Source organism: Lampetra planeri, chromosome 29 (assembly GCF_965212315.1).
Source record: "Lampetra planeri chromosome 29, kcLamPlan1.2.h2, whole genome shotgun sequence".
Taxonomy (NCBI): Eukaryota; Metazoa; Chordata; class Hyperoartia; order Petromyzontiformes; family Petromyzontidae; genus Lampetra; species Lampetra planeri.
This window is the reverse complement of record NC_136135.1, coordinates 1820991-1961696: the sequence shown is the minus strand read 5'-3', so window position 1 is coordinate 1961696 and position 140706 is coordinate 1820991. Positions and strand designations below refer to the sequence as shown.

The 140706-nt window shown below is 48.2% G+C and overlaps 9 protein-coding genes, 1 long non-coding RNA gene and 2 other non-coding genes across 20 annotated transcripts in view; 7 read left to right on the top strand and 5 right to left on the bottom strand.

The window, feature by feature from the left end:
* LOC144728568 (WASH complex subunit 2-like) overlaps nucleotides 1-22691 on the top strand; it is a 29155-nt gene extending 6464 nt beyond the window's left edge. For 2 of the 5 annotated variants that reach the window (XM_078608090.1, XM_078608088.1), the window contains exons 5-25: nucleotides 163-330; nucleotides 1947-2040; nucleotides 2141-2220; nucleotides 2346-2399; nucleotides 2777-2972; nucleotides 4257-4319; nucleotides 6426-6520; nucleotides 7641-7713; nucleotides 8862-8921; nucleotides 9338-9502; nucleotides 10140-10315; nucleotides 11016-11078; nucleotides 11208-11297; nucleotides 11510-11751; nucleotides 12550-12679; nucleotides 13002-13394; nucleotides 14141-14218; nucleotides 15029-15235; nucleotides 15834-17012; nucleotides 17823-18039; nucleotides 18855-22691. In XM_078608090.1, coding sequence (XP_078464216.1) covers nucleotides 163-330; nucleotides 1947-2040; nucleotides 2141-2220; nucleotides 2346-2399; nucleotides 2777-2972; nucleotides 4257-4319; nucleotides 6426-6520; nucleotides 7641-7713; nucleotides 8862-8921; nucleotides 9338-9502; nucleotides 10140-10315; nucleotides 11016-11078; nucleotides 11208-11297; nucleotides 11510-11751; nucleotides 12550-12679; nucleotides 13002-13394; nucleotides 14141-14218; nucleotides 15029-15235; nucleotides 15834-17012; nucleotides 17823-18039; nucleotides 18855-18982 — 3951 coding nt within the window. In that variant the 3' untranslated portion in view covers nucleotides 18983-22691. The remainder of the gene's footprint in view (nucleotides 1-162; nucleotides 331-1946; nucleotides 2041-2140; nucleotides 2221-2345; nucleotides 2400-2776; nucleotides 2973-4256; nucleotides 4320-6425; nucleotides 6521-7640; nucleotides 7714-8861; nucleotides 8922-9337; nucleotides 9503-10139; nucleotides 10316-11015; nucleotides 11079-11207; nucleotides 11298-11509; nucleotides 11752-12549; nucleotides 12680-13001; nucleotides 13395-14140; nucleotides 14219-15028; nucleotides 15236-15833; nucleotides 17013-17822; nucleotides 18040-18854) is intronic. The other 3 variants (XM_078608091.1, XM_078608092.1, XM_078608093.1) reach the window with 3 other exon arrangements.
* Nucleotides 22692-25000: 2309 nt separating this feature from the next.
* Nucleotides 25001-25072, top strand: TRNAP-CGG (transfer RNA proline (anticodon CGG)). The gene has a single exon. It is a non-coding gene; the product is annotated as a tRNA-Pro (tRNA).
* A 444-nt stretch (nucleotides 25073-25516) lies between these two features.
* TRNAP-AGG (transfer RNA proline (anticodon AGG)) lies at nucleotides 25517-25588 on the bottom strand. Its single transcript has one exon. It is a non-coding gene; the product is annotated as a tRNA-Pro (tRNA).
* Nucleotides 25589-26332: 744 nt separating this feature from the next.
* Nucleotides 26333-34326, top strand: LOC144728567 (uncharacterized protein CXorf65 homolog). Its single transcript, XM_078608087.1, has 6 exons — nucleotides 26333-26725; nucleotides 28881-28967; nucleotides 30585-30701; nucleotides 32020-32088; nucleotides 33138-33245; nucleotides 34055-34326. The coding sequence occupies exons 1-6, from the start codon at nucleotides 26701-26703 to the stop codon at nucleotides 34129-34131; spliced, it is 483 nt and encodes a 160-aa protein (XP_078464213.1). The 5' UTR covers nucleotides 26333-26700; the 3' UTR covers nucleotides 34132-34326.
* A 911-nt stretch (nucleotides 34327-35237) lies between these two features.
* On the bottom strand, nucleotides 35238-45532 carry SC5D (sterol-C5-desaturase). The gene is made up of 6 exons (XM_078608086.1): nucleotides 45236-45532; nucleotides 40828-41042; nucleotides 40300-40432; nucleotides 38627-38727; nucleotides 36679-37017; nucleotides 35238-36028 (listed from the first exon to the last, which is right to left on the bottom strand). Exons 2-6 carry the CDS (start codon nucleotides 41035-41037, stop codon nucleotides 35903-35905), a joined length of 909 nt encoding a protein of 302 aa, XP_078464212.1. The 5' UTR covers nucleotides 41038-41042; nucleotides 45236-45532; the 3' UTR covers nucleotides 35238-35902.
* Nucleotides 45533-48088: 2556 nt separating this feature from the next.
* Nucleotides 48089-67795, top strand: LOC144728555 (phospholipase A1 member A-like). Its single transcript, XM_078608065.1, has 12 exons — nucleotides 48089-48310; nucleotides 50740-51048; nucleotides 52090-52240; nucleotides 53906-54098; nucleotides 55027-55141; nucleotides 57064-57165; nucleotides 58428-58508; nucleotides 59223-59402; nucleotides 60793-60879; nucleotides 63091-63199; nucleotides 64860-65072; nucleotides 65561-67795. Exons 1-12 carry the CDS (start codon nucleotides 48256-48258, stop codon nucleotides 65637-65639), a joined length of 1674 nt encoding a protein of 557 aa, XP_078464191.1. The 5' UTR covers nucleotides 48089-48255; the 3' UTR covers nucleotides 65640-67795.
* A 355-nt stretch (nucleotides 67796-68150) lies between these two features.
* LOC144728565 (phospholipase A1 member A-like) lies at nucleotides 68151-87170 on the top strand. Its single transcript, XM_078608085.1, has 13 exons — nucleotides 68151-68945; nucleotides 75282-75475; nucleotides 76141-76343; nucleotides 77529-77654; nucleotides 78434-78503; nucleotides 79072-79183; nucleotides 79835-79936; nucleotides 80376-80468; nucleotides 80859-81053; nucleotides 82693-82770; nucleotides 83818-83926; nucleotides 84745-84924; nucleotides 85690-87170. Exons 1-13 carry the CDS (start codon nucleotides 68891-68893, stop codon nucleotides 85772-85774), a joined length of 1602 nt encoding a protein of 533 aa, XP_078464211.1. The 5' UTR covers nucleotides 68151-68890; the 3' UTR covers nucleotides 85775-87170.
* ZPR1 (ZPR1 zinc finger) lies at nucleotides 87017-100703 on the bottom strand. 3 transcript variants are annotated; one of them, XM_078608078.1, is made up of 15 exons: nucleotides 100581-100703; nucleotides 100178-100312; nucleotides 99045-99206; nucleotides 97473-97563; nucleotides 96740-96810; nucleotides 96254-96340; nucleotides 95720-95842; nucleotides 94608-94718; nucleotides 94441-94507; nucleotides 93489-93559; nucleotides 92362-92451; nucleotides 91016-91126; nucleotides 90012-90101; nucleotides 89133-89198; nucleotides 87017-88773 (listed from the first exon to the last, which is right to left on the bottom strand). In XM_078608078.1, exons 2-15 carry the CDS (start codon nucleotides 100307-100309, stop codon nucleotides 88534-88536), a joined length of 1512 nt encoding a protein of 503 aa, XP_078464204.1. In that variant the 5' UTR covers nucleotides 100310-100312; nucleotides 100581-100703; the 3' UTR covers nucleotides 87017-88533. The 3 variants fall into 3 exon arrangements, with proteins under 3 accessions (XP_078464204.1, XP_078464202.1, XP_078464203.1); XM_078608076.1 differs by having other exon boundaries at nucleotides 100178-100345; nucleotides 100581-100697; XM_078608077.1 differs by having other exon boundaries at nucleotides 100178-100333; nucleotides 100581-100697.
* Nucleotides 100704-101325: 622 nt separating this feature from the next.
* On the top strand, nucleotides 101326-114115 carry LOC144728562 (mitochondrial import receptor subunit TOM40 homolog). The gene is made up of 9 exons (XM_078608079.1): nucleotides 101326-101790; nucleotides 104409-104476; nucleotides 105629-105721; nucleotides 106678-106779; nucleotides 108940-109045; nucleotides 109697-109819; nucleotides 110662-110738; nucleotides 111121-111223; nucleotides 111837-114115. The coding sequence occupies exons 1-9, from the start codon at nucleotides 101556-101558 to the stop codon at nucleotides 111974-111976; spliced, it is 1047 nt and encodes a 348-aa protein (XP_078464205.1). The 5' UTR covers nucleotides 101326-101555; the 3' UTR covers nucleotides 111977-114115.
* A 568-nt stretch (nucleotides 114116-114683) lies between these two features.
* On the bottom strand, nucleotides 114684-121860 carry LOC144728564 (uncharacterized). Its single transcript, XM_078608084.1, has 4 exons — nucleotides 120991-121860; nucleotides 120583-120674; nucleotides 117508-117670; nucleotides 114684-116341 (listed from the first exon to the last, which is right to left on the bottom strand). Exons 2-4 carry the CDS (start codon nucleotides 120644-120646, stop codon nucleotides 116251-116253), a joined length of 318 nt encoding a protein of 105 aa, XP_078464210.1. The 5' UTR covers nucleotides 120647-120674; nucleotides 120991-121860; the 3' UTR covers nucleotides 114684-116250.
* A 765-nt stretch (nucleotides 121861-122625) lies between these two features.
* Nucleotides 122626-126529, bottom strand: LOC144728563 (uncharacterized). 2 transcript variants are annotated; one of them, XM_078608082.1, is made up of 4 exons: nucleotides 126306-126529; nucleotides 125313-125371; nucleotides 123951-124308; nucleotides 122626-123103 (listed from the first exon to the last, which is right to left on the bottom strand). In XM_078608082.1, the coding sequence occupies exons 1-4, from the start codon at nucleotides 126359-126361 to the stop codon at nucleotides 123073-123075; spliced, it is 504 nt and encodes a 167-aa protein (XP_078464208.1). In that variant the 5' UTR covers nucleotides 126362-126529; the 3' UTR covers nucleotides 122626-123072. The 2 variants fall into 2 exon arrangements, with proteins under 2 accessions (XP_078464208.1, XP_078464209.1); XM_078608083.1 differs by lacking the exon at nucleotides 126306-126529 and adding an exon at nucleotides 125920-126288.
* Nucleotides 126530-132597: 6068 nt separating this feature from the next.
* LOC144728560 (uncharacterized) lies at nucleotides 132598-136894 on the top strand. Of its 2 annotated transcripts, none has more exons than XR_013587536.1 (3): nucleotides 132598-132837; nucleotides 135655-135790; nucleotides 136220-136894. It is a non-coding gene; the product is annotated as an uncharacterized LOC144728560 (long non-coding RNA). The 2 variants fall into 2 exon arrangements; XR_013587537.1 differs by having other exon boundaries at nucleotides 132627-132837; nucleotides 135658-135790.
* The last annotated feature ends 3812 nt before the right edge of the window (nucleotides 136895-140706 follow it).

Below are 140706 nucleotides of genomic sequence, written 5' to 3'. Positions count from 1 at the left end.
CAAGTAGCTGAAAGAAGGTGGCCTACGCAGCCAGCCCCTTCCCTGCCTCACCGCCACCTTTGCACCGCTGCCAACTGTGCAAATGTGCAGATGTTACCGAAGCTGTTTGTCACGATCGGCGGCAGTGACGGTGCCTCGTCTGTTGCTCTGCCCGCACTGCAGGCAAAGCGCGAGGCGGAGCTGATCCCACGGATCCGGCAGGCCGTGCAGCTGGGCTTGCACGTGCTGGACGGCGCCTTTGAGACGCTTGACGCCAAGGGCGGAGCCGCGGACTCGGATTCCGAGGAGGACGAGGCCGTTTACCACGTGGAGCCCATCCTGGAGCCCAAGGTTTGTGCCCGAGAGTCGCGGAATCTCCTGCGCCTCGTTTTGTTTTCGTGGAAACTGTCGTTCTTCACATTTTACCTAAATCTAAACTACTTGTGTATTCGACCAGGTAAGGCCCACTGAGCTACGTAGCTCTTTTTCAGAAACGACCTGGCCACAAATTATAGCTCAAGGAAGTGGCTTATCACGTTGAAATTTACAGCAGCCAAATACTCAAAACGCATGTTTCTAAAATGTGGAGGGAAAAACCGGAAGACCTGGAGAAAAATCCATGCGACCTCGGGGAGAGAAACATGCAAACTCCAAATATTTAGGCGTCATGGTTGGGATCGAACCCACGATCTTCTGTATACCAGGAGAGGTAGTTAACATCTCGCCACCGTGGTACCCTGTGTGACGCTCGCAGTCCAAAGTTGCGGTAAGTCGAGAGGGCATGAAAGCTGTGTAGACGAGTGTTAGTGGATCACGTAGAGATTTGTCAAGCTCCCAAACCCACTGAGTGGTGAGGTGGCCCATAGATGACAGTGCAGCGAGTCTTTTTGTGGAGCCCCCTTTGAGTGTTATCCCATTGCACACATGGTGAAATTTTTTTCCGCACTCCATATTCATTTCACGTAAAAAACGCTATTTCTAAAGGGATTGGTCACCGCATCGCAATATAGAACTCTCCTGAAAAAGTTGAGACTCTATGGCTTTTTTGATAAATAAATGACATTGTTATTTATACAAGTTGAACTTTGGCTAAACTATGTCAAAGCAAAAAAACACTCCCATAGTGGTTCCTGCGCAAACCAACATAGGGTGGTGCACGCATCCTCTTCAAAGTCCTAAGCCAGTGGTTGAAATTCTATTTTCCTGTGCGGGGGGTGAATCATCCTCTCGTACATTATCAACAAAGTTGTCCTCATTTTATGGACCTCAGAAGGGTTTCAGCCAATTCAAACTCCAATGGGAATTTGAACTTGTAACCTTTCCGACTGCGGTTGGTCATGGGTTGTAATCGCAACACTGCCTGGCCAATCGGGGTTCCACACTGGGAAAGCGTTCTTTTTTTAATGGTTAACAAAATCAACCATTAATTTTGATAGAAAATGTATTATATTGTTGAGGGCACAATGAGAGCACACACCTTTTGGGCTCAGAAAGCATCCAAATAATGAAATCTGTCTAGCTAGCGCACACTCTGCTTTGAAACTGGTGACATGAGTTGGCTTCCCAGCGACGGCTCACATCAGTGGCAAGCGATCTCTGAACCGGTCTTGCCCACCTCCCCCACCACTTCGCCAACCCGCACTGACCAGTTTGGTGAAGTATGGCCAAACGGCCTCCTGTGGCTGATGGTGCGTAGGGAGGCCTTCATTCACCAGTACATTGACAAAGGCCTGTCAAATAAACTAAACTCACTTTCAGAACGTGAAGTGTATTATGCCAGTCATATATGTGTGCTGTGGTTCAGTCTTGTGGCATTACGAGTGCCGAAAAGCCCACATGGCTATGTTGTACGTATCTGTGTTGTATGTATGTTGAATTTCTTTCGCACCGTACGTTGCCAGCCACGCTAACCTGAGGAGGTGCGGGATTCGAATCGCGACTGAATCTGCGCCCGCTCTGCCCTACAGGACCCTTACTTGGACCGGCCCCTGCCTCACATCATTGGCTCACAGCAATTCCTGAGCTCCGACGATGTGGGACTGGCAGACATCAGCAGCGATGGTGAGTGTTCCCTGCGGTTTAAGGAAACTTAGCCGCGGCATTGTGTTGATAATTTAGTTGAAACTGCAATATTGCTGGATGTCTGTTTATCCCTTGGTAGAAGACGCCGCGGACAGCGACAGGGAGAGCGCGAGTGATGCCGAGAGTGACGAGGGCTTGCCCAACGGGAACCCATCGGAGGTACAGCCCAGGCTTGCACGACCAACAGATAACACAGCACAGAAAAGGCAACTTGATGGAATTTTCTTAAAGTGAAGACCCGCGCACGAAACTGTGATTGTGTTTTTTTACGGTGGGTTTTTTAGGGAACGACTGAATCGGATGAAGAGAGTGAAGGGGACAAGAGATCTTTTGCGTCGGTGAGTGTTGGCCTTTTTAATATCTCATCCACAAGAATAGGTTTTTCCCCTTTTGTCTGGCAACAAAACTGAAACCTTTTTCAACAGAATCATGTCTGCATTAACCACAATACTTGTGGTCAGAATGCAAACAAAAAACATCCTCATCCACAGTTGTATTACAATTGTGTTCCTGGCATTACGTATTGATGTCCCGAATTCTTGCAGTAAGCATTGCACCACCCCATATTAGAGAATTGCCTCTGGAAGGTGAAATCGCAGAATGACTCATATCTGGAGTTGTTTGGGCTGGAATTGTTTGGGCTTGTGTTCGGCAACTGTCGTAACAAAAAAACATGTAATGAACATTCGTGTTCGGCTGTGCTTTCCGCCTGCAGCGGAGACCGGAAAACGGCGATCCCAGCTACGATGGAGAGGAATCCGAGCCGGATATCTTCGGCCACTCGGATGAGGAGGAGCCGGAGAGACGGGGGGTGGCGTCGCGCCCCCCACGACCCACGGTGCTCTTCCCTGACGACCGCACCTCCAAGCTGCCCCGTCGGAAAATGAGCGTCGACTCGGAGGACAGATCATGTAAGCACGTGGAAGGGGAGGTGGGGGGGGAGGGCTTAGGATGTTCACAAGCAGGGCTTAATATCATGCGGGCCTGGTCGTTTAGGCGACCCGGGAAATAATTCCCCACCGGCACGCCACATCCAGTCTCTACCCCTGGCTATGGCGACTTGTCACCTGCCACGTACTCCGGTCTACCAGCGAGCTGTAAAATACTTTCACACCCGGCACACCACATTCAGTATACTTCTCGCTATGGCTGTGGCTATGGGTCATATGCCACATACTACGGTCTACAACTGACCCAGAAAATATTCGGTGAGAAAATAATCTCGATTCATAGGTGATAATAAGCAGCCAGACAGATTAAAATATGGACTTTTTATTTTTTTGTAACCCAACCAAATCTCACAAGCACAATAATATGTGAGATTTTCATGATATTCGTATATATAGTCTACAAATAATGTTCTTGTGATTTTCATGAAACACTGAGGCTTGTTAAAAACTGAGTTTCTTTACCTTAAAATATAATTCCTGCTGCAACCCACGAAAATCCACTGCTGGATGAAGGCCTCCCCAAGTCGTTGCCAAGTCGTTATTGTCTCGCAACAATCCATTTAACTCTCGCACACGAGCTAATTCTATTGCTCCATCTCCATGATGTGACGTTCTCTCTGGCGTGGCGACTGTAAATCACTGTCAATAGGCTTACACACTGGCGAGCGTGCTGTTCACTAGGTTATCCAGATTCATTGAGATATAGTCGATCCTTACACTCCTGTTACGTTCACAGGACATGTGTCTTCATGCAAATTATATGTAAGTGATCTGCAAATATAATATTCAAGCTAAATTTAGCGGAAAAATCTGTATAAATAAAACAGACACGAAACCAATACAAACGCAGCAGTATAATCAAGACAAAAAAAACATAGCTCGTCTCCAAATCGTGACGCATTCATCACATCGGTCGGTGGAAGGTGAATCTTTACGTACCTACGATAGAGCCTCCGCATAAACACAAACACGTGCTGTGGTAGGAGGAAGCACAGTGCCAACTGATATCTTAACATAAAAAAATCTCCCGATGCCAAAAATGCAACAATAATGTCCATGCAGCCATGGCAGATGGTGTCAATTTAATTTAAATTAATCCCATGCCATGCTGCAACCGAGCTTTTGTGGTTGTAAGCCGTGCAACTATGCTGTGGAAGCTGTGGGTTTCGCGCAATGTTTAGCTAATGTCGACACCGCTGGTCGTTCTCGTTTGGGCTTTGTCTCTCTCATCTTTTTTTCACTCAGCGAATGCGTCGGGCGAATCTGCTGCTCGCAGAAGACACCCGGAGCGGACGCCCAGTCGCAGAGGTGAGACGCTCTGAGGGTTCGCTCCATTGAGGGTTTCGCCATGTTTTTGTGCTGTTGCAATCCGTGTGTTGACTGTATTTTCACTGCGTAGGTTTTTCACAGTTGTGCCATATAGTTTTCCCCTGTGTTTTCTGGTTGTGCTGTGTTGTTTGGCACGATGCCCCTCGGCTAAACAACTGCACTCTGTGACATTTCATTATGTTATGGGTGCAGTATGAGTGCAAGTATTATCTCCATATATATATAAAGGAGAAGTTGTGATTATTTATGTCTGTTCAAAATGTTTAGCGTACTTCACGACATGCAACAATGAAATTTGCCATGTGGGTACTTTCCAGACTGTACACCGTGCAAAAATTATTAAAATACACTTTTTTTGGGGGGGGGAAGCTCAATAATGCATATTTTTTGCACGGCAAGTGAGCTGTGACGTCAAATCTGTCATGTGACCTGCGAATGTGGAAGCGTAACGCGTTGTAGTGTCGTGGTTAGCGCGCCACGCTACGAACCCGGCGACCCGAGTTCGATTCCCGCTCACGGCCACCACCGGTGACGATTATTTGAACCGGTCCTAGGCCTCCCCTAGGTTTGACTCGGCCTCAAACGAGTAACTGCTGTGGTGTGTGAACATCGCCACTGGGGAGACAAAGGTGGCCGGGCGTGGTGGATCCAAGTCCCGGGCGAAGCCGGGTAGTACAGCTAGTGTGTCATAAATTTAGCCTAAACTGCAATCCTACTGTCATATCTGGGGTGGAGCACCCCGTTCATACCTCGCTGTGCTCGATATAATTCAACGTAAAGCTGTCGGGATGATTGACAATGCCAGCACTCGCTGATCGACTCCAATCGTTCCCTAACCCAGCAGTCAATCGCCTCCTGATCACTCTTCTATCACAAGCAAGAGCTCAGATCTTGGGTGAATGTGCTGCCTGATCAGGGCCCTCAGTTGGTGCCTTTACATCATCGGAACATAATATTGGTCGTGAAAGCCTGGGGATGAAATGTAATTGGCCCGTACAATTTTTCGCGTATCCTCTAAAGGCAATACAATCCGTTAAGTGTTACTGTATGAATACGTGACTAACAGAAGTAACAGTTTAGCCGCTTGTTTTAATAAATAACTAAATGACAGAGTATTGCGGTACAGTCTCGGCTTATGTTCGCAGCACAGACATTACGCGGTCAACACTCGCAGATGAATAACTAAGCTGCATGCGATGGTGGACGCCTCTGATCCAGAACTTTTGAGACAAGGTTTGGTGGATCACATAGATTATTTGTGCGACTCCCAAGATCGAGGTGGGCAGGAGATGGCAGTACAGCAAGTGGGATCATTACCTCATCTGTGTGGAGCTGTTGAGTGTTTTTCCCTCGTATGTCTGGCGGGTTTATTTACACAAAGTAAAATACTCCTTATAGAAAGAAATGGCCAAACATCCCAATGCAGGAGCCTCCTTATAAAATACATTTGAGGCAAATCTGGGAAAATCGGATCTCAAGTTTAGCAAGGTAATGGCATAAGACGGGTCACCAATGACTGCACAAAACAGCCATCACATTAAATAGGCATATGATGATATGGAAATTTGTGGAATATGATTTCTATGAAATATAAATTACACCTTGACATTTAAGGTAACATGAAACAAAAAAGTATCCTTGAATTGCCACCACGAATCTTGGCAGTTCGTAGAATCTCTGGGGATGAGCAGCAGTTGGGGGTGTTGCATTGTTACATGCCTGCTTTGTTATTATTTCATAGGCTTTGTGTACGAGATGATTCCATGATTATATGCTCGATTAATGTTTTTAGTTTTGCCGTCGGTTGTTTGCTGTCACTAACCTCAACTAACCCTGAACCTAATTCTAGATTTGAAGCTTTCGTGACTGCAAGGATTCATATTCTTAGGTTTTTTCGGTAAAGTCACGTAGGTAAAAAAATTAAATTAATAAAAGTAAAATAAAAATAAAATAAAAATCACGACGTTTCGGAGGCAACACAAGCTTCCGTCTTCAGGTGGAACAGCCACAGCACGATAGCTGTATCAAGTGAGAGAAACTCCAAGAAAACCCTACCTGAACCCCCGCCCCCCCTATTCTCCCCAGACATGCTGGCAGCCCCGGAAGATGAAGACGAGTCCCCCTTTGCGAGCACCAGGGGGATGTTCTCGGGTGGCAAGGGCCTGTTTGACGACGACGAGGTACCGCAACGCGACGCAACGCTTCCACCGCTCGTGAACTTGGCACGCTCAATTGATGTGGCTCTTTAGGGCTACCCCTTGAAGGAGGGTGACCTGGGTGGCTCGGAGGTTAAGAGCGTTCGCCTGGTGGCACTGCTGATCCTGGGGTTCAAATCCAGACAATTTCCACTGATTATACCCGGTACCAATTGAATACACTTGAGTAGTCTTGACACAGTCACCAATGGACTCTTATAGAGATGCAACTCATGAAGACCCAGAGACTTACATAGCATACAACATAAATCTAACAGAGAGAGTCTTTGCCTAGAAACATCCAGCAGTTCACCAGCTTGGGTTCCAGCAAGCCTGATAGCTGATGAGACACTCTTTGTTGAAACTGGTTGAGAGTGTATGTTGAATCAATGCTAATGAAATTATGCACAGCCAGAAGACTGTGTGGCTGATTGGATGTGTAAACATATATTTTTCTGTGTCCGAACAGATATGTGAAGGAGGCATATTGTCTGCTTATTTATTTAGTGACTTGCATAGAGATCCACAAACCCATGGACATTGACTGAGTTGTGGTTCAACTGGGTGGTACCGATGACTGCACAACACCATCACGTTAACTTTGGTTCTGTCTTAAGTTTGGTTTAAGCTGCGATTAAAAATATCAGTTTGGCTTGCATGCGACGGCATTACTCTGGTGCAGAACGGATGGATAAGTTCTACTCCCTCTTGTGTGGCACAGAAATCGCTTGAAGTGATGTTAAAATTAGTTCTGTGATATCCGCTTCTATGGGCCAAGCTCTTAACATGAAGGGTTGCACTGTCCTGCAAGAGATGTGAATGGCTTCTCTGTATTAGGACGTAGTTTCAGTAGCACATCTGGGCAATAATAAACAAAGACCACCACCCTCGCAGTTGGCCCTACTGCTAGCAGAGCAACTGTACATCATGGTAAAAAAAAAAAAATCCAACTTTGATCCGATAGTGCTGTTGGTGTCATATCAAGAAAGCGACCATTCGGGACTTTGCAGGAGGCATTGTATCACCCTGTGTCTGATGATGGTCCGTGGAAGGTGTTGCCCACCTGATTAAAATGCGATGGTGCTTCTTGCTGTGTCGCTCAAAGGAGGGCGGGCTCTTTGATGAGGAAGTGAGGACTGAAGAAAAGACTGTGCCTGTCCCTGCAGAGACTAAGAAAGGTGTGGTGTGTGTGTGTGCTGCTCGCTACCCGCTCCTGTGAACGCACCCGCTGCCTTTGAACGTTACGCCGAAACTTACTCCTTTCGTTTACCCCTTGATTCGATTGCCACGATTCACAATCACGAATCAACTCTAGAAATACTTTTTCTTTCTCTCGTTTTGAACTGCCTTGTCTGCGGTGTCCCCGATGTCATATTTGTCTCATTTGTACTGGTGGCTTTGTTACACTTTCTCATTTGTACTATCTGCCTCTGTACTGTCTCTCTTGCCCATGCTGTCTGCTCTATAATATCTGTCTCGATTGTGCTAGTTGTCTTGTTTGTACTCTCTTGTTTGCGTTGTGTACCTCTGCACAGCCTGTTTTGCTTGTTTTTATTATGTCAGTCTAGTTTCTACTGTCAATCTCATTTTTAGTGTCACATCTTGTTGTGTTGTCAGTCTCGTTTTATACTTTCTTATTCACTGTCTAATCTGTCACATATTTCTTATGTGTTCTGTCTCATTTATACGGTTTCATTTGTTATGTCCAATTCTGACCTTTATTCTCATAGAAACATTTGTACGAAAAAAATATGATTCTTATACGAATTATTCGATAGGTAACGTGAGCTTAAGATTCGCTTTTATTTGATTAACCATTATGGGACTGCATTAACCAGCTGAACTGTTATCTGTGCAATGTAGAGAATGCATTGAGAAATCAAAAAAATCCCCATAATTGATAGGATTTAGCTTACAATCTAGGAAAAGTGTCACAAAAGGTGTCATTCGGCTACTAAATGTCTCATTGATGGTGACGCCAACGGTTCTCTTAAATTATAAAAATTATTCCAAATATACATTTTAAAATACATTGGTAAAGTTCTTCAACAGCAATAAACACTCACCCCCACATAAGTACAGCTTAAAATGTGAAACTTATCTTAATAATTAGCACATCTTCCCTTGGGATAAAATCTCACACTTTGCATTGTATACTCTAAAACGTATAATGCCACACTTGCTAATTTGAGAGGAAAATATTTTTATGGAGCCATCATTAATGTTTGCCAGGCATGTGTGTTTGTGATCACTGAGTCGTCGGTTGCAATTGAAGCTAAAATCCCAACGTCTACTGCTTTCTGTGTGTGTCTGCGTGCGATGGCAGATCGGACGTTAACGAAATCTGGGAAAAAAATCCCAGCTGGTGCCGTGTCCTTATTTCCCGGTCAGTGCCGTTCTTTCTCAACTGCACCGAGAGATGTTCACACGGAGGGTTTTGCCACGGTATCGCGATGCTACTTTTCGTCGTACTTCATAAAGTCCACAATAGTCGTGTCATCCTTTTTTGCTAAATATCTTCATCGTGAATCTTCTTTTAAGCATCCTATTACCTGACAAATGATTGGTGAGATAAAAACAAATGAGTCGTTGATATCATAAATAAATATTTATCCTTCCTATTAAACTTGATGATTTTCCTGCAAGTTTATTTAGTTATTAATTGTGTAACTGACAGCATATGCATCACGAGCATAATCGATTGTGGTTCGTGACCAATTGGTTCAGTCTCCCAAGGCCCGTGTTTTTCACCTGAAAGTCGATTAAACCTCCCTTGATGACGCTCTCACACCGTTCCGTCAGGCGAGGGCATTTTTGTGCCTCCGAAGCCGCAGCCCGTGGCCCAGGAGGTGCCGAAGGTCGTGCAATCCCAGCCGGAGAAGAAGCCGGCCTCCACTTTGTTCAGCGACGACGAAGAGGGTGACCTCTTCGCGGGAATCGGTGGAGCTGGCAAGCAGACCAAAGCAGGTGCTGTCCGTATTTACAGGAAAAATAACGCCGAACAAGTTAGAATAACCGTGCTACGCATGGATGTCGAAATGCCTTCCAACGTGCGTCTGTCTTCGGCAATAGATTGCAGTGCGGAAGCTGATGGGTAGCAGTCAGGGTAAAATGTATATGTGTATTTTCAAGTATTTCTGTTTTTCTGGTTTATGACTTTGAGTTTTGGAAGATGTCTTTAGCAACAGAACCTTTATACTAAATTAAAATTTCTATTGGGTCATCTTTATTAGTTGTTGTAACGCCGTGTTAGAGACATTCAATTCATGCATTCCTGCGACATTATTTGGATTCCGTCCATCCAGCGTTTTGACCGATAAAAGTTAAGTGGGGTTTTGTAGGACCCATCGCTAGAAGGGTTGATGGCAGGATGGCAGCTAACAAAGGGAATGGGCTCGAGAAGAAATCAATCGTGGAGATCGAGCGATGAAATCAGCTCGTATGCAGGTGCTCGGTGCATTATTACTCCGCGGAATCTTAAGAAATAGTGACGGCTTCGGAACGCCTTCATCCAGAGTAATCCTGGCCGATGCTGATTATAAAGGGCACAGAACACTACTTAGGTTTGCTTAAGACGTCCTATTTATTATCCGTGGCCTGTCAGCAGTTGCAGAGGCTCTGAGGGCAAAGCCCAGCCAAGGTCTGTTTGCAGACGAGGATGCCGACACTGACGGAGATGACGGTGGAGGCCTTTTCGGCTTCAAGCCGCCATCCACAAAGACCCTCCCGTCCAGGACGGACACCACCAAGGTGTCGCCAGCCCAGAGCCAGCAGAGCAAGGTGGGCGTGCGTGTGCTGCTGTATGCGCGCTGCTCTACAAACCCGGCGACCCGGGTTCGATTCCCGCTCAGGGCAAAGGCGACCGGGCGTGGTGCAGTGACCACCCACTCCCTTCGTGTGCCGTGCTGGCCTTCATAGGTGCTCTCACTGACAGCACTTGCCCCAAAAGCCTGTTAAGGCTATCAGGGGGATATTTGTCTTTGCTGCTGTATGCACGGCCGTGAGCGCGCGTCCGTCCGCTACGCCTGTGAAGTGGAATCTCTCTGAACCTCCTTGAAGGTGTAAGATAGTATTTTAACCTCACACAATTTCGACCCCGGGGTCAGAATACTAACAACTTTGTTCAGTGCTTTTGACTCAAGACGCCTTGGGACATTCGTGGAAGGCGCCTTACAAATAAATATAAATGTTTATAATTGTAAATCGGCGAACTCCCACCATAATTATAGATACGTGACGAGAAGAAGTCTCAAAACTGGCTGGGGGATTAAACTACCACGGGGGGTGTGGGGGGGGTGTTCAAATAATCGAATATTTTAACCCCAGGGACAGATTTCTACGGGGATACAAATGCTATCTCACACCGGAGATTTTCACAAAACTCTTGCTGCGTGATAAGATGGAGTGAAATTCACATGCGACTGTGAATACCTTAATTCACGTGTGCTCACCAATCGAAAAAAAATCCGTTCTGTTACAGCCGTCCACCCAGCCACTTAAACCCAAGGTTACTTCCTCCCTCTTTGATGATGATGACGACGAGGTAAGGTCGCTGATTCACATCTTTTGGATAATTGAATGTGATTCCGAGCACTGTAACGATTACTTGTCGGTCATCGCCGAGACTGTCTTGACATTAAAACTCTGCTCGATTGTTTTCTGGTTTTACCAGAGTGACCTCTTTTCAACGGCACCCACTCAGAAGCCTTCAAACGAAGGCACCAAACCGAAAGCCACCGCCGGCCTCTTTTCTGACGACGAAGTAAGATTATTTCTATCTTTTAGCTCTCATTGTGGTATAATGTCATGTGAATTCGCTTCTAAAGCACAGTCAAGTGTGTCCAGTGACAAATTTGTCCACGGTCGGAATTGTAACATTCTACAGATGCTCACATATCCGACCTTAAAACACATCTCTGGTGCCCGGCGAGTCAGAAACGCGACGTTGTACCGTTATCCGTATATTCTGTTCAGGACCTGTGGGATTCCGCCAGTATACCCAGAGCCAAGGTGGAGAAACCTCAAGCCCAAGCCGCCGGGACATCTCCAGCAGCCCCGGTGGCACGGAAGGCCCCCAGCCAGGCAGCGGCGGAGTCAGCTGTCCCGGCAATGGCGGCGGCGAAACCTCCGGCGTCAAAGCCGCGCGCGGGGACGGTTGACGATGACGACGAAGGGGATGACGACCTCTTTTCGGTGGCGGCGCCAAAACCGGCCAGGTGAAGTCTCAGCGCCAACCAACGTGTGGAAGCCTTCGCTCGGGGTTGCGGCATCCTCGTGAAATGTTAATCAAATCCGGTTTCATCCCGCTATTAAAGCTGAAAGATCATGAGCGCAATTGGCCAAACTTCTCGGTGCAGGACCCTCCTGCAGATGAGTCTTCCATGAGTAAAAGAGATTCGGCCCGTGTTGTCCATCCGCTGCCAGATTAGGGCCTTCACACCCCTTTGGCGTCGTGGGAGTTGTTTGACTATACTTCACCATGCTTGGTCAATGGTGAGGTGGTGAAAGCAGGGAGCATAGACACGATAATACGAAAGTGCAGTACAACAATTTATTTTGCTGCATTGCATTCTGCTGCCTGCAACGTAGCCCCACAGCAGCTTATAACAGCTGTGCTATGCACGGCGATCACCAATCCAAGCAATATCCAGGCTCAACTCTGCTTAGTTTCAGAGATCTGACGAGGTCAGCTCGTTAAATCATCTTGCATAACATTGCCAGTGGAACAGTTGGACTAATTTGATCCTGGTGCGCAGGTGTTACACACCTTGACAGAGATGCACGGATCTGTACCTGTCGGAACAGCACAATGCAGTTGTTCCCCTCGGCGCTTATTTTCTCGTAGAATATTTTTAAGTTCTCCGGCAAACTCTGGTAGTTACGTGACTAGTAGTTATACTGGATGAAGTGAAATATATTTTCCAGTTCGCTTGCAGACTTGAGTAGTTGGCACATGACTAGTAGTAGCCACAGCCATCGTGAGAGGTATTCTGGACGTGGTGTGCCGTGTGCAGCAAGCCGGGCCGGGCATCGCTGCTGTTCGAGGACAACACTGACGATGCGGAGGGAGGCTCTGCGCTCTTCGCCGCGTCTCTACCCGCCGCAGCCCCCGAGGCCGCCCGGCCGCCGGCACCGTCACACACGGTGCCGCCCCCCACACACCCCCACACACACGGCGCCCCCATAGAAACCCCCCCCCCCTCGTGCCTCTCGTCACCACCACCAACGCCACCCAGCCTCCACCACCTTCCCCCCAGTGAATTTAAAACCCAACATACGTCGATAATGGATTCATCGACACAATGTATAATGTCCAGACCCACAGCACCATTATCACCACCAGCACCACCACAATCAGAACCACCCTCGCCACCAACAACAGCAGCACAACCACCATGAGCACCTCCAGTGCTACAACTCGCATCTCGGCCGATCCCCGATGACTCGGGCTGCTCTCTCCCCGCAGAAGACGAAAGGGCAGCCGCTGGAGGCGCACTGGGAGGAGGACGAGGACCGGCTCCCCCCGCCACTCACCAGCTCCGTCTCCAAACCCGGCACGGCCAAGCCCAAGGTGCTCAGTCTGTTCGACAGCGACGACGAAGACGGCGACGACAGGGGTGCCGATGGTGGTCACGGAGACTCCGTTGACGGCGGCCGCCTCTTTGGTGGGGGCGTCAAAAAGCCGCAGGCAGCGCCGCGCGTGAACGCCGCGGACGGAGCTGGCGCGAAGCAGCCGCCGCCGCCGGCGGCGACCAAGGCGGCCAAGCCGGGCGTGTTCGACGACGAGGAGTTCTTGTTCAGCCGAAGTCGCGAGCAGGAGGGCGAGCCCGACGTGGACCTGTTTACGAAATCGGGAAAGGTAAAGGTGCAGCACTGCATACGCTTATTCTGTGCCGCTGCTGGCAGAAGGACCTACCGCCAGAGTAGCTCTCGAGAGCTTTTCTAGGGCAGGGTTCTTCATTGCAAGGCCCCGCAGGCCACTGGCGGCGAAAGTGTCCCCCCTCTGAAAATTAGTGAAGAACACTGGTTTAGAGGGTGTACCGGTTTCTTCATTGTTAGGACACATCGGCACAATATAGTCAGCTGCCTTATACCTTGGGGGGCTGTGTGTGGGCAAGCCCCCCCTTCCATCACTGTGGGAACAGTTGAGCACTGCCCAGTGGTGACAATCGGAGAGCGACGGTTAGAGGTGCAGCTCTGAATTGTCTTGTTCACTCCACTGCTGGCAGAAGGGCCTCCACTAGACGGAGCTCGAGAGAGGAGAGCGCTGCTTAGAGGGTATGTTGGTCTCATCTTCCACACTGGCCAGACCTCTTGGAAGCAGGGGGAGTACCCACACTTTGTCCAACCAAACATGACCTGCCAATCAACTGTCTGTGGTGTAGCCATTGCTAATGCTGGCAGGATAGAGGGTAGAGGGGAGAAGAAGAAACTTCAACTACGGTGACAGGAGGTCAAATCAGCAGCCTCTGGAAATCCAGTGTGCTGACCATCAACACCGCAGCAGCAGCATCTCTTGTTATGATTATTACTATTATGATTATTTCTCTTTCTGTACATTTCGGTGATGTAATGTTTTCACACTGTTCATGTACGTTGCTTTAGAATCCTTCGGAACTGCCGACGCCCAGCTTGCCTCCGTCCAAATCAAAACCCCCGTCAACAGCCATCGGGAAGCTGCAGGTAAAATGGCATGAAATAATAAATACCGTACGTACTCAGGAAATCCACGTTTAACACGCGTTCACACGACGCGTTTTCGCTTTAACACGGTTTTTTCTTTATGGAAGTCTAGCCCATGACAGACTACTCGCTCAAATACAAGTCTAGCACATACCGGACTACTCACTATAACGTGAGTCTAGCACGTAATGGACTACTCACTAGAACACTAGTCTAGCGAGTTAGAGACTACCTGCTGTAACGTGAGTCTAGCACGTGACGGACTACTTTTCTGAGCACCGTGGGTGTTGGCAGCGTTGTTGGGTGGTGCTGGGAGCTAATACTGTAGAACTATATTGCTGTTACTGATGCGCACTGTGATATTCGGTCTGCATTCCTCTTCCTCAGTCTTGGTTCTGGCATCATTGTGTGCATCGCGTCATATCACCATCTGATATTTTTCTCACTTGCCATATCTCTCGAACTCTCACACACTTTTTATTTAAATAAATGACTGTCACACGTAACATATTTATAGAAATACTATATAAACACAACACATGTAATAAATTAAACAATACAATTACAGGCTGGAACAGCAACCACCCCACCTTTACCATTCTTCCTTTGGGAAAATTACTCCCTCTTGAAGCAAATTCGCTTTACGGGGCAATTTCCATGAGCAAAACCCCCGTGGTAAGCGGGGGTACCTCCCGTACGTCTCATTTAGCTGTTATTTTCCTTTCGATGTTGTGATGTATGCGTGTTTCCTTGGCTCGTATCACGTGAAAATGTGCCCGATGTCTTCTGCCGAATGTGTATTTCCTGTAGGCCAGCTTGGCCATTGACCCTGCCAAACTGCTGCCTGATGGCCCCAAACCCAAGCCCCGCCCACCGCTGACCTCGTCCCACCAGCCAGCCAATCAGGAAGCAGCGGGGGCAGTGTCGGTGAAATCCTCGCCCGGGTCGGGGCCAGAGGAGGCAACAATCGGCTTTGAGCGGCCGGCGCAAGCAGACACGCTGCACAGCCTCGGCAAGGTACGAGTCCCAGGCCAGAGAAAACCTGGCCCGTTAAGACAAACTAAACAATTTTTTATTTTACCAGTTTAAGGCCCACTGAGCTATATAGCTTTTTTTCAGAAGTGACCTGGCCACCAATGATAGCTGAACGAAGTGGCTTATCATTGTGTGGACAATTATAGCGGCCAAATGCTCTAAACGCGTGATGTTGATTCTAAACGTGGAGGGGAAAACTGGAGGACCCGGAGACAAATTCACGCGACCACAGGGGAAACATGCAAACTCGACATATAGAGCAGCAGGCGTCAGGGTCAGGATCGAACCCACAACCTCCTGTATACCAGGCGAGGTAGTTAACATCTCGCGACCATGGTGCCCCCCCCCCCCGTGATTAAACTGCGGTAGCGAGTGTAGTGTTTTATGGTTTCATCGCACACGCTTGATTAGGTCAAATTTCAGGTTGGGTAATAAAAAATATTGCCGTGACTCTAATGCAAATAACATTGCTCTTGACACGCAGAGTGAGTAGGGAAGTGCTAAATCTCAGAGATAGCTCTGTGGTGTCCGACATAAGAGAATCACATCCAACCACCACCTTGTTGTGTTTCCACTTCAGAACCGAGCGAAGGTGGGTGGGAATAGACGGCCGCCAACTCGCGCCGGACTCCGCCTGTCAAGCGAGAAGTCTGACGAGCCGGACGGGCCGTCCACATCCACGTCCACGTCTCCATCGCTTTCGCTGTCGCCTTCCGAAGACAAGGACGCGAGGTCGCGGCCATCTCCATTGATGGCAGGACCGGCTTTCTCACCACCACCAGCGGTTCCAGCCGACGTACCATCTCCTCTCCAAGGCGTTGCGAGCATGCCGAGCCAATCGGTGAAGCCTAGGCAGGGACCGTCCGCTGAGAGCTCGACACCAGCTAAGGCCGGAGCCAATGCCGTGAGCGCGGTAGCTTTGGACGAGGGATTAAAAAAACCAGCCGCAAGCAAACAGCCAAAGTCGCTCGACATGTTCCTGTCGGACGAAGACGACGAGCTGTTTGGCGGCAGCAAGGCGAGGAAGCCCGCAGTGATCACCGCGCAGCAGACAAAATCCACCACAGGGTCACGGCCCGTCCTCAGCGACGACGATGACTTATTCGCGCCGCTGTCAAAGCCTTCGAAAGCGAGTGCGGAGGAGGAGGGACCATCGGCCTTATTTGGAAGCAGTGCTAAAGTCGTTGGTGGCGCCAAGGCTTTGGGAATCGGCTCGGACGATCCGTTTGATTTCGATGACCTCTTTGGCGATGCTCCCAAGGCTTCAAAAGTGCGTGCTGTGCCACAGCAGCCGAAGGTGGCACAGTCACCGCAGCCTACCGCCGCCACTGCAGCGGAGCCGCATTCCAAATCTGCAGCTGATGCCCTCGACGCCCTGTTTCAAGACTCGGTCAAAAACGCAGCGGTGCACAAGAAGGCTGCGTTGTTGGATGATGAGGACGATGACGATTTGTTTGCCGGTCTGACGAAGCCCAAGAGCGTGCAGCCTGGCGCCAAAATATCGGACCCGGCCGAGTCGAGCCAACCGCCACGAGAAGAGCCCGAGGATAAAATGGCAGTGGTGCCCGAGTTTGAGAGCCAGAGCTACGGGACGGTTTTGTTTGGCGGGGCGCGCGGCTCCGAGGACGACTCGCAGAGGAAAGATCTGACGTTCAGCGAGTCGGACGACGATGACGGTCTGTTTGGTGCCAGCACCAAGAAAGTATCAGAGGTGCGACCGAAGAGCGGCAGCAAAGCGTCAGCGACTGGCATTGCACAGGTGTGTGCAGAGGGCTCTCTGCTCAGTGATCGTGACTGGACCTTCGCTATAGACCATCTCCCCCCCCCCCATATTAGCTAGGTCGGGGGGAGTGGTGGTGCATTGGTTAGCTCACTACGCTGTGGCTACGTCACCTGCGTTTGATTCCAGGCCATGGTTAATTTTGGTGTCGAGTGATATTTGAACCGATCCTGCCCCCAACCCACCTTTCACTGACCTCCACTGACTAGAGTGGTGAAGTAAACAGTGTCGGGTAACTTTCGTCCAGCAGTGCGTTGACAAAGGGCTTTGTACAGGATGGCCCAAAAGTCAGGACATGGGATTATTTAATGTATTTTAACACTGGCATTAAAACATTTTAATTGTGTAATCTTGAATTAATGTTATCTATTTTCTTTAATATATATTTTTCTTCTTCCTGGAGGGTCATCTCGAATTCGTCATTTACAAAACTCAACCAAGAATCCTGAATCAGTTGAGACAAAACATAATTTATGAATGTTCAAAGGTTACACCTGTAATCTTTAAAAAGTCCTAAACTAATTTAAAAAGAGAATTCATGCATGCATTAATGTTAATGGAAGTCAGTTCTCAATGGATACTTCACTATACCACCTGATCCCAATTGGAATAAAATGTAAGGAAATTGTAATAAAACAATTTGGAAGTGTTTCCACCCTCAGCACATCAAAGTGTTATTTCTCAGAGAAAGTATTTCGTTAACATTTTAGCTTACGGTTTGTGCACTCGTAATGTTGAACAAACGCTAAGTGAAACTGTGATCTTGCACACTTGCTTGCTCATTTCCAGGACGATATATTTGGGGGGGCGGCCAAGGCCAAGCCAAAGTCGCACACTCCCAAGAACGTGTTTCTCGATGACGACGATGACGCCGACATCTTCGGAGACATCTTCCCTGGGCCCGGGTCGAAGACAAAGAAGGCGGCGGTGTCTGGAGAGGGGACGCCACGACCGCCGTCCAACCTCGCCAAGCCAGCAAGCGCTTCCGTCTTTGATGCCGACTTTGGTGCGTGTAAACTAAACTGAACTAAACAATTTTTATTTCACAGGTAAGGCCCACTGAGCTATATAGCTCTATTTCAGAAGCGACCTGGCTACAAACGATAGCTCTACGAAGTGGCTTTTCATGTGGAAATTCATTGCAGCTTAATACTTTAAATGCATGTTTCTAAATGTGGAGGTAAAAACCGGAGGACCCGGAGAAAAATCCACACGACCACGGAGAAAACATGCAAACTCCAAACATACAGACGTCAGGGTCGGGATCAAACTCACGACCTCCTGTATACCAGGCGAGGTAGTTCACATCTCGCCACCATGGTAGGGTTACCACGCGAGGCCCAAATTTATGATGAATTGATACCAGATCGCCATAATTGAGAATCTGGGCATGGAGTGATGACCTCAGGCCATGTTGCATAAGGGTTGTTTGTCTTCCTGGCAGCTGAATGGCTGGTGCATTGGGAGTAAGAACATAATCCCTAGCAACAGCATGAGTTTGCGTTCTAAGCTCACTTGAACACCGGTCTATCCATTTTTCTCACGACATTTTGGGTATTACAAAAATCCCAGCCTACCAGACTTTACGAGCATTTTCTGTACTCGGGCCCCCTTGTTTTGTCATGAATGTTTAAACACCTGTATTCAAGTCTAATATCTTGAGCCACCTGGCCACCTTCAGTTAGAGAAGGTTTTCATGCAAAGAGTGGACCACGTGCTCGATCGTGTGAGGCAGAGGAGTACGGTAAGTAGTAGTGATATACACCAAAGCTTTGTTGAAACTTGCCGCCGTTTGTCTTTTTTATCCCCCCCCCCCGGCAGATGACATCTTTGTGGTGGAAAGCTCCGCCGCTTCAAAGAAAACGACGCCGTCACGACCGGCTGAGCCAAAGAAAGACAAAGTGGACACCATTTTCACCGACCCACTCAACGCACTCGGTGGTCCATGAAGAAGAGATAAAACAAACAAAACATTGTAACGTCTTTTATATATATGTATGTTAAAAAACACACACAAATGGCACTTTTATTTCCAGGGTAGAAGCTGCAGTCTAGCATTGCTTTTTTCTAACCTGTGCTGCTGGTGGTCGGCAGTCGCAGTGCCGAGACGTGATTCTATTACTGCTAGAGGAGGCTACGGTGAAGGTACACAGATGTAACGAAAATTCTTGACACCAATGCCGCTTTTGACTTGCCGCGCACCGAGCAGTTGTAGAAGCCCGACCAAAAGACCCACGTGGGGAGGGAGGGAGGGAACAAACGTAGGGACGCCGTGAGCTTTCGGACATTTCTATTCGTCAATTAGAAGTTGGGGAGAATAGGCTTCTAGAGACAGGCGACACAAATATCCCCGTTTCCACAGACACATCTGGTCCGCACCAGCGCGTGTGGGGCCCCCCTCACGGTCCTGGCGGTTTCCCACTGGCTGTTTTCCGTGCCAAGCAGTGAAACTCTGTCCTCACAATACATTTGAATTTGGCATGGGGGGGGGTTTAATCATTATTGTCATAAGCGACAGATGCGACCATTTTCTTTTTCTAACCTTTACTCGGCATCTAACGGATTCACCATTCCCCCCTTCCCCATTGATTTACTGAATTGTCACGATTCAATTATTTTTGTCGCCATTTTTGCAGTCTTGTATTTAATCTTTTGTTTCGTTCGTACACCGTCGGTCACCGTTAGCCAAAATGTGATGGTGCATTTTGTGCAAAAAAATCTCTTGCACGCATGATTTGGTGCACGTAAGCGTAGGAATTCATGTTTTTTTCTGTTACGAATCGGGGCAGCCGTTACTTTCTTACTGTTTACCATCCCAAAAAACGTGCTGGCAGGGTGGTGGTCTGAGGTTGCCAGTCGCTCTCCCTGGCTTGGCTGTTCCCTGTACGGTGGGAAGAGGCTGCTCTTGGCTTTTTGCCGTCGGTAAATTCAGATCTGTACGGAGGGACGTGCACATGTTAGTCGGAGGCTTTATAGAAATGACACTTTAACCAAGAGCTCTGTTTAAAATTAAATGATATTGTAATAATACTTTACATTTGAAGAAATCTTTTTAAATAACACTTGCTGCTTACGTTTGTTACCTAGAATCCAGCATTACACAGAATGGAAGAATGCCTTGCCTTACTAATTACGATGACCTGGATTACTATGGCATATTACACTTGCAATATTTATATACGTTAAATCGGTGCAGCAAAACACATCGTATTCTACTTCCATGATTGCATGTCTATGTTCTCCACCTTCACCAGTCCGTATGGACCATCGTATGGTGAAGTACGGTTAAATAACCCCCTCGACCTGTGCTGCTTGGGGAGGCCCTCACTCAGCAGTGATTTACAAATGTGTACGTATGTACGTACGTACACATGTACGTACATACGTACACATGTACGTGGACAAATTGGTGTCTGGTTAATGTCATCGTCGCATGTTGCTCACGCTTTGTGGTCAAAGGAGTAATTTTTCGTGATTCAATGTCACATTTTTTTTTTTTTCGAGTGGCTCGCAAACTTCACACATTCTGAAACAGCCTCCTTGGTGTACCGGGAAATTGGTCGTTGGTTCACATAAACCCATGTGCCCACTCTCAGGCTCTCAGGGCCCCAGTTTGAATGCAGAGAGTTGCCTGTGATTAAACTGAGTTTTCAAGTCTATTGGTCACAGCCCAGTCACGAATAGCTTTTAGGTTTGGTTTTGGCACTTAATTTAGTAAAACATCAACTGAGGACAATTAAAACATAATTTTGACTCGTGCAATGAACATTTCTCGCGATGGGAGGGCCGGTGGGAAATTGCTGCCCCCATCGCATTTCCATGGATCATTTGCAAACCCGAGCTGATGCACTCACGTGCGAGAAATCCGCATGGATTCTTGATCTCATCACGCTAATTGCACAATAAGGACGACATTGGGGAAAATGTATTTTCTAAACGTATACAGGTTTCCCTCACTTTATGCAGCATAGATGCACAAAGCGAAACCACCCGAGACAACTGCCGGTCAAGTCGCTCGCACAGTCCACACAATGTTGCCCCACGTCCGACCGCATAGGCACATACGTGGGAGTTCAAATCACATGTTGCGAATTTTGGGTGAAAATAGGATGACCATATATACGCAAAATCGCACAAACCGGACACGCTTAAAGCGAGGGAAATGTGGCATATCGGTTTGTCATGTGACAATTATGTATCACATTTGCAGGAAAGTGCACCCCGTACTGTGTGATTGATGACAGGCCACAATTCACCAAGAGTCCTATTAAAAATATATTCACTGGGTCCATCTTCGAAGGCACAGCGCACTTTTCCGAGCGTTTCAAATGGATTCTTCATCTCATGACATGGCGTCGATTACGCACTTGGATTAAGTTATGGGTAAAATACGAAAACATTTAATTCTGAACGTTATCCATTGTAAGCCGATCTGGGTACCCTGGTCTTAATTTATCACCGAATATATTCTGTATTGTTCGTAGCTTGAAATACGGATGTGACGAATAGCCACTGCCAGGCGCAGAGATTTTCCAGGTTGCTTTTCCCCTGACAGACCCACGTGAAATTAAGTTCGGATTGACCCGCATACCACGTGGTAACTGAAATTAGGAAGCCGTTGCGATGCACACGTCTATAGATGCGCGCATCAACCAACTTGAATGCTTGGCTAGACATTGCACATGCGGATGTAACTTGACCAAAAGCAGATGATAATAGTTGGAGACTTTATATTGGGAGCGAAATGCTCTTCAGAGGTATTTGGAGCACATTTTATAGAGACAATTTGTGAACTTAGATTAAGTACTTTTTTAATTTTTTCCCCCCCCGAGTGATTTCGAGCTATAATGCTGTCGACTGAAGATCTGGAGAGTTTCTCAAGAGCCATGCTGTTGTAAATCATAATAATGAAACCTTAACTTGATTTTTTTCAGCTTATAACATTCTGTTCACTTTTTTTGTATGTAAATATAAATATCCATACAATTTTCGTTTCCTTTTGGAGGGGGTGGGGGGTTATATTAAATTTGCAAACGAAATTGTGTGCTTGGCAAAGCAAATCTGTGGTTTAAAAAAAAAATCCAATTGACCTGTGAATATTTCAGAATACGTGAGCCCTCGTCCTCAGTTCTCACACTCATGCTGTCCTGCTCCCCTGTGTTGCTTTTGAGTCGTTACCCCCCGCCGCGCGTTATGGTGGCAGACGCGTCCCCTACCACGTGCTGGGATTTTAAAAAAAACGTGGGACATCGTGCTGGACAACTTGTCGGGGGCGAAATAAAAACACTGGCTCGCGTAACTTCAGATCGGGCGGGAACCTTGCAAAATATTGCTGGATATTCCATGCCATGAGGCAGGCCCCATCGTCTCGATAACAGGAATGCACTAAGTCTGGGGTCTGGGGACGTCTCTACGGCCCTTAAACAGTTTCACGAGGTGCAATTTGATTCGCAATTTTAGGTACTGATATATATAATAATAACTTCATTTCTGTAAAAAAAAATAACTGCCTTTGCTATAATTAAAAAAATTGTTCTGATTGTACTGTGCATTAAAGTATTATATCATTGATTCATTAAATGTGACGACGTAAATTCATCTCATGTGATCAACAATAATTATTTCATACTTATGGACAATAAAGTGTTAACACTTAAATGATCCTGTCAAGGTTCGGTGTCTTATCAATATCCGGATGCTTACCCCCTACCCCCAGCCTGCACAAGATTCGAGGGTCCTGATTCATTTAAATAAATAATGTCATCGTGGTGAATGCTCACGAGCCACTCGTGGCTTCATGCATCATGTGAACCCACTATATATAAACCTCAATTAAAAAAACATTGATTATTATTCCATGCACGTCTCAGCTGAGACCGCTTAGATCCTGGTTCGAAATCCGGGCAACGGGCTGTCACGAAGTCGCGTTCTCAAGTGCAGCAAGTTGATGGTCTCAGCCTGGTCACCGTTGATTGCAAACAAAAAAAAAACCTAAAATTGAAAATCGCATTCCTATAATTTACCAACGCCACGAAAATTATACTCGGTGGCTGAGCGGTCGGGGCAGAGCCGGCCCAGCTACTAAGCGACCCTTGCAATTGCAAAGGGCCCCGTGGCCAGCAGAGGGCCCCCTAGAGTCACTGCTAGCTAGTGGGTGAAAAAAATCATACATCAAAGGGGCCTCCAACCAAATTTTGCTTAGGGCCCCCGAAGGTCTTGGGCCGGTTCTGGGTCGGGGAAAGTGTTGCCGCTTAATGTATGAACCAAACGTCACTTGTGAAGGTATTTTTAAGGGGCAGCGAGCTGCTTCCGTGGGTAATTCTCTTGAACACCAATGTTTGCGCAGATCCGAGTGGATAGTTTCGTCCCATGACGTGACGCCAATGGCTCAGTCGGGATAACCTTGAGGAATAAGGCCAAACAACAGCGAATTGATGCATTCTTACACGCATGCTTTACCATCGTCCAGGCGTTTGCATCAAACACGCATCCCACTCTGCTACTATGCGACATGCAATACAAATTACATTTGTTGTTTAATTCCTGGTGGGAAACGTCGATGCAGGAAGGCCTGTAGACTTAACACAAATATTATTAGATTGTGTATTGTTAGGTGAAACAAAGCATCGAGTTCATTCCCATTGATGATTGAGAATGTGCTCAGTAAACACATTCCTGCGGAGGGAGCTGGTAGGAACGTTGGGTTGCTCGGTCAATGGCCAGGGTCAACGGCGGCGTGGTGTATTCCGCTAATATGCCTGACTGTGAGGGCGGGCACAAGCCGGCGTGAGTAGGTTAAACGTTGAGTTTATAAGGGCACCACGGGGTGACCAGCCCCTCCCCACCCCTCCCACCCCCCAATTTTATTGAACAAATAATTTGTTGATGCTTCGTTGGCAGTTTGTACTCTGTAGAAGGGACAGTTCCCGAAACCTCGCCTTTTATCTACAGTATTTTTCTTTCAAGGCAGTGTTGTTGACGAATTCGTTATAAAAAATCATTTTTATTGGGTTGTTAGTATGCATCCATAATACAGGTTTTTGGTTTGTTTGTTAGATCGCATAAATATAAATGTGTCGTTAACCCCGCCACCACCCGACACAGCCAATGAGGAAGGTATGCAACCCGGTATATGTATCGAGTTTATTGAGAAAGAATGACTTTTTTTGAATGGAACTCGGCCACTTCTTATGGAGAATGTTGCATCGTGGACATCGTGAAGAGGAGGTCTCGTGGTCACGCTGACCTCGTGTGTGGCTCCTTGGTCTAGGCCCTTTTTTCTGCCAAGGGCCATTTGGATATTTATAACATCATTCGCGGGCCATACAAAAATATCAACTTAAAAATTAGCCTGTTATATTTGGTCAAACATGTAATTAACTCACCCCTAATGTGATGGCTGGAACAGACCAAATGATGTTCCCCACCCCTGATTCTCAATTTCCCCGTACAAGAATACGGGGTAAACCGTATGGGTTGACAGCTTTGCTATCTCTATGTATCTCAATGGGTATTCCGCACCTTACCATAATAAAGGCTCAGTCCTTTGTTATGTAGACTAGCCGTAGTCTCAAGCCACACCTTACCATAATAATAAAAGTGGGCCGGTCCTGGCCCATCCTCCCTCCCCTCAACCAGTATATATACGGGGTAGTATCCCTTGGAATCTCTCATTTACTTGATTACAGCAAGCGTGCTGTGACGGTTCCACCTGAAGACGGAAGCTTGTGTTGCCTCCGAAACGTGATTTATTTATTTATTTTTATTTTACTTTTATTAATTTTGATTTTTTTACCTACGTGACTTTACCGAAAAAACCTAAGAATATGAATACTTGCAGTCACTAAAGCTTCAAATCTAGAATCTCTATGGGTCTCTATGAATGGAATTGTGCCACTTCTTGTGAAGGATGGTGCATTGTGAACGTCGTGCAGAGTAGGTATCGTGGTCACGCTGACCTCCGGTGTGGCTCGTTGGTCTAGGGGTATGATTCTCGCTTCGGGTGCGAGAGGTCCCGGGTTCAAATCCCGGACGAGCCCAGCAAAAAAAACGCTCGCTTTTTTTGTTAAACTAATTTATAAAGTTGTTACATGTCGTGCGATTTACAAAAAACTTAGGGCGTTGTGCTATTCAAAATGTTAGTTTTACAACTACGTTGACTTTATTCACCAATGCGCTTGTTCTTAAATAAGTTGTGGTTCGCAGTTGAAACTTTGAACAAAGGAAGTTTTGTCGCCGACTCTGCCGCGTGGTTGTCGATTCAATTCCACGATTCGACGGGGGAGGGCGCCAAAGCTGGCAATGAAACCTGACGGAGAATGCGTCAGAGAAAAACAATCATTTGTATTTGTATTTAGAGCGATACATTTACACGTAACGCGTCTAAAAGCGTTAACGTGATGGGGTCGCGTGTATTTCACACGTGAATGAATGTGACGGAAAAGAAAACCTGTTTTATTTTATATAAAAAAATAAGCGAACTTGGGCTCGTCCGGGATTTGAACCCGGGACCTCTCGCACCCTAAGCGAGAATCATACCCCTAGACCAACGAGCCAGCCGACAGAGAGCATCGCTCACGGGCCTCATATAGATCGGCCTACGCCGTGAAACTCAACAAGAAACCTCTCTGAGTAGTTCTCTCAAGCCCTGATCCTCCACCCTGTCTGAGTTTAACACGCAGCCTGACTTATTACAACCCACTTGGTCACCCCGTGCCATTTATAAATCTCGACGTTCATCCTACAAAGTCAAACAAATAGACTATTGTTGTGCCCGTGTTGAAACGGATGTAGGCCGTATGGACCTGATAACTCAATTTCCCCGTACAATAATACGGGGTAAACCGTATGGGTTGACAGCTTTGTGGGTCTCTGTGTATCTATGGGTTTCTATGGATCTCTATGAGTCTCTGTCTATAATCCTAACCTGTCAACCCCTTATCAGTGCCCGACCTTATTACAAATTCAGATCTTATTGATCACTCCGTGACCCTTATAAATCTCGACGTTCATCCTACAAAGTCACATCACAAGGGAGACACAAACAGACACAAATTATCTTATTAAAATTGTTGTGCCCGCATTGAAACGGATTCACGCCGTATAGACCTGCAAACTAGATTTCCCCGTACAAAAATACGGCGATAACCCGTCCGTGTTGACAGCTATGGGATAATGCATTAAAACGTTGAAGAACAACACAAACAACAACACAAATAACAACAACAACGACGCTAATTCTGGGCCCTCTGTGGTGGTGGTGGTGGCTGCCACCACTCGCGGTGCGCGTCGCTGTCGTCATGGCAACGCGGACACCCACCACCCACCCGGTGCTTAAAAGTTTTCACTTTCCTCGTGGCGAGTTTTAATTATAATTTATAATCTCTTGGGCTTTAGCGTCGGTATTCTAAATCGTAGTTGACTGTTGAAAGCAGTCGGTAATTCGCGATTTTATTTTATTTTAAAACAAATGTGTAAGCTTTGTTCGAAACTTTGGGTAGACATTCGGTGTGCGTGGCGATTAACTCGTAAAGGACGATAGTAAAACTAAAACTTCTTACTTTACAGCGACTGAACATTAAAGTGTGCAGATTTACACATTCATACGAGCCATATCTTGTGTGTTGTCAACTTTACAAGTCTGAAATCTTTAGTCCACACCGTGGGGATGTTCGTCACCGTTAAATACGGAGGTACAGTACATTAATTTGTTAATTATTTAACCTAATTTGCTTAATTGTCGTAATTATTGTAACTAACTTTAAACAATAATATTGTCGTCTCTTCACGTGTTCATTTGATAACAGGCCCTAAACTCTTTGTACGGCAACGTTTTCGCCTCTTCTGTACTGTGTTAATTTATACATTTACCTGGGCCTTTATTAGTTTAACTGTATTTAAATATCCATGTACATAGAATGATAAACATGTTACTTGAGAATGTATAGTTAATACATTAAAACAGTTCAATACGGTAAATGTATTATTAAAAGTGATGTAAAACAATGCTTTGCGCTATTCTTACATCTCCTCTGCCTTTATCACCAAATACATTCTACTTAAAATTACAACAATTTATACTCTTTGATTTTTTCGATAAATCAATTAAAATTATTTTATTTTCATTTATTATTATTGTTTTATTTATTACTTTTATTTATTATTTATATTTTTACCTACGTGACTTTACCGAAAAATCATAGAGTATGAATCCTTGCAGTTACGAAAGCTTCAAATCTAGAATTACAACACTTTACTTTGTCACTAATTATCGTCACGGTATTTGTGTAAGTGTTTAAACCACGTCCTTTAACAGAACGTTAACAAGATATGTGGTAGTGTATAATGTTGATACGGTATTTCAAAGCTATTCGCCATCATAATCCAACTTTATCTAATACAATGCACCCACTAGAAGGGAAATGTTAGGGTCGTTTATCGTTTGCTTTATTCAGGCAGGCATTTGCTTATTTAAAATAACAATACGATATGAATGCCATGTGTACTAGGTCGTACGCACGTTACAATTGAGCTAATGTTTGCTTTAGACTCTTACAGCCTGGGCTTTATTATTCGTTGTAAACTTGTAGTATTTCGCCAACACACAAAATAACCCCCTTTATTATATGGCCTTAATAAGAGATTGTTGTTTGCGAGCAACTATTAAGGTCGGCAAGGTCACGCTAACGACTGGGAGATTGGTGGTCAGCACTGTGCCCGGCCACCTTTGTCTCCCCAAATGCTCCTCGGTTTCAGCACCGCACACCAGGTGCTCATTTAAGGCTGAGTCGACCTAGAGGGGGGCCCCAACAAACTGCTCGGGATGTTCATGGGTTCGTAGGAGCGCTACCACCACCACCGCCCCCCCCCCCCCCCATTAATCTCATTCACAAGGTCTGGATTAAAATAAAGATTTTAAGGTTTTTTTTATCGTAGTCAACCCGTCAATAATGCATCTGAACAACAAAACAAGGAATAAAACGCCACTGGATGTGTCTGTCCAAATGATGATGGGGCACTTTGTTGAGCTGTCATTTGTGGCTAGGTCGCTTATGAACAATAAGGTAATCATAATAATACCTCAAGTGGGCTTTGCCTGGTAGGATGGGGATGGTTTAGTTTTAATTGTATGTGTTGGGGTGATTTGTTTACCTTTATTGTACTCTGCACTACTATCATGTTTTTGTACTGTTTGTTGTTGTAACGTTCTTACCCGCCCCTACTGGACATGTGAAAAAGAGCTTTATAGCTTATCGGATTCCTCCAGTATAAATAAATATTCTGATTCTGATATTAACGCCTTCCAACTTGCGTTTGTCTCGGGAAGTGTTTAATCAGCCATGTTTCATATTAAGCCATACAACGAAATTACGTCTAATAAAAACATGACCTTTTTTGCCACCCAGCCCCACCCTCCCCTCCCCACCCAGCCCCTCCCCACCCTCCCCTCCCCACCCAGCCCCTCCCCACCCTCCTCACCCAGCCCATCCCCACCCTCGCCTCCCCACCCAGCCCCTCCCCACCCTCCCCTCCCCACCCAGCCCCTCCCCACCCTCCCCTCTCCACCCAGCCCCTCCCCACCCTCCCCTCCCCACCCAGCCCCTCCCCACCCTCCCCTCCCCACCCAGCCCCTCCCCACCCTCCCCTCCCCAGCCAGCCCCTCCCCACCCTCCCCTCCCCACCCAGCCCCTCCCCACCCCACCCTCCCCTCCTCACCCATCCCCTCCCTCCCCACCCAGCCCCTCCCTGCACGACGGACGGACGGACACAATAATCCCCTGTGGGCTGGTGTAACCAGGAGGTTCCTAGCAGTATATGTTAATGCTTTGTGTGGTCTTGTTGTTACAGAGCGACAGCAGGCGCTATTTAACCCGTCTTGCCAGGCTCGCCTGCTGCTTCGCTCCATCCGCATCAAGCTTGGCTGTGACCCTGATGGTGAGCAACTACAAGTGCCTGGAAATTCATCTTCTTGGTTCTTTCGGTAAAGTCACGTGGAAGGGAAATAATAAAATAATAAAAATAAAACATAATAAAATACAATTCTCACGACGTTTCGGCCACAACGCAAGCAGCCGTCCTCAGGTGAAGAACAGGTCTGACTTTGCCGAAAGAACCAAGGAGATGAATCCCTGCAGTCACGAAAGCTTTAAATCGAAATTTAACTGCCTGGAAATTATCACGCAATTAATTAAATTACAAGAACAATTAAATTGATTTATTACCAAAAAATATTTCATAGCCAATGCCTTTAATGCCACCACATACTATGATTGCTTCCTTCAGCCAGCAGTTGCACAGTCGACATCCTGACCTCCAAGGACCACTCATGCTACTAATATTGAATACCTGTCAACCTCTTATCAGTGTCTACCCATTCAGACCTTATTGGTCACCCCGTGCCCTTAGAAATCTTCAAGTTCATCCTACAAAGTCCCATCACAAGGGAGAAACACAAATAGACAAAAAAAATTACCGTATTGAAACGGCTGTACGCCGTATGGTCCTGAAAACTCAATTTCCCTGTACAAGAATACTGTACAGGTAAACCATATGGGTTTATGGATGTGGGTGCCCCCTTACTTAAGGAGTGTTTGCACTCCTTAAGTATTTAATGCCCACACACAGATCAGTTAATATTCAAAGTTTCCTTTACTTTTTTAAATAATATCCCCATTGAGTATCATTCACATGCTGTCCTGAGATAAACATTGTATTTTTAATTCACAGCAAGTAGTAGAACTTCATCCAATGTTAAGGGCATGGCCTCTGGAAGTTGATATCACCTATTTCTGAGATTCCCCTGCCTCATACAATACTGTATAAGGAACCCATGCTCTACCTTGTACGTGTTCGTTGCATAGTTCTCAAACTAAAAGAGTTTAATCCCCAAAGCTGGATTTTGCCAATTTAAGTAAAAAAAACACGCAATGGTTTTTTTTGTACCGTCGTTCGTACCAATGTGCAGTGATTGGCAACGAAGCCACTAATTATGATGTGTAATATTAATTACAAAATGATATTGGACATATTAGGAGATGGTTATATTTAAAAATAAAGAGTTTTTAAATAGCTACTGCTAAGTTAAAATGAGTTCAACTAAAGTGTGACTTTTCATGAAGGCAACCTTGCAAAAGTAACATGACTGCAGCCCACATAATAGCAGTTGACGTCATATTTTTATATGAAGAAATTACCACACATTGAGCGAATGTTGAACACAACCCCACTTCACATGTGGCATGAGGTAAGTTTGTAGACAAAGAATCCATTCAGATCTCTCACAAAGCAATGCAATACTTTGTGTTTCAGAACGGCCCATAAAAGCAGATATCACAGGTTGCATGACAGTCAAACTGATATTTTTAATTCTCACTGCTGCAATTTTGTACGCGAAGAGTGGAGTGGTGACTGGGCTGAAACCATCAACTCACTACACTTGAGAATTTGGTCTAATCAATCAAATCCGTGCTTGGATTCAAAGCCAGGTCTATGGTGGTCTGGCCTCTTGAGCCGCCTGGCCAATATTCGTTTTTTTTTTCATTAAAACCTCAGCGGAGCTGGAGTTGTGCGACGAGATGGGTCAGCTGAAGCACGTGTCTGCATGGCCGGAGCGACTGGCGAGCGAGCTGCTGGCCGAGAGGGAGACACTGGTGGCTGTGCGAGTCTTCAGTGAGTGGTCCTCACCACACGATGTCTCATAGAAAAAACAATGTTGACATCAATTCTAGATTTGAAGCTTTCGTGACTGCAAGGATTCATATTCTTAGGTTTTTTCGGTAAAGTCACGTAGGTAAAACATTAAAATTAATAAAAGTAAAATAAAAATCACGACGTTTCGGAGGCAACACAAGCTTCCGTCTTCAGGTGGAACCGTCACAACCACGACAGCTGTATCAAGTAAATGAGAGATTGCAGGAGCTACCACTACCAATCTCTCATTTACTTGATACAGCTGTCGTGGCTGTGACGGTTCCACCTGAAGACGGAAGCTTGTGTTGCCTCCGAAACGTCGTGATTTTTATTTTATTTTAATTTTAATGTTTTACCTACGTGACTTTACCGAAAAAACCTAAGAAAAATGTTGACATCGCCACACACTAGGGGGCATCCATTTAGTACGTACGCAAATGAATTAGACCGGCGGTGTACTATCTGTTAGCTTAAACACGTTAAGTTTTCAATTTAAAGCTTTCGTGACTGCAGGGATTCATCTTCTTGATTCTCTTATTTTATTTTTGTTTTATTTTATTATTTTATTATTTCCATTCTACGTGACTTTACCGAAAGAACCAAGAACACGTTAAGATTATCAATCCTTGATCGTTTCTGCGTGGATTAAATATCGGCCGTTCGATAGGATTCGGGGAGGGGGCGGGGGGGTGCGTCAAGCGAACGTACGATGGGGGAGAGTGTAAAAAGTCCGCGTGCCTACAGGGATGGGTCGAGTTTTAACAGATTTTTTGCGTACGCACTAAATGGATGGCTCCTATGGAATGTCCTAGAGAAGATGACATTACATAGCTAATTGTCAGGTCACTTAAGTTTTCATCACCACCTCTCACGAGGTGAGATGCAAAGATCCATGTAGTTACTGCATATGGGCTGACTTACTACACTTGTGAGCCCAGTTCAATCGCAGGGGAATTAAATTCAGATTTGAACCCAGGATCACAATGGTGCTCAGTATTTTGGCTCGATATTCTCACTCTGAGCCACTCAGCCACCACCCATTCTCAATGATTTTAGTCTCCAAGTTGGTTTGCCGCTGGTTGGTTTGTAAATGGGAGACGTTTTTTGTTGCACATTAAACACCAATACTTATATTTAATATACAATCCATTCATACAATTTAATCTCAAAGAGCTGTACAATAATCACCACATTTTACATTAAAGAAGGGGCTAAATCTCCCCAAAAGAGTAAGGAACTTGTGAAAAAGATTCTTAAGTGCAGAAATCATTGCCCGTATCTTGTTCTGTCTGTGCAGGAGAAGGTGACCAGTTGACGTATCGACCTCTACTGGATGATCCAGACATCGTCAACCCCAAGTTTATCGGTACAAATAAGATATTCTATATCAAGGAGTTTCCTATCGAAAAGACACATGATCCTAATCCCAATTAGCTTAATTATAAGCAGTATGATGCAACCATCTGTTAAGAAGCCAGGCTCTCGATGGCAAAGAAAGAAAAAAACGTATACGTTTGTTTGAAGACCACGATTACATAATCAGTAAGGTTACGATTTTGTCATCATAATTTTACTGAAATTTACAGCTAAAGTGTGGGAAAAGTACATTAATTCATGGAAAGGTCGTGGGACATGGGACAGTATTAAAAAATAAATAAAGCACAGCAAGTTATTTGTTTGTCTGTACCTCAGTGTCTTTAGGCATCACCCTGTATCTGTGTATGTGTTTCCGTTTATGTGTGTATCCCCACATATTCGTATATCTAGGTTTCTGTATCTCCGTGTCTCAGTATATCCCTTCCTCTATCTCCGTGTCTCTCTGTGCATCTCCATCGGCTGCTTTTCTTTCCCAGTCAAACCCAGGAGGCACCTACTCTAATAGGTTTAAATAGGTTTGTATTTTCTAAATGTTGCATTGTGTCTTAGCTCAGCGTACTGTCATCATACACCGCACATGAATCATTTCCTGGATTACACATTGCAGTAGAGGGAGCAGTGATTTAGCACAAGGTAATTTGAATCTAATTTTGTTTTTTTACATTGCAGTGAATGGTAGTACCTCTCGTGGCTGCAGTGGTGACGTGAATACCAATTAATACATATACGATTTGAAACATAATCGTACTCAATCGCGAGTTTACAAATCTATATTCATAAGTGAATCTACGCGTATTTCCACCCCTAGTATAGAGTGCACCATTACTGCTGGCACTAACAATAACTAGAAAGTGGAGTGTTGGCACAGCGCTCTATGAAATCGATGACCCGAGTTAAATTTCTGGCCACGGCTAACATCGTTATCGGAACCAGTATTATTATATCGCAGCAATGTGAGAGGTAGCGACAACATGTGGAGACATTCATCCAGCAGTGGATTAGCAATGGCTGATGGACGATACTGATGCCCTCTCGTAGCACGCCTCAGCAGCCGTGACAACTACAGGCCAATGACAAGTGCCAGGAACAAGATCAAGAAAGTGGCCAAGAAAAATCCTGCCAACTTTTCCACCTCCAGCTTTGATGGTAGGGAGCCTCATGCATTACATGCATATGTCACCAGGTGTCAAGTCATGTGTATTGAATAGTAGATGTGCATGTAGCTTGGCCCACCACAACCACCAACAATCCTATCACCATACTCTTTGGTTTTTTCGGTAAAGTCACGTGGGTAAAAAATAAAATAAATGTAATTTATTTGATTTAATTTATTTTTATTTTCTTCTCTTCTTTTTTCTTTTCTTTTTAATTGTGATGATGCTGATGGTGATATTATTGATTCTAGATTTGAAGTTTTCGTGACTGCAAGGGTCCATACTCTTTGGTTCTTTTGGTAAAGTCACGTAGAAGGGAAAAAATTAAATGATAAAAATTCAATATAATAAAATTCTCACGACGTTTCGGCCACAATGCAAGCAGCCGTCCTCAGGTGAAGAACAGAGCTGTCGGAAAGACAGCGTCCTAATGTCTTTCTGACGAGAAATAACTAACATGGCAGATGGTACAGATGACAAAGAGTACAGACGAGAGAGAAAAACAAAACAGAACAAAGCAGAGACTATAGAAATGGAATATTCATGAGACAAAATATAATTGATAATTCGCATCAAATCATGATTAACAATTTGTGACAGTTCATCAAATTGCATGTGGCCGTGGGATGTGGGTGAACCATTCACTCGTAATAGTATTCACTGGGTGGAAGGAACATAAAGAACCTTTTAGTTCATTGTCATCCGATTAGCGCAGTTGGTTACGCATGGTGCGAAAGAAGTTCAGCATACATCCTGTGTGCGCTTGTGTGATGATATTTTGCTGTTTGTTTGTTATTTCAGGGCCTCCAAAATCTCTTGGGTGCACCAATGGCAAGCTGGCCACAGTGAGAAGCAGATCTCGACAGTCCAAAAACTGAGTTTAAAAAGTTATAAACAAAGCGCTGTGGAATATGTATGATTTACACTTATAATGCATAACTGGGTATTAATAAGGAGCTTGGGTAAAATTGCCATCCGATGCAATGCTTAATTCAACCAACGTTGCAAACAAGTGTTCACATCGTTTGTAATTGTATATGCATAATGTACGAATAAAAGTTGTAGCACCTTTATGCATAGCCATTTTGTGAATCCAAAAGACAAATAGTTCACTACCTTAGCCCACCGGTGTGTTGAAGAGTGAATCCACAACGTTTTTTTAGTACGACGTTTCGCTGGTAATTACATCCAGCATCATCGGGCAATTCGCCAGAATGGTGAAGCCCTCACTTGCTCCCGTTCTTAAATAGAGCAGCAGCAGGGTGACGTCATCATTTAACTCATGCAGGTGCGACGGTCTAACCCAAAAACGTTTATTATGAATATTGGTCGCGAAAGCCTACGTGTTAAACCAGTGAGTGTTTGTCGAGGTGAGCATAGATATGGGAGTATAGAAACATATTCTTAGGTTTTTTTCGGTAAAGTCACGTAGGTAAAACATCAAAATTAATGAAAATAAAATAAAACAAAAATCACGACGTTTCAGAGGCAACACAAGTCTCCGTCATCAGGTGGGACCGTCACAGCCGAATTAGCTGCATGATGACGGAGACTTGTGTTGCCTCCGAAACGTCGTGATTTTTGTTTTATTTTATTTTCATTAATTTTGATGTTTTACCTACGTGACTTTACCGAAAAAACCTAAGAATATGATTCCTTGCAGTCACGAAAGCTTCAAATCTAGAAGTATAGAAACAGTACAACAATGGATTTAGTTGTATACGTCTCTACTGCCCACAGCTCAGCACAGGTCAGCAACCTCCTATGAAAAGCTGTCCTGCCTTGTGCTCATCCATCTAAGCACTATGCAGGCTCAACTCAGCTTAGCTTCAGATATCTGCCAAGATAGGTTGCATTCCAGGTAAGTTATACCAGCATATACTTATTAATTAGTACTGTATTGCCATGTTAAGTTTTAGTGGTAGCCGTTTAAGTTGTACAAGTGCATGCACATTCCAAATGAATATGAACAACATAAACAGGGTTAATTTATGCTTCTCTTTTTTATTGTAACTGCGCAGAAAACTAATGAATCTTGATGCCAAATATATTTTATATACACAATACACTTGCAGACAAAGGTACATTTTCCCACAGAATAATTAGATAAAGCGTCTCCAGTTTTCACACGAACATGTATGACCCACAACAACGAATGACTACTACAGTATATCATCTTTTATCGTGAATCTATTCACAACGAACTCCATGAAGGATTTACATCCGCGTTAAGCAAGTTTATTTCATATAAAATAAGAGATCAAGGCATTAAACACATAAATTACTGACAAAAAATTTGCGATGAGCTTATCATTGTTTCTCACTTGCAGTCACAGCGTACCTCAGCCTCAAAAGAGATTTCAAGTGTCATTTGCAGCATGTGAAATTACCTGGTGATGGCAGATGTGCAACGTTAGCTCGCTTACAATCGGGACAAATCTAAACAAACATTTACTCTACCATGGTCATTCACAAAAGGCAATCTGTTGGGGGGGAGAATCTCTTCATGCAAGGTTGATCTGGTCAAGAATGCAAGGTCACACAGCGATTCATGTTTGTCGGTGCAGTCCCAAGGTCATGCTTTCGCTGGCTTGACGCACTCCAGACATTAAACTGCAATCCAGGCTCAACCCAAGTCTCTCTTTTTGTTCACTCTTTCTTCTTACTCCCGGCAGGACTGGCAGCTGGCACAGGGTGCCCGTTGTGTACCGCTCCCTCTGATGACTCCAACTTGTCGGTCTGTAGCTTGCGCAGATAATCGTGTGGACCTTTGCCCTGGAGGAAAACAAACGGGCTATTAATTCCTTACCTTTAAGAGCCATTGTGCAAACTGCATGTCAATCCTCAAAAAGCCTCAACAGCCAATATCACTTTCATTACAATTCTTCAACCGCATGAAATATTCCAAAAATGTTTACATATCCAGACCTTTTGTGGATTCACTGCTGGATGAGAGACTCTCCACACCCATGTGGGTCGTGGATGTAATTTTTCCAACACTTCACCATGATACTCAGTGCGGTGTTGGTGAAGGCGGGTAGCATAGATGTTGGAACGTAGCAGTAGAGAACAGGGTGTTTTGCTGTACTGCCCCTCTTCTGCACAAAAAATAGTCTGTAAGTATTAACTAAATGTCTTGGCTGTTAATTAAACGGATATATTCTTGAGAAAAAAAAAGTTAATTATATAATAATTTATTATTGGGGTATGCAGAAAATCGATAGGCCTGGTAGAGGTACACGGGCCACTAACAGGGAAAGCATGGGATGCGTGGAAATTGTATAGGGCAGGGAGGAGGGTACATCATCATCATCACCATCCACGGGCAAATAGCCCGTAGGGTGTCCACTGCGCACTTCCTAATTTGTTTCCACTTTCCTCCCTCTCAACGAAAGAAAGAAAAAGGCTGGGAACCAATGCGCTACCTCGAAAGCACTGGGGTGCTTGTAGGAGCCCGCCAAGCGGTCCCACAGCGTGAAGTACTGCCCATAGTTGCACTCGAAGTAGAGGTGGTGGTCGGTGTGGTGCGCCGAGCCGTTGATGACGTCCCGCAGGATCTGTGGCACGCGGTAGTCGCCGTCGTGGATCGACACCGTCCAGATGTTCACGAAGATGTAGAGGCCCAGGTAGACGCCCTTGTGCAGCGGGAAGAGGAAGGGGTAGATGTGGTAGGGCAGGCTCTGCATGAAGCCGTCGATGGGGTGGAAGGCATGGCTCGCAAACGGCGTCGGCACCTTCCACTTGTGGTGCGGCTTGTGTAACGTCTGTCGAGGCGAGAGAGAGGCAGGAGAGGTTCCTTATCATTAACATGCTAATTATTATGATTGTTATTATTAGAGCTGGGCTATATCATTTTTATCATCTCTTAACTCTCGATTAATTGGATACAGCCTAAAATAGTGGGGGGGGGGGGGAGTGGGGAAGTGTCACCTCCAATCCTACGTGTGCCGGTGGATGGGAGGCGATGGTTGGTGCTTGTTGGAGAAATATATTGCTTAAATACAGACATCGAATACTGTAAAGTGAATGGTTTTATTTTTGTATTTCTTCTTTGGCACTTTTTCCCAGATTTCGTCCAATTGTGCTATTGGTGTCATTGTCGTGAAATGAATACATTTCAATTCACTAGTCCCTCAGCAAGCAGTGCACCACGTTGTGTCGGGCAATGGCCCAGGAAGATACAACACTACTTCTTAAGTCATTAAAAAATATATCTATGCAATGCAACCTAGAAGCACACCTGCTCTACTCTACAAGTGATCATGGCATGCCAATCAAACTTGTTTTTGTTCCCCCCCACCCCCGCCACAGCTGCATTAAGAGGAATTAGGTGAAACGAAATAAGTTTGATATTTATTTTGTGCGGCTGTAGGTGCCAAGGTTGAGACTTTCAAACCTTGACACTCGATGACCCGTTTTCATCACGGCTGAAACCCAGATTAGAACTCGGGCTGAACGATTTATCGAGTTCAAATCGAAATGGCAATTTGAAAAAATGCGATTAGCAAATTGCAAAGGCTGCGATTTTTTGTGATTTGAAAAGTCCTCTTACTTTCTTATTGGAATTGTTTAATTTTGTATTATAACTTTATTTATTTAAGTTAACAATTGTTCTATGTTTGATTGTTCTATTTCAATTAAAACATTTTAATTAATACAAGTTGGAAGCAATTCATATATTTTAAGTTCTCATCCTTGCATTAGAATATATAAAGCAGTTCATATTTTGATGGTATCATGTGGTAATGCTCCATCACATGTTATAAATCTATTACACAGTGAATATTGAACTGAAGCTTGACTTTAAAAAATGTAATTGCAAATCAAATCGCAATTTCTGTCAGAAAAATCGCAATTAGATATTTTCCCTAAATCGTTCAGCCCTAATTAGAACCCATGATCTCAGCTGTTCCAGCTTCAATGTTCTAACATGGCATTAGCCTTACTCCCACCAGGGGCTTCATATCAGCTGGGTCAGTCTGGGTTAATATATCCACAATTGGCAGGCACACCACGTTTAACACATAGTGTCACTCGCTATGGCTACGATTAACTTACCTAGCTTACACCATTGGAACCTCCTTTGCCAGTAGCAAAATATGATAATGGTTTTTTTACCCTTTTATCTGGCAACAAAACTGACACCTTTTTTTTATACTTCAATGTGACAGTCCATTATTAGAGTTGTGTTTTTTGTTTGCATTCCGACCGCAGGTATTGTGGTCAATGCAAACATGACTCCTTGTAAGAGAGGTGTCAGTTTTGTTGCCAGATAAAAGGGTAAAAAAAAATGATCTTACCTAGCTTAGTCTGTCAGCGACTCAGAAAAATCTGCAGTGAGGTTGTACTCCAGGCTGGTGACAGTGGACTTGCCTTGTAGATGGACTTGTGGTGGAGAATGCGGTGTATCCAGTATATGACCATGTCGGTGAAAAACAGGAACGACATCATGCTGAACAGCACGCCCAGCAATCCTGGGATCCAGGGAAAAACACGCCGTATGTTCAATGCATTCCAAGCAAGGTTTAAAGTATTGATGCATTAGCTCTGTCCGTCTTGTTCGTAGCAAGGGGAGAAAGGGGCACAATATTGCTCATGAAGACGATCCAATGTGAATGAAATTGAAGTATAAAGTTGTGTTGCTATTAGGGACTTGGCCTGTAAAACAACTTGCTGTCCCCACCCTGGTGGACTTCTGTGAAAAAGAGCTTTATAGCTCATCGGATTCCTCCAGTCTAAATAAAGAAAACTTCCCATATTGACATTGACCAAAGGGTTTGCAAAAACTTAGCGGTAAAAAAACCCAGCGCTAAATGGCGATAACATCGTGAACCCATGCGTGCATCTTGCCTCCCCATCATAACATCATTACGTCATCTTGTGATACCACACATAGTGTAACATCTCCTTGTGCTGGTCGGAAGGTAACGTTATTGAATTACTTACAAGGACAAAAGCACGTAGGAAAAAGTGTGATATAATCCATGCATATGCATGATTTTTTTCGTCTACATTTTCTACACGAATTATAATCCAATGCACAATTGGCATCGTGACAGGAGATGAAGCAACACCTGCTCAGGAATTCTCGCACCTCCCAATGCGCCGACCCTGTGTCAGAACAGCCCACGTCATTTCAGCAGGACTCTTTGTCCTCGCTACCATACACTGCTGGATGAGGGACTCTCCAAGCCACATGGGTAAATGTTTGTCAAACATCAAATATTTTTCCCTCCAAACTTAAATATTTACACCATGGGAACCTCCTTTGCCAGTAGCAAAACATGATAATTGTTTTTTTTTACCCTTTTATCTGGCAACAAAACTAATACCCCGAGCTCTTATACTCTGATGGTGCATTGTCTTTGAGTTGTGCGCCTTTTGGTGTCATCTGGTCCAACACCATGTGAGACTAGGCTCTAAGGAAAGCTGTCTCGGGTGTGGACCAATCAATTTCAAGGACAGTGCATACATTATCAGAGTTGTGTTTTTTGTTTGCATTCCGACCGCAGGTATTGTGGTCAATGCAAACATGACTCCTTGTAAAAAAAAGGTGTCAGTTTTGTTGCCAGATAAAAGGGTAAAAAAAACAATTATCAAACTTAAATGTCAAAAGTAAAAAACCAAATTGTATTCGATGGGCTTTTTTGTGAAGTCACTGCTGATAAGGCAAAGACCATGAACTCACTATACCAGAGAACCCAGTTTGTTAAATGGGCAGCTAAAACCTGGAATGAAACTCAAGTTCTCAGTGCTCCAACACGGTAGCAGTGACCCGAGCCAATTTGTCATCTCTTGCTTGCCTAAACAAAACTTACTTTGCGCAGGCATCAGTTCCCAGCTACCGGTGGTAGTCAATACTGACCGGCCAATGTTATTTATTAGCTCTGTCACTTGCGCATACGAGCTCATCGCTCGTGCATGCCACGTTCACCACAAGGGAAATCAATTCCTGAATAAGCTTCCAGCAGGAGTGAAACGTCGAACATCGGAGAGCTGCCGTATGCGATATAATTTTGTGGGTGCACGTGGATGGGCGGATGTACCGAAAGCTGAATTGTCGAGGCTGTCGTAGAGTCGGCTGTAACCTCTGACCTCCAATAAGAACAGCGCGACCGTAGGGATGCTGATCCAAGGCATGGACTGTACTGCGTACTTGATCTCCTTGCGCACCTGGTTCTGTAGAGAGATAGCCGATTGAAGGGAGACCACAACTCAAAAGACAAAGCTCTTTTCATGTATACTCACACCTCAGTTGTGCATTTTGGGCGGCCAAACAAGAGTTCGAAACTTAATTTTACCTCAATTTTCCAATTGTTACCATTATCATGCAATGAGATGGATAATCCCTTGGGATCTCTCAAAGAACAGTTACAGAATGGTCCACAGAAGCAGATTTTATAGAGCTGCCTCTGAGACCCCTTCGAGTGAACTCTGGTCCACATGGTAAGGGGCAGCACTTTCCCACCTGCCTTGCCAGTGAGAGTAATTTTCATTACATGATGGTCAAAATTAAATTTTTAATACTCAAGAGCTGAAATTCACCCAAGATAAGTGCCCTGATGTGCCCGCACCTCCAGAAACTGCGGGTGGCTCATGAGCTTGTGATCGAAGACGAGGTAGTAGCTGAGCGTGGCGAAGATTAAGTAGATGGCGACGCCGCCCAAGTTGGTGACGAGGAGGAGGCTCAGGGTCTGGCGAACGGGGTCGTCCTCTGCCCACCACGCCGGGTACACGTACGGCGTGAGCACCCGCGAGTCGGCGTACTGCAGCACGATGTCCATGGTGGCTGCAATGCAAAGGGAATCCAGTCGGAAATGTCTGGGAGCCATCCCGCCAAAGGCGCCCAGATGATGACAACAAGGCAGAGCTTGTTTGTTCGGTGTGGTGCAATCAGGGCTATTAATAAAATTATCCATAAAGTGATAATCGTTTTTGGACTCGGATTATATATTCCAAAGTCCGTCATGAATCGATAATGAAATCCAATGAAATTGTGTTCACGAACGTGCCGATTGGCACGCACAAAGGATCAAACTGCACAGTGATCATCAGTCACTGAGTGGTATGTTCCAACACACACACATACACACAGGGCTGACATGTAAAATGTTAAAAGACATTTTGATCGATAATTGTTTTTTTACCCTTTTATCTGGCAACAAAACTGACACCTTTTTTTACGAGGAGTCATGTTTGCATAGACCACAATACCTGCAGTCATAATGCAAACAAAAAACACAACTCTGATAATGTATGCACTGCCCTTGAAGTTGATTGGTCCACACCCGAGGCAGCTTTCCTTAGGGCCTAGTCTCACATGGGTTGGACCAGATGACACCAAAAGGCGTACAACTCGAAGACAATGCACCATCAGAGTATGAGAGCTCGGGGTAAGCATTTACACCATTGGTACCTCATTTGCCAGTAAAAAATATAATTGACATTTTGATCGTCATCATCAGCCATGATTAATTCACATCGGGATGAAGGCCTCCCCAAGCAGTCACCATGTGCTCGGTCCTTCGATGCAACAATCCACCCAGCACCCACACGAGCTGCTTCCATTGCTCCGTCTCTGTGGCAGACGTACTTTCGGGCGTGTTTCCTCCATTGGACGCTAGCTAGTCTGTTGACCACTGCCTATCATCTTCAGCTAGCAACGTGCCCTGCCCAAGCCCAATTACTTTACTGAACAGTTTGAATGATGTCACTAACTTGGGTATATTTTCTAACTCCATTCATTCTCCTTTTTGTCTCTTCAGCTTTTCTTTCACTATCTTAGTTAATGATCCATATGTCAAAGCAGGGAATATCAACCGATTCTAAAGGGTTTTCTATCGACACGTTGGTATATTTATTTTCATTATCAATTTAATTTCTCCCAAAATAACCCCAACCTGCTCTCGTCTGTCTCTCATAATGCTGATCCCGGGTCCACCTGCAACAGCTGTCCTAGGCACAGGTAATATATAATTATCAGGGCAACATATCTCCTAGCAATACACATAAAACAGCAAACTATTCCACTGGCTTGCTCGCAAGCCTGACTGCTGATAAGGCAATGCACGTCGAGACCGGTTCAAAGTTTGCTTTCGACCAATGGTTACTGACATAATGCACTCCCAAGATAGCCTTGCAGGTTGATACAATTTAAAATATATACTTTTCTATTTCCTTCAGATTTATATATGAAGGAGACATTATCTGATTATTTATTATGTTATTTGTAACTCTCCACGAGGACGTTTTACAATCACTTTGTGCTGGATTAAAGTACTTTTTGTAGGTGCTTTAAAATCGTGTCCCTCAGATGTGTCCACTTGTTATAAATGAAATTTGCTTATCCTGGGGCCCAATTTTGAGCCACGTTTATACCTTTAAAAACAAGTAAATTGGTTATGCTGCTGCTGCGGCTGAGTTGGCAGTGATGCACAAGTACAGGTAACAAAATAAACTCAGCATTGGTCAATAACACACTGGGCCTTCCAAGAACAAAAATATGATCGGCGACGTTTCGGGCAATGGCCCTTCTTAGCACAAACACAATTGGGATTCGACTTTATTACCAGGTATTTCGATATGTCAGGGATTAAACGAACACACTATATACATGTACTATACACAAACAATTTACATTCTTTTATTAACCCGATGTGAATAAGGGACATTGCCGGAAACGTCACCTATAATCTATATTTTTTTTCTCCTTTTAGCGTCAGTGTTTCTGACCAATGTGTTGAGTTTTTGTCAATTGCAGTTGTGCACCAACTGCCAATGCAGCAGCATAACAGAGTAAAATGTGTTTCTTTAGAATAGAAAATAATTGTACAGTAATTGTAAATTGAGCACTAAAGCAGTGCATCGTCCTGTGCTTGGGAACAGTCTGGGAGGATCTTCTTGGTTCTTTCGGTAAAGTCACGTTGAAGGGAAATAATAAAATAATAAAAATAAAACATAATAAAATGTTTATTTTTTTTAAAAATTTAATTTCCCTTCTACGAGACTTTACCGAAAGAACCAAGAAGATGAATCCCTGCAGTCACGAAAGCTTTAAATCGAAGTCTGGGAGGAGATATCAATAACTGCTTTAGAACTCAGTTGAAGTCATCTCAAATCCACACAATGAGGCAGCACTTTCCCAAAGTACGCACGATACAGTCCACAGCACAGGCAGTACAGATACAGTCCACAGCACAGACAGTACAGATACAGTCCACAACACAGGCAGTACAGAGACAGTCCACAACACAGGCAGTACAGATACAGTCCACAGCACAGACAGTACAGAGACAGTCCACAACACAGGCAGTACAGATACAGTCCACAGCACAGACAGTACAGATACAGTCCACAGCACAGGCAGTACAGATACAGTCCACAACACAGACAGTACAGATACAGTCCACAGCACAGGCAGTACAGATACAGTCCACAACACAGACAGTACAGATACAGTCCACAACACAGACAGTACAGATACAGTCCACAACACAGACAGTACAGATACAGTCCACAACACAGACAGTACAGATACAGTCCACAACACAGACAGTACAGATACAGTCCACAACACAGGCAGTACAGATACAGTCCACAGCACAGGCAGTACAGATACAGTCCACAACAGACAGTACAGATACAGTCCACAACACAGGCAGTACAGAGACAGTCCACAGCACAGACAGTATAGAGACAGTCCACAACACAGGCAGTACAGATACAGTCCACAACACAGGCAGTACAGATACAGTCCACAGCACAGGCAGTACAGATACAGTCCACAGCACAGACAGTACAGATACAGTCCACAACACAGGCAGTACAGATACAGTCCACAGCACAGGCAGTACAGATACAGTCCACAGCACAGGCAATACAGATACAGTCCACAACACAGGCAGTACAGATACAGTCCACAGCACAGGCAGTACAGAGACAGTCCACAACACAGGCAGTACAGATACAGTCCACAACACAGACAGTACAGAGACAGTCCACAACACAGACAGTACAGATACAGTCCACAACACAGGCAGTACAGAGACAGTCCACAACACAGGCAGTACAGAGACAGTCCACAACACAGGCAGTACAGATACAGTCCACAACACAGGCAGTACAGAGACAGTCCACAACACAGGCAGTACAGATACAGTCCACAACACAGACAGTACAGAGACAGTCCACAACACAGGCAGTACAGAGACAGTCCACAACACAGGCAGTACAGAGGAGATAGTCCACAATACAGACAGTACAGAGACAGTCCACAGCACAGGCAGTACAGAGACAGTGCACAGCACAGACAGTACAGAGACAGTGCACAGCACAGACAGTACAGAGACAGTACACAACACAGGCAGTACAGATACAGTGCACAGCACAGGCAGTACAGAGACAGTACACAACACAGGCAGTACAGATACAGTGCACAGCACAGGCAGTACAGAGACAGTCCACAACACAGGGAGTACAGAGGAGATAGTCCACAACACAGATAGTACAGATACAGTCCACAACACAGACAGTACAGAGGAGATAGTCCACAGCACAGGCAGTACAGATACAGTCCACAGCACAGGCAGTACAGAGGAGATAGTCCACAGCACAGGCAGTACAGAGACAGTCCACAGCACAGGCAGTACAGAGGAGACAGTCCACAAGACAGTGCACACGAGGAAGTCTAAACAACACCCGCAAAAACGCCGTGACAACAATGTAGGCACAGCAAGAGAACTGGAGCAGAGCAACACGATCTCGCATGTCGCCGTGTATTTAAGGTTAAATACAGTACAGATGTGCATCAGCACTACTGTAATAGAAATGTAGTTTAGACACCATCGCACATACGCACATGTGTGTGTGTGTGACATGTGCACGTGTGTGACATGCACATGTGTGTGTGCGTGTGACATGCATGTGTGCATGTGACATGCATGTGTGTGTGTAAAATGCACACGTGTGTGTGTGAACTCTTACCTGAGAAGCCCCACAAGGGGTTCCTACCGATACCGTCCGCCTCTGCTTGCGCTCAAGGAGGCTGTCGGTGATGGAAGTGGTGGTGGTGATGATGCTGTGGGTGACTTGGTGGTGGTGATGTTGATGTAGAGAGTGACTTGGTGATGGTGGTGATGTTGATGTAGAGAGTGACTTTGGTGGTGATGGTGATGTAGAGAGTTAATTGGTGGTGATGTAGAGAGTTAATTGGTGGTGATGATGTTGGGAGCGGCGTTGGTTGTGGGCATTGGTGGTGGATGGTTGTGGGCTGCCCGTCTCGCGTCCCACGCCACCGCAGGCAGAGCTCCCCATTGGCTGAGCCGCTCTCCTGACCGCCCCCGCGTCACGGTGACGCCACCACCCTCCGCCAATCACCGGCGACTCTCACGGCCCCGGAAGACGAAGGGGCGGAGCCACTGTGGCTATGAGATGTTGACTCCCTCGCCACGTGCACAGGAGGTCGTGGGCTCCATCACGTCCCTGACTCGCTGTGGCTATGAGATGTTAACTCCCTCGCCTGGCACACAGGAGGTCGTGGGCTCCACGTCCCTGACACGCTGTGGCTATGGGATGTTGACTCTCGCCTGGTGCACAGGAGGTCGTGGGCTCCATCACGACCATGATGCCTGCTGAATATTTGGAGTTTGCCTGTCTCTCTCTGTCAGTGGTCGCGTGGATTTTTCTCCAGGTCCTCTAGTTTTTTGCCTCCACATATGTCCACATAACAATTCGTTGCGATATCGTATGTGATAGCCATGTGGCTTCTGATAAAGAGCTATATAGCTCAGTGGGACTTACGTGATAAAATACAAAAAAAATGTTTGTCGGGGGAGAAGGGGCTGTTTGCGAGTGTCTATTAAGGCCGCACCTCCGATGAGCGTGGTTGGCTACATAGGGTGCAAAATAAGTTCAACATACATACAAGCCCCCCCCACCGCACACGACTTAAAACGGGCGGTAGGCGGTGGTGGTGGTGGCTCTGCTGCATCCCGTGTCGTTACCGCACTGCAGGCAGCCAGGCTTGGTGGATCACGCACGATTATGACATTTCACTGTCCCGTGGGTCGGCGGGACAAGCGTCGTGGAGATGCTAAATACCCTCTGGGTCTGCCAGGAGGATGCGATGCAGCAACGATGTGGACCGACATCATCTGTCGCTTCTGTATGGGATGAAAGCAAAAATTTGCACCACACTGCACGGAAAGTCAACAGTGGAAATCCATCCAGTTTACTCCAAAATGTATAAATGCTCATTAAATGGCCGAAGACATCTTCATATATAGAGGACTGCAGAGCTCGCAGCTTTCTCAGCGATTGTGAGATGCAGTTTGCATAAACGACAATTATATTTTGATTTAAAGCTTTCGTGACTGCAGGGATTCATATTCTTGGTTCTTTCGGTAAAGTCACGTAGAAGGGAAATAATAAAATAATATGAATATATATCAAAATATAATTTTTTATATTTATATTATTTTGTTATTTCCCTTCTACGTGGCTTTACCGAGAGAACCAAGTATATAAACGACAATTATTTATAAAACTGTTAGTATTTTCAACACGCAGCAGCACCACGCCCGACCGCCTTTGTCTCCCCGGTTCTGATGTTGATGCAAATCATCAATCACTAGACAACCTCAGGCTGCAGAGGCAAGTGCTGTCAGGAAGCACCTATTAAGGCAATCATGGTACACAAATAACTGAAAAGTAGTACAATTCCCGCCCGCCTTTGTCTTCCCAGTACTGGCGAGTATACAGACTGCACCAGGTACTCATGTATGGCAAAGTCGACCTAGGGAAGACACAGGGCAGGTTAAGATATCACTCACCACCAGGTCTAAAAATTTAAAATAATATTTTCCAGCCCCACCACCCCCGAAACTCACAACTGCCTGGACCCAACCCAACAACAGCGGGGAAATACTCAGTGCCCTGAGAACGATTGTTTAAGGGTGCTTAATGCATTTAAATTATAATTATTGTTTCCCAAATGTCAGTCCCGAACAGCTCCAAATGAATTAAGTCCTTCCTCGCCACTGATGTGCATGACCAGGAACTGAAGCTAGGATGCTGGGGTTAAATCATCATCATCATCAATCACGCTCGGTGCTCATTTAAAGCCGATGCTCTCTAAGGTAGGTCTTGAAGGACACGTGTCCCCCTAGTGGACAGCAATTCCCGGCACAATGCGCACGAGCATAGTGTGCTCCATCACTTTGGTATGCCCGTCGATAGCAGCGTTAAGTCTATCCTCTCTGCATTTTACATTCCAAAAATTCGTCCTGCCATCAGCGTGCCAGCGTCGAATGTGCTCGCTGGATCAAGAACCTCCAACACGATGAGCTTGGTCGTGAACAACAATGCCACGTGCTTGTGAAAGCGTGGAGTAAACCAACTTAACCAATCACGACAAATCCACTTGGGCTCACAACTTTAAATTGAACCATCACATTCGTGCGGTGTCTTTGTTAAAGGCGTAATTGTCCCGACGGCTAGCTAACATTTCTCACAATACTGCCGGTTATGGACTCCTTGTGAATTTGTTCACTTCTTGCCAAGTTGCTGTTTTGTATCATTAGTAATAACAACACCGATATCATGGGACCTCGACACAGATAGTGCATTGTCCCCACGTGCCTCTTTCTTCCGTTGAGACTCTCACGGGAAGCCAATGGCCGGGGTCACAATTGTGTGGGTCGTTGTTGGCAATAGTAGTGGAGACTTGTGGGTGGGGGGCGTCCTCACGAAATGCTCCATCAGCTCATTGGCTCCGAAACAAGCCGGGGAAACCAGTGCACGGGTCAACAACAACTGCGTGGAAAAAAAGGACACCGTGAGCCCCAGCAAACAATGTGCCAGGCTCAGCCGTACGGCATGCCGAGACCTAGTGACTTCTAATCGAGCTCGGTGTGTGATCCGTTTTCGTGCGCGCTGCGACCTGCACATTTGTGTGTGCGTCTCCTCCTCTAACCCACGCGGGCGCAAGATTTCACCATACGGTGATGGCCAAGAATTTGGTCGTGGCGATGGTTCAAGTGGCGCTAATCTGCATGGCAGGTACGTGTCTGGGTTTGCTATAAGAACCAGGAGATATAACTCTGGGAGGTGCGCAACAGAGAGAACGTCAACCGCGGAGATGGAGCAATTAAATCAGCTCGTGTGCAGATGGTATGCGGGCCGTTACATTGCAGGATCGAGAGAGATGGTGGCAGGTTGGAGAGGGGTTTAATCCAGCAGTGGATTGATTTCGGGCTGATTAAATAGCAGTACTCCATCAATCCACCGCTGGATGAAGACCTCCCCACTCCACGTTGATAGTGGAGGTTGTTCGCTCATACTTCACCACATTCATCAGTGCGGATTGGAGAAGTAGGCGATGAGCCCACAACAAGTTCAGATCTCAATCACCGCTGATGTTAGCCGTGGCCAGGATTCGAACTCGGCTCGCCAGGTTCATGGTGCAGTGCGCCAACTTAAGCACCACCACTCTCTCCCCAAATCATCTTATACTAATCAAAATGTTGTTATATAAGCGACATGTGGGTCGCCATGTGAGTCTATGGGTCTTCGTGTGAGTCTGTGGGTCTCTGTGTAAGTCTGAGGGTCTCTGTGCGAGTCCGTGGGTCTCTGTGCGAGTCCGTGGGTCTCTGTGCGAGTCCGTGGGTCTCTGTGTAAGCCTATGGGTTTCTTTGAGTCTGTGGGTCTCTGTGTGAGTCTGTGGGCCTCTGTATAAGTCTATGGGTCTCCGTGCGAGTCTATGCATCTTAGTGCAAGGCTATGGGTCTCGTTGGGAGTTTATGGGTCGCCGTGTGAGCGTATGGTTCAGTAGTATGTCTGTGCCTTATAAGGTAGGTATCCTCAGTAAGTGGCAAAGTACAAACCGACATTCACAGCACCGATAAGTGTGCAATACAATCCACATTTTTTGAGGATCTACAAATTGAGTCCAGGGCGGTGACATGGTCGAGCAGTTGTGCGGTGTTGCAGAGGCTCGCGGTTCGATACCAGCGGCCGCCCTGGTTAATGCCCCAACAACTATATGCGCACGACATCTGCTTTGCAGTAGCCGTTGGCAATGCATGCAGGCATCACAATAAAGGTTATCCTAAATTGAAAAGCATCCCCAAATTACTTAAGTAAAACCACAAAGCAGCATTGTTCACTATAGGCAGACGACCACAGCAGTCTGTGAAACATTGCGACTTTCGTGAGAGCCTTGTGCTGTAAGATTGGCGCGAATACCAAAGGTACGCATCTGTAACATCCAGGTGCTCCAGTTTCCTCCCACATGCCTACTTCATGAATTGGCTCAAAACATCATATTTAGAGGACTGCAGAGTTTGGCTTTATTGTTGTTCACAGTGTGTTGCGCCCTCGCATGCGTGGGGTTTTTTTGTTCTGGGTACTCGCACATGCCTTTTTGGATATGAACCAACAAGATCCCTCAGATCCCACGGGTCCGGTCTTTTAGTCGTTCCAAGGGCCAGGACCCAAACTCACGGAGAAGGCGGCCTTCAGTGTTGCGTGCTCCTCGCCCGTGGAGCAGCCTGCCACGTGATTTGAGGGCTTTACAATCATCAAGCAATTTAAAGTTGAATCTAAAAACTCACCTTTTTAAAAGCTTCAAATCTAGAATCACCTTTTTAAGCTTGCTTTAATTTAAAATTATTTTATAGTGTTGTTTTTTTAATATGCTTTCGATAGCAATTTATTATAATGTTATTTTGTGTTGTATGGAAATTGCTTTTATTCCTCTTGCAATTTAGTATTTTAACAATGTTTTTTATATCTGTACAGCACTTTGAATGTCATCCTTTGCACAAAACAGTGCTATATAAATAACGACTTGATTGATTCATTGATCCCTAAACGCTCATTGGCTAAAAACATCTTAACGTATAGAGGACTGCCGACCTTGGGCGAATGTTGGTGGCGCCTGGTCACCGTCTGGCGGCTGCCGCCTTCCTCGACGATTGTGATAGACGCAATCTGCGTGAACGACGACGCTCTAGAAAATCAGTTTAACAAGTAGCAGGCTTTTGCGACCAATATTATTCATAATCAACGTTTTTGGGTTTAGATCGCGTTATTTATAAATGTGTCGTAACCCTCCACTACCCGACACGGCCAATCAGTAAAAAAGTGTCACGTTGACAAAAGACAAATAGTTCACTGCTTTAGCCCACCGGTGTGTTGAAGAGTGAAACCACAACATTTACAATTTGAGTACGACGTTTCGCTGGTAATTGCATCCAGCATCATCGGGCAATTCGCCAGAATGGTGAGGCTCTGCTCTGTCTCCCGTTCTTATATAGAGCAGCAGCAGGGTGACGTCATCATTAGAAAATGCAACATTATTACTATTCTTGGAATTACCTCGAGAGCTCCCTGTAGTGGACCCAGGTCCTTCCGCCAGCAGTGTTGTGGAGCAAGCACTTGGAGGGCTGCACCTCTTACCTTCTGTTACCTGTGGGTTTCCTCCACAGAGCGGGCCCGTGCCACCTCCACCTGCCCTCACTTTCAGCGCGCGACGCTGAGCGAGATGGTCAGGGGCCACGCCAAGCCCCACGTGCGTCACGTCATCTTCACGGCCCGCGACCACCGGGAACCTGGTGACCCCTCGGAGCTCAGCCGTGACCCCGACCCCGAGCCCGACGAGTTCGCCTCCTGGAAGGTGGAGCCCACCACTGCGCCCAGCGTGCGCTGCCGATATTACCTGCTCCCGAGCTACGACAGCGATGCTGACCAAGATGCTGGAGCCGCTGCTGCTGCTGCTGCCGTTGATGGTGACGACGGTGAGGCTGGTGGAGGTACTTAGTGGTCGTGGTGGTAATGGTGGTGGCGGTAGAGTTAATTATTGGTGGATGGGCTTGGTGGTGGTAGTGGTAAGAAGGCTGCGATGTTGGTTTGGCTGGTGGTAAGTGTGCTGGAGTAATAGTGGTCAATTGGCGGTCGTTGTGGTGGTGTTTCCACTGGTTTGTATGTTTCTACCAGATAAAAAACAAACACGCAATATTTTTATTTCTTTGAGTGTAGGGTCTCATTTAAAAATATTTAAAGTTTGGTACCCCCCCCTACTCCCTACCCCCCCATCGGAAGTTTCTAACTCCACCTGTGTATGGTGGAGGAGGTAGTGGTGGTGAAAGCCGTTTGGTTAATGACGCTGATATTTCTCGTGCTTCTCGGGGTAGAGGTGGTGGCAGGAGAGGCAGCGATGGTATTTGGCTCCAAGTAAATGTTGGCAGTGATGATGATGGTTTGAATGGGGACGACGGTAGAGGTGGTCATGGTAGAAGTGGTGGAGTTTTGGTGCGAGAAAACGTTGATGGGGGTGAAATTTGGTGGGTGCTGTTGGGGCTGGTAGAGGTAGTGGTGGTTGTTCGCGGTGGTGGTGGTCTTCTTTTGGCTGCGCTGGTGGATGCCGTGTCAGCACTATTATAATGCTTGTTTACCCAGGAAAGCCTCACCGAGTCTCATGACACAGTAGGGTCCTGCCAAGTTTTTGTAGTAGGGGCGATGATTGCAACGTATTATCCCAATTGAGTAATTTGTGTTTAGTTTTTTTCAAATTTGACAAATCTGGACCGTAGCGCAGGCAAATAATTTCTTACTCTTGCGAATGACGTCGCTGAAGCACGCGACGGAAATGTTGCGGTTAATATACCCGCAGCAATAACCAGGGCGGCCGCTAGATTCAAACCTTGAACCTGTGCATCTACAAACATGTGAACGCGCTAGGCCACGGGCACCGCAGCAGTTTGGGGCGGTGCTGGTGGCATTTCTTGCTTGGAGGCGGCACTAACAGAGTCCTGTCGATGATGGTCGTCCCGTTGGAGGTGGTGGTGGTGGTGCCGGTGATGGTGGAAGCCCTGATCCTACAGACCCAGGAGACGAGGAGGCGAGGCGCAAGCGGATCCTGCTGCTGAAGGAGCGCCTCGCCAGGGCGGGCTTCAACGCCACTCTGCCCACGACCATCCTCATTCACGGGTATGCTGCACCGACAAAAACACGGCTCTTCCCGCGTACATGAACAGTCCACAGTCATTTTGTCAACCCCCCCCCCCCCGCCCGGTTGAGGACCTACAATCACGCCGTGCGAGTCGTGGGAGTTATTTGACCATACTTCACCGTGCTCGAGATTGCGGGTCGCTAAAAGTGGGGAGCATATAGGCACGGGAGCGATGGGAGTAAAGTATAACCAGGGCCGGATTAACCCATAGGCCCTCGTATTTTTAGGAGCCTCCTTCGCAGAGGCCGTTATTGACACCGCTGGTACCCAGTCGTCGACAGGGTCCACTTAGCTCCACATCCTCCTGTACCAACATCTCTCCTCGAGCTCGTGCCGCGCCCGTTTAGCCCCCAATATCCTGCCAAGATGCTCAAGCTTGCAGTGGCTGGGCATGCGGGCTACGTGACACAGCCAACGCAGCCTCGGCCGCTCGGAGGAGCTCACTGATGGGAGCGTGTCCAGAAAACACCGTTAACTCGTGACGCCCTCGATAGTATTTGCTCACTCTCAAAGATAAATAAAACTCAGAGCTATGAAGAGGAACCACAGACACACGGGGAAAGGACGTAGCTGCGTGAGCGAAGCGGCGCCAGCAATTGCCCAAGTTCTGCGGTCCTCTATATATATGTTAAGATGTTTTCAGCCAATAAATCATGTGGGAGGGAAACCATGGCTTCTAGAGGAAAATAAAACCCCACGCGCGCGAGGAAGCAACACTCTTTCCCATTCAGCTGAAACAGATGGAGTCCACATGTTTGCTTTAACTCCTGCTCCTGGAGAGTCAGGGTATGGGCACCTCTTCACAGCTCAATGGAAAGTGAGTTTCACAACATTCGTGTGATCCACCGACCGTCGCTATCACGGGCCACGTGCACTGCCACCAACACCGTCTGGCTGATCTTCGTTTGGTATCCACCCATACGCTTACTGTATACAAAGACAAAGACCCCCCCGTGTAACCTATAAAGGCCGGCACGGCACACGGGGGGGGGGGGGTGGCCAACACCACGCCTTTGTCTCCCAAGTAGCGATGTTTCTACACCGCACCAGTACTCATTTAAGGCTGAGTCGATCTAGGCGAGGCCCAGGACCGGTTCAGATAATCGCCACTGGTGTTGGCCGTCAGCAGCAATCGAACCGGGGTCGCCAGGTTTGTAGCGCAGCGCGCTAACCGCTACACCACCACTCCCCACTGTATACCATATGTATATACACACACACATTTATAATGGACGTGGGTATGTACGTTGAAAGGACTGTGACCCCGAATCCGTTATAAGGTCGCACTCATTACACACAAAATGCTTGCCGCCACAAATAACCCACAAGACCTTGCTGACCTCGTCAAGGAGCCTAAACCATCATCATGCCAACTCCGGTCATCCTCGCAGCAGCTTTCGGCTGTCCATCGAACAAAGACGGTCCACTGCATCGCGCACTTTCAAATGCGCTTCTGCGCCCTTCTGGAACGTTCTTCCTTCCGCTAACAGGCACCCACTGGAGCTATGCACTTGTAAATCATCTCGATTGAAACCGCATTTTTTAAGAACAGTTGTTTGTGCCCAGTTTGTTGCGCTTCCCCCACACCTCCGATTAGCGCGCGGCTGGCTACGTACGGTGCGAAAGAAGTTCAACGTGTCCAGGTACCGCGTGTCTGGCACGGAGCCGGACTGGATCGAGGGGATTGCGGCGGCGGTGCTGGAGGCGTCCCAGGGCCGCATGAACGTGATCGCGGTCGACTGGATCAAGGGCGCGAGCAGCTCGTACTCGCGTGCCGTGCGATACGCGCGCACCGCCGCCGCCACCGCCACCACCGCCCTCGTTAGGGACCTCACGGTGAGAGTCCAGCCCGGGACGCGCCTCGTCGTCGTCCTCGTCGTCGTCGTCATCGTCACCGCCGCGGGGAACGAGCTCGGGTCTTAACGAACGTCGACGCCATCGACTTCATTGTCATCATGATTACGTTCATCACGAGCATCATCGTCATCATCACGTTGTCACAACCATTAGCGACAAAGAAGAAATCGCCAAGAGGAACGCGTTCGCAACACGCGGAAGAACATCACTCACCATCTTCGTTGTCTTCATTGTCATTGTCCTCATTGTGTGCACTGCGCTACGAACCCGGCAACCGGAGTTCAATTCCCGATCACGGTCACCATCAGTGTCAAATATCTGAACTCTTCCTGTGCCTCCCCTAGGTCAACGCAGTCTTAAATGAGTACCAGATGCAATGTGTAAATATCAGAACTGGGGATACAAAGGCAGGTCGGGCGTGGTGCAGGTTACACCGACTAATCGTGTGCCGTTCTGGCCTTCATAGGAGGTGCTCACGAACAGAACTTTCCACAACAGTCTGTTAAGGGTATACGGGGAGGGAGAGGGTCTTAGTCTTTGTAGTGATATAAATAATCCTGGAATGAGTGCTATACAGGGTGCTTAAACTTGTTTTAACACTTATATGGGACTATCGTTTTTAATGGAAAAAGAACGGATAATACACTGTGACATGATACAAAAAATGTATGTCAATAACTTTAAAAAGTCAGAGTCTTCACTTGTTCGCCATCATTGTCAACGCACGCCTGGAATCTTCTCCAGGTGGTCTCCAGAACCCCGGAGGTACATTTCTTGCGGTATTATTACAAATTCACGGAAGTGTTAACATTTTTTGAAGCACCCTATGTGGGGGTGGGGGGGGGAGTTGGTTATTGTGCACGCGTGTGCACCCTTCCTGCCTCCCCACCACCACCACTACCTGTAGACCCCAGAGGTGGGTGCACGGGAGAAGTCGCTGCACCTGGTGGGGGCCAGCCTGGGCGCGCACGTGGCCGGCTTCGTGGGCCAAAGCTTCCAGGGTCGTCTCGGCCGCATCACCGGTGGGTGCGCGCGCGCCCAGCTCACGCACCAAACCCCAAAGGGGCCGTCCATAAATGACGTCACGCACCTAGGGGGGAGGGCGGGGTCAGACATTTGTGACGATGTGTGACGATGGGGGGGTGGGGGTTGAGAAATGTGACGTCGCATCAAAATGCGCAACTTTAAATAAATATAGACAACACGTTCTACTTAATTAAATAGACTTTGATAATTGGTTTTTTACCCTTCTATCTGGCAACAAAACTGACACCTTTTTACAAGGAGTCATGTTTGCATAGACCGCAATACCTGCAGTCATAATACAAACAAAAGAACATAACTCTGATAATGTGCACTGTCCTTGAAGTTGATTGGTCCACACCCGAGACAGCTTTCTTTAGAGCCTAGTCTCACATAGTGTAGATGCTTGCCCCGAGCTCTCATACTCTGATGGTGCATTGTCTTTGAGTTGTGCGCCTTTTGGCGTCATCTGGTCCAACCCATGTGAGACTAGGCTCTAAAGAAAGCTGTCTCGGGTGTGGACCAATCAACTTCAAGGACAGTGCACATTATCAGAGTTATGTTCTTTTGTTTGTATTATGACTGCAGGTATTGCGGTCTATGCAAACATGACTCCTTGTAAAAAGGTGTCAGTTTTGTTGCCAGATAGAAGGGTAAAAAACCAATTATCATATTTTTACTGGCAAATGAGGTTCCCATAGTGTAAATAGACTTTTTAATAAATGTTTTCTCCTACAACATCAGAGTGCAGCGCCACGTTAAATACGCACTACAATGACAAAAGTTTAAAGCGATTTGAAGCATGTTTTATTTTTTGGGGGGGGGAGGGGGGCAGAGCTTTGTGACGTCATATCTGAGGGGGGGTCTGACTTTTTGTGACGCCGTGTGACTAGGGGGGGGGGGATCGTCCAAAATCGCGTGACGTCATTTATGGACGGCCCCTAAGTCAGCGTTCTTCTCTAATTTTCCGAGGGGGGGGGGGGGGTGTCACCGTTTGTGTTTTGTGTCGGGGGGGGCCGCACTAAAGGCCACCAGGAGCTGCCTTGCAATGAAGAACACCGCTCTAAGTAATTTCTCACTATCGATTAATTATCGGTTCGATTACTGTATTCAACTAATCAGATAAACACAAATAGTTGGGAGAAAAAAAATAGCCTCGCTTCTGTTTTCACATGTGCCGCTGGACGGGGAGTGATGAGCGGGACTTGGTGACGTCATCGGCATGGCCAACCGCGTCAGGCTGGGCGTGGCTTATGGGGGTTTTCAGCCTTTAGGGGGCAGAGAGAGTCGTCAACCACGGCGAGAGCTGTCAAATTACAACTTCTAGTCGATTAACCAACTGAATTGACCAATTGTCCCAACTCTCCAGGTTTTCACAGCCTTTTACCAAATCATCTGACATGCGCCTGGTCTTGTTAAGATCTCGAAAACGAATTGGGCTCGAGCCTGGAGAGTGCTGCAATGGGCTACCGTGACGCACACCAAATTGTCACAGACGGATGCAAGGCTGTGGCTCTGTGGTGGGCAACAGAGGGCAGTGCAGCACAATGTGATGTTATACGGCTTGTGGGAAGCCTTTATCCAGCAGTGGTTTTGACCATATCTGATGTTGGTGATGTTTGGTAATCATAATGATGACATTTTACTGCTCTTATCATATCAATACCAATACCCGTCATTCGCCACTAAGTGACGGTAATGTCACCACGGTGCCTGTGCCAGGCCAGGTGCACTTTGAGGCCACGTGAAGTGTCGACAGGAGGTCTCGGGACAGACCCAGCAGGTGCCATGGGTTGGCTGACTAAGATGACTGGTAGATGCACCACCAGCTGTACCCCCTAATGTGCCATATCACTCCTCTACCCACACTCCCCCCCCCCCACCCCCCTGACCTCCGACCTCTGCCCCTTGCCTCACTCAGCCCTCGACCCCGCAAGTCCCGGCTTCTCCCAGGTCGGCCCTGCAGAGCGACTCGATCCGAGTGACGCCGCCTTCGTGGACGCCATTCACACGGACGGCGACAGTGAGAACCGGAGCCGGCTGAGTGGAGCGCTGGGCCCCCAAAGGGGGACCAGAGATAAGGCCCTCGAGACCCCAGTAGAGGGCCACAGATGATGGCCATGAGGCCCCAATGGAGGGCCACAGATGATGGCCATGATGCCCCAATGGAGGGCCACAGATGATGGCCATGAGACCTCAATGGAGGACCACAGATGATGGCCATGAGACCCCAGTAGAGGGCCACAGATGATGGCCATGAGACCCCAATGGAGGGCCACAGATGATAGCCATGAGGCCCCAGTGGAGGGCCACCGATGATGGCCATGAGGCCCCAATGGAGGACCACAGATGATGGCCATGAGACCCCAATGGAGGGCCACAGATGATGGCCATGAGACCCCAATGGAGGGCCACAGATGATGGCCATGAGGCCCCAGTGGAGGGCCACAGATGATGGCCATGAGGCCCCAGTGGAGGGCCACAGATGATGGCCATGAGACCCCAATGGAGGCCCACAGATGATGGCCATGAGACCCCAATGGAGGGCCACAGATGATGGCCATGAGACCCCAATAGAGGGCCACAGATGATGGCCATGAGGCCCCAGTGGAGGGCCACAGATGATGGCCATGAGACCCCAATGGAGGGCCACAGATGATGGCCATGAGGCCCCAGTGGAGGGCCACAGATGATGGCCATGAGACCCCAATGGAGGGCCACAGATGATGGCCATGAGACCCCAATGGAGGGCCACAGATGATGGCCATGAGACCCCAATAGAGGGCCACAGATGATGGCCATAAGGCCCCAATGGAGGACCTCTGTTGATTATGTCTTTAATCAACTTTGAATAAATTAACTTGGCTGAGTGGCTCATGAGAGCCTGGGTTCATATCAGAAACACACAATTGAACGAAATTTGGTTCAGGACTTAATTAAATTTAATTCCGGATTTTGGAATTACAAATATTATTTGTAACTGTGAACGAAAATTAATCTCTGTGGCAGGGTGAGTGTGGTAGTGCTTCCACCTACTGCCTGCACTATAGTTCACTCAAACAGATCTCAGAAGTAGTTTTGCAGTATCTGCTTCCGCGAGATGATCTCTGAACACCAAGGGTTGCGCTGCTCTGCGAGAGATCTGATTCGTTGTCTCCGTGACCTGATGATGCTGATAGCAATGTCGTGATAAACCTTCGATGGGAGGAAACGTTTGTTTTAATAGTACAGGCTGCTGTGTCCATGGTGTTGATACGTTTGTTGTTGTGTATCTGCGTTTCTCAGATTTCGGTCTCCGACAACCCGTGGGCCACGTGGACTTCTATGTGAATGGTGGCGATGATCAACCTGGATGTGGAGGGTTTGGTAAAAAAAAAAAGTCTGTGATCGGCAATGATACGAAAAAAATGTTTCTTCGTGATCATCGTAGCCAGCAGCTCACCAACTTGTTTCAGCCTTGGGAAGATGACGTCAGAAATCTAAATCTGAATATACTTCCCACACTAGAGACACGCCTTTGATATGCCCTGCAAAGAATGTTTATTATATGTCAACCCACATTTAATATGATGGGTTTTCTGTGTGTGTCCGTGTGTGTGCAGTCGATCAACATGATACACTTGAGAACCTGATTTAACCCCCAGGTGGCCATAACCCAGTTTCAAATGTCGGATCTCAGCAGTTGCGGCCCTTCATCCACCTCTTGATTGGACCTCACGGCCTTCAATTGTGCACAGAGCCTGACAGTGTCAACACTATTTTGCAGCATGATCCTGCATTGAGCACGGTTGGCTGCATATGGTGCGAAAGAAGTTCAGCGTACATACATATTTGGCCAGTTCCAATTATTAGTTTTTGACACGTTGTGGGAAACTGCAGTGCCAGGAGAAAATTCACACATAAACATTCAAAACTCCACGCAAACAGAACCAATTCACAGATATATATAAATCATGTAAAGCCAATGCTGTACTGCCACCTCGTTGCAACTTTGCGGTCCCTACGCCTACACCGGTGGTCACTTTCAGCGGTGCCCTGCTCAAGTCGGCGTGTGCGCGTGTGCGTCACATCCCCACGCAGGCTACCAGTCGATGATCTGCGACCACATGCGCGCCGTGCGGCTGTGGCTGAGCTCCCTGCGCTCTCCGTGCGAGCTGCGCGCCTTTCCGTGCGACTCTGCCGCCGCCCTGGCCGCCGGACGCTGCCTCGAGTGCCGCACGGAGCGCACGGCGTCGTGCCCCCGCCTGGGCCTGCACTCAGGTACTCATGGAGAGGGCCTTTCCGGCACTCATGGAGAGGGCCACTCCGATAATCATGAAGAGGACTACTCCAGTACTCATGGAGAGGGCCTCTCCGGCACTCATGGAGAAGGCCACTCCGATAATCATGAAGAGGGCCACTCCGATAATCATGAAGAGGGCTACTCCAGTACTCATGGAGAGGGCCTCTCCGGCACTCATGGAGAAGGCCACTCCGATAATCATGAAGAGGGCTACTCCGATAATCATGAAGAGGGCCACTCCAGTACTCATGGAAAGGGCCTCTCCGGCACTCATGGAGAAGGCCACTCCGATAATCATGAAAAGGGCCACTCCAGTACTCACGGAGAGGGCCTCTCCGGCACTCATGGAGAGGGCCACTCCGATAATCATGAAGAGGGCCACTCCAGTACTCATGGAAAGGGCCTCTCCGGCACTCATGGAGAAGGCCACTCCGATAATCATGAAGAGGGCCACTCCAGTACTCATGGAAAGGGCCTCTCCGGCACTCATGGAGAGGGCCACTCCGATAATCATGAAGAGGGCTACTCCAGTACTCATGGAAAGGGCCTCTCCGGCACTCATGGAGAAGGCCACTCCGATAATCATGAAGAGGGCTACTCCGATAATGATGAAGAGGGCCACTCCGATACTCAATAAGAGGGCCACTCCGGTATTCACGGAGAGAGCCACTCCGAGACCCTGAGACTCTGGAGGTTTAATGGCCAAGATCCCTGAATGATCCCAAAAACCTAGGAGCTCAGGCCTTTTAAGAATCTGGAACCCTGTGACCCTGATACCCCAAGAACCCTAGAATCCAGGATGCAGAGGCCCAGGGTATAATAAAGAAAGGCAAGTTATGGATTGAATCAGCCTTAAATAAGCACCTGGTGTGTTGTACAAACAGACCCTGGTGCGGGCCATGCCACCCCCTGCATGTACCGTTCCGGACTTAGTAGGTGCTCACAAACAGCACTTGCCCCGATAGTCTGTGCAGGCTTCACCGTGGGGGTGGGGGAGATCTTTGTTCTTATAGTAGTAGGTTTTTACCCTTTCAACTGGTACAAAACTGACACCTTTATACAAGGCATCATGTTTGCAATAACCACAACAGAAGCAGTCAAAATGCAAACAAAAAGAAAGAGCCTAGTCTCTAAGAAAAGCTGTCTCGGGTGTGGACCAATCAACTTCAAGGACAGTGCATATCATTATCAGAGTTGTTTATTTTTGTTTGCATTTTGACTGCTTGTGTTGTGGTTATTGCAAACATGATGCCTTGTATAAAGGTGTCAGTTTTTGTACCAGTTGAAAGGGTAAAAACCTACTACTATATTTTGCCACTGGTAAAGGAGATGTCTCATAGTGAATCTTTGTTCTTGTGTGTTTTACAGTGGACGCGGTTCGAGACCCGAAAACGTGGCCGGACAACAGCACACTGATTCTGCACATGCTCACGGGACACTCGCCCCCATACTGCGGTGAGGGCCGAGCGGCGGGCAGCGACGCCAACTCATTTAAAAGCAGAAAGTCGCCAAACCAATCTCAACGCGGTTCCACGTGTCCGCCGGTTAATAGAACGACACGTCAAAGATGGCACGGGATAATTTAGCCTCAGAGTAATCTGATAACAGAATACTTGTACACACCTTGAAAACTCAACACATTAATCAAAAACACTGCCTTAAAAGGAGCAAAAAATTTAAATAGGTGATGAAGGTATGTATAAATGTATTTTATTGGCTATGAAGAAGGATCATTGTCAAAAACGTCGCATATTATATTTATTTTTCGCTTTTGGCTGTGTTATCGACGAATGTGTTGATTTGTTTGTTGTTATTTGTGCTTGTGCATCCTTTGCCAATGCAGTGCGACCAAATCATTTGTTCTGCACACCTGCAATTGCATCATGACCTCATCTCAGAAAAGTCGCAGGCCGCTTTTACGACGTTTCGGTAATAGAGACACCCAAGAAGTCACTAAATCTAGCGAGTCGGCGACACACATAAAGAGCGACGTCCCACCAAGCAAAGGTTGACCGCAGGAACGTGTAAAGATGTGATTGTGCCTTAATAATACAGTTTTGAGTCATTTCATAATTCCTCCTTTGACAAATGGATCAGAACTCATCAGAGTGTATGGCTACCATGCAGATAGAGCTACGAGACTATTCAAGTGCAGTAGGGAAATATATTGTGGTATGGCAGGGCTCGGAGAAATTGTGATGGTGTGAGAAGGCCTTCATACAACAGTGGATGGATCATTGCGTACGATCATGACAGCATTTCCAGGCATTCATCCAGCAGTGGATTTACAGTGGCACATGATTAACAATAATTAGAGCATGGGGAGGTCTTCATCTGACAATGGCTCGGCTGTGGTGCACGGTGATGACGACGAAGGTATGTATGCATCATGCAGAATGAATGGGGCATTAGTTCTGTTCTGCCACGGATGACTCAGCGAGACCGGATAAATCGACCGACGCCACAGTTCTAAGCATCGTGGGCCCAGGCAACGCAACAGAGACGATCGTGAAGGACGGAACAATGGAGACAATGGCCCCCCGTTGTGCCCTGCACGTGAGTAGCGCTTGCGTGGTGAGGAACGTGATAGTTGGCAGTTGGCGTTCGGTTTTCCCGTAAACACAGCACGCTCGCTGAAAGAAGAGAATAAAACAGCCGGACATGACTCATGTTTGAATGTTAGTTCGCAACCCCTCGTCAATTTGCCGCTGGGCGAACGTTCTCCCTCCCCGTGGCGTGTCAGTCATGGAGATTGTCTGAACATACTTCAGCACGCCGGTCAGTAAGGATGGTGAAGGGAGGAAGCCCAGGATCGGTTCAGGTTTCGCTCGCCAATGAATGGAGCTGTTCCTGGGAATCCGTCAGGTCGCCAGGTTCATAGGGCAGTGTGCCAACCACCGCGCCACCACTCCACCCTGAAGGTCCATCATCTACACTTTCGTAATATAGGTTTTGGGGGTTAGATCGCGTAAATATAAATGTGTCGTTAAACTCGCCACCACCCGATACAGCCAATTAATAAGGTTTGTCACGTAAACTGAGCATGCCAATTCGTTACTAGTACAGCACACCGGTGTGTTGGAGAGCAAATCTACAACATTTACAATCTGAGTACGACGTTTCGCCAGTAATTACAACTAGCTTCATCAGGCGACAGCCAGATTTGTGGAGAAATCCTGTTTTGTTCCTTAAATAGAGGGATACATGTGATGACGTCACTTACGAAGGGGGTGGGATTAATTAATGCTTATGAATTACAATGGGTATCAATTTCCGGTTGGGGGATTTCTCCACAAATCTATCGCCTGATGATGCTAGTTGTAACTTCTGGCGAAACGTCGTACTCAGATTGTAAATGTTGTAGATTTGCTCTCCAACACACCGATGTGCTGTACTAGTAACAAATTGTCACATTTCTATTTACGTATTCTAACCCAAAAAAAACTAAATTATGGATGATATTCTATGAGATCGCTTTTACCAGTGGCAAAATATAATAGTAGGGGTTTACCCTTTTAAACTGGTACAAAACTGACACCTTTATATTGCTCGCGAAAGCCTGCTACGTGTTAAACCTACAATTTAGTTGCTCGCTAACCTCTTATGCTAATTGATACACGGTGGGGGGGGGGGGGTGGCGGGGGTGTTTGTCGTTGATCTTTGTAGTGTCCTACGTGCTGGTGGAGATCGACATAGCTGGCGAGGCCATCAAGGGCTCCCTGACCATCAAGTTCATGGGGCAGAGAGGAGAGACGAACGAGATGGTCCTCTTCCAGTGAGTGATCACACCTGGGTGCTCACACGCACCCCTTTTCGGGACCATCAAACTTGTATTTCAGGCTAGTCGAAGACTACCCGTGGGATTTTATTCAAAGTCTCAGTCTGAGGACTTAATTTTTTCCCCCCGCAACAAATATTGTCAGGTCAGCCAATCTGTGGACTCGATAAATCGATTTACGTGCATGTGTAGTACCGTCGAATACAGGTCGACACCCGGGGTTGAGGCACACTGAGGTTTATTACAACAAACGTTGTGACATACACACTTGAGGGGGTATTGGCCCCCTCACCCGTCTATCTGAGGACACACCTCCTAGCTAACCCTAGCCTGCCTCAGAGTCCTCCTCTCGTGGACTAGGGGAGGCTATCTTGGCCCGACACTGGTCAGTCGGGCCCGGTACTCAGAGTCCAGACCAACACTGGCTCTGGCTCTGGCACCACGCCACTGGCTCGAGCCTGCGCGGTCCTGACAAGGACGGCGTACCAGGGGGAGACCAGGGCTCTATCTCGGACGTCTTCCGTCTTCTCTTCTTAGCTAACCCAACTCTCCCTAGCCCCCCGATACATTCCCCTTTTATACATCCCCCTCCCTGAGGGGTGGGGCCCCGGGGGATCGTAACGTCCGAAGCGCGGACGTCGTAGAGGGCACCTGCCCGTGCACTGACGTAGCCCCGCCCACTGTGCTAGTTTCCCGTAGGATCCCATACATATCAGCTCGACACATATTTCCTCCGTAAGACCCCTACACATGTACAGACAATGACTTTGTAATTGGTGGTCCTCCTCTGTGCACTGTTGTCTCTAACAACATTACCAAATTATTTCTAGATTTGAAGCTTTCGTGACTGCAAGGATTCATACTCTTAGGTTTTTCGGTAAAGTCACGTAGGTAAAAAAAATAATATAAATATTCTTTCTATTATTTCGCATTATTTATTTACATTTATATTCTTTATTATTATTTATTTTTTACCTACGTGACTTTACCGAAAAACCTAAGAGTATTTACCAAATTATCTCAGTCTACGTCTTCACTTCGGGCTATCTAATGTCGTCTCGTCATCGTCCAGCAGTCCAAACGTCACGCTTGATTCTCTTCCACTCGTAGTCATCGTCGACTAAAACAAAAACTTGACGATGAAATCCGTGGCCAACGTCATTAACAACATGAACTCCACTATGAGACATCTCTTTTACCAGTGGCAAAACATAGTGATAGGTTTTTACCCTTTCAACTGGTACAAAAACTGACACCTTTATACAAGGCATCATGTTTGCAATAACCACAACACAAGCAGTCAAAATGCAAACAAAAAGAAACAACTCTGATGATGATACTGTCCTTGAAGTTGACTGGTCCACACCCGAGACAGCTTTTCTTAGAGCCCAGTCTCACATGGTGTTGGACCAGATGACGCCAAAAGGCTGTCTCGGGTGTGGACCAATCAACTTCAAGGACAGTATCATCATCAGAGTTGTTTCTTTTTGTTTGCATTTTGACTGCTTGCGTTGTGGTTATTGCAAACATGATGCCTTGTATAAAGGTGTCAGTTTTTGTACCAGTTGAAAGGGTAAAAACCTATTACTATAACATGAACTCCGTCTCGTTTCCTCCTCCGCACCCCCCTCCACTTCCCCCGGGGGGGCGGCTTTAGGGGCCTGCACAGCTTTGTTCCGGGGGGCGGCGGCTCATCCCGGGTCCTCGCCCTGGAGCGAGACCTGGGCCCCCTGCGCTTCGTGGCTCTGCGCTTCTCTCCGAGCTCGCTGGCGTGGAACTTCCTTCGCTTCGCAGCCCCCCGCGCGTCGCACGACGCCTCCGCGCTGAGGGTCGCGCGCCTCCGCATCACCCACCTCCTCGTCGAGCACGGGTGAGCTCGGGGTGACGACGCCGCCGATGCCCTGGGTAGTGGCACGCGGCTGCTGCTGCTGGTACCCTGGGAACCCACGGGTCAGAGTGGTCCAGGGGCCAGGCTACAGAGAGGGGGGGAAGGGGGGGGGGCATTTCATTAATTGCACCAAGGCCCCTTGGCATCAAGGCTACGCCACCGCTCATGAGGCTGCAGGAACTCCCGTGAGTAGTTGGTGTGTGTGTGTGTCTAGAGGAGGACGTGGGTGGTGTGATGTAGGGTGTGACATGGAGTTGCGATGTGTCAGGTGTGTGCTGCGCAGGGTGTGACGTGCGGTGTTAAGAGGATTGTGACGCGCGGTGCGTGACGCGTGCTGTGCGAGGTGTATTGTGCGGGGTAGCGGGGTGTTACATGCGGTGTTTGCAGTGCAACGTGTGGTGTGACGTGTGGTGTGACGTGCGGTGTGACGTGCGGTGTGACGTGTGGTGTGGTGCGGTTTGTGTTCACAGGGAGCAGTTCTGCCTGCACATGGTGCTGCTAAGTGAGGGACAGGTGGTGGGGATGCCACTCTCCCGCTGCCAGAATTGATTCAACCTCCACTCAATCACTCATCAACCTCCACCCAGTCAGTCATCAACCTCCACCCAGTCAATCCATGACCTCCACTCAATCACTCATCAACCTCCACCCAGTCAGTCATCAACCTCCACCCAGTCAATCCATGACCTCCACTCAATCACTCAACCTCCACTCAATCACTCATCAACCTCCACCCAGTCAGTCATCAACCTCCACCCAGTCAATCCATGACCTCCACTCAATCACTCATCAACCTCCACCCAGTCAGTCATCAACCTCCACCCAGTCAATCCATGACCTCCACTCAATCACTCATCACCCACCACTCAATCAGTCATCAACCTCCACCCAGTCAATCCATGACCTCCACTCAATCACTCATCACCCACCACTCAATCACTCATCAACCTCCACCCAGTCAATCCATGACCTCCACTCAATCACTCAACCTCCACTCAATCACTCAACCTCCACTCAATCACTCATCACCCACCACTCAATCAGTCATCAACCTCCACCCAGTCAATCCATGACCTCCACTCAATCACTTAACCTCCACTCAATCACTCAAACTCCACCCAGTCAATCCATGACCTCCACTCAATCACTCAACCTCCACTCAATCACTCTTTAAGTTCCACGTGATTACTCCACTCGATAACTCCTAAACTCCACTCCATCACTCATCAACCTACACCCAATCACTCCATAACCTCCACTCAATCGCTCAACATCCACTCAGCCACTCCATAACCTCCGCACGATCACCTCTCAGTGTCCATTCGATAACTCCTCAACCCCCATTGGATCACACATTGATGCACTGCACGTGCACACAGGGCTTCATATCTCACTCAATGTGTTTCTGGTCGCTGGTAGGCCGGAAGGTAGCACACACACTCGTAGCCACAGCCATAGCCAGAAGTTCACTGGATGAGATGATGTTCTGGGTCTGGAAAATGTTTCCAGGTTGCAGATATGGACTGACCCGGCTTAAATCATCTCTACGGCTAAAGACGTACACACAGACAGATGTAGAAGATGAAAAGTTTCCAGTTTGGTGAGCCTAAATGTAAAACAATAAAAAGGTTAGAAAAATAACAGAGGAAACGAAGAGCCTGACATTTTTACCAAATTGGCATTTTCAGGATGTGTTGAGGTTCACCGAGATGTGAATATTTTGTAGAGGGTAGGCAGGAGTTGGGTAGTAAGTCATGTTGAATTGAGTGGAGTTGGTGGACTCAATGAGAATGAATGAGCCATCAGGGTTCAAGACTTCTAAACCCATTTCACAAGTTAATGCGGGAATTGTCAAACTGAAGTGTAATGGGTTTGATGAGCGTGCTGAAAATCCATTCAGGGGATCTCAACAGCTGTCCCTGTGTGGTGGATTAATGAAGCCTGTTGTCAGTTTAGCACGTAGGCTTTCGCGACCAATATTGTTGTGGAAGGGGGCTGGGTGGCACAAAGTGTCGGACCGTCGGAGCGCAAAGCCGGCAACCACTGAGATTCCAAGTTCGAATCCATGTTTCAAACCGCCTTTGATTAAAGCTGGTTCTGAAATGAATGTACAAATAAACCCACTTAATTCGGCTAAATCGCAGCTCTGAGAATTAATAAATATATAAATGTGGCTGTCATGCGTCTAACATTCACATACCTGTCAACCCCTTATCAGTGCCCTGCCTTATTACAGACAAATTCAGACATTTTTGGTCACTTCGTATCCTTATGAATCTCAACGTTCATCCTACAAAGACCCATCGCAAGGGAGAAACACAAACAAATTGACAAAAAATGTTTTGTCGGTGTGAGACTACTGTACGCCGTTTGGACCAGAAAACTAAATTTCCATGTTCAAGAATACGGGTAAACCGTATGGGTTGACAGCTGTGCATTGATTACTTTCATACGGTGGAGTGGATGGGAGCGTGTTGCTCTGTAATGTGTCGAACAGAAGTTGAGCCTCCCACATGTTTGGTCGCTGTTAGTTGTGGGTAAAGATGGAGAGGATGCACGACTCAGCCCAATTGACTTTTTAAAATGATGATTTAAAAAAACACTCACGCAAATACATGGGTGTGTCGATGAAGCTCACATTTGTACGTTATATATACGACTAACATACGTTGACAAATTAAACTTATATTGTTTATGTCTTTAGACTCTTTGGTGATGTGTCCGTGTTTAAATAGCCTTGGATTGTTGCCGGGGGGTGGAAAATGTGTGGACAGTTTAAGCAAAAGGCCAAACATAGAAACCCGTACCAGTTGGTGAGAAACTTACGACCCGAGTTCGATTATCAGAACCAGTCCTGGGCCTCCCCTAGGTCGACTCAGCCTCAAATGAGGACCCGGTGCGGTGTGTAAACACTCCCACCACCACTCCCACCACCACTCCCACCACCACTCCCACCACCACTCCCACCACCACTCCCACCACCACTCCCACCACCACTCCCACCACCACTCCCACCACCACTCCCACCACCACTCCCACCACCACTCCCACCACCACAATCCACTACTCCCACCACCCACAACTCCCACCACAATCCACAACTCCCACCACAATCCACAACTCCCACCACAATCCACAACTCCCACCACAATCCACCACTCCCACCACAATCCACCACTCCCACCACAATCCACCACTCCCACCACAATCCACCACTCCCACCACAATCCACCACTCCCACCACAATCCACAACTCCCACCACAATCCACAACTGAGCATCACCGGCACAGCTGCGGCCACACCTCCCGTGCTGTGAGCATCACGGGCACAGCTACTCGGTACCTCTACTTGGCACAACTCCGAGAGAACGCGGTCAGTGGCACCGCTACAACCCTGGCAAGCACCCCAGCCGCTCTCTCTCTCGACTCGTAGTGCCGTGGGACATCCGCCACTCCACACCGCTCTCACTGAACTTAGAGCCGCTGCAGCTGCCACGGCACCACCGCACCGTCAGTACGACCCAAGCCACGAGCAGCAGCAACATCGGTAGCTGCCGGTACACTCCCGCAACCGCCGATTAGCTACGTACGGTGCGAAAGAAGTTCAACGTACGGTACACGCACTGGGCTTCTCTGCCGGCGCACAGTATCCCGGTAGACCCACAGTGGCTACTACCGACTCCGTCTGCCAGTGTGTGCCCCCATCCCTCCTGTGCTCTGTCAATCGCGAACGCCTCGGAATCCCTCGGAGCGGCTGGAGGAGCGTCTCGTACGGACGGGGACGCGCGCCTCTGTGCCCCATGCGTGGCACGTCCAGGATGCCGGGACTGCTGGCTCTGCTGGGATGGGCTGCAGGTAGGAGGAGAGAGTCGTGGTGGTCGTGGTGGTGGTCACCTGCTCTGGTCCATCGCACTCATCGCCGCTGCCAAGCCAAGCCGGCCGTGAGCATCGCTGCCACGGGAGCGAATTCGACTCCATCACCTGGCGTGTGTGTAATTGAGACTGTGTGTGTGTGTGTGTAATTGAGACAGTGTGTGTGTGTAATTGAGACAGGTGTGTGTGTAATTGAGACAGTGTGTGTGTGTAATTGAGACAGTGTGTGTGTGTGTGTAATTGAGACAGTGTGTGTGTGTGTAATTGAGACAGTGTGTGTGTGTAATTGAGACAGTGTGTGTGTGTGTAATTGAGACAGTGTGTGTGTGTGTAATTGAGACAGGGTGTGTGTGTGTGTGTGTAATTGAGACAGTGTGTGTGTGTAATTGAGACAGGGTGTGTGTGTGTAATTGAGACAGTGTGTGTGTAATTGAGACAGTGTGTGTGTAATTGAGACAGTGTGTGTGTGTAATTGAGACAGTGTGTGTGTGTAATTGAGACAGGGTGTGTGTGTGTAATTGAGACAGTGTGTGTGTGTAATTGAGACAGGGTGTGTGTGTGTAATTGAGACAGTGGGGGTGTGTAATTGAGACAGTGTGTGTGTGTGTGTAACTGAAACAGGGTGTGTGTAATTGAGACACAATACACAATAGTCATGTTATAATTATAATCGCGACAATTCTTCAGACCAATGAATACGTTTGGCAATCGATATTAATCGACGATTCTACGTACAACGACGGCGAAGGGTTAAAACGACTCCACACATTCGTCGACAACACTGTGGCCTCATTAGGAAGCATTATCGACGTTTTGGGCGATGGCCCTTCTTCTGGGCGCATAGAGAGAGAGAGAGGCGTGAGAGATAGAGTGGATGATAAGAGATGGAGAACACACTTTACACCATGGGGTCTGATGTACATTAATTTTTTTTAAAAATTCCGATTATAATTATTAATCATATCGATGCGATAGGATTCTCCGTACGCGCGTATGTTTTATTCATTGCATTGCTCGCCTCTCCTCGCATGCTTCCCGCAACTTTCTCGCGGTGTACTGAACTGTTTCATATCCTTGGGAGTTTAATCTCGCTCTGTACGTCCTGCTGTCCTGCGTACACAGGGTTTTCCTTCGGAGTGGTGGCGCTCAGCCATAGGTATTTCAATTCAGCACGAACGGCAAGAACGACAAGAATGGGAAGAATGTAATTATTTGCAATCCAGCCAGATACTGTTTTGTATAACTCTTTATCATACACTCTCTCGCTCTCGCCTCTCTATGAGCCACGAAGACGGACCCGTTGGCCAAAACGTCGCCTATTGTGTACACTGATGGCCTTAATCTAAGTTGTCTTGTGGTTGTTGTTGTTTGACTTGCATTCCACTGGGATTTTTGTACACAGCGTTGGTGTGCGGTGTTTTTTCTGCAATATTTTGCTGTCTTTTCTTTGATTTTCTGTTTGCACTTAGTCACATATTCACTGTAAGATGTTTTATTGTTCATGTTTTTGTTTGTTGCGGTTGCACCCGATTCAAGAGCCGAATGGCTCACAGGGCTATACCTATTAAATGAACTTGAACTTCATTTTATTTTGAAGGCCACATGGTGTTATTGACGAATGTGGCCATGCAAACCAAACTATGGACCATAACCCAAAGAGATACACAGAGACACATAAAGACCCACATACACACAGAGACCCACGGAGATGCATATAAACACTTCAAGGGCAAGCCATACGAGTGTGATTGTGGCCAAGAAAGCCAGACTACAGACCACTGCAGTCTGCCCTCCTGCCAATGGATGGAGAATGGCAACACGACACAAACTCTCCACTGAAGCCCTCTCATCGTGGCCAGCAGACCTCGACATTGGCATCGAGCTGCTGAGCACATTGCTGCAATGCAAGATTTAGAACAACATTGACGAATGTGTTGAGGTTTAGGTGTTCATTTCACGGTGTGTTAAGGCCACGGTGTTATGGACAAATTTTAATGTGTTGACTGTTTTTTGTTATTTGTGCTTGTGTAATGTAGTAACTCGGCGGGAGACGACTTCACGGGTAACACACTCTTTATTTTATCAAACTCGTTCACAGGTGACTAACACCTACTTTGTATCTCGGGTGACAAACACCCACTTAGTATCTCGGGTGACAAACACCCACTTAGTATCTCGGGTGACAAACACCCACTTAGCTACTAGGCGACTAACGCCCACTGAGCTACTCGGATGACCAACATCCACTTAGTATCTCGGGTGACAACCACCCACTTAGCTACTCGGCGACTAACGCCACTGAGCTACTCGGATGACCAACATCCACTTAGCTACTCGGCGACTAACGCCACTGAGCTACTCGGGACACTCCCTGGCCGGGGTATCCGTCTCGACTGTGGGTCCCCAGCCCGACCCACGGGGGCGTCGGACCCCGGGTCCCACAGCCTCGCCTCCGAGCCACACAGGGCCCCGGTCCCCACAAGGACGGCGGGACTAGGGGTCTCGGGGCACTAGGTCTTCAGCTCCGTCTTCGGGTCTTCAACTGGGTAACTCTCCCCGAGTGCTCTCGCGCGTCCCCCTTTATACCCCACCTGCGGACGTCGCTGCGAGCACCCACTTATTCGACCAATCGCTGGGCGCTGGCTACGATCCTGTTTTCCCACATCTCATCGTGCCTCACCACCCACGCCGCGCCGCCCCGTCATCTGTCACTCCCGGCGCGCGCGTCCACACCACGCCCACAACGCGTGCCCAACCCCGCACCCCGCGCCGCCCCGTGATCCATCACTGTCACAGTCGGCGCACGTCAATACCACCACTACATCACCCCCTACCACATAGCTCGCAGCCGACCCGGCTGCTATAAAAATATACAAACCGCCCTGTGTGCCCCGTAACACAACACAACAACAAGAACAACAACTAACGTAACAACACAACACGACGCGAACACTACCATCCGCAACCATCAACCAATGCCACCGCGACAATAGAACAATATATACAAACCGGCGAGTGACAATAGCAATGTGTATGCAGAAAGGAAAATAAATGGAAATTTTTTTTTTTTTTTTTTTCTTTTCTTTCGACTCGTGCAGTGTCCCCTTCTTTCCGAGCGTCCCTACAACGGGACATTACCCCGGCAGAGGGGAACACCGGGCGAGCTCGGTGTAGAGAAAAAACGTCTTCATGAAAATTGTTGAGCCCTAGCCCGAGTCCGCCTTGCCGGTCCGTCGTACGGCACCAGACGCGGTTGAACGTCCGGTGGTGCCGGCGGTTCAGGAAGACATCGGCCAGGCATCGAGGACCCGTGCGTGCCCCGGGGTTCAGGCTCCCGACGGTCAGCAGCCGTCAAGCCCGAGGCACCGGGTTTTGTTGGGATGACTTGTGGCCCTGGTCGTCGTCCCGACGTGGTCCTGTGGCGCGCTGACGCGGGGCCCGGCACCCGGCTGCGACGTGACCCCGAAGGCCGCAGTTGTAGCAGACGACGGACGTCGTAGGTTTCGGTTGCTCCAGCTTGCGGGGTGAACGTGTGGGCGAACGACCTCCCGTTCTCCACTCCCCCGGACGCGATGCAGCGAAGGCCTGCTCCTGATCCGCAGCTGGCTGAGGTTCGGCGATCGTGGCGGCCAGTGCCGCGTTCCCCGCCCATTCGCAGACGACCCCCGGCTTGCGTTTGAGGACCTCGTACGCATGAATGCTCGTGGCGATCGCCAGGGAGCAGATATCCATCTCGTCCGCCACATTGATGGGGACCCCCAACTCGTGGGCCAACGCCAGCAGCTGCTCCGTCACCATGGCGTCCTTCCCCTCCTTATCCATGCGGGGAAAAGCTGCGTCCGCCAAGGCGAGTAGTGCCGTGCGATAGGCGAGCGTCGTTTCTCCAGCCACCTTCCGCCGATCGTAGAACTGGTGGCGACACGTGGAGGGCGGCCCGAACACCTTCGCCATCAGGTGTAGTGCGGCCTGGAGCGTAGAGCGGGACGACCTTGCAGCAGATGTGAAGGCTGCAAGCGCGTCGTCGTCAAGCATCGCTGGCAACGCACGCAGGGCAGTGGTGTCGGACCACCCCGACATCTCCTGATGAGCGAGGAACCTTCGTTGGAAGGCTCCCCAGTCGCCCCCATCCGCCTTGAACGCCGACAGCGCGGGCAATCTTTGCTGGAGGACCCGATCGTCGTCGACGTCGGAGAGATTTTCCCGCGCTCCGCTGTAGTTGTGTAAAATGTCGGCTCGGTTGTCAGGCGCAAAATGGAGAGCTCCGGCGCGCGCTGATGACGTGGGCTGCGCTGAGCGGAGGTGTCCGGCCACGTGGCGTCCGTCTTTCCCGCCAATCGGTGGCGGCCCCCCAAAAACGGCGGCAACTTCCAGACTTTTGGCGCGAAGCGCCTTTTGGCGGGATTCCTCCAACGTCGCTTCCTCCACCAACCCCGCAGCCGTTTTTCCGCTCGCCGGAACGGAGATGTCGGCCAAGACAGCGGCGGCGGCGAGTAGCAACTCCGCCAACCGGGAGTGCGCGTCATGGAGGCTGGTGTCGGAGGCAAGCGGAGCGTCGGCCATCACCGCGAAGTGCTGCATCGGCGGCAACTCCTCGTCCTCTCCTCCCGAGGTTGGTGTCCCCGGTACGCCGTCGTCGTCCCGACCTCGCTCGTGGGTACGGGTAGTCTTCCTCGTGTCCATACTTCTTGAAGACAGGTTTACTTCTGACGCCAGTTGTAATGTAGTAACTCGGCGGGAGACGACTTCACGGGTAACACACTCTTTATTTTATCAAACTCGTTCACAGGTGACTAACACCTACTTTGTATCTCGGGTGACAAACACCCACTTAGTATCTCGGGTGACAAACACCCACTTAGCCTCTAGGCGACTAACGCCCACTGAGCTACTCGGATGACCAACATCCACTTAGTATCTCGGGTGACAACCACCCACTTAGCTACTCGGCGACTAACGCCACTGAGCTACTCGGATGACCAACATCCACTTAGCTACTCGGCGACTAACGCCACTGAGCTACTCGGGACACTCCCTGGCCGGGGTATCCGTCTCGACTGTGGGTCCCCAGCCCGACCCACGGGGGCGTCGGACCCCGGGTCCCACAGCCTCGCCTCCGAGCCACACAGGGCCCCGGTCCCCACAAGGACGGCGGGACTAGGGGTCTCGGGGCACTAGGTCTTCAGCTCCGTCTTCGGGTCTTCAACTGGGTAACTCTCCCCGAGTGCTCTCGCGCGTCCCCCTTTATACCCCACCTGCGGACGTCGCTGCGAGCACCCACTTATTCGACCAATCGCTGGGCGCTGGCTACGATCCTGTTTTCCCACATCTCATCGTGCCTCACCACCCACGCCGCGCCGCCCCGTCATCTGTCACTCCCGGCGCGCGCGTCCACACCACGCCCACAACGCGTGCCCAACCCCGCACCCCGCGCCGCCCCGTGATCCATCACTGTCACAGTCGGCGCACGTCAATACCACCACTACATCTGCACACCCACTACCAACGCAAGTGCATCACAACATAATTTGATACTTGATGAGCGTCAACTCTCTTCCCCATGGCCACGGACGCATTCAGACGAAACAATTGCCCCTTTTATTTACCCAGGAAAGCGTCACCGAGTGAAAAAAACAACTTTTCGTTTTAAAAACAACTTTTATTTTTACGTGGATAGCTGTGGCAAGGAGGCGAAAGGTTTCCACCACACACACGTACACGAGGAGACGTTTTGTCTGCGTATTTATTTTGTCACCTATATCTTCTTAATTATGATTTGCACCATACCTTGGCCACTGGTTTGGGTTGTGTAACTCATATTCTTTTTTTTTGCATGGAGAGATAAGTACAGTATGGAATGGAGGCTCCTGTTTCATATTAGAAACAAAAAACATCTTCCTGGATTCCTGCCTGCCTGGCGCATGGCTAAGTACACGTGCACGGTGGTGACGTCACCGTCACCATATGCGTGCTGATGTCATGTCACGCCTCACCCACCTCTCATCCACCCTCTACCCGAGCCGTCTATCCCGGGCAAATGCGCGGGACACGCTATCGTACTGTCACGGGTTGCGGAAGACCTAACTTGCACAAATCCGACTTTACGGAAATGCTCCCATAAATCATGTTAAAACATGCAATGCGTGGAAATGTTAGCGTTAGTTACGTAAGCCCAAGTAGTGCAGCGCAGTGAGGTTGCGGATGAATACCGCGAAGCGAGGTGTAAGGCGGGGACGGCCTTACGCGTCAAAGCGACAAGTGGGTACGAAATTGTGGAACCCCCAAACCCCCTAATGGCAATGATCATCTTTGTGCCCAAAGTTATCTTCAACCCGGGCGAATCCTTGACCGAGACTCCGACGTCCAACCCCATCTCTGCCTCGCCGTCACCGCCGCCACCACCAACGCCACCACCACCAACGCCTCCCGTTCACCCAGGCATCAATTCGACCCCGGGTCCTGACCCCCCCTGCGCTGACTTCAAGCCGAGCTCGCTGAGCGAGCTTCTCTTCGGGGTATGGACGCGGTGTGTTTTGAGTCGGCTCGCTTCAACAGGCACTTTCGTCAGTGACACTGCGACCTTAAAAGGAAAAGTACGGGTTTCCTTACCTAGAGCGCGATTTGTGCAATTTCACGCGAATATTGGGTAACTTACTTCTACCCAAAATCTGCAATGTGCGGTTTGAATTCACTGACATGCGGCTATGCGATCGGACTTGGAACAACTTTGTGTGCATTTGTCCAACAAGCTTGACTGCTTAGAAAGTTTAACACCGGTCCAGAGGTTTCTTGCTGACACAAAATGCCCCTCGTCAATATTGGTCTGGAGGAGCCAGTAGGCGGAAGGACTGAACCACCGCGCCATTCAGATGCGGATACAAACATAATAGGTTTTTTGGGTTAGATCGCGTAAATATATGTGTTGTTAAACCCGCCACCACCCGACACAGCCAACTAGTAAGGGTTGTCACGTGAACAGAACGTGGCCAATTCGTCACTAGTACAGCGCTCGTGTATAGTGTAGTGTATAGTGTAGTGTATAGTGTAGTATACTAGTACAGCAACACCGGTGTGTTGGAGAGCCAAGCCACAACATTTACAAACTGAGTACGACGTTTCGCCAGTAATGACAACTAGCTTCATCAGAGCTGCGTGAGAAATGTCTCCGATTCTCTTGCAGGGAACGGAGCTGGACGTACGATTTCTGCTCTTCCCTCCGAGGGGCTCCAGCCGCCACCCGCTCTGCGCGCTGCCGCTCCGAGTCGTCGTCGGAGGAGGCGGAGGAGAAGGAGGAGGAGTCGAAGAACACGAAGACGACGACGTGGAGACGATGCGGCTCATCGACCCCGGGGCAACGACATTCGTGCTCATCCACGGATACAGGTGGGCGCGGCGTGACAAATCACGGGCGGCCAAAAACCGGGGTTAGAACCCAGACTCTCGGCGGCGGCGCCGGCTCAAGTTTGCCTGACCTCTGAGACATGCAGGCCTCCTCGCGTCTTGTATTGTCGACTCATCCACCCCTGCCATAGCAATGTGGAATTTCCGCCACCAGCTGATGGCTGTTAACGGGAATGGAGCACTGGCCTCTCGCTCTTTTAGCGGGGAACCACTTTTCTGAGAACCCGTTGTGATTTGTGTGCCCGAAAAAAACCCATCGCAGTCACGCTTCAGCCTCTCTGCCCCCTATTCTTTGGGTCTTTCGGTAAAGTCACGGAGATAGGTTAAAATTAACAAAAATAAAATAAACCAAAAACTAGGACGGTTCGATCACAACACAAGCGATCGTCATGTTTTCCTCCTGATGACCATCGCTTGTGTTGTGATCGAAACGTCCTAGTTTTTTTTAATTTAATTTTCATTAATTTGAACCCATCTCCGTGACTTTACCGAAAGACCCAAAGAACATAAATTCCTGCAGTCACGAAAGCTTTAAGTCAAGATTTCTCTCTGCCCCCTCTTTGTGCTGTGAAGGGCCACTGCCTGAAGCATCGCCGATGATAAACTTTTTGTTTTCAAGGCCAAACTGCGGTGACCATACCTGCACTCACTGAAATTGTCCTAGGCTCATAAGAAAACTTGAACCCTGAACCTAGTAGATCACTGGTAGGTCAGCGCACGTGAATAATATTAAAAACCTTTTCCATCATCACTGTCACTGTACCCCACATCCCCTCATTGTATCCTTGTCTCCTGTATGTCTCCTCATGTGTCCCCCATACATCCCTTCTAAGTCCCCCGTGTATCCCCTGTGTGTCTCCCCCATGTGTCCCTGTGTGTCCCATATGTGGCCCCTGTGTGTACCATATGTGTCTCTCCCATGTGTCTCTGTGTGTATCCCATGTCTTCCCCGTGTGTCCCCCTGTGTGTGTCCCTGTGTTATCTCGGTCAGTCGACCCGTGGCATCTGTGTCTGCCCCGTGACCTCCTGCCAGGGGGCGTTCGACACTTCACGTGGCCTCAAGGTGCACTTGGCCTGGCACAAGCGTCGTGGTGACGTCACCGCCACTTAGTGGCGAATGGCGGTTGTTGTTGTTGTTGTCCCTGTGTGTGTCCCCCGTGTTGTCAGTGTGGGTGGCGTGGAGCCGCGGCCCATCTGGCTCGATGAGATGGTGTCTGAGCTTCTCGCGGCAACTCCAGACACCCCCGGCACCAACATCATCGCCGTCGACTGGAATCGCGGCGCAACAAATTGGTGAAGCCTCACAGCGTTGGGTCTCCCGCCCGGTGAAAATTAAGGACGCTTCAATCAAATTGGATATTTTACTTTCGCCAGAGACAAATATTGGGGAGGAGGCTTTTGTTTATTTTGTCATGGACATTCTCAAAAATGCAACTTGATGTATATTTCGTGCGACGTATTGTATACTGTTGCATTGAACTAAGACACATTTCTTACAGAAAGCGTCCTTGCCCATAAAATTCGGACAGTCCACAAGCATTGATTCAAGCAAGCCTGACTCCGCTGGTGAGACACTGAATATTGAAACCAGTCCAGAGTTTGCTTTATTGAACCAATATTGCTGATAGGACGCACTCCCAGGGACAAGTTGGTTGTGTAACAAATAAACTTGTATTCTTTGCGTGGAGAGCCAGATATAATAATAACTTTCATTTTATATGGCATCATTCACGCCAACAGCATCCCACAACACTGTACATTCATTTTATACACGAGGACCAAATCCCACATACGCGGTTGGCTACGCACGGCGCTAAAGAAGCCCAACACACACGCGCACGCACATCAAATAAATTAAAACCCTCCTACCAGTATGGGAACGAGGCCTCGTTTGTCTTGTCAGTAACGCGCCACAACGACACTTTGCGGTTATTTTTCTTAAGTGAAGAACGTCTCGGTCACTCACTCGGTGAAATTATTGCCACTTTAATCGAACTTTGAGAGTCACACAGTGGCTCCACTCTCGCCTCGTCGCATGAGGGTGCGCTGCATGGCACGGGCTGTGCTCCCAGGTACCCGCTGGCGGTGCAGAAGACCCGGGAGGCGGGCAGGATCATCGCCAATATGATCACCACGCTCATGGTGGGTGCGCACAGCATTGATGTTCCCCCAGAAACAAATGTTTGTCGCTCCCTCGGAAGCGATTTTCAATGATGTTGGTTTCTGTACCGAATATTTGTACCCCCTTATTTAAAAAAATAAATTTCGTTGCTGGGTAAACAGGCATTTCGGAAAACCAATATCTGGCTGGCGCCTGATGATGCTGGTTGTAATTGCTGGCGAAACGTTACGGTATTCGAGTTGTAAATGTTGTGGGTTTACCGTACTCTCCAACCCACAGGCGTGCTGGTCTAGTAACGAATTGGCATGTTTTGTCTACGTGACAAACCTTACTAATTGGCTGTGTCGGGTGGTGGCGGGTTTAACGACACATTTATATTTACGTGATCTAACCCAAAAAAACCTTATGGATAATATTGGTTACATCCATTCACATCCATATATCCATTCACATATCCATAATATCCATGCGCATTCATTACATACTTCGAGAAAAGGGGGGGGGGTGGTACACCACCCTGAGTGTGCCACAGATACCCCCAACCGATGCCTGGAGGCACCCCACCCAGACCCGCTACCTGCCCCCCAGGTGCAACGTGGCGTGCGTGCAGAGCGTGTGCACCTGGTGGGGGTGAGCCTGGGAGCGCACGTCGCAGGCTTCACAGGCAGCTACTTCTCAGGGAGGATCGCGAAAATCACAGGTGGGCGCTGGGATTGCCACACGATACGGCGACGCTTTGATGTTATCGTACTACGTTGGGGGTGTGGTGGGGGGGGGGGCACCATGGTGGTAAGGGTTCTGACACTGGACTTGCAATATTGAGGTTGCCAGTTCAATCGCCAATGGAGCAAGTTTCTTACATCCCCCTGCCTCTGTTACCCAGCGGTATAAATTTTGAATAGCGAACCAGAATCGTGGAAAATCTTAAAATCGCGAGGTGGGAGATTTGTTAGGTGACCGACACCGGCAACATCCCGTATTGACCCCTTGCCTGGGAAGGCCTTCATCTAGCAGTGGATGAACCGTGGCTCATGATGATGATAAATAAATTAATGCTGAATATTCATTTGTAGAAATTGTAAATAGTTCTTCAACGCATGATGACATTTTTTTTTATCTCTTTGATTCCATAAATCATTGTGCGTCTGCTAAGACCGTGTTACTCATAGCATCGCAGAACCATGACAGATGGCGATGGCTTGGAGAGGGAGGCCTTTATCCAGCAGCAGTGGATTGACCATGGCCGACGATGATTGATAATCATGAAGAAGATGAGAACACGTCCCCTATCGCTCCTCTACTCCCTCCACCTCCCGCCCCCTCCACCTCCCCTGGCCCCTCTCTCACTCAGCCCTCGACCCCGCAGGACCCAAGTTCTCCCAGGCCGACCCCGCGGAGCGACTCGACTCGAGCGACGCGGCCTTCGTGGACGTGGTCCACACGGACGGCGACAGTGAGACCCACGCAAACCCCCCCCCACCCCCCACCCCCCGCACCGCGCTACGCGCCTCTCCATCGACGGCGCCGACCCTTGCCATGGCAGCGGCTGCTGCCGCTTCGAGTGGCTTCTCTGATGTCCACGGGGGCCGATGCGGCACCGGCAGCCTTCCCCGCCCCTTTGATTCAGTTTAGACATCGAAAGGGGTGCACGTGTGTGTGCGTATGCACACGCGTGTGTGCACGTGCATGAGTGTGCACCCGTGTGTGTGTGTGTGCACGTGTATGAGTGTGCACGTGTATGAGTGTACACCCGTGTGTGTGTGTGCACGTGTATGAGTGTGCACGTGTATGAGTGTACACCCGTGTGTGTATGTGCACGTGTATGAGTGTGCACGTGTATGAGTGTACACCCGTGTGTGTGTGTGTGTGCACGTGTACCTGCGTGCGTGCAGAGTTTGGTATTCGGCGGACCCTGGGCCACGTGGATTTCTACGTGAACGGCGGAGAGGACCAACCGGGATGCCCAAAGACGACGCTCACAGGAGGTGACTCCACACACCGCTCCGTGCTCCTGCCACACGAAACTGTGCCAACGCCTTGGTTCATGTAAATCGGGATTTTGTCCCGGGTTTAACGTCTGTCTGGCTTCACGCTCGACTCGAGATGCGAGCAAAGGGAGTGGCTACCTGCATAGTGGGGGGGCTACCTGAGCAGTGGCTGGGGCTACCTGCATAGTGGGGGAGCTACCTGAGCAGTGGCCGGGGCCAATGTCAGAAAGAGTGAGGAGGCCACTCTGTGTGGACAGGGCGAGTTATTCAGTGGGCTTGGCGATGTCAAATGGGCAGAACTTTCAGTAGAGCCCCCCAAAATAATGTGGTAGGGTCGTCACGACTTCGCTCCTCCCGCCCGCCCGCCGTCCTTCACCGCAACCTCAGGATTCACCGAGGATATGGAGTCACCCGTGATCTGCGACCACATGCGCGCCGTGCGGCTGTGGCTGAGCTCCCTGCGCTCCGCGTGCGAGCTGCGCGCCTTCCCGTGCGACTCCGCCGCCGCCCTGGCCGCCGGACGCTGCCTCGAGTGCCGCACGGAGCGCACGGCGTCCTGCCCCCGCCTGGGCCTGCACTCAGGTACTCATGGAGAGGGCCACTCAGGTTCTCACGGAGAGGGCCACTCCGATACTCATGAAAAGGGCCACTCAGGTACTCATGGAGAGGGCCACTCAGGTTCTCACGGAGAGGGCCACTCCGGTACTCATGAAAAGGGCCACTCAGGTACTCATGAAAAGGGCCACTCAGGTTCTCACGGAGAGGGCCACTCCGATACTCATGAAAAGGGCCACTCAGGTTCTCACAGAGAGGGCCACTCCGGTACTCACGGAGAGGGCCACTCAGGTTCTCACAGAGAGGGCCACTCAGGTTCTCACGGAGAGGGCCACTCCGATACTCATGAAAAGGGCCACTCAGGTACTCACGGAGAGGGCCACTCAGGTTCTCACGGAGAGGGCCACTCCGGTACTCACAGAGAGGGCCACTCAGGTTCTCACGGAGAGGGCCACTCAGGTTCTCACGGAGAGGGCCACTCAGGTTCTCACGGAGAGGGCCACTCAGGTACTCATGGAGAGGGCCACTCCAGTACTCATGAAAAGGACCACTCCGGTACTCACGGAGAGGGCCTGTGTGACTGTGTTTGTATCTAATCCTAACTGCTTTGGTCGACTCGACCACAATTGATTACCTGGTACGGTGTGTAGTCAACATCACCACGAGGGAGACAAAAGTGGCCGGGTGTGGTGCTGACCGCCCACTCTTTTGTGTGCCGTGCCGGCCTTCATAGGCGCTACTTGCAAACCAAACAGCACTTGCTCCGAAAGTCCGTGCAGGCTATATGGGGGGATCTTTGTTGTACAGTATTTAATTCTGTCCCCAAACCGAACACATAACCCTAACTCTGACCATAACCCTAACCCTATCCAGAGCCTAACACCGCGCGCCTCAGCCAGCGCACCTGTTTGCGTGGCTACGGTGGAGGGGACCTCTCAGACCCGTTTTTTTTTTTACAAGACTCCGCAGCAACCTGTGGCCAGTGTCTGTGTGTACGTGTATGTAGAGCAGTGTTTTCTCAATCATCAGGTGCATGCAGTGTGTTGTAGTGTCTTAACTTGCATGTGAATAGAAATGATTGAAATTCGTGAAAAAGGTGTGCAACTTGTCAGTCATCTCAGTAAACTAACAACACCTTGGGCCTGTCCCATGGCCTCTTGTCAGTGAGTCTTCAACGTACAAAATAAGAGGTAGCATTTTTCGATTTAAAGCTTTCGTGACTGCAGGGATTCATATTCTTGGTTCTTTCGAGAATTTTATTGTTTAATACTTATTATTTTATTATTTCCCTTCTACGTGACTTTACCGAAAGAACCAACAATAAGAGGTTGCATAGTTGGCAGCACACAGCACTTCGTGACCCAGCCACCTGAGTCAGATCCCTATCGCGGCCTCCCCCGAGGCTGATTCGGCCTTCAACGAGCGCCTCGAGCGTGGTGTGTAAACATCAGCACTGGCAAGACGCAGGCGGCCGGACGTACGTGGTGCTGGCCACAAACAATCCCCTCTTGCATCGTTGTGCCGGCCTTCATCGACGCTCGCCGATGGCCCTCGCGGCGCCAAGAGTCCGTGATCGGCGACACAGGGATCATTAGTTTCTGATGATCGCTCACAAATGTGAATACTGTTGATAATGTCCTTCGTGTTGTGTCCGCCGACCGGACAGCTGACGGGGTCTGTGCGATGAGCGATTCCGAGTCGATCGTCCTTCACATGAACACGGCCAAAGCACCCCCTTATTGTGGTCAGTGAACACAACAACAACAACAGTTAACAGCAGCAGCAGTGACAACACCAAAAACAGCAGCAGCGGCATCGGACGCTTCACACGATTCTAAATGTGGCTGATACGGCCGAGCGGGTACCACGACTTCCCCGCTCGTTGCAAAGGTTTTGCGGTTTGAGCCCAACGGCCACCCTGATTAACGCTGCAAGTGTATTGACGATGGATGCCACGTGCCGTCTGTGTCGTAGTGGATCTTACAGATCTCGTGAGGATATTGGTAGAAAAAAGTAAATTTTGCTGTTGATTTCACACCTGATGACGATTGCTTGTTTTGCAGTCGAAACGTCGTGAGAATTGTTATTGTTTTATATGTTATTATTTTATTATTTCCCTTCTACGTGACTTTACCGAAAGAACCAAGAATATAAAAAAAGTAAGTTATGGGTACCGATGTCATTATAAAAAATATTATTAAGAGCAAATTACGTAAGGTAAAACCATTTGGTAACAGCACCCTCTCCTGTGAAACTACCGCAGACTATTCATATACTATGGTTCTTTCGGTAAAGTCACGGAGATAGAAAAAATAAAATAAAGTGATTAAAAATATCACGACCTGAGGAACAGGGAGAATAGCCTCTGAAGGCAAGCAGGCGACTCATCTGTAAAACGGCACATTCCTGCAAGCTTTCTGCGACAATATTAGCACAAATTTCAAATCTACTAATGGTTTCATTTAACAAAACACATGAAATGGCCTCACTTTAATAGGTAAGCGAATAAAAAAAAATCACAAAAACACTTATAAACGTTTGATAAACATTCACAACAGACATGACCACAATAGCAACAGCAACACCAATAACAGAATTAAAATCAGAATCTGTATTTATACTGGAGGAATCCGATGAGCGATAAAGCTCTTAATCACAGATGTCCAGTAGCAGCAAATGCTGTAAAAAAAATATCCTCACAATACGTAACCAAGTCTTAAAAAAAAAAAACACCCACACATTTTAAACTACTACAATGGGGGGGGGGTTCTTTCTTTTTTGTGTTTTGCAGTCACCTATTACCTGGCCCAGGTGGAGTCTCGTGACCCCGTGGTGCGGGGGTCGCTGTTCGTGCGTCTCCACGCCAACCGCTCGCTGACGGAGGAGGTGGCCGTCGTGCCGTGAGACTCGCCACACGCGGCACGGACGGCATTTCCCCTTCAATCCCCGCCGTCTTTGTTACCATTCGGGGGCATTTTTCTGCTCAAGCGCTTGTTGACAGGAGGGCGCACGTCAATTGTAGCTGCAGGCACAGCCAATAACGGGATGTATACTCGATGTGGTGTGCTGGGTGTGTGTACATATTTTACGGGTCTCTGGTAGCCTGTATATATATCGAACTTCTTTCGCACCGTACGTAGCCAACCGTGCTAATCCGAGGTGCATAGCTCCGGTGGCTTCCTAGTATCGGAAGGAAGAGCGTTCCAGACGGCCTCGGAAGCACATCTGAAAGCGCGCGATGCTGTTGGATGACAAAAGTACGGAAGGGTTTATTTATCCTGTTGGACAAAACATATTTTCTTTTTTGTTTGGAGAGACATTCTGAAAGTTCGTTTTTTAAATCAATGTTGATATCTTAAAATGCGCCCCATCACACCTTGGAAGCGAAGCAGGATTTTCGAACCCTGTTCTAGCGCTTTGATGGCTGACAACCACGTGTGGTCAGAATGTTGGAGGATGTTGCAGGACAGCAGAGGGTAGTGCAAGTAGACTATGTTGTTACTCTGCTTCTATGCTGTGCCACGACATCTATGCCTTCACCTAACCACACTGACCAGCGCGAAGTAAAGTGAAATAAACCACCAAGATCCCTCAGCCAGCTTCGGATTGACAAACTCCCGTACACACCGATGCCTCCACCAACCCCAAACGATAGAACTGGGCAGAGAATAAGTCGTGAGCATTTGCGATCTTCTTCCACTGTGGCCGGAGCGTACAGGACCTCCAGAAACTTCATGGAAGGTCGCTCGGCGATGCGTCTGCTGTTTGTGGAGGGCCTTCCGGGGCCCCTTGTCGCCGTGACCTTTCGTTTCCGAGGGCCTTCGTTTCGCCGCCTGTTCATCTCCTATCGTCTCCATATCGCCCGCCTCGTCCTGTCGCCCTGGCCCATCCGCAACGGGTAGTCCATTCACACGGTGCACCCAATTAGGTCTTAGTGGCCACGTGCACATTTACATGGTCCACCCAGGAGAGAATCATAAGCACACCCACATTGCACATTTACACAATTTGGTAAAATCCAAAACATTAACAATAAACATCCTTCAAAATATTGTGATTGAATTACATAGGCCGGGAAAGATACGCTTGTACTTTTAAATTCAAATTCCTCACAATTTTCGAATGGAGTTCATTATCATACACGTAAAGTATGATCATGACTCATGATGATGTGAATGGAAAAATACTGTACGAAAAAAAATCCTCAACTACAAGAGCAGTGCACCAAATGTAGTATTGTGCTGGGCTCTATGCTCCCACATATATGCAGCCCTGCCTCCGCAAACATGCACGGTGAAATATGGTTAAATAATTCATATTCTTAGGTTTTTTCGGTAAAGTCATGTAGGTAAAAAAATAAAATTAATAAAAGTAAAATAAAAATAAAATAAAAAATTAAATAAAAATGTGATTTTTATTTTACTTTTATTAATTTTAATTTTTTACCTACGTGACTTTACCGAAAAAACCTAAGAATATGAATCCTTGCAGTCACGAAAGCTTCAAATCTAGAATTATGGTTAAATAACCCAAATGACCCGCATGGCGGGGGAGGATATCCTCATCAGGCAGTGGGGGCTGTACAATGTCCACACGTTCACATCAAACTTGTCGCCGGCCACCGGCTGCTCGAATCCGTTTGCGTGTCTGGGCTCGCGTGCAGGGAGAGCTACTGCACCTACAACGTGAGCGTCCAGGATGGAGCGCCTGCCTTGGCACCACTGGAACCCTGCAACCTGCAGAGATAGCAGCCGACACAGGCCTCCCCGTCCTCTGGCTCGGCCATGGTGCCAGGCCAACCGAGTGGGGTTGTGCCGTTCAACGGTCTCCCACCTTGTCCACAGTAGGCCAAACCCAGACACCATTCTCAGTCAGCCCCCTAGGTTTATCAAAACTGCGTAGAATAATTTTGCAAAGGTCGACGCACTAACACACGACCTCGGTAGTTATACATCAGTTGGTGCCACCTCAACACAGATGCCAATTGACAGACTGTTTGGGCCAAAAGGAGAGGTCCCGGACCCTCACGCCAATCGGAACCGGGCAGCTCAGGACCGTGTGGTCTGGCTAATGAGTACAACCAGACATTGCTGGGCATGCTCACACAATGATTGATGCCAGGGGCTGGATAGACTTTCAACGCCCTTCGGCGTGGGCCACAAATTATTACAGAACTCAAGTCATTTCGACCACTGCAAGAGGGTCTTGTAGTGACAGACGTGTCTGGCCCATGGATCATAGGATCTCCACGTCTGAGTTATGCTTTTGACTATTTGCACTCTCACGTCTGTAAAACTCTGCCGTAACTGTCAACCCCTTATCAGTGTTCTACCTTATTACAGACCAATTCAGACCTTATTGGTCACCCCCGTGTCCTGATAAATCTCAACGTTCATCCTACAAAGTCCCATCACAAGGGAGAAACACAAGAGACTTTTTACTCAATTTTCCTGTACAAAAATATGGGCAAACCGTATGGGTTGACAGCCATGCTCTGCTCTCACGCGCATATGAAGGTGGACCGCTACTTACAATGAATTAAGTTGTGGCGGCCCGAGCTTTGTAAAGGGTGGAGTTGAAGATGCTTGCCAAAAACATGTTTTAAATGCACAGCTGTAGCCCGTTTGGCACGGGCTCTTGGTAATGAGGGGAAAAAAAAAACTTTTGAAAACCACAACCAGCTGCTCGGTGATGGCTTTGCTGACAATAACATTGCACTTATACAGCACCTTGCAGGCCAAAGGCATCATGAAGCACTTAACAATCCCAGGGGACCAGCCTCGCGTCGCAAAGCAGCCTCGGGTGCAGCTACTGAGAGCCCTTCGCTTGAGAACGAGCGAGTTGAGTTGCGTGGCGATGCACACTGAAGGGCCGCAGAGTCATTGACGCGTCTCGCTGCCACTTCTGCCACCGCGAACTCCCCAGTCGAGGCCACGGCTTGGACAGAACTCTCCGTTGTCGGCAGGAAACAAATGTACCACAAACAACCATTTGCCGTGGCGCAGGATATTTATTCAAGAGCTTTTGGACAATTCAAACATTTTTAAGGCAATTTGCATTCATGTCGATTGTTTTTTTTGTATATCCGAGCGTAATTGTATTGTTCTTGCATGGCGATTTTAACTAATAAATAGTTGAACTACAGGAGTCATGAGAAGCACATTTCCTAAAGTACGATATTCATATAGATGTGCATGTGCAGGAAAGTTTTGGCGAGTTTTATACAATTACATTAGAGCTAGCAGCAAGTTGAGTGTAAGCAATTGGTTCATATCCACCCACTCACGCAACCACTCATCCATCCAGATACTCATTAAATCACTCCCCCCTCTCAACTCTTCCACCAGGGCCGCTTTCGGATTCATAAACCTGTCCATCAAAATAATCCTCTCGCAAATTTCTTAATACAACGCTACCAATAAGGCCAGCGCGAGATAGACGCTAATCCTCTCCCTATTTTATAGGTAGGCTTTGACGACCAATACCGATTCATAATTGGTTTCTTTTGGGTTAGGTTTGAGTAAATGAAATGTATGTTTGTAAAGCCTCCTGCACCCAGACACAGCCAATTAATAAATGTGTTATGTAACAAACGTGCCAATTTATTACTGCTTCAGCACCACCGGTGTGTTTGGGAGTAATCTCGCAACATAAAAAAATGTTGCGAGATTACCCTATGTCAGAGTGCAGTTGAATTTCCCAATACACTCCCCAACACCCAGTCTCCTCCATCCTTGCACAGACATCACGGGACTGATCAAATTCCATCACGCGGTTCTCAAGATTCATCTCCAGCCGGTAGTTCCCGAGGTTGCCGTGCAGCAGCCACCCCATGCGCGGGTCTCTGTTTTCCACTGCACAACAGAGTCGCACCTGGGCCATGGCGAGCCAAGCCAAGCCTGGAGGCGGCCCCAGGGCATGCCGCCTCGGTTTGTCGGGGCCAATAAACGCCCGCCAACGACCAACGCCAACGAGCGAGATCTGCTGCTCGTGGTGGTTCATCTTGTTGTGACGCGGGCCCGAACACAAACGCAACGCGGGCCCTGTCGTGTGGAACGCTCTGCAGCACAAACATTTACCATTCGACCGCTTATGAGCGTGACCTAAAAACAAACTTAAATGACCACAGCGCTTTCAGCACGAATTTGCGTTACTTAAATTACTATTTACATCACAGCAGTTTGTTATTCCACTGCGGAAGCCAACCCGTGTCGCAAACGCCACACACAATGAACGAGTCGAGACTCACGCGGATGACACGGCGACGCTGTATTTGAGTTGTATACTGACGCCACACGCAATGGATGCATTATTAGGCCTGCCCGGGCCCCAAACCAGATTGAGATGCTTTGCTAGGCCAGCATATCACGGGTTGGTTCTGGCTTGGCACAGGATATAGCCAGCGGAAAGCCATCTGCGTCGTGATGGCGCCCACGTTGCCACGGATGTGCTTGTAGCAGTAAAGGTGTCATTGGGAAGGCAACAACAGGAGAGCAGTGGACGCGTGTTAGGACAGAGTGGCGAGTGTGGGGTCTCCGGGCACAGCCTTGCGCTCCGAGTCGCTCCGCTCGGCTCTGTTGGTCGTGCCACTGCCGCTCCCCTCCGTGCCACCGTCACCGCCCTCCTCCTCCTCCTCACCGTAGTTCTCAACGCGCATGTCGTTGATGCCCAGGTCGTCGTTTTGGTCGTAGCTCCGCTCGTATCGTTCCACGGTCATCTCCGGGTCCGGTTCGGGCGCGTAGACGTTCTGAGGTTGGCAAGAAAACGGTCATGTTGCGGACGGATACGTTTCCAATGTCGTAGATGGTTTGTCACCGTCGTCGTTGTTATCCTCGTCATAACTGCACACTTCAATAATCGATGTACGAAGCTAGAGAGTGTTAGGCGAGAGAGGAGTGGTTAGATAAAAGTAATGACCGGTAACGGTCAAATCCAGTGTTAGATGTCGGGTGAGGGGCGAGGGTCAGGGAGGGGTGAGAAGTATCAGGAAGGTGACACCTCCGATTAGCACGGTTGGCTTTGTACGGTGTGAAATAAGTTCAACATACAAGCATACATGAAGGTCGGGTGAGAGTCGCTACATCAGGGGTGGACACGGACACTCACCTGGAGGTAGCTGTTCCCAGCGGAGTCATCGAGAACCACGTGCACCACCATCCTCCCTGCCTGGATCTAAACAAGTTCCCAGGGACCGCCATTAACGTACGCACGGCCATGTGTGATCATCGTGAAACAGTAAGAAGACTGCAAACTAATCAAATTAAAATCAACAACTGCATTTGGCAGTGTTGCAGAAGCACTAACCAAATATGGTCATCATTCTTCACTTGCAATGCCTTACAAAATCAAAACATGCACATGGTGTCTATAAATATGTAAGGGTAATTCATAAACGATTGAGAGGGGGGGGGGGGGCACAGTTGATGGGAAGCGCGACGTGGGATTGGTTGAGAGGTTTAATTGGGAGAAAAATGTGGGAAAACGGGACGGTTAAGGAAAAGCGGTGATTGGTGGAGAAGCAGAGAATGGGGGGGGGGCAGAGAGAGAACCTTGGTGAAAGGTTCGAAAAGGAACAAGGGGAGAGAGGATACAAAGGGGGGGTGGTGAGGTGCGGGCAACAAACAATCAAGAGCCTTAAATCCAAGAGACGACTCGCGTGGACCCCCTTTCAAATTAATCACCGATTTTATCGTCGCACGATAATATCGGCGTGCTGGCGGGTCACATGACGTCGCGACATCATGACGTCTGTAACATGTGACCACGAACGTGTACCTCAAGTTTTCAAGTTTCTCATCGTCCTGTTGTTGATCACGCTTTCATCTCGCTCTCTCTCCGTCTCCGATATTCACCGAATTAAATATTTTTCTTTCGGCACATCAGTTGTAACAGCAACAACAAGGTCCCCGTATCTCTCACCGGTTCAAAAATACCTCCTATGCATTTCCACCCCCCCCCCCCCCCCCCCCCCCCAATGATGCTCACCTCCTCCAACTTCCGTCCAAACTCCTGTATCTTCTTATTTCTGTCCGGAGTGGAGCTGTCGCCAGATAAGAACGGGTTTTTGGCAACGATCTGCGAAACGAAATACCGCACACGAGAGCTCTCATCGTCCTGTTGTTGATCACGCATTTTCTCAGGCTTACAGACAGACATGTCAAACTTTGGCAGGCTCGACGCAGACACGCCCGCAAGCGATTGTAGAGGGGCGTCCACTGCTAGCAAGCAGGGCCTCCACGCGCTCGAGAAAGCCACTCTAAGAGGACATTTCATCTCATCTTCCACACTGGTCAAACATCTTGGAAGAGAGGTGGGGGGATGGGGAGTCCCAAGCATTTTACCCAACCAAACGTGACCTAGCAATCGACTTGGTGTATGTACGTGTATGTTTAACTTCCATAAGAGGTTTTTTTTGGGTTAGATCGCGTATAAATAAATGTGTCGTCAAAACCTGCCACCACCCGACAGCCAACTAGTAAGGGTTTTCAAACAGAACATTCGTCACAAGTACAGCACACCGGTGTTTACGTGACAACCCTTACTAGTTGGGTGGTGGCAGGTTTTATCGACACATTTATTTACACAATCTAACCCCAGAAAAACCTCTATTATGGGTGATATTGGTCACGAAAGCCTACGTTTCGCAAGGTACGTAAGCCAACCGGAGGTGCGGTGGACAGGTCCACTTATCCTCTGGGTTGGACAGATGCGGTCGGCGTGCGAAACACCTGCCCGTTGTTTCAACTGCTGTGCCACCGGGATTGCACTGAAATGGGTAGCCTCTCGATTCGTCCATTATTTAAGAAGAAAAATGTGCCCACATTTTAACCCACAGTTGTTATTCAGTTCTCTTCTTTAGCAATACCGAGAATCGGAAAAAAAAGCCTATTAAACGCATGGCTGTTGGTGATTCGGGTAGAGTTGGTGCCGATGCTGTTTTAAAAATGATGATGAGTGCAACGATCTGGTCGAGGTTGTGGGTCTGGCACCAGGTCCCTGATGTCAGAGAGCAGCCCCTCGAGGGTGGTGAACTTGCCGCCCAGAGCTCCCATGCCCAGCTCAAACTCCAGCTCCGGGATTCGAACCGCGCAGGTTTCGGACTGCGGGCACCGCACGGAACGTCCACGTTGGCACAATCGCACACGCGCACACACACACGGCGACAATCGTATAAGCCAACGTGTCACAACCGCATATACAAATCACAACCTCCAACACTGGCCCAACACATGCGTGAACACATAACACAACTTTTGATTTAAAGCTTTCATGACTGCAGGGATTCATATTCTTGGTTCTTTCGGTAAAGTCACGTAGAAGGGAAATAATAAAATAATCATCACCTGATGATGATTGTTTGTGTTGCAGTCGAAACGTCGTGAGAATTGTATTGTTTTATATTTGTATTATTTTATTATTTCCCTTCTACGTGACTTTACCGAAAGAACCAAGAATATATAACACAACTGCCAACATTGCCACAACCTTGCACTTGACCAGCGAGGGAAGGCTCGGGATCAGTTCGAATATCGTTCGCCACCGACGTCAGCTGTGACTGGGATAAACTCAGGTAGTCGGGTTTGTTGCGCAATGCAATAAACACACGGCCAAAGACAAAGATCCCCCGCCGTGTCGCCTGAACAGAGTGTTGGGGTAAGTGCTGTTAACACACGACCGCAACTACAAACTCTCACAACCACACACATGAATACAGAACTATTCTGGCAAATTGCCCGAAGATGTTGGATGTAATTTCCAGCGAAATGTCGTACTCAAATTGTAAATGTTGTGGATTCACTCTTCAACACACCGGTGGGCTAAAGTAGTGAACTATTTATCTTTTGTCAACGTGACACTTCTTTTTTACTGATTGGCCGTGTCGGGTGGTGGAGGGTTGCGACACATTTATAAATAACGCGATCTAACCCAAAAATCTTTATGACTGAATACATAACTCGCCCATCAACACTGTCACAATCAATGACAAAGATCCCCTGCGCAGCCTTCGAAAGACCGCTTTGGAAAGTGCTGTGTGCGCGAGCACCTATTAAGGCCGGCACGGCGCACAGGGTGGGGTAGTTGCGGTCAGTGTACTAACCATCAGTGCTGATGTTTACACACCGGCACCAGATAAATTATTTATGGCTGGCCGAGCACACACGTACGTACGTACGTAGAAACTTCTTTCGCACAAAAAAGCAGTTCTAAATAAATTATTTTTAAATACAGATTTAAAAGTGCATAGCTCCTGTGGCTTCCTAAAATGAACAAACACACACAACCACAACGCACGCACAGCCAGTCAGCATGGCCGCCGGGCTGCGGGAGCCATTACCTTGAGCAGATCGCGGGTCATGTCTGAGGGGTCGGTCACCCTGAGCGTGATTCTCGTCCCCAGTGGTTCGATGGCTCCTCCTGACTTTACCTAGGGTGGGAGTGAACGGTAAAGCTGCAGCACTGCAATTGCTCGTGAACGCCACTGCCTACCCAATGTATGCATGTAGAATTTATTTCGCACCGTACGTAGCCAACCGGAGGCGAGTTGCGGGGGAAGGACAACAAACTAAACACAAGAAGCAGTTCTAAAGAAATGAGTTTTCAATATAGATTTAAAAGCACACTCGAGAGCCTCCAACAGAGAAAGCACTCGAACAGCCCCCGCCCGAGAGGGCATTTGGCCTACTCTTCCACACCGACACCGTGGTGTAAACATGTATACTATCAGGTGGGCAGAGGTGATGAGAGGGGTGGGGGCAATTTAGAAACGTTCCCATTGTTCCAACCGCCAAGCCGGGAGGTCGCATCGAACCGGCCGACCTCCGAACTGCGAGTCCGGCGTGTGAACCATTACGCCGCGGCGGCAACGTCTGCGGTGCACGAGGGGCAATTGGTGGCAGGTCGTGGAAACGACGGAAACGAGATCGAGGCGGACACAACCAAACGACGGCCGTCGCTCTTGCGATGTCGATGCGACGCGGAGTTCAGACGAAGGGAAGGAAACCGCTGGCGTGCGCCGGGCAGGGTTAGGGCAAGTCGCACATTCACGATTGTGTTGGTCGGTTGCGCAAACGAACGTGTCATAAGAGAGGGTTGCCAACAGGTGATGGTCTATTGCCAGAGCAGGGGTTGGCAACCCGCGGCTCCGGAACCGTGTGCGTCTCTTTAAGGACTGCTTTGTGACGTTATTCACACGGATTGGGGCTCTTCAAATATTGAGGGTTTTTTTATAGAATTAGAAAAAAAATGTCTCTTCTCGTTATTTTGGTTGCTGATCCCGGTGCTAGAGGAAGGTTGGCTAGTTGGGCTAGTTGAAGGGCTCGTGTATCAATGCTATTGAGAACAATTCCATGCATGCATCACGAGTGTAATAATCACTATTAAAGTAGGTGTATCATACTGCGAATGAAAAACAAGGCTAAATTTATTTTATTATGAATTTAAACAAAACAACGTAAAAGCCACCTCGTTAGTCCGGTGTCCGCACACATCGCAGTTGGTGGCCATAATGATGACTTCCTTGAAGTGAGGGATTTCTGGGAGGTCGAAGGTCAAGGTCAAGCGGTAACGGCGCATTTCAATCTCACCAATAATTATCGGCAATGAGGCAGGAGGGCAGATGTCACAAAACAATGAACGACGCATCCACAAGGGGAATTAAACGATAAAGGGGAGGTAAACTGAGGTGGCTCAGGGGGAAAATACTACGTCAGAGAATTGACTTCCTCGGTTTCAATCTGGGTTTCAGCCACCCGTGATGACACCGGCTTGTCAAGTGTAGCGAGTTACCGTACTCTCCGGATTGTAAGATGCACTTTTGTTCCCGCTGTATTTTTTTTTTAAGTAAAAGTTGGGTGTGCATCTTATATTCCAGAGAGAATACGCCAGCGATGGGAAACCCAGACGGGTAGTCAGTGGCTCACGGATAGCCCTCCTTTGCCTCAGTGGGCCACTGGAATACACCAGTCTCCCGGAAGATGTGTTTGAATAAAGTTGCTTGGGAGCACCTTTTGGAAGGCCTTTCTCCATTTCAATCCAAAAATACCCGGAGGATAAGAAGACTCCACCAGCCATGTAGAATAATCTTCCACAAGACATATCCCCCCATTTTAGCACGGTTGGAAACGTACGGTGCAAAATAAGTCCAACATACATATAAACATTTTAAAGCAGAGCATTCGTATTCATCTTCTGGAAGACGGTTCTCATATTATAAAAGACACTTGTTTTCAAATATGACCCCAAAGCCATGGGCGTGTCTTACTTTCCAGAGCATCTTACAATCTGGAGAACACATTAAAAGTTGCAGCCAGTCCCCAAAGACTATAACAAAAAAACGTTATATAAAGATTTAGTTTTGCCACTTAATGCTTCTAGCGACCATAAAATATTGAACGAGAAACTAAGCCGAGGATACGGATGAGCTTCATGTTGGTCGATGCCGGCGCGTTGCACTCGGGGCAGTTTGTGGAAAACTTGAGGACCTGGGGACAGAAGCACATGGCGATGTTTTGCCACGTCAGTAAATTTGCGACCTTTGTAAACAACACTGCCCTGGCTGACCGGTCCCGGGTGGCCACTCACCTCGTTCCTGAGGTCTTCATCACCCCCTCTGTCCTCTTCAGGCTTTGTGATCACCTCTTGCGCGGTAGTCACGTCGACCTTTTGATCTTCGTCACCTTCATCATCGTCTGCCTGTTCCAGACATGATCATCATCATGGCTTACTTTAAGCCAGTTCTGTCTGGACCAGCGACCAGTGACCCAGAAAATATTTTTGCACCTGAGCCACCTCCGTACCTCTCACTATAGTCATAATTTCACTTGGTTTTGTGAGAATCAAGTCCTGATCATCATCATCAAAAACTGTATAAACGCATGGTGATGATGGCCTCCCTTCCTCCGCCCTCCCACCCCCAGGAAATTCCAAACATTTCTCTGGACGAATGTGATAACCGGGTAATGAATACAACATTTTGTTTAATTATTATGATTTTTATTGCATGAAAATAGGTTGCGAATAATGTTCTAGGGGGTGGCTCCACTCAGCCTCTCATCCCTCCGGCACTACTTAATCGACTGCCCATTTGTTACAGGTCCACACTTGTAACCCTTGCCGTAGTGATGTAGATGTAATATTAACACAATGTCAATCCACTCGGGGTAGTTTGGACCACAATTCACTGCGTGTGATGGACGTATGAAATGAAAAGCGAACAAAAAGTGAAATAGAGCCTTGGAGAAGCAACAGAGGTGGCGCTAGGGTTGCATGTATGCTGAACTGCTTCTGCACGTTACGTATCCAACCATGGTAATCGGAGGTGGGGAAAGGTTAGTGGCTTCTTGACTATAGCGTCAGGGTAGGGGACTAGCATTCAAATGGCTAGTCAGTTTTGAACAAGGGTTGGAGCGAGCAGTTTGGTTGGCGATTTGGTTTTGGTTACGAGTACAGCTAGCATTTGGTAGGCTAAGTTGGTAATAATTGGTGGTAGGATTTTCTTGGGTTCAATCCCGACCGTGACGCCTGTATACTTGGGAGTTTGCATGTCTCCATCCCCGTGGCCGTGTGAATTTTTCTCCGGGTCCTCCGGTTTTTCCCTCTCCACATTTAGGATCAACGTCACGCGTTTAAGGGTACACTTGGCTGCGATAAAAAGTTCTACTTTTAGTTTCTGAAGGAGACGGCGCGCCTCTGACCTTCAGGCCGAGCGCGACGTCCTGCGCGCGGCTGCGCTCGTAGTGCGAGGTGTGCAGGCCCTCGTCGCGCTGCGGCGCGCTCGGGTTCTCCACAAAGCTGTTCCCCGAAGGGTCATCGATTACCTGAGGGGCAAGGCAAGGGATCGTTGTTATAATTATCATGAAGCAACGAAACAACATGACAAACGTATGAAGATGTTCATACTTGGAGAGATTAAATGCCTCTTAAACCCAACATGCCGTGCATCATTATCTTATCTTAACCATTCCAAAGCCCAGCAGCTATCTAGTCAAGGGGATCTACAGTGGTACAACATTTAAACAGCACCGGCCTGCAAATGGGCATTAGTCTCGCAGCATGGGCATTGTTGCCATGCAGTTTTTCCATATTTCTCCAAAAGTTATTTTCCAGGTAAAATTTTCCCAATTTGGCGAACTTTCACGGTAAATCCTCCTGCAAAGTTCGACGAAAAACGCCGAAGGGACGAGAGGGAACGGTGCCGCTGGCGATGCACGGCGGCGGAGGAGGCCCACCAGCGTGAACGGCGACTGCAGCTCCTTGAGCTTCTTCAGCTTGGCGACGAACGCGTCGATTTTCTCCGCCGCTTGCGGGTCTTGCGTCTGCACGCGGGAAGCGAGAAGGTTCAACCAACGAGCTGGAACAGGTAAAAATCACTTAACGACTCTACACCGTTGAACCTTGACCAGAATTACAAACCCACAACTTTGTGAATGCAGGTCACGCACTCTACCCACAGAGCCACTCGGCCACAGAGAATACACCACCCCCTTTAATGTGGACACATATGAGAAGCAAAACCCACACGGCCTCGGAGGGTAGCACTCGCGATTGAGAATCGAAGGCAGCAGTGGGCACGGGTGTATGTATGTAGAACTTCTCTCGCATCATAAGTAGTCAACCACACAAAATCTATTGGATATATCTGAATAAGAGCTTTATAGTTCATCGGATTCCTCCAGTATAAATATTCTGATTCTGCTCGGAGGTGCGGCGCTCACCATGCGTTTAGGTTGGTCCTGCTCCAGGCCGGCGACAGCACGATCGATGAGGCCCTCGATGGTGGAGAGAGCTGCATGTGTACACACAAACACACACGCACATGAGAACACGTTAACATACAAACATATGCAGTGACACGCAAAACACGCACGCACACAAGTACATACATGCACACAAACACATGTATGTAGAGTTTATTCAGCACCGTACATAGTCCAACCGTGCTAATCAGAGGAGCAGGGGAGGGACAACAAACTAAACACAAAGATCAGTTCTAAAGAACACTCACACAGGTATATTCAAATAGCGACAGTTCGCTAGCAAGTGTTGGTGATGTCAACACAATGCTTGTGCCAGGCTAGGTGCACTGAGGCCACGTAAAATGTTGAAGACTCACTTTTCACAATGTTGGTTATTGTAATATCAGTTTCCCATAACTCTAGATGCATATTTCACATTTTTGTTGCAGTTCACTCAGTAAAGACCTGTCATAAATTTCTCTAACAATTACAATTTATAAAGCTTATAACAAGCATGATCTCCAGGTCCTCCGGTGTTTCACTCCACATTTAGACTCGACACAAGGTTAGAGTTTTTGGCTGCTGTACATTTCCGCGTGATAAACCACTTCGGTGCGCAATTAATTGTGGCCAGGTCGCTTCTGAAAAATAGCTATGAAGCTCAGTGGGCCTTACTGGTAGAATGAGTTTGATAGTCTGTGTGGGCATTCACCTCCTTTTTGTGTGAAGGCCGGGATCTCAAAGTCGAGCTCGGGGATGAGCGTGGTTGCACTGCCGGCCTTCACCACTTCGCGGTCCAGGTCCTATTGAGGGTCAGGGGTCAGGTTGCTCGGTCACACGTAAAACTGGCTTTCATTTACAACCGGGCAAGAGCTCATTATGAAAGCAATAAAATACAGCGTGGATTTATGTCGAGCTTAAAATGCAAACAGCATCTCTCGAGACGCTACGCAAAAAGTGGTCATTTATGTTGAAATCCAACAATTTCTGTAGATGATGATAAGACCCATCACAACAAAAGAATACGTGCAGGCTGAAAACACAAAGATTTAACTGAACAAGAGGCAAATCTGTGCTGCTCACAAACAGCAGGGAGGCACGACTCCCATGTCACGTGATCACTGGACTATGTCCAGTTCTCTTATTAGTCTTTCGTCTCGGTCACAATCTCCAAGAGCTCAACGTGACCGTGTTATTGTTTTGGCCACCAATACAAAATATAAGATGAAAATGCAGCCGTCCTAACAGGCAAAACAAAAAGGTTTTAAGCCTGGACTTTAAAGGGGGTAGGGGAAGTCAACGGCACAGATGGGTGGGAGTTAGACGATTGGGGCACCAGAGGAGAATAATCAATGTGCAGTCAAATGGCGCAATCAGTAAAAATACATCACAGTATCATGTTAATGAACCGATTTAAAAAAACGGCTTATGAAAATGACAGGATGTTACATTTGGGCTAACCAACTTATAAACATGTGACGGAACAAATTTGAACACGAGCAAGACGGTGAAAATGAGACAATTCAAAATTGATGGCTTCTTCAATCAAAATCGCAACCATGAATTGTGACGAGTCATGGAGATTACTGGCAGGGGTTGATCGTTAACATGCCGTACGCCAGTCTAAAGTCAATGTTCCAACTGCCCATAGCATCTTTATCTACTCTGTACGGATGACTCAGATGCACATCTTGACGAAACGTCCATCTTGATTGAAAGAGGGGAGCATAGACGTACAGTACAACTACGTATTTTGCTGCACTAACTTCTCCCTGCTCACCACATAGCCCCGGACAGTAAGAGATTTGAGTGCTAGTCTCAAATCGGAAGGTTGTGAGCGCAAATTAATCCTGACCGGGAGCCGACCATCCCAGAGTCAATGAGAAGCAGAGCTGGTCAGTCAGTGAGCATGGGGGAATTCGCCCACGGATAATTTGCTCTACGGATAATCTAGAGCCAACCCTACTTGGGTGCCCTGGTGGCGAGATGTTAACTACCTCGCCTGGTATATATGAGGCCGTGGGTTCTATCCCGTCCCCGATGCCTGCCTTATATTTAGAGTTAACATGTCTTTCTCCGCGGTCAAGTGGATTTTTCTCCCGGCCCTCCGGTTTTTCCCTCCACATTTAGATATTAAACACTGCTTTAAATTTCCACACGTGATAAGCCACTTCGTTGAGCTATCATTGGTGATAGCTAGCTCGCTCAGTGGGTTAAAATAAAAAAAAATAGTTTCACAGCCCCCCCTCCCCACGCCGCCTCAAGAGGCGAAGATGCTCATCACCTTGGGGCTGCGCACGCTGAGCTCGTAGCGTACTCCCTTCTCCTGCACGCGTCCCGCCGACAGGATCTCGCTGTTGGCGAATCCGCAGTGTTCGCACGAGAACGAGCTCAGCACCACCTCCCTGAAGAACGGGATTCGCGTGAAGAGCAGCCGTGTCACTCCCTGCAAAGGCGCAAAGGACGACCCCAACGTTCAAGTTAATTTATTAGGTTGTAGCCCCGTGAGCCATTCGGCTCTTGAATCGGGTGCAACCAACAAACAAAAAACAAAAACAAGAAAACATCTTAAAGTGAATATGTGACTGAGTGCAAACAGAAAATCCAATTAAAGACAGCAACATATTGCAGAAAAAACACCGTACACCAACGCTGTGTGCAAAAATCTCAGTGGGATGCAAGTCAAACAACAACAACCACAAGACAACTTAGACTAAGGCCATCAGTCTTACTCCGTACTACAACAAACAAACATGGCTACACCAATACACTTGTCGAAATCACCAAAACAAAGCCATAAAAGCAATGAAACAGTGATCGCAGACTGCGGCTACTACAAACACTGCTGCTAGCCCCAACATGTGTACTAACACTACTGCTTTTTTAGAACGATGCGACTGCTAGAAACCCTATCCCTAACACTGACACGAGAACTACCACCACCATTGATTACATCACTTAGCCGTGACTCCATCTCTTGACAATACCACTAGTTCTGATACGACTAACCCTAAATCGAGTACCCAAACCACAATAACAATGACTCTGCCACTCTAACCCAGACATCAATTCTAGATTTGAAGCTTTCGTGACTGCAAGGATTCATACTCTTAGGTTTTTTCGGTAAAGTCACGTAGGTAAAAATGAAATTAATAGAAACAAAATAAAATAATAAATCACGACGTTTCGGAGGCAACACAAGTCTCCGTCATCAAGTGGGACCGTCACAGCTGCATTTACTGTATCAAGTGAGGCAAAACATTCCACTTGATACAGTAAATCTAGCTGTGACGGTCCCACCAGACATCAATGCCAACACTGACAATCATGACACCATTACCAATCATAACTCCGTCTCCACAGCTACCCCCTACTCCCTCCCTGGCCGATATCGCAGTCCCCATAGCCAGCACGCACGTTATCGTAGCACCGCATGCACAGCGACTCCATCTCCGTGGTTTCCTGGTCGGGGTCTCCGGCGTCAAGGTCCGAGAAGACGGGGCCTCCGGACCGCAAGCCGCGCGCCTCGGCGTCTTGGTTCGTAGACATCGCCTACTCGCGACAACAGCCAAACTGCGGCAGCGGCTCCACAGCAAAACCAACACGCAGCAGTTGACAAGGAGCAGTGTCAGTCAACACGCAGCAGTCAATCAGCAGTGGACACTCAGCAGAATCAGTCAACACGCAGTAGCATCAGCAGCTCCACCACTCCACGTGTTCCTGTACAGTGCCGCGTCTCCCGGCCAATTAGACAGCGCCGTTTAATTGACAGGGCGGGAGGGGGTGAGGGATGATATAATAGTAACACAGTAGCACTTACTAGGCCGTCTTTGAAGATAATAAAGAACCAGGTAGCAAAATAAGAGGCAGAAAGGAGCAATGCTAAAGACACTAAAGCCGCGTGAATGTTGTGTTCTTATATAGTCGGGGCTTAATTATGTATATACTTACCGGATGTGACGTCACCGGCACGAGTCAGTTAATCAAATAGTTAAATGTAATGGCGCTGAAGAAAGTTCATTGCCCAAAACGTCTCCTATTATATATTATATATTTTTCGTTTTAAAGACACGCGGTGCTTATTTACGAACGTGTTGAGTTGTTTTTGTGAAATCTGACGGCGGGTGGTCGAAATCACATCCGGGTATCGGCGATGCTAATTACCGGATGTGACGTCTAGCAGTTAAGGATACGAAAGTCCGCGACGTCGGCCTCTGAAGCCGCGCTCTCGCGACCCACGTGACGCGCTTCGCCCCCCGCCCCCGAATGACGTCACGCGACCAATAGGAGAACCGCAGGAAAGGGGGAGGAGACAAGTAAAAAAAACTCCCGGACGTGACGTCAAAACAACGACACCCTCCCCCGGCGCTCCGACCACGTGATGCGCTGTCGACCAATGAGAAGGCGAGTTGCTCCATCGTGCAAACCGGGTTCGCCGGACGTGACGTTCCGGAAACGGAACTCGCCTTTACCCCACGTGACGAACGGCGGACACACCCCCCCCGCCCCTGAAAGGGAGAAAGCGGAGCGCCGCCGATTCGGAAGCGGACGTGACGCATCGGAAACGGGGGGGACACGTGACGCGGCGCCGGCCAATCGCAGCGCGTCGCGCTAGCACATGGAGTGAGCAGTGCGGGAGTAGGCGCGTGCGGCGCGGCGCGGCAAGGTTACGGGCAGCCGGGGCCGGCATCGACTCCTCTCACTCTCTACCCCCCTCCTCCTCCTCGTCTCTCTCGCTCGCTCGCCTGCCTTCCTCGCACCGATCAAACGAACTCTCCTCGAGCCGTCTCTTGTCATGGGCAACGTAGCGGCGGCTCAGCCGCCACCGCCGCCGCCGCCGATGATGTCCTCGCCCGGGTTCCCCATGCCGCCGCCCGGGATGCCGGGCCTTGTGGCCCCGCAGTTGCCTCCGCACGGGGCCTCAGGAACGACGACTGCCGGGGGAGCTGCGGGGTCGGGTGGGGAGGCCGCGCCGCGCTCCTCGCTGCCCAACCCGGGCACGTACGACGAGCTGCACCGCAAGTGCAAGGGTGAGTGAGGTCGGGAGTTATGTGGCGGCGGGTGGGGGGGAAGAGCGCCGGTGGATTCTTTTGGGCGAAAGGTCAGCGGTGCCATCAGGCGCGGCGGCGGGCGTGAGGCCTCTGCTCTTGTCACCCATCGCCAGGCGCGGCGTGTCGCGCTCTCTCATTCATTCATTCATTCGACGGTGTTGTCGAGTGAATCATTCTGAGCAAAGCCTCCCGCACTCGGAGTTCGTTCTGACTCGTTTGGAGGCCCCGGGGCTCGCGCGCATTTGTCGTGAGAATGGTTTTCGCAACTCTCTCTCGTACATGATCCCACCAACGCTTGTCTTTAAAGCGTTGTTCATGGGCGTGCATGGTAACCCGCCTCGGCCGTGGAGTCCCAAGTAGCCACAAGGGCCCATGATGGGATTTTTTTTATTGTTTGAATGGCCACTACTGCAGCACGCGCCTTTTATAATTGCCACCACCACCCCCTGTACACCGTTTTCAAAGATCATGGACGAGACACACGCTGCTTCTGCAGTGAATAATGAGGATAAGGGCCTTCCGACAGCAGCCGTGGCTGTCCCGAAGTGAGAGACGAGCGATGGGGATAGGGGTGGCTTTCCCAGTTCAAGGGCGGTTAATTGCCCTTGCAGGGCCGTGATTTTTTGAAAATGCATCGTGGTTAATGATTATGAAAATGAAGGTTCATTAAGACCTCACCGAGTCTCAATAACAGTTGAATGAGTTTCCTGCAAACGTTTAAATTATTGGATCATTACAGGCATTTCGCAATGTACGCGGTCACTGCATCGCACGCTTTCAGATGTGCTTCTGCGGCCCTTTGGAACTCCCTACTACTTCCAATATTAGGAAGCCACTGGAGCTATGCACTTTTAAATCTAAATCGAAAACTATTTTCTTCAGAACTGCGTATTGTGTAGAGCTGTCCTTCCCCCGCACCTCCGATGAGCACTGTTGGCTACGTACGGCGTGAAAGAAGTTCAACGCACACGATGGAATCCAATTTTCATCATTGAACCCGGAATGTCTCGCTCTCCTGCATATGAAAGTGACCGTTCAGACGGTTGCTCATAGCTGTAAACTGGAGATAAGCACTTGTCCTGTACGAGTTGTGCATCTCTACAACCCTTCGTCATTCAAGCGATGAATGAGAGAGCCTCACTCGCCACGCGGTTGCGGCTCGTGAAGGTTATTTTACTTCACGCTGTTCAGTGCGAGCTGGTGCCCATCACTTCACCACCCTGGTCGGTGCAGGTTTGGTGAAGGCGAGAAGCATATGCGTTGGAGCACAGTACAGTATAACAATGTCATTGTCTGCAATTGCCCCCCTTCTGACAATGTAGCCCCCGCAGCAGCCTACACAACCTGGTATGCATTGTGATGTCTGAGCTAGGTTTAGGTTTTATTTCGGCATAGGTAAAACCAATCGTGCAATAAATGCTCATTTTCGATGGGGACTTGGTTTCAAAAACCTGATTACAGCAAAATAAAACACGAACAAATGAATCCAAAACAACTTTACATGGTCAAGTTTCCGAAAGGCGAGGTCGTGCATCAACATGATACAGCTATATTCAAGGCTAATAGAACATGTCACATGCAAAAAATATATTTTTAACTCAGTCTGCAAAGCAGAACCATCAGTTGCACGCACACTTGAAATCAAATCTGAGGTCCAAGCACTGTCCAGGATCAACCTTGCTTCACTTCCAACATCTTACGGCAGATTCCGGATGAATTGTTTCACGAGTTGAATTGCATAAGCACTCGAGCGATCGGTTTGCGGGTTTCTGAATAAATAATTATGACAGAACTATTCTGTTTCCTTGTGCTTTGTGAGTAATGTCTCGTACATTCTCCATGAACAAGACTTGAAGACGTTATAGGTGGAGCCTTTTTTATAATTATAATAAAATGACCGTGTAGTAACAGATGTGTTTTAATAATCGAAGGTAACGATATCTCGAGTGGCGTGAACGTGAGGCAAGTTTTGTCTGATGTGCCTCCGCCCTCCAGCAACCCATGACGTCTGCTGCCCCAGTAATTACTGAGCATTGATCAAAGTTACCCGAAATGTCCTCTCATGTGAGGATGGGCGAATGATGGAGAAGAGAGGGTTTGAGATAAAGTGGTACAAAACCCACTGCCTGTGACCAAAACGCCAAATCATGGAAGCTAAGCAGTTTTTGAGCCTGGATGGTGTTTTGTATTAGCAACCACCCTGCATAAAACTGGGTGGTTGCTACTTTGTAAGCAGTGGAGAGTTCAGCATAATCCCTTGTTATATTTTATTATGCTCCGATGTCCACTACTGCTGCTTGCCTCCACCAACGCACACAAACCAGTGTGGTGAAGTATGGTCAAATTGCCCCTATGACCCACGCCGCAATGGATCGACATAGGACTGTACATTTAAATCGCACAACGTGCTGGCTAGCACTGCTTTTGGGTAGCGAGAGTTGTGCCTGTTGACTTTGTATTCTGACCTCTCCTTTACTGCGTTCCCCCCACCCCTCTCCTTGCCATTCATTCCCGATTCTGACCCCCTCCCTTGACCCGCACCACTTTGCATCCACTGCCATCCCACAAACCATCACCCGCCAACCTCCGACATCCAGAGGTGTTCCCCGCACAGATGGAGGGAGTGCGGCTCGTTATCAACAAAGGTCTTAGCAACCACTTCCAGGTAAAGTCACTCGGCGGGACGAGGGTCGGTTGGGGTCGCGGGGGCCGGGATGGAGAGGCTCTCCTGAAACTTCGCATTAAAAGGAGTCTTAGATACTGAAACCGCCCCTTAATCAAACCCCCTTTGCTTGCAAATTCGTACGGTTGCCATTAAACGCATGTTTTAAAAAAGTTTTGAATCGTGACCGCAGCTCGGAGAGATTTTGTTGTTGGCGGAAGAGAGGAGTGAGGTCTATGAGGGTACAGAGTAGAGGGAGAAAGGCGATCGAAAATATTGATGACATGTATGGGTGGTTAGGGCGTTCATAATGGCTGTGTTGGAGAACTAAGCTAGTACCACTTGGATCCTTCCTGGGCTTGAGTATGGTTTCAACTGCCCTTGATACTCATTTGCATTAAGTTGATGGTTCTATGGATTTCAAGGAGGTTGCTGGGTAGCTTTGAGGTTGGAACACCGAGTCAGCACTGCTGTGATTCTGGGTTCGAACCCAGGATTCGGCTATCTGCTGTCCTACAGCGTTCTGAAGCGTGGCAAGTTGATAGTCTTGTTCCGGTTATCAGGTAGACAAGATGGTGCACCTTTTTGCGAAAGGTCCCAATGGAAACGTCTTTATCTCATGACATGATTTTTTAGCAGCATGATTGGACAATAATTGGGAGGGGGAAAGAGCAAAGAAATTGAAGTAACCAGTCTGTTGTGAACAGCAGCATCAGCAACTCCGAGTAACAGCTGTGTCTGCGTTGTTGAAGCAAGCGCTTTCTACCGCCAACCTGCACCAATTCGCGTGGTCAAATATGGTCACCTAACCCCATACCTATCAACCCCTTTTCAGTGCCCTTCCTTATTACAGACCAATTCAGACCTTATTGGTCACCCCATGCCCTGATAAATATCAACGTTCTTCCTACAAAGTCCCGTCACAAGGGAGAAACACAAACAAATAGACAAAAAACATGTTTTTACTAAATTTCTTTGCACAAGAATACGGGTAAACCGTATGGGTTGACAGGTATGTAACCCCGGCAACCCATGCAGGCATGAGGAGGCCGTCATCCAGCAGTGCATCGATGGAAGGGCTGTACGCAATGCAGATACGTTCCGCCTTAGGTGTGCGTGTGTTTGTGAAGCATGCGCTGACTGTGTCTTTGTTAGGTGAGTCACACCGTGAACCTGAGCACCGTCGGCCCGTCTAACTACCACTTCGGCACGACCTACGTGGGCACGAAGCAGATCAGCCCCACTGAGGTGAGATGCCGAGACAGCTGCAATCGCCACCGTTCGCACGCATTCATTCAAGTTGACAGGACGGCTCTCATGCGTTTGGGTGCGAGGGGACAACCCCTTCTATAAAATTAGTGGTCTGCCTCTCTTCCGAGAGCAGCAGCATTGTTGGTCATCCACAGCACTAACTAACATGACACCTCGGTTTGATGGCTGGCTATGCAAATTATTTCTCAACTCTGCCTGGGATGACCATAGGTTTCTAAAAGCCATAAAGTGAGTACCAGGGGGCAAACATTTTGCCCCGGGGAGGGATAAAGTTGTAAAGGAGTGGCATCGCCCACACCAAGCCTTCTTGTGATCTGCCAGACTTAATAGGTGCTCTCTCGATAAGAGAGCTTGCTCCAGAAAGGCATCCTGGTGGGCTGAAAGGTCGGAGCACAGAGCTGGCACCGCAGAGGTCCTGGCTTTGATTCCAGGCAGGCACCCTCTGGTTTTAACTGGGTTCTCAAATGCAACGAGTTGATGATCTCATCCCTGATCACAGATGAGATTGCACACAAAGTATCGCACTAAATTTAATTCTGCTTTTTGGATGAAGTCAAGCTCTGAAAATGACAAATATAGTTTTTTTGTTTCGATGTGTCTAACCTTACTCTCTGTAGCAGCATGGTTGGGAACGTTCTTCATGTGGACCAGAGGTCACTTGAAGGGATCTCAGAAGTAGTTCTGTGAAATCCGCTTCCGTGGGCCGTTCACTCGCACACAGGTTTCTTCATCTGTTGACATGACGCTTATAGCCCAGTTGGGATAGGACTGGGGAGAAAGACAAAGAGCACGTGCTCTTGAAGTTTGTTGAAGTTTAACGGGAGATCTTTGTGTCTCTGCGTGTATCCCTGGTGTCCGTGCTTGTTGAAGTTTAACGGGAGATCTTTGTGTTTCTGCGTGTATCCCTGGTGTCCGCGTGTTCCCTGCGGCAGTGTTTTCCCGTCATCATTGGCGACGTGGACAACACGGGGAGCCTCAACGCCCAGATCATCCACCAGCTGACGCAGCGGCTACGAGGGAAGGTGGCCCTGCAGGTTTGTGGGTCGGAGTGAAAAGAAACAACGACAGCAGAACTTCTGTCATTTTCATATACGAAAATTATTTTTTATCTTCCTCTACTTCTCCTTTCTCTTGTCCCCCCGGCCTGAGTTGTCGTGCTTGTACCCACACACCTACGTTTATTGATACAGGAATATAAATAGCTGTGGGTTTGCATTTACACCATTGGAACCTCATTTGCCAGTAAAAAATATGATAATAGTTTTTTTTATCTGGCAACAAAACTGACACCTTTTTTTTACAAGGAGTCATGTTTGGATAGACCACAATACCTGCAGTCATAATGCAAACAAAAACATAACTCTGGTAATGTAGATAAAAGGGTAAAAAAACAATTATCATATTTTTTACTGGCAAATGAGGTTCGCCCAGGACACGTAGAGGAACAGATTGGTGAGATGAAAGCGAGATAAAAACAATACTGACATGAGAGATCTGGAGACGAGAGATGCACATTGGTCGCCGGTGCAGAGGTCGTGACGCAAAGATGCCATGTGACGCCATAACTTCTATATATGTGATATTGCGATAAAACTTGGAGCACTAAAACGTGCAGATTCTTTTTTATTGTGTGACCTGCAGGAAAATATAGTTGGAAAGACCCCGATTTATGGTTTTGGTGCTTAGATTTTTTTAGCGTCATGGCAGAGGAGTTGAAGGCACGGTGTATCTGATTCTTTAGCCATACTCAGTGACCTAATCAAACAGGCTGTGGCAACCCCATTTAAAAATTGTTAGTCGCACTTGAACTCCCCCATAGAGAATCCGTATTGCAGACGCAACCGTTACCAATCACGCATTGGCTCTGCGAGCCCCCCCACTGACTATCAATGCGCTACTGTTCAGCCCCGTGTCTGTAAGAGATGTTCTTTGTTTCAGGGCATGCAGACAGGGCCAAGCAGTCCAGTAAACAACATCCTGTGACCGATCAGCATGTGTGTATATTGAACTTCTCTCGCACCGTACGTAGCCAACCTTGCCAATCGTTTGGCTACGTACGGTGTGTGCCACCAGGCAGAAGGTGACACCACCCCAACCACACGGCCTAAGCTTTGAGCGCGTGTGTGGCCGTTTACAGAGCCCCATATTCCACCCTTTGTGGTGGTGGGGAGGAGGGTTGTTATGAAACATGACGGATCGCTTGTTGGGGGTCGTGTCTGCTGCACTACCGCTGTTTACCACCAGGGGGGAGCAGGCATCGAGACGATTGCATAAACAACCAGCTGGGATCCCTCATAACGCCCGTCAATGATTGACCAAGACTGGACAACAGGCATATGTGTTTTTTTCCAGCAGTGTCCGTCCGCGCGTCCACCTTGTGCCCCCTCGATGAGTTTATGTCGTCATTGTATTAACTGATACTTATTAGCGTGCCACACACCTAGCACACAAATCGCACAAGTTAGAGACTTCACGTTATGTAACAAGGGACACTAAAGCATAAAAAATAGCAACTTGCTGCGTACAGTAGTCAAGCCAGGGTACATTTGGCTAAAACCTATATGACCTTTATCTACCCTTTAACCCAACCTTAAACTTTAACATGCGCTCAAACCCTTAACGTTAATCCTTTTTTCGTTAACGCTCATCTGTGATTTTCAAAATTCTTTTCAACTCTTAACCATAACTTTATCCCTTAACTTCATCCCTGTATCCTTTACATTATTTAAATGTTACCTCAATTCTGACCCTTCGCTTTAAACATTAACTTTAACCCTCGCTCCAAGCCATATCCTTTGACATCGATCAGTAATTGTGTAAATTAATAAAAGTAGTTTCTTGACATTGTGTAATTGGCTTTGGGCACTGCACAAATCACCCACGCAGGTGTGGTTTGGTAAAGATTCTCCACTGCAAGTCACTTCTCTTCACATAATATGCGATTAGCACGGTTGGCTAAGCACCTCCGATTACCACGAGTTGACCAAGCCACATAGAATGTGGCTTGGTCAACTTGGCACTTGGCACTCCAATCTTGACAATCGTGCTGCCTGCCATTTATCGGCCATTCATTCACCCGTCGTGGTCAAGACCTCTGACCTCTTTGCGTGTCCGGTCCGATTGCCTCTCATCCTCCCGAACCTTCCGTGACCCCCGCGCACCTGTGTTGTGTGCGCGTGCGCGACCGCGAGCAGACCCAGCAGTCGAAGTTCATGACCTGGCAGTTTGACGCGGAGTACCGGGGGGAAGACTACACGGCCACCGTGGCGCTGGGGAACCCGGACGTCGTCTCCGAGTCGAGTAATTAATGCACGGAGACCGTTGCACGTTTGTCGTCCTGTTTGCTAAGGTCGTATTTGCTGTTGTTGTGTAATATGAATGTGTGCGCACACACTGGAGCAGCTGTGTGTACACTCTGGGTTAGTGTGGTGGATATATTCTGCAGTAAAAAAAAATTCTTACCTTCACAATACGTGCATCCAAGCGTGATCGTAAGGATGTACAATATACAATTCCTATATTGCTATCGGTTCATGTAATCACTGCAGTCACTATACACTAATGCATTCCTGAATCAAATTGTGATGATACGTTAAATCATGGGGGGGGTGGTGAGTCTTTTGGGACAGAAACCAAAGCCAAAGTGATTATTTCCCACAATGCTGTTTTGTTTTTCCCTGACGGCTACCCATTGGCTTCCATACTACTAATGAGTATTTACTAATGCATGATAGAAAGTGCAACATAAGTCATGCGTTTTGAGTGTTTTTTCGTAACTTATTTGCTGTTATCTGCCACCCTTCTCTCTTCCTATTTCATTCCCTCCCACCTATCCTCTCCATGCTGACTCCCTACAACCGTCTTCCACCCTCTCTCCCAACATCGCTCCCATCCATCCATTCCTCCTTCCCCGGTGCCCTCGCTGTCCGTTCGTCCCTCTCTCCGCTGCAGTGATCATGGTGGCGCACTACCTGCAGAGTGTGACGGAGCAGCTGACGCTGGGCGGGGAGCTGGTGTACCACAGGCGGCCTGGCGAGGAGGGCGCCGTCAGCACGGCAGTGGCGCGATACACCGGTGTGTGGTGTGCGGTGGGGGGTGGTGGTGGCACCGTGGCGCGGTGGGGGCCTGTGGCACAGTAGGACGGGGAGCGGTAGTGGCACCGTAGCACGGTAGCAGTGGGGGGCGGTGGTGGCACCGTGGCATGGTAACGCGGGGGCTGGTGGGAGCCCGTGGCACCATGAAACGGTAGCACAGGGGGCAGCAATTGGTGGCCCTGAGAGGCGGTGGGAACCTCGCAAAGAGCTCTGAGTTTGAACTCGTCGCCATTCGCTCGCGTAGCAGTCTTACAGTGGTCGTCACTTTCGTTGGTGACTTGGGTCACACTTGCAAAAGAGATTATTCGGGTCTCTTGAGTTTTCGCCTGGTTAAACAAAATAGCTAGAATCTTAAAATGGATCGGTTGGTGGGATAATGTGTGCAGTTGGACGGGGCTTTCCATGAGAGACACTGAATATCGCCAAAGATGGGAAGCATCTGTCATGGACATCAACTCTTTGTGCCATTTCTATTGCAGTTTTTCTGACCCTGACATCACCGAATATAAATATCATCTTTTCAACACAGTGCATCCAAGTATAAAGCTGTATTATAGCTCACTTTGTTTTAGGATTATTCGTCAGTTATCAAACCGTACGGCAAGTTCATTATTGATTGTTAAGCTGCAACCATTAAGCACCAGCCTCTCAGGGCTCTTCAGTCACCTCGTGGTATGTTAAGAAAGCCAGCAAACGCACAGCAGGATTTTTAGTGTTGAATATTTCGATATGTGCAGCAAACCATTTTATTCAGTTTCTTGCACGCAATTATCAATAACGCTAAACACCAGACATTAACAACCCGGCCACGTGGTTTCGTAGGCTCAAACTGGGTGGCGACGCTAAACGCCGGGCTTGCCAACATCCACGCCAGCTACTACCAGAAGGCCAACGAACAGGTGAGTCTCATATCTTGTGGAACTTCTTTCGCACCGTACGTAGCCAACCGTGCTAATCGGAGGTGCGCGGGAAGGACAACAAACCCAAAGAGCACTCCTAAAGAAATTACTTTTTACTTCTGCCACATCACACCAAGTTCTGAATGTGAAATTGTCGTCGTTGCTATGCATCTACATCAGCAGCCACACAGAAGAAGAGACGCCAAGTTCTGCCCCACCACACCATGTATTACCAAACCGCAAGATGTATAACGCTAGGCTGTTGCACACCGCTATGCGATGCCATTGCCACGCCACCACCACCACCATGTGCTGGCACGCCGCGCCGCACGTCTGCACCGCCTCACCCGAGCGCCCGGTCACTCCCCGCGCCCGCTTGCAGATCCAGGTGGGCGTGGAGCTGGAGGCGAACATGCGCATGGAGGACACCGCGTGCACGTTCGGGTACCAGATTGACCTTCCCAAGGCCAACATGGTGTTCCGGGGTAGGCGGTGACTGATGCGGTCGGCACGGCCTTCGTTTGACATTAAACGTCACCTTCCCCCCCCCACCTCCGCTACCCGTCCCGCTCAAACGAGCATCGGGACGGCACACGCGTATTTGATGCGTATGAATGTGTGTGCATGTGTTGTGCGTTTTGCTTTGTGTGTATATTCGGTGTTTGCCTTTGACCAAATTACCTGGCGTTGGCCTGATATTGTCAGATTTTCAGAAGCTAGGCAGGGGTTTAGCTTGGATAGCGCTTTGATTGGTGATCACCGTGCACCTCATGTCATCGTAATCGACTGGCGGGGCCTGTGCTGCATTGTCGGTAGGAGGAGGCAGTACAGCAAAATCCATTGCTGTACTGCGCTAATTGTACTCCCATGTCCTTTGCCTTCCCGTGGTCACCAACCGGCACTGGCCAGCGTGGTGAAGCACGGTCGGACAAACTCAAGCCATATGGGTCGGGCCCTAATCCACGCAGCGGCGGCTGGGCAAAAGGACTGTGCGTGTGCCCATGAATATGCGCGTTTGGGTGCGCGTGAACGTCAGCGGTGGGGAGCCACGGTAAGATTCTGCGTGTTGACCCCGTCCGCCCTCTTGGCTCCCCGCAGGAACGGTGGACAGCAACTGGACGGTGGGCGCCGTTCTCGAGAAGAAGTTGCCGCCCCTCCCGCTCACGCTGGCACTCGCCGCCTTCATCAACCACCGCAAGAACAAGTTCCAGTGCGGCTTCGGCCTGACCATAGGCTGATAACTCGTAATTCCCATCCCTACCGACCCCCCCCCCCCCCCCCCCCACCAACTACCCATCTCCTCCTGGTCCTCAATCCAGTTGCGCAAATAAAAAAATCACGTTTAATTTTTCGTGGGGTTATTTTTGTTTTGTACGTTCAGTTACAAAACAAAAGCCCCCAGTTGGCCCGCGCTCGTGTTGACGTGTGGACGGATGGTAAAACTCTGCGGCGAGACGCAAACTGCCGTGTACAGGAACGTGTTCGGCATTATGGAAAAAAAAACCCAATCGACGATGAAAATTATGACGTTTCGTTTCTTAGACTTGCAGCCATTTGAAGCGAAAGCCAGTCTGCATGCGACGTGAGAGCCAGCTGATGTCAAGGGACGTTGCTGTAATGTTTTTGCTTTTTCATTAAATCTGTCGGAAGTCGCTGGTTCGTTTTCCCCATCTTCGCGGCACCGGTCTGTGCTCTTCCTGTTGTCGGCATCACCGTCCCGGCCCTTTGTCACCGCTGCTCAAATAATAACAAAAATAAAGCGTGCAGTTGGTGTACATTATGTTCATCAACGCGAACGTACAAATATGCTTATTCTTTTCAGCTTTCTACTTTTTTCCCGTCGGTTATTTGGCAAACAATCTCCTCTCGTGTGGCATTTGAAGAGCATCGGACTGAGTTTTACATCTGTTCGTTGAGTTGGGAAAGCCATTCGGTGGGGTCTGAAGTCGCCAGGTAACGTTTGTACCTCTGCAAAATAAAGCGCTAAACTGGGAACCGATCGGGCATGGGAGCGACGGACTGTACTTCACCGCAGTTATTGGGCGACTTTTAAATTCTGCAGCCATCAAATGTGTAAAGTTGTTACATTAGTTTTGTGAGGATTGCGCACTTTTTTAAGGGGAGCATGCGATGTGTATCACCATCCAGGTCTTTTGCAACCGATTCTTTGAACTGGTATCATCCCGACTTAATTCCCACCAAGCGGTTCCGCTTTGTTCCATCCTGTTCCATCCTGTTCCATCCTACTTGCCAATCCCCACCGACCTCCAGGAATTGACAGCTGCAGACAGGCTAAGGCTGTCCCTCCGTCCGTCAGTTTTAAACGAACGTTTATGCTGCCTTGCGGCACTTTCGAAACACATTTGTAACTGCAGTGTAACGGTGGTTTAATATATTAGGTCGGTGTGTGTATTAAAGCGCTTATGTTTACCGATGAATGTGCTAATTACGCCGTAACAAGATAATGCTTGGAAAAATTATGGGGGGGGGGGGAAATTTTAATCTTGTCGGTTTTTTGCAAAGCAAATTGTTTCCAACGTGTTACAAACATTGACGGTCTACGCTTAGAATTGTCATTGGTATTTTTTTTAATACAGCAAATTCTAAAAGAAAGGTTGTTACCAAGTGTCTTAGAAGGTTTTTTCACCCCCTTCATTTCAGCACGTCGTACGGATGGTCCACGAAAGCCCTCGCGTTTGCGCGAAACTGCTGTGGTTTATTTATCGTTTTTTCCGCTCCCTCCCCTCCCCCATTTCACCTCGTCACATGTGCCGGACGCGTGCGCGCCGAGGGGGGTGGTCATCCTGTGCCTCGCCGGCTGGAAACCCTCCCGCCGATCGTAATGTTCAGCGTTCAGGAGAGACGTGCCGGTGTGGCGTTTTTTCCCCCCCTCTTCGAGGTTTCGTCCTCTCATCATCATCATCTTCTTCTGTCCTCTTCAGTCTCCAGCCGTCACTTCCCCCGTGAAGCGTCTCCGCCCGCACCTTGCCCCCACACACCATTGTGTTCTCGCCGTGGGTCCTGGGCCTCGCTGCTGCTGCACTCCCCTTTGAACCTCTTTACAAACTGTTTCCAAGTCTGCTCGGATGCGCATGCCCACGGCTATTTGTACGGCATCTTGAGTCCTGGTCGCATTTTAGATTGAACAATCCAGGTTGCGTTCCGTGCTTGATTCGTGGCTGAATGTGGTGGGGCATCTCGCCCACCATGAAAGATAAAACGAGACTGATCTCATCACACTTAAATCCCCAAGGTCTTAACTCACCTGGGCATCTATTTCCTCAGCTGGATGGAATATCATTGAGTCCATACACTTGCAACTAAACATTGTGCATGTTTATTTGTTTTTTTATTTGCAATAAAAGAATTACCTGGAATATCCCTTGAGATGGAACACCTTGTTTGCAAGGGGTATCCAGGGTGTCGATTGATAACAAACGCGTCACTAACTGATTTTAAACATTTTATCGGTAGGCTATCTTGTCATTTTCAATCAATATTGTTATGTTTTTTTAAATGGACCAAAAGCATTCTACCAACTGTTAAGTGGGCTCGGATAGAATATGCCACGTGTTGGGATGCTAGTCGATGCGCGGGGATAGTGAGTGTCGGCAAATGAATGGAGCGCGTCTTACTTAGGAATGACCACGGAGGAGATGGAGCAGTGAAATTCGCTCGCATGCATGTGCTGGGTGCATCCCACAGAACAGAATTGAAACTTCCACTTGAAACCACTGAGACCTTGGCCAGATGCAGTGCTTGCGTTTGTATGCACGTGGCACAGACGGATTACTTACCGGCAGTGATTTCCAACCTTTAACCCTAGGACCACTGTCAAAGCATAAACATTTGTAGCGGACCACCTTGCATTAGTAAGAATTTTCAAGATTAAAACGACTCCAAAAGCACTGTGAAATGTTAATTAAAAAGCCATGAAAAACTAAGAACTTGGTATTTTTTTTATTTACTCGACGTAATTAAAACAATGTCCACGAGTACATTGGGCAGTAAAAAAAATGTCCTTTGAGAGAAAAAAGATCGTAAGTACTGTGTCTGCAACCGATCCATGGAGAACGTACAAATGTACTTCGGATCGCAGCTTGGAACCACTGGCCCATTGGGCAGAGAAAGCTGTGGGTTACCCTCCCAAGTGGCACGAAGGGTGACCAAAATTCCCAACAAAAGAGTTGGAGAATTGAGAGGTCACCAGCTTTCGTGGCGTATGTACCGACCTCTCCCTTGGATAGATAACGGTGTGTAAACTGGTAGAGGTACGTGCGGGGCAGGCTGACCACTTGTTTTTTTTTCTCAAGTTGACCCACGTGCACAAACACGCGCTCGTGTTTTCGTGCGATAACACTGGTCAACACACTTTTTCTGGCATAAGGTATTCCAAAGGTTTTAAGGTAATTTTGGGGTGCTGATTCCAAATCTGGCATCAGTTTTTGTCCATCACATCAGGTTTTTGAGATATCAAATATTGCATTTTCAATAAAAACTGCAGAAGAAAAATATTAAATAAATGTGAATATCTACATAAAATTATATTATAAGCACACTATCCTAAAAATACAGCACCATATTTTAACACTAAAGCAGTCACTGACTTGCAACAACTTGCAATCATTAGTGACAGTTCATTTCGGGTAAAATCAATGAAAATGGGGTATGCCGATAGCATAAAAACGAGATGTGATAGAGAGCAAATCTGAGATCAGATTTGGAATCAGCACCCTGAAATTAGTCTAAAACAGCTGCAAAAGTCCAGGCCAGAAAAAAAAATGTCTTTTTTTTTTTTGACCAGTGTAAAAGTTCGCTTGCCGGGGTCTGCCAGCCGCCCCTTCTCACATATGCCGGATTTACACCCTGGATAGGTAAATGAAAATGGTATCGGTTTTGGTGGGATTGTTGAAGCTGCCAGTCTCTCCTGGGAGTTGTGGGTAGTGTTGGTGTCTGAAATGGTGGGAAGTGTCAGTTGCAGGGGGTTGTGGGGTTTTGTCACTAGGATTGGTTGTATGGTTGGTGGTGGCTGATTAGATGCGACCATGTACACGACAGTCAACGCGATAATTATTGAGGGTAATGGTGCAAGGGGGTGAGTTGGTGGGGGGGGCAGGTAGCGGGTGGCCCTGATAAAATAAAACCACGGAAATAAGTCTTAAAAACGAGTGTTATTTACCTATGTAGAATGGGGATGAAGACAACGTCGTCGCTGTTTTTTGTTGTAACAGCTTCAACGATAATCGGTTTACTCGCATTTTGTTCGCGGTCCCCGAGAAGGTGACCCTTCTAAGAAGTGAGGAGCAGCTCGCAATTTAAAAAAGCAAAAACCGTGGAAACATGTCTGTCCTCCGCTGTATTTTTTTGGTCGTGAGCACGGATAAAGCCCTCCTCGCCGGATAATCCAGCCACGGTGAATCGACGGTGAAAACTCCGCACGGGCCGCGTTTGAGCGAGCCCGTGTGCCTGTGTGGACACGGCCATCCTCGGCCGGGTCTCCATACCCCTGGGCTCAGTCCTTGTCCTCCAGGTAGTCCACAATCTGTTGGGCCATCGCCTTCTGCAGCGCGGAGATCGAGTCGATGCTGTGCGTCAGGTAAGATCTGCAGTGGTCCAACAGAGAGAGAGGGCCGCCGCTGGTCAGAGGTCCCAACCGGGTACCCGATACCCAGTACCCGGCCGGGTACGGGTAGGCCGTGAGTCACTGGTGAGTCACCGTTTGTCACTCATTTCCCAACGTCTTGTCTCTTCTCACAATTCAAGTTCCTAGAATCAACCCACCCACGCCTGCAACATGGCTTCATCCCAGAGGTTGCAATCAGGTACCCTACCCGATACCCGGCTGGGTAGGGTACGGGTATCGGGTACGGCCGGGTACGGGTACCCGTTTGCGACCCTGGTGCGGCCGGGTACGGGTAAGGAATCAAAACCCGTTTGCGACCTCTGCCGCTGGTTTTCAGCCCCAAGCTGTCTCGCGGACGAAGTGACACTTGGTGTCATCGTTGTTGTCGTGCCGTCGTGTTTGTCACGAATTGATTCGTTCCCCCTTTATTACCGCCGTCGTTCCCCGTCGGCGTTGGCATGACTGGTCACTCCCCTCGTGGGTCACTGTCAATGATAATCGCCGTAATTATCCGTCGTGGTGAACAGAAGAAGTTTGGACTTCCGTGCCTTGATCAATGCTACGCAACCTTTGGACGAGAGATGATGGGAGGGAATTTCAAAAGTCGAGCACTGCAGACGGGGATTGTGAGTGGTGAGTGAGCAAGCGAATGCATATGTGTGCTGTTTGGACCTGCAATATGGTGAATGAGTGAGTGAATGAGTGAGTTTTCTGTTGTGACCTGCAGTGGTGAGTTGAGTGAGTGCTGTTGTGAGCTGCAGTGTGGTGAGTGAGTGAATGAGTGAGTTGCTGTTGTGAGCTGCAGTGTGGTGAGTGGGTGAATGAATGTACAAGTGAGTGAATGAGTGAGTTTGCTGTAGTGAGCTGCAGGGTGGTGGCTGCACACAGTACGAACGGGATGAAACAGTCAATCTGGGAGACCGAATCCTCAACATGGGTGGAAGTAGCAGCGAGTTAAATTCGTTGGAAGCATAAACCACGATCAATTAGTGATAATTATAAGAGGCGACTGACCGTCTGGCGATTGAGGAGAAGTGGCTGCAGTGAATCGGTGAGGGCTGTGACCAACAATCAATCTGACTGGCGGAGGGAGGAAAAAACATCGAGTTGGCGAGAAACTCAATCACTGCCCCGGCCGTCACTCACGGGATGCTCTCCGTGCTGTTGACCTCCTCCGTCTCTCTTTTCCCGCGGAGCCACCAACTCCCCACGGCCCCAAGCAGCCGCTTGACCTCTCGCAGTGCCCCTCCGTGAAGGTTCGTGGCGCCCGGCTGCCCAGGGCGCTCCTCGGCCGCCATCTTCTCTTCGGCTGTGACAACGAATTGAAGTGACATCAGTAGCCAGTGCACATCCACCCTCTCGCTGTTCGTCTTCCTCGTGGCTTCCTCGTGGTAGATGCAGAGCAGCAATCGCAGATTTCACGTTCAGGTATGGTCAAAACCGCAAAAAGGGAACTTTTTTGCCAGTATCAAAGTATGAAAGAATGAGAATAGGTTTTACCCTTTCTGGCAATAAAACAGGAGGTGTTAAGGTGTTCAAACACGAAAAATAAACACTTTGCAAGGAATCAAGTCTGCATTAACCACACGTCCTTGTGGTGAACATGCAAACAAATATGCTGTGATAATATTTGGGCATTGTCTTTTAAACTGATTGGCCTACACCAGAGACAGCAGCCTTCTTGAGGGCCCAGTCTCACCGGTGTCAGACCAGAGAACGCCAAAAGGCGAACAGTTCAGATGTAACGCGATAAACGGGGTACTTACCTACACTAGGGGATGATGTGTGGACCACCAAGGTTCCCCAGACCCCAAGAGGGGGGCTGGGGTAAGATTTCAGGTCCATCTGGAACTCTCTGGAAGGGAGGCGTGGCCAGGGGCATGGAGACCCTGGCAGGTGTATAAAAGCTGGACCCCTGACCCGGGTTTAGCAGTGTTCCTCCAGTTGAACACTGAGGACCGGGCTTAGAGCAGGACCCTGAGACCCCCAGACCCACTGTCCTTCTAAGGGCCGGGACTGAGTGGACCAGTGGCCGGAACCCGAGTTACCTTGGCTGGGTCGGGTCAGGATAGCTCCCCCCCCCCCCCCTAGAGCCCCTAGCCGGAGGGCTGAGTGCAGAGTGGTCCCCAGTGTGAGAAGGCACGATAGCCTGGAGGCCAAACCTCCCCAGGTAGCGGGTGTACGGGGCCGTTACCCCTTTGTGTTAGGGACCCTGTACATTAGTGTTGTTAAATGAAAGTGTCGCCTCAACTACCGGCCTCCTCTCGTCCTTGGGCTCACTGCACAAGGGCAATGCCACCGTCAGGGCATTTATCGCTCAGGGTGAACAGCTGCACAAATGGGACATTTTTGGCCAAGCCAGTTCAACCGCGTGTGGAGCAGCAGAGTGTATCGCTGCGATGTCTCTCATTCGTATCTGCGGATCGCTGTTGACTGATGCGTATATGTTGAACTTCTTTCGCACCGTACGTAGCCCACCGTGCTAATCGGAGGTTTTCGGTTTCATTAGGGATAACCCTGCGAGCCATGCGGCTCTTGACTCGGGTGCAACCGCAACAAAACAAAAAACATGAACAAGAAACATCTTAAAGTGACTACACGCAACAGAAAAGTGTGAGGGCCAGTCACTCACCTGCCGCCAAGTCTCCCGGTAATTGTACTCTAATTGTACTTATTTTTTACCTACGTGACTTTACCGAAAAAAACCTAGGAGTATGAATCCTTGCAGTCACGAAAGCTTCAAATCTACAATAATACTCTACTTTGATCAGTGTCGCGGTCATCTTACCCCGAGCTGACGTACGCTACAGGGAGGTCATTTTAACACGCAGGATTTCGCTACCAATATCCATAATAGAGGTTTTTGGGGGGGGGGGGGGGTTAGATTGTGTAAATATATAAATGTGTCGTTAAACCTGCCACCACCCGACACAGCCAACTAGTAAGGTTTGTCACGGAAACAGAACATGCCAATTCGTCACTAGTACAACACACCGGTGTGTTGGAGAGCCAAGCCACAACATTTACAATCTGAGTACGACGTTTCGCCAGTAATTACATCTAGCTTCATAAGGCGACAACCAGATGGACTAACTTTACTAATTGGCTGTGTCGGGTGGTGGCGGGTTTAACGACACATTTATATATTTACTGGATCTAACCCAAAAAAATATATATTATTAGGGAAGTAATTATTTGACATTGATTTATGTTTCTGCAATATATTCGATTTGTCATATGACACCGTTGATATTTTCTCTGATTTCTAGTTGTGGCTGATTGCTGTACTGCACTTTATTTGTTCATGTTTGGTGACCCAGGTCCCTCATGCAAATGAGACTCTCTGTTGTGACTCGCTGAGCCACCCATACGGGACATCTGTGAAAAAGAGCTTCATGGCTTATCGGATTCCTCCAGTATAAATAAATAAAGATCTGCTTCTATCCTGCTCTCTAGAGTTCTCGCCTGGTTACACAAAATAAATGTTGACCCAGGCAATAGTCAGTGGGAAATTAATCCCTGACCACAGTGACACCCAGAAGTGATTGCTGAGAGTGGGAAGGAAGAGTGGTGATGTCGTGTGTGTGACCCGTGTGTGACCCCCTGTGTGGCCCCGTGAGTGACCCCGTGGGTGGCCCCGTGAGTGACCCCGTGTGTGACCCCGTGTGTGACCTCGTGTGTGACCCGTGGGTGACCCTGTGGGTGACCCCATGGATGACACCGTGTGTGACCCCGTGTGTGACCCCCTGTGTGACCCCGTGTGTGACCCCTGTGTGACCCCGTGTGTGGCCCCGTGAGTAACCCCGTGTGTGGCCCCGTGAGTGACCCCGTGTGTGACACCGTGGGTGACCCCGTGTGTGACCCCGTGTGTGACCCCATGGATGACACCGTGGGTGACCCCGTGTGTGACCCCGTGTGTGACTCCGTGTGTGACCCCGTGTGTGACACCGTGTGTGACCCCTGTGTGACCCCGTGTGTGGCCCCGTGAGTGACCCCGTGTGTGGCCCCGTGAGTGACCCCGTGTGTGACACCGTGGGTGACCCCGTGTGTGACCCCGTGTGTGACTCCGTGTGTGACCCCGTGTGTGACACCGTGTGTGACTCCGTGTGTGACCCCGTGGGTGACCCTGTGTGTGACCCCGTGAGTGACCCCGTGTGGGACCCCGTGTGTGACCCCGTGGGTGACCCTGTGTGTGACCCCGTGTGTGACCCCGTGTCTTACCTGGCACAGACGCCGGGCTCATCACGATCAGCGCCACGCAAACCAATGCCACCCGCATGATCATCGGGACTCAAATCCGCAACCCAGACAAGCTGCGACGATAGCATACAGCGCACGTTCTGTCGCGTCAAAATCTCGAGCCCTCATATCAATCAAGCACTGGTCCCATTACACCACAAAGCGGTCTCTTTGCCGACTCCCTGTGCTTGCCCATCACACTCATGCGGTATTGTCTCATATCAATCAGGTACTGATCTATCGTTACAATCACCACCATAAGAACAATCCTCTGTGTACATCCAGGAACGTCTCGCTGAGTCTCAAGACTTGTTTTTTTTGTTTATGAAAGAGGCGCCCGCTACGTTGGGATGTTTGGCCAACTCCTGAGCGACGTTGCTTTGCTCTCACCTGAAGCTCTGCCGCAGTCGCCCGCCGTGGTGTTGGCCAGGACAAATGCGTGGGCTCCGCGCGCGAGATGGTGATGCTGGTCCTGGTGATGTGGATGACGCTGCGGCGTTTAGATGTTCATTCCTCCATAATCATCCGTGCCAGTGCTCAGCGCTCCGTTTTATATAGAGGCCTCTGCGGCTGCTGCTGTTGGTGGTGGTGGCGATGATGATTGGTGAAGTCACGCCGGTCAATCTGACTTCCAAGAGAGGACACGGTCACAGCAACCCTAACAGCACTACCACCAGACCGGCACCACCACCGCCGTCCTCCATCACCACCCACACTCAGGACGCGTTTTATAGAGTAGCAAAGAGAAACTCTACATGAATCCAGCACCCAACATTTGGGAGCGACCCACAGAGGAATAGTGTACTAAATAATGGAAAAAAAACTATACTCTAATCAGGTTTTTGTTTTAGTATAAACAATCGATATGCAGGGAGTTTGTTGTTGGCATTGGAGTGCGTGCTGGCAGCGAAGGTTGGGGGGTTTGGGAGTGTGCGTGTGTACGTGTGTCTGTGTGTGCGTGTGTCTCTGTGTACGTGTGTCTGTGTGTACATGTGTCTGTGTGTATGTGTGTGTACATGTGTATGTGTCTGTGTGTGCGTGTGTCTGTGTGTACGTGTGTGTGTACATGTGTGTACATGTGTATGCGTCTGTGTGCGTGTGTCTGTGTGTACGTGTGTCTGTGTGCGTGTGTCTGCGTCTGCGTGTGTAGCGGTGAGGGCGCTGCACTACGAACCTGGCGACCCGAGTTCGATTCCCGTTCACGGCCAACACCAGTGACGATTATCTGAACCGGTCCTGGGCCTCCCCTAGGTCGACTCAGCCTCAAACGAGTACCTGGTGCGGTGTGTAAACATCGCCACTGGGGAGACAAAGGCGGCCGGGCGTGGTCCTAGCCACCCATCCCCTTGTTATGCCGTATCGGCCTTCATGGGTGCTCGCTAATTAAAATACAGACAATTGTTGGGGAAAGTGTTGTTAGCGAGCTCCTATTAAGGCCGTCACGGCACATGAGGGGGTGGGTGACCAGCACCACGCCCGGACGTCTTTGTCTCACCAATACTTTTTACACACCGCATCAGGCTGAGTCGACCTAGGGGAGGCCCAGAACCGGTTCAGACATCTGTCACTGATAGCTGTGAGCGGGAATCGAACTCGGGTCGCAGGGTTCGTAGCGCAGTGCGCTAACGACTGCACCACCACTGGATGAAGGCCTCATCCAACAGTGGCATTGATCGTGGCTTAATGTTGACATGTATGTATGTAAATGGTTCTTGTGACCCCTGCATGTGTGTATGATGTCGAAATTCTTTCGCACCGTACGTAGTCAACCGCGATAATCGCGCTCGATGGATGGCCAGAACATAAACGAAAATCGACTCTTGAATCAAATGGTAACCGCGAATCGTGTAAATATTCCCTCGACAAATAATCAGCCGTGCGTCATGCGTAGCGTGGTTTGGCTTCGGGGGTTTCCATCCTTCGGTGGGAGGGAGGTTTGGGTTGGGGGCGGGGTGTAGAGACGTCATCGTCTTCATCTTCCCTCCAGGCCACAACAGAAGCAAAGTAAGAAAAACAGCACGGTACTTTTTCTCTCACACGTTTAATTCCAAAGCACTGATAGAAGAAAATGTCATTGACCATTGTAGTTGTTTTTAATGTTTTGTATTGTACTATGTCGTATTGTGTGTTTGTTTGTGTGTGGTGATTTCTTGTTGCTAACTTCTTACCAGGTACCCCTCGAAAAGGAGGGTTTTAACCCCAATGGTTGTTTACCTGGTTAAATAAAGGTGAAATGAAATGAAAATAAAAACAACACGGAAAAGGAGAAAAAAATGTACATTCAACAATTACGCGCATCCAACATCTGGCGATTTACGTGAAACAACGACTGCAAGAACCCTCGAGTTTGTCAGCTGACGAAGTTGGCACTTTATCTTGAGGTAGGCCTGGCAGGAGCAGGCCCTGACCTGGCCATGAGAACGAGGCGACCCTCTCCATGACTCCACTTTGCTCCTCCGGCACAGTGACCCGTCACTCCTGGCGGATCTGCTCCAGGTATTTCCTGCGAGGAGCACGAGGTGGGATAAGAAAAAACGTCATCGTACATTTCATCATAATCGTCGTCGTCGTAGGTTGCATCATTATTAGGTGGCATCGTCATTGTCAGTTTCACCATTATCATAATTTCTTGTTATGCTCATCATTTGCCAGTGCCATCTTCACTTTCATTTGTGACAGTTATGTCATCACCGTTGTTTGCTACTTCATAAACAATATCACCATAAACATAATTCTCATCTTGTTAATCATAATTATCATCAGTTCCACCATCGTTATTATCTTGACAAGGCCATCTACGCGAGCCAACATATCCGAACACTAATAACAATAAATAACAATTTAGAGCACCTTGTCAATCCACTTCACCCTGTCCGGCAGTGTGAGTTAGTGAAGGAGGCAAGCCCATGACTGCCTCAAATATCATTCGCCACTGATAGCCACTGCCAGGAATCGAACTTTGGTGGTCTGAGTCATAAGCCCACTCTCCCACCAACACCTCCGTATAGCACGCTTGGCAACGTACGGTGCGAAAGACGTTCAACATACATACAACACAACCCAGCACGAAACGATCGACCAAATCACATGACCACAAAAGATAAAATCACAAAATCTCCACCATCGCCAACCAGAGAATTATTTTATTACGTTTTATTTTTATTATTTTATTACTTCCCTTCTACGTGACTTTACCGAAAGAACCAAGAAGACATTGCCAACCACTCAGACCAAACCTTGGGGCAAAAACCACCACGGCTCTCACTGCCACCGCCACCACCACCACCACCGCCGCCAACAAGAACAACACCCGCCGTCCACGCCAACTACCACGCCCGCAAGCTGCTCACCTGGTCTTCTGCAAGTGCTTGTTGTCCTGCACCTGCGCCAGCATCTCCTGGAAGATCCGCTGCGCCTGCGTGGCGATAGCGGGGCCTCGCTCCTGGGCCTCCTGCGCGACCCTCTCGGCGTAGGCGGTCACGTCGCGGGCTCCGTCCTGAGCCAGCGTCAGGGCCCTCGCGGCGTGAGGCCTCGCGGCCGCCACCAGCTCCTGCACGTCGGCCGAGTAGCGCTTGGAGAGCTCGCCCATGCGGTCGAGCAGTGGCACGAGCGACTCGCGCAGGGACGACGCCAACCCGGTCAGGATCTCGCGCAGCTGCTGCTGGATGGGGGCGACCTCCTGCGTGTCGGCCGTGCGGGCGTCGGCTCCTGCAACAGCAAGGAAGGCGAAAATAAAAGGACTTCACTTGGGGGGTAAAGACAGAGACGTCCCATCGTTTAGACGTTGGGACTTTCGGGGGAAAAGGCAAAGGTTGACATCCCATCGTTTAGATGACAAATACGGACATCCCATCGTTTAGATTTCAGTTTATTTATTAGGTATAGCCCTGTGAGCCATGAGGCTCTTGACTCGGGTGCAACCGCAACAAGCAAAAACATGAACAAAGAACATCTTAAAGCGACGACGCGCAACAGAAACATCCAGGAAAAACCAAACACAAAAATGAACATCCCATTGTCTTCTCTCCTAAAGTCCAAACATCTAAACAAAGGCAGTCATCCCCACTCAGTGGCATAAAGTGATTGGGCATGCGCCTCAGTGCGAGAAAATTAAATGTTGCCGTGCGCCCTGTCCAATTTCGCCCCCACCACTCTTCACAGCCCGGGAGGACCCGGGCTCCACCAGCATTTGAGCCCCGGTGCAGCTGCACGAACTTACATGCGTGATAGCCACATGCGTGATAGCCACGACGTTCTAGATCTTTACATCATCCGCACCTAGTTTACACAACAAAGGCTCATTCCTAACAGCGTGCTTCAGCCGCACCGAACCTCACAACAATAATATTCAGGGCCTACTTTGGCTCCTTCCACCCTCAACCAGTATATATACAAGGACTGTTTTCTTGGAATTTCTATCACTTGATACAGCTATCGTGCTGTGACGGTTTCACCTGAAGACGGAAGCTTGTGTTGCCTCCGAAACGTCGTGATTTTTATTTTATTTTTATTTTACTTTTATTAATTTTATTTTAATTTTGTTACCTACGTGACTTTACCGAAAAAACCTAAGAATATAGCCACGACGTTCGCCGCGCCATTGTTTCGTTGTTTGGACCGCAGTGTCGGGACGAAGGCAGCGTTCTCAGCCCGGGGTCCCCCTAAGATCGCAGCGCAGTGAAGTGCACGCGACGTCGCGTGCAGGATCGTACCTGAGAGCAGCACGGTGCCCAGCAGCACGAAGAGGGTGGCGAACCTCGCGTCCATGGCTCTGGGGGAGACAATGAACTCGGTTTCACTCGTCCAGCCAAAATGCCATTTAACTGCACCCCGCGCCACAACTCAAGCACCCTCCTGACGACGGTGGAGACGGATGGATGATGGTGATTGTTGCAAAATGATGACGATAACGCCACCGCGACAATGATACACGACGAACACTTTTCACAATTCCATCGAAGAAGGACATAACGTCGGCCACTCTATGAGAGGTGGAAGCTAGCAATAACAGTAACCCATCACACATCCTATTTTCGGCATGCACACCATTTAGTCGAATTAAATTACGCCTACATAGGTCGACGTAGCGAAGTAAGACCCTCGGAAGGTCAACGCGTTGTTTTTTTTTGTATATTAACAAGCAGCTACATAATGACGCTTGCATCAATTTTTTTTTTATAAATTTTCAGTGACGAGCTGTCACTGCCACGACTCGTGCGCCAGCCTTCTGCCAGGGGACACGTCGCAAGTCGCGACATCCAAATGTCTCGCGTCGTTATCGAGGTGGCTTTAAGTAACGACCACGCAATGTGTCACCACCTTTGCGAAGGCGATTCAAAGCAAGAGGCGCGTGGTTGTTATTTTTAAAAATGACGATTACACCCATCGCTCTTCCCTCCTCGCCCCAGTCAGCCTCTTGCTACCGGTGTTGCCCACATCACAGAGACCCCCAGCGCTCGTGGTTGCACACTTTCCACAAACTAACCGGTGGCTAAGCTGCTCAAACAAAACCCTTTTACCAATTTTCAAAGCAAATAGTGCGTACGTTCGCACCCCCCCCCCTCCCCTGAAAAAATGTTGTAGAGCGGAATGATTCGTTTTGAGACTCAGTAGTCGGTGTAAAAGGGTTTACAGATCGACAGCCTAGCGGCTTGCATCAGTCGGGCTGCTATTGCAGCGAGCGAGAAGAGAGCAACGTGGATCACCTCTTGAAGGATTCTCTCTTACGCACGCGGTCTCTCTCGCTCTGCGTCTCTCCCATTTTATGCACGGACCCCTTGGGGAGGGGGGGGGGAGAAACGGGGACACGGACACGACACGGAGACAGGTCCTGGGCAAGGGTCGTCGCGGTGTGCCGGTCGTGCGGCGCCCACGTGTGCCGCGGTGACGTTTCGTGTCTCGGTGGCCTTCAACCCCTCAGCGGGAAAGTGGAGATGCGTTGACGGTAAACACGTGGAGCAGGGAGCAAACACCAATCCGAGACGTCGTGTTGACTTTTGGTTGATAAACACGCAAGCTGATTAAGGATTTGGGGAAAAGGTGAACAATTGCGCAATGAAAAATGGAATTACGCAGATAGCGAATGGTGCCGTGTCCTGAGATGAAATGTCCATTCAGCGCTCTTGCGGTTCGAGAATGTGTTAGATAATTCCCTGCGGAACAATGTATCACAGAACTAATTCTGAGTTCTATCTATGCATACTGAACTTTTTCGCACCCTACGTAGCCAACCGTGCTAATCGGAGGTGCGGGAAGATCGGAGATCCCTTCGAGTGACTTCTTATTCACAGCAGGGGACAGCACTTTCACTGCATGTCACTCAAACAAATATTTTTGTTTTATTCTCACAGATGGACTGTTGCCAAGTTGCGACTAAAAACCCGAACACGAATATAACGTGGATTATTTTTTGGCAATGTAATCATGGGCGACTCAAGCAAGGAGGTGAACCCTGGATTTCAGTGGTGCCGGCTCAACACTTCGGTATCCCACGGAGAAAAAACCCACATCTGGCCCCGATAGAATAACAATCATTAATATTCAGCGGCTAGCCACTCACATGAGAATAAGGCATTGCTGGGCTCATGTACCCAGCCCCTAGTCAGGTATAGACCTTCCACATTCCTATGGCAGGGGTGAGTCTATGCCAGAGGGATAACTGATTTTATTGACCTCTCACAACCTAGTACTAACTTTATCGACCCTGGGGGGATGATGTGCTTTGAAAACCCCTTGAACTTGTGACCTTGTTATTGTCCTCGAGTGCTCTAACCAAGGCAATACCGGACTGTGTGATGGTATAATTGATGTCAATTCTAATGAGGATCTAGAAGAGGTAGAGAGATGAAATTGTTTAATGCGGTTTTTGAGCGAGCTGGCCAGGGATTGGGCAAGGGCGTAGCCCACTTTTAATCAGAGCAACCAGAGAGCACAGGCTGAGATATTTCTTGAAGTGTCACTATAGAAACAATTACAAATCATAAATCCAATTAAGAACAATACAAAATATAGTTTTGACGCTCATACTGTCGGGGACACCAGCCCACTGTTTGAAACGCTGCTCGAACTAACTGATCAGGGAGAGGAAGAACACGACATTTTAAGTGATGCCCTTGGATGCCAGATTGCTTATCACCAGAAACATCACGAAACATTAGTTCTCAATGACGTTGTCCTCCTCCCTCCCCCCCTCACAATTTGGGCACGGAGATTGATTGGTTTCCCTCATCGGGCAGAGTTACTTTGAGTCCTGCCCCCTTTAAACACTGACAAATCATTGTACTATATAATACCTGCCATCGGTAAACCAAGTACGGTGTCTCAGGTGGAGCGTGTCGATAAAGTCGATTTAAAGCTGGCAAATTCCACCGCTCATGGCTTCGAGCAATAACGATGACACGTGGCCTGGGATTTGTTGGCTCGTGAACCACATCACCACGATTATTATACGGTCGGATCGCAGAAGCTAAGCAGTGTTTCAGCCTGGTTAGTCGTTGGACGGATGACTGCCTGGGATTACCAGCTGATGTAGTTTTTTTTGTTGCTACGATTTGGCAGGGAGATGACAGCAGATCAATGGATTTCTGCACCAATTTTTTTTTGTCCCAGTCCATCACTGTACAGGGGGGGGGGGGGTAGTTTTTATTACGAGGTTGCGGGGAGGGGGGGCAGGGGGGGGCAAGGGCAGAGTGTTCTGTCTAAGAATGCCCACTCGCCTGTCTGGGGGTAACGTGCACAGTCGTCCCGAACTGCTCCCGGCCTTGTGAATGATTTCACGCGCGCAGATTGTGCAACTTTTATTTTGTCGCACGCAGACAGCCGGATCGGGGCGATCAAAGTGCGACCACGTCGCCCGCGACGATTCTAGAATGAATCGGCGCTCGGATGACACGTGGTGGGCAGAGGCTGCGGGGTCCACGACTCAAGAGGCAGGATGGGGCATCGGCTGGGAGGTCACTGGGTCACTAAAATGAGGGGTCACCAAATCGACTGATTGGACTCTTGTCTAGCCATCCGACGGTAGAAAGATAACGATGTGGTCAAACTTGCACACAATTCTCTTCTATTCTTGCCTACGACAGCAACGTGTTCAAGAGCTGAATGACAATCTCGAGGTCTGTTCGCCACGAGAGGGCTTCAGGAGAGAGAGTTTGTGTACTTTTGCTGGTTCTCCTACTCCGTCGAAGGAGCGCGGACACACTGGTTTACAATGTGCTCCATGGTTTGGGTTACATGGCTGCAATCGCACTACTGCGGAGTGTCTTTAATTCAGTAGTAGGTTTTTACCCTTTTAAACTGGTACAAAACTGACACCTTTATACAAGGCATCATGTTTGCAATAACCACAACACAAGTGGTCACACACCAATGGGGACTAGGCTCTAAAGAAAGCCGTCTCGGGTGTGGACCAATCAACTTCAAGGACAGCGCATATTATTATCATTATCAGAGTTGCTTCTTTTTGTTTGCATTTTTGACTACTTGTGTTGTGGTTATTGCAAACATGATGCCTTGTATAAAGGTGTCAGTTTTGTACCAGTGTAAAAGGGTAAAACCCTACTACTGTACTATATTTTGCCACTGGTAAAAGAGGTCTCATAGTGTAAATGTTTTTAATTCCCCATGTATAGAGGAGAGAGAACATCAGCCCACTGACGTTCTGTTGTGGCTGATGGTTACATTGAAGCCAGCAAGGTGCGGTGTTTGGGTCTCCGCATTAGGAGTTCATTCTAAACGTCCACGTTACACGCAACGCACCCGACCAATGATCTGATAAGGCACCATAACAGCCACGGTGCCGCTTTTCTCAATTTAGACTCCGCGTAGCAATCCCCCCTCCTCCTCCCTCACTCGGTCTAAGAATTGGCAAGATCCTCCTGAAAAACGGTCATGAGACTCAATGAGGTGCTTCGGGGTAAACGTGAATAATCATTCAGCTCTACGATTTGCAATAGCCCTGCACAAAACACTGCGTTCCCTTTCAGAATCAAACAACGGACTCGAGGTGTGTGCCACCGGGGGTGTGGGGGGCAGGGCTGTGCAGGTTCATGGGAGGTTGCGAAGCAGGGGGCACGGGGGACGAGGAGTTACCTTATGAAATGGGCTTCCGACTGTTATGCATGTACGCATGTCATCGAGACAGAATCTGAGCATGTGTTCAAACTGAAGGAATCCGATGAGCTATGAAGTTCTTTTTCACAGAGGTCCAAAGACCGAACAGTCGTAGCCAGAGAAGAAGAGGCGGAGGAGAATGAGCCTGGAGCTGATCAGGGGCATAGAGTCATCATCACGAATTACTGGGGGGGGGGGGGGAGGACATTTTAGACCCCGAGGGCAGCAGAGGAGATGCAGCAACCGCCCACGAGTTGTTCCTTCTCAAGCAAATACTCGGAAAGTCAGGCGTCCTGCTACGATAAATTATCTTCGTTAAAAGCCCCACACAGCACATTCTTTGTTATTGCTCGTGTTGTTTTGTTTTTTTATCAGCTGTGGCCTTGACAAAGTACAGCATTTGCGTACGTGCAAAGCCGTGTTTCGTAAACACCGCACAATAATAGTCGGGGTCATTCGCCCACAAATCACAACGCCTCCCCTCCAGCGCGACGAGCGAGAGTAACACAAAGTTTGCGTGTGGTGACGCCTCGTTCCAATGAGCTAATTTTGCAGGCGAGTTCGAACGGTGCCGCTGGGCATAAGCAAACTCAAGCAAAACGAGTAGGGTCGGCCCCCAGTAGCTCAAGGTGCCTCAGATTTAGGAAAACAAATATTTTGGAAGTGCATCAAATATCTCATGAAAAAAAATCAGTTCTCATCTCACTGCATCTCTAGCTTTTTCGATTTAAAGCTTTCGTGACTGCAGGGATTCATCTTCTTGGTTCTTTCGGTAAAGTCACGTAGAAGGGACGTAATAAAATAATAAAAATAAAACATAATAAAATAATTCTCACGACGTTTCGGCCACAACGCAAGCAGCCGTCCTTAGGTGAAGACCAGGCCCTCAGGTGAAGACCAGGTCTGTCTCCCCGACAGACCTGGTTTTCACCTGAGGACGGCTGCTTGCGTTGTGGCCGAAACATCGTGAGAATTATTTTATTATGTTTTATTTTTCATATTTTACTACATCTCTAGCGTTAGTTTACATCTCGTGGTGATGTCGTTGAAAGTGAGGGCCTCCAAAAATAAATTTTCGTAAGGCCCCGAATGGCCCAGTGCCACCACTGTGTTCTAATATTTACACCACGGGCTAAAATAAACAAGAGGCCAACGTTGACTCGTGGATTCCTCAGCAAATCCACGTTCTGTTGTGTCCCTGGCAGTGCCGACACCGCTTGTGAATGGCTTTGGGATTGCAATTTGATGTGGGTCTTGTACCTTAAAAAAATATTGATTTTAGCATCACAATCATATTCCAAATTTGCTCTCGGCATAACGCGATGATACAAACACATTTTCATTTTCAATTCTGGCAACTAGCATTGCACCACCCTGTACCCGCAGACGCTTGCCAGAAATCCAATCGTCCTTTGCCCGACAGACGTTTGTCGCATGTCAACTAGACCAACATGTAATTTTCAGAACTTTAATATGCCAATATGAACCACGAACTTAATATCATAGGTGGCCAGGCTGAGATCACAATCTCACTACACTCGAGTATGGTTTAATGACAGGCTGCTGAAGCCGATATTCGAATCCAGATTCTCAACGTTGCCGTGACCTAACATGGTATTGAAAGTCATGGCTGTAATGTGCTGTCGTGGAATATTCTGGGCAAGTAAATACGTCGATCTGCGCTCTACGTCATCAGGCGAAAACAAAAACACCAATTTAAGTCCATCGTAGTTATCGAGTGTGCAGGTGTAGAATTCCACCGGAGCACACGGGTCAGAGGGGCCCGAGGCGCCAGGCTTCGAATATTGGGGACATTTGGATACCAGGACTCATGAAAATTACGCTATGTCATTGCTGGTCGTCCCATGGTTTTAGATTTGAAGTTGTCGTGACTGCAATAATTCATACTCTTTGGATTTTTCGGTAAAGTCACGTAGGTAAAAAATAAATAAATGAAAAAACAACTAAATTAAATCACAGTTGTTTTTTCATTTATTTATTTTTTACCTACGCGACTTTACCGAAAAAACCAAAGAGTACATAGTCCCATGGATCTTTAATAACTTGAGCCACCAAGGAGATCTGTTCAAGTGACTTTTGGTCTACAGAGTAGATAGGCAGCGTTTTCCCTCCAGTCCTGCCACAGCTAGTAATGTTCACCGCATGATAGTCAAACTGATATTTTAAATTCTCTGAAGTGGATTTTAACCAAAATGTAGAAATACATTTAATTCCATCAATTGATTTGCATGTGCGTGTGTGTGCAGTCATTAGTAACTGACATGAGACCATCGATTCGCCACATTAATGGCCAGCAGATTAAACCCACATTGCTTTTATGGCTTTATTTTGGCGATTTCGAAAACGTCTTTTGGTTTGGCCATGTTTGTTTCCTGTATTACGGAGTTAGACTGATGGCCTTAATCTAAGTTGTCTTGTGGTTGTTGTTTGACTTGCATCCCACTGGGATTTTTGCACACAGCGTTGGTGTACGGTGCTTTTTCTGTTTTGTTCCTGGATTTTTCTGTTTGCGCATAGTCACATAGTCACTTTAAGATGTTTTCTTGTTCTTGTTTTTGTTTTTTGTTTGTTGCGGTTGCACCCGATTCAAGAGCCGAATGGCTCACAGGGCTATACCACATAAATGAAACTGAAATTAAAAAAACGAAAACTGAAACATCCAAACCTTGGATCTCAACATCGCCCAACAAACTCTTTTCTCCGACCTCTTGAGCCACCCAGCCACCTCGGCAGTTCCGTGTTCACAACGCGATATTAGCCACCGAAGCGACCCCCCCCCCCCCAACTCATCGCGTCAAACCGAGTCGTGACGTTTCCACGGCGTTGTTGATCATTGATAATCCTCGGCGTGATTGGTTGAACCTTGCCATGGACCTTTGCTCGAGACCTTGCCAGAAGTTCGTAAACAAGAACGGAGGTTTTGGTCCTGCTCCATGCCCAGCCCCGCTGCCGATTTTCTTTAAATACGGGGGACAACCCCCTGGCTGCCAAGGAGGGCACGGGGGAGACCAGGACACGATCACACAAGGAGCAGTCACTGGATCGAGATGGGTCTCAAGGCGCTGCTGGTGGCTGTCGTGGTTATGATCGCCCTCTCGGGTCTGGGTAAGCGAGCGCATGGCTTGGGAATGAGCGAATGTGTTTTGACGAATGGCATCAGTAAGCGCGTGCTGCCACAGCTGTGCGAGTGGGTGTCTGTGGATAGTGAGTCGTTTGGCTAAAGTGTGTGTTCAATCTTACACGGGAGTTGAGTGAATGTATGAATAGCGAGACTGTAGTGTGTGTATGTGTCTTTGTCCGACATGTTCAATTCCTGTCCACTCCTAGCATCAAAATACGTGTTAATAGCGAGTCACGATGGCGTGTATGGGGAGTTAACAGTTAACAATTGCTTTTAACTGTGCACATGTTTAACGAGTGTATTAATCGTGAGTGAGTTATGGCACCACTAAGATCCTGGGTTCGAACCCAGGTTTCAGCCGTTCGGGATTCAATTGGGTTCTGAACTGTAGCAGGTTGTCTCGGCGCAATAAACAGATATTTAATTCAGAATCAGAATCTTTATTTAAACTGATGAGCTATGAAAACGATCACGTAAAATGTTATGCACCCACAAAGGAGACCAACACACAGAAAATCGGCTTGGCATGTAACGAATATTACAAAGGTTTTTGGATTAGATCGCGTTATTTATAAATGTGTCGCAACCCTCCACCACCCGACACGGCCAATCAGTAAAAGAAAAGAATCACGTTGACTAAAGACAAATAGTTCACTTATTTTGCCAACCGGTGTGTTGAAGAGTGAATCCACAATATTTAGGAAAAAAATGCGAATACGACGTTTCGCTGGTCATTCCATCCAGCATCATCGTCCAATTTGCCAGAATAACGAAGCCCTCCACCTGCTCCCGGTCTTAAAGAGCGGCAGGGTGACGTCATCATTTAACCCAATCAGATTTATAAATAACGCGATGGAACCCAAAAACCTTTATTATGAATAATATTGGTCGCGAAAGCCTACGTGTTAAACGAACATTACAGTCTGTCGCAGAGCGGGTGGGGTGGGGTGGGGGAAGGTATTGCCTTCTCGTGTAAACCACATCACTTGAAGGGATCTCACGAGGTAGTTCTGGGAGATCCTCTTCCGTGGACCGTTCTCCAACACGCGGAGCTACACCGCTCTGCAAGAGCTCCGAAGTGATTAAGAATGACAGCGATGACACAAATCGGGATAACATTGTGGATCAATATCAACATAAACGTGTTACTGTCGTGTTAGCCGACTGTTGCATTGCATTACATTTCTAAGTTTACTCGGTTTGTTTTCTCAAACTTCCAATTTGTCTCCCCCTGCCGTTTCCGTTAACTTTCTCCGCCCCCCCCCCCCTCTATATATATAATGTCTCACGACAGAGGCGTTGTTTCCGTGTCTCTCTCTTACTTCTAATTTCTCCCCTCCTGCCGTTAACTATTTATTCAAACTTCAAACTTTTCACTTAACTTGAAAATTAGCACTTTCACACCTGATGACGGTTGCTTGTGTTGCAATTGAAACGTCGTGTATGCCATTCTTTTTTTTTCTTTTCTTTCTACGTGACTTTACCGAAAGAACCAAAGAGTAATTCCTGCAGTCACGAAAGCTTCACATCAAGTTTCTAAACGTGTTGTTTACAGTATTGGCGTATACGTTGGGGCTGTGGAGACTGTTTGAGGAGTGCATTAGAGCATACACTCATCTCAATACGACTAAAACCTTGCATTCACCGTGAGATGCGAGTGAATGTGTTCATGTTCGGAGTTCGTAGTCGGATTGTTCAACGATTATTGGTATACCGACAATTGCGCTCAAGACTTCTCTCGTTCGAACCACAAGGCGCGTGCGACCCCACTTGGTCAGCCAGAGCCATCATCTGAAGGCACCAGCGGCAGGTCTAAATCACCACGTGGTATATTTGCCATAATTGAACAGCTTAAGAAGTTAAAGTGGAGCCCTGCAATTGCTCGCTCACGCCACTGCTGGGAGGACCTCCCATTATGGTGAACTCTAAGAGGGCATTTCGACTTCCACGCTTTTACCAGATGTGTTGAAAGAAGTGGGCATACCCACATTTCCCCCCACAACCTGTAACCTGCCAATCGACGGAGATGGGGGGGGGGGGTTAAGGAATGTGTCCATCGTGTCATCGGCTGCTCTGGGAGATCGAATCAAACTGGCAACCTGTGATTGCATGCCAAGTGTGCTCACCATCACACCATGCAGCACCCTTAACAGTAGAACGTTTACTTTCCCTCGTCTATAATTCACACTCCTGTCGTGTTTTGTATAACTTGTAACGTTCTGACCTGCCCCGACTGGACATGTGAAAAAATACCTTTGGAGCTCATCCGATTCCTCCAGTATATTGTTAGGTTTATTGATTAAAACTAGAAAAAAAATACGTGTGTCCAACCAGGAGACTTTTTTTTAATCCTTTATATTAAGTTCGCTTGCTTGCTTACGACCGTGCAAATCTTTCGGTCGTTTTTTAACCCACTTCCCGTGATCCAATCGAGCTGACATTTTGCACACAGACTCGTTGTGCGTGACAATTAATGTTCGTGAAAAAAAATTCCCAAAATTTAACACTTTTTTAGGACAAAAATATTATATTTAATTACCAATTGCTTAATAGTGCAATGCAATCATCTGACCCATAGGTGGCAGCCATCTAAAGCCAGAAAACGAGAGGACTCTAGCCGCCACGCTTGTAAAGGATTTATAGTGAAAAACTTTGTTTTTACGGGTTATACTTGTTAACCAATGTATTGTTTTGAAATACGAGCAATGCAAAATGTACACGGATTTTAACCACTTCATCTCCCCCATCCATCCACAATCGTCACCCCCCCTTCCTCCCCGCTCCATCTCCACCACTCGCAGCAGAGTGCGCACCGGCCACAGAGGACGACGAGGTGCAAGTCAAGGGTCCTCTGGATAACGTCCTGGCCCAGGCAAGAGACCTGGCAGAAGAGTACGCTGCGAAGACGCGAGAGCTGCCAGGCATCAAGCACACCATGTGAGTCAAGACGCACCACGAGACGGGAAGTGGAGCCGCGCACGCGAGACCCACCGTGGATGCAACTCTAACTCGCGGTTTTTCTTCTTGGTTCTTTCGGTAAAGTCACGTAGAAGGGAAATAATAAAATAATAAAAATAAAACATTTAATCATTCTCACGACGTTTCGGCCACAACGCAAGCAGCCGTCCTCAGGTGAAGAACAGGTCTGTCGGAAAGACACCGTCTGAATGACGCTCTTTCCGACAGACCTGTTCTTCACCTGAGGACGGCTGCTTGCGTTGTGGCCGAAACGTCGTGAGATTTTATTTTTATCATTTCCCTTCTACGTGACTTTACCGAAAGAACCAAGAAGATCAATCCCTGCAGTCACGAAAGCTTTAAATCGAAATCTAACTCGCGGTGTCAACTTTTGTGTTATGGCTGCAGAGATATGTTCCAGAAGGGAATCGACCTTGTGGGGCCGTACGCTCGGATCTTTCAGGACCAGATGATCCACATGTGGCAATAAAAATTAAAGAGGACCGGGCCATCCAACCACAGAACGCTCATCGCTGCCTTTCGACAAAGCGGCACGTGGGACCAAGAGCTGTGCTTGGACGACTTCCGACTCAATATGCCTTGCCCCCCCCCCCACCACATTCGCGCACTCGTTAAGGTGTTATAAGACTTGTTTTGGAGCAATGCTTTGGAACGATAGCACTAGGAATGATGCACCGACGCAGCTATTCAATACACTAACGGGTTGAATCACGATTTGACCTTTCACATCGTGGTTAATAGCTGCCCCAGCTTAAGAATTCAACTCACTTCATTTAGAAACTCCGCTTAAAGAGTGCTCCGTTTGGATTTTAATCCGTAATTAGCCGTGCCGGATCAACGCGCCAACCCCCAAATCACAGCCACCTCGTAGTCTAGACTGCGGGTTGATGCGAATTACTCCACACAACATAAGTGAACATTATTTGTACATGTACAATTCAATGCACGTTTTGAATGTAAGAATATTTTGAAATAAATGTAAAGTTATATGCCTCACACTATTGCAGTGTCGTCACGTATCGTAATGTACCTCGATTTGTTTAATAAAGTATTTTTGACTTACCTGCTTCATCCAAGTGGGGGCTATGCAGGTTACACAAAAACAAAAATGACCGATGAAATACAAATGGGCATGGACATAATGTTAAGGATTGAGCTAGGAGAGGCAGACAATAATTGCCAGTAAAATAGAACGGTTTGCCAATAGAAACCACAAGAAATGTGTAGCACCTCTGCCCATGTTCACACGGCAAATCTGACCAAGAGAAGTCACTCTGTGGAACAAGGTGCTAAAAAAAGGACCATTGCCACAGAATGGCAAATTTGTACGGATAGATTACAATAAAAAGTCACTAAACTTTGGATAAATACCCTTTCATACAAGCAGATCCATACACTGCAGCTGCCAATAACACCTGGTTTATAGGGCTACGTTGTGGGGCAGCAGAGGGTATGATCGCAAAACCCATTATACTGTACGAGGACACCACCGTCGATGCTCCCCCATTCACCAACCCGCTGGTGAAGTATGGTCAATTAACTCCAGACCTTCAAGTGAGCTGTATATGTACATAGGTCCACAAGGCAAAATGGCAGCTTAAAGTCTTGTTTTATTTTGGCCTAATTAAGGAGTACAAAGGACGTGGAAACAACCTTCGAAAAACAGCTGATCTTTCAGGATGAAATCCAGATTAAACGCGTGCGTGTCACTTTAAACTCAATAGTACTCGGTGTAATGCCCAAATAAGTAGGTTACACATTGACAAGCAAGGTGGGGAATCCGTGGCAATAACAGGCCACATTTATATCTCAACCGGTGCCGTCCACTAGTCTGGGAGAAAGTGGTAACATTCAAGCACCACATTCTCACCAGGGCAAATTTTTGATTTGTGTTTTACTTCTCTCCAATGTGTTTTGGGTCCTACCGCATGTTGTTCGACACGTGGAAACAGTTCCCTCAATGTGAAGCGAAACACGCTGGATATGCCACAAACACGTGGTACAACACGAAAACTAAAAATGCAGAGCCATGACGCGTTCAGCCAGAACGTTTTAACAGGCCTTGGCGTCAAGACAAGAACACGACGATCACACCTTGCTTGTCAAGAGGATAACATCACATTGCACGACAGGGTGTCACGTTTTCTTCTCCCCTTTAAGATGGGTTGTTAATTTAAAAGCAAGCAAATATTTGCATCACAGTAACCACACGGCTCTATATCCAAAGCCAATTTAATTTAAACAAAAAATGAAGCCAGACAGTGACAGGCAGACTATATAACCACGTTTCCAAAAGCATTTTGTAACAAGGAAACCACAATTATTTTGCCTTGCCACTTTTTAAGATTGTTTAAATGCAATTACTAATGATGCAAACATGTGCATATTTGCAGAGTGGAGTCAAGACTGTAAACCACACATTTGCAGTGTATAACGGTTGCAAAAGCTTTGTTGAAAGGTAATTACGTGGTTTCACTTAGTGCTGGTCAGAAGCCAGCACAAAGGGTGACAAGCTTAAGATTTCTGTATGAGGTGGCCCCATCCAACAGCAGCGAATCATTGAGCAGGCAAAAGTAAACCCAAATTACTTGCGCCGGTGTTTAAATTTGGTTATCCCGTTTTAACATTGGATAGAAAACATTTACCGTTGGCTGGGTCACCCACTCACAATTACTTTACTCCCCCCCCGCCCCTGCTTACCCCCCCCCCCTCTTCCCACCCCCCCTTTCAAACCTACCCAAGCCCAATTTCATCTTTTCAAAAACAGGGGACCAAAATAAATTGGCATTTCTTTTTAATTTTGCCCATGGAAACCTAACCAAACACAATCTCCCAATTATGGCCCCTAACCCCACCCCCCCAAAAAAAAAGTTAACCTGACTGAACTTCAATAAACTATCAAGAGAAGTTTCCAACCTGTCACAAGCTGAAGTTCAGTCAGGACCCACAGGTTCCAGCCTCCACAACAAGATCTTTCCATAGGAAGTTGCTCGCAGGAGGAATGAGGTGCACTCAGGCTTGCAAAAAATTTCGACGGGGATCAGAGAACCAAACGACAAATGCGGTAGAGACAGTCCAGTGGTGCGGCATTGGGTTCCACAAGTGCACCTCTAGTAACAGTGGCCGTGCGCAGAGGGGAAAGTGCTTCAAACAGATTCCTCCTGCGAGTAACACATTCCTTTAGCTCACCACCTGCCGCTCTTCGTTTGCGTGGGTCTCAAACAACGAGGGCTCTTCCCCTTGGCTTCTGGGCTGCGACTTCAGGGCGCAGAGCCAGACCAACCTCTTCAATAAAAATAATAAAAGGTGAAAACAAAAGTGGTTGTGAGATGGGAGCACGAGGTTTCATCGCCCGCTGCCAAACGCGGTGGTTGAGGATGAGGAAACCTTGTGTGCCAGCTCACACGCGCGCGTCTTTTTGCACACGCGCCTCAGAACATCTCACGTTGTTAGGGTCGGCGTTGGCAGTGACGCCACTTTAAAAAAACGCCATTGGCATTCGTTACCACAAACTGCTGCAAAAAACTAGCCTCGATCTACTTAGAGCTTTATGCCGCATGCGCATTTGCTCGAGATGCCGAAATGTTTTGCTTCAGAGAACTGTGAATGAATGTGCTGTGGCCGCCTTACAAACAAGTAGATTAGTTGAAACGGCTCTCAATGTTATGCTAATACTTTGATGGTTTAAGTTTTGCACAAGTGAAAGCCCAAGTGAACGATTATTGTCCGAATGTTTCGCACCTCATTGTCAACCTCTAGGTAGGTCATACAAGAAATGCGTATACAACTGGCCAATGATACTCCAAACAAGCACGTGCACATTTGAATTGGCAACGAGTTTAAGAACGGGCATTCGACTTCTCCCATTTCAAAACTCTGGTAGCTGGCGAATATTTTAAATTCTCAAAGTTGAAAATGGTACAGCTGATGCAAGTGGTCGACCAAAAAACAATTTCTTCCTCCTACCGCTATATTCTTTTTTTTATAAATGCAACAGCCCACAACGATCGCCTAAATGCGGGCTTGTGCCCCAAAAAAGTGCAATACATCCAAACGAGCTGGGTTTCTTCTCACAGTTAGGGAATACATCTGTGCGCCATTTACTGCTCCCGTCGGCGGGACAGCCCGCTCACGGCAGCAGCAAGCTTCGGAAACGCGCAGAGTCCACACGCTTCTGTACAGTACAGGGGCGCTGGTGGTCGGTGCTCAGCCTGCCAGGGCCTGCCCATGGCGTGTATTGCAACGGTTGAAGACCACAGCCTGGGCATGGTTGAGCACCAAAAACGAGCGCATGGCAGGGGCTGGGGAGTTGTGATCATATAAAAACAAATAACACTCTTGCATTTCTGTACAGGAAGATGAGCGAAGGGAAAAATAAAATTATCCACAAAAACAAAAAAACGGAAATAAAAATTATGCACACGCGTTGCCGTTTGAAACCGCAGCCGACTGCACTAGAATGAACCTGGGGGCACAGGCGCAAAGAGAAGAGTGCAAATTAGTGCAGCTTTTAGAAAGACAGCTCTAAACTTGAGAAGCCAGGGGCCAATGCTGGCCAGGCCCACCTCCTCCCCTTATGCCAAAAGTGGCTGAAGCTTCAGAGGACACACACGTGGCTGTGGATGCCCGCCCATGCGCAAAACTCCGCTGTGGTGCAGGGGTGCCCACGAAGACCATTTGCAGGAAAGTTTTTAACATCGAGTAATCGTGGCTCCATTTAGGGCTTCCGTGTTGCTATGAAGCAAGAGTGCGCACTCGCTGCACAAGGTTGCAAGTGCACCCGCGTGATCCTCCACATGCTCAACTTCAGGGGACCTTTTTCGCCAAGGCTCACAAAGACCAACGTGCAACACACACACGCATTTTAACTCCCC

Excerpts from the sequence above, each read along its gene's own strand:
- LOC144728567 (XM_078608087.1), top strand. The coding sequence starts at position 26,701 with ATGTTCGTCACCGTTAAATACGGAG. Across the intron at positions 30,702-32,019 it reads GGTGGCTGTGCGAGTCTTCA|GAGAAGGTGACCAGTTGACG; the intron begins GTGAGTGGTCCT and ends CTGTCTGTGCAG. Across the intron at positions 32,089-33,137 it reads CGTCAACCCCAAGTTTATCG|CACGCCTCAGCAGCCGTGAC; the intron begins GTACAAATAAGA and ends GCCCTCTCGTAG.
- SC5D (XM_078608086.1), bottom strand. The coding sequence starts at position 41,037 with ATGGACATCGTGCTGCAGTACGCCGACTCGCGGGTGCTCACGCCGTAC. Across the intron at positions 40,433-40,827 it reads GCCACCCGCAGTTTCTGGAG|AACCAGGTGCGCAAGGAGAT; the intron begins GTGCGGGCACAT and ends ATCTCTCTACAG. Across the intron at positions 37,018-38,626 it reads ACCACAAGTCCATCTACAAG|ACGTTACACAAGCCGCACCA; the intron begins GCAAGTCCACTG and ends TCGCCTCGACAG.
- LOC144728555 (XM_078608065.1), top strand. The coding sequence starts at position 48,256 with ATGGCCAAGAATTTGGTCGTGGCGATGGTTCAAGTGGCGCTAATCTGC. Across the intron at positions 52,241-53,905 it reads ACGACCATCCTCATTCACGG|GTACCGCGTGTCTGGCACGG; the intron begins GTATGCTGCACC and ends CAACGTGTCCAG. Across the intron at positions 63,200-64,859 it reads AACGAGATGGTCCTCTTCCA|GGGCCTGCACAGCTTTGTTC; the intron begins GTGAGTGATCAC and ends GGGCGGCTTTAG.
- LOC144728565 (XM_078608085.1), top strand. The coding sequence starts at position 68,891 with ATGCGTGGCACGTCCAGGATGCCGGGACTGCTGGCTCTGCTGGGATGG. Across the intron at positions 76,344-77,528 it reads GTGCTCATCCACGGATACAG|TGTGGGTGGCGTGGAGCCGC; the intron begins GTGGGCGCGGCG and ends CCGTGTTGTCAG. Across the intron at positions 77,655-78,433 it reads AATCGCGGCGCAACAAATTG|GTACCCGCTGGCGGTGCAGA; the intron begins GTGAAGCCTCAC and ends CTGTGCTCCCAG.
- ZPR1 (XM_078608078.1), bottom strand. The coding sequence starts at position 100,309 with ATGTCTACGAACCAAGACGCCGAGGCGCGCGGCTTGCGGTCCGGAGGC. Across the intron at positions 91,127-92,361 it reads TGACCCGCGATCTGCTCAAG|TCCGAAACCTGCGCGGTTCG; the intron begins GTAATGGCTCCC and ends CGGTGCCCGCAG. Across the intron at positions 89,199-90,011 it reads TTGGACGGAAGTTGGAGGAG|ATCCAGGCAGGGAGGATGGT; the intron begins GTGAGCATCATT and ends GAACTTGTTTAG.
- LOC144728562 (XM_078608079.1), top strand. The coding sequence starts at position 101,556 with ATGGGCAACGTAGCGGCGGCTCAGCCGCCACCGCCGCCGCCGCCGATG. Across the intron at positions 104,477-105,628 it reads GTCTTAGCAACCACTTCCAG|GTGAGTCACACCGTGAACCT; the intron begins GTAAAGTCACTC and ends TGTCTTTGTTAG. Across the intron at positions 111,224-111,836 it reads GGCCAACATGGTGTTCCGGG|GAACGGTGGACAGCAACTGG; the intron begins GTAGGCGGTGAC and ends GGCTCCCCGCAG.
- LOC144728564 (XM_078608084.1), bottom strand. The coding sequence starts at position 120,646 with ATGATCATGCGGGTGGCATTGGTTTGCGTGGCGCTGATCGTGATGAGC. Across the intron at positions 117,671-120,582 it reads GAGCCCGGCGTCTGTGCCAG|CCGAAGAGAAGATGGCGGCC; the intron begins GTAAGACACGGG and ends TCGTTGTCACAG. Across the intron at positions 116,342-117,507 it reads AACAGCACGGAGAGCATCCC|ATCTTACCTGACGCACAGCA; the intron begins GTGAGTGACGGC and ends GGACCACTGCAG.
- LOC144728563 (XM_078608082.1), bottom strand. The coding sequence starts at position 126,361 with ATGGGAGAGACGCAGAGCGAGAGAGACCGCGTGCGTAAGAGAGAATCC. Across the intron at positions 125,372-126,305 it reads AAGAGAGAATCCTTCAAGAG|AGCCATGGACGCGAGGTTCG; the intron begins GTGATCCACGTT and ends TGTCTCCCCCAG. Across the intron at positions 124,309-125,312 it reads GGGCACCGTGCTGCTCTCAG|GAGCCGACGCCCGCACGGCC; the intron begins GTACGATCCTGC and ends TTGCTGTTGCAG.